At 42.0% G+C, this 134,185-nt stretch overlaps 2 protein-coding genes across 3 annotated transcripts; one reads left to right on the top strand and one right to left on the bottom strand.

The window, feature by feature from the left end:
- Positions 1 to 8,691: 8,691 nt before the first annotated feature.
- GXYLT2 (glucoside xylosyltransferase 2) lies at positions 8,692 to 33,189 on the bottom strand. 2 transcript variants are annotated; one of them, XM_074879159.1, is made up of 7 exons: positions 32,934 to 33,189; positions 25,289 to 25,478; positions 24,966 to 25,097; positions 18,381 to 18,632; positions 17,252 to 17,375; positions 13,758 to 13,930; positions 8,692 to 13,025 (listed from the first exon to the last, which is right to left on the bottom strand). In XM_074879159.1, the coding sequence occupies exons 1-7, from the start codon at positions 33,140 to 33,142 to the stop codon at positions 12,843 to 12,845; spliced, it is 1,263 nt and encodes a 420-aa protein (XP_074735260.1). In that variant the 5' UTR covers positions 33,143 to 33,189; the 3' UTR covers positions 8,692 to 12,842. The 2 variants fall into 2 exon arrangements, with proteins under 2 accessions (XP_074735260.1, XP_074735261.1); XM_074879160.1 differs by lacking the exon at positions 24,966 to 25,097.
- A 5,621-nt stretch (positions 33,190 to 38,810) lies between these two features.
- On the top strand, positions 38,811 to 92,159 carry SHQ1 (SHQ1, H/ACA ribonucleoprotein assembly factor). Its single transcript, XM_074879182.1, has 12 exons — positions 38,811 to 38,853; positions 41,132 to 41,314; positions 42,326 to 42,390; positions 43,278 to 43,400; positions 44,198 to 44,349; positions 45,846 to 45,958; positions 47,888 to 48,015; positions 58,441 to 58,595; positions 60,409 to 60,462; positions 63,061 to 63,184; positions 69,525 to 69,645; positions 90,546 to 92,159. Exons 2-12 carry the CDS (start codon positions 41,172 to 41,174, stop codon positions 91,192 to 91,194), a joined length of 1,827 nt encoding a protein of 608 aa, XP_074735283.1. The 5' UTR covers positions 38,811 to 38,853; positions 41,132 to 41,171; the 3' UTR covers positions 91,195 to 92,159.
- The last annotated feature ends 42,026 nt before the right edge of the window (positions 92,160 to 134,185 follow it).

The raw sequence follows: 134,185 nt of genomic DNA, 5'->3' as shown, positions 1-134,185 counted from the left end.
ACAAGGTCCTCAGGTGAGGTGGGAGGGGAGCTGGGCATGGGGCAGGTTGGGGGCTCTAGCCCAGCAGCCAGCTGGCCACATACCAGCCTGACCACCTCAAATGCTTCGGTAGGACTGAGGGACACGTGGTGGCCGTTCCTGGAAAGAAAGGGAAATGCTCATTTATAACACACATACAACGAAGTTGTAAATAAGGTAGCCAAATATCGATGCCAACTGTTATTCTAGGCATATGTGAGCTGGCACATTCTGTACTGGTTTACTATTAGGTAAAAGCCTGATATAGCCCTGGATCATGTCCCAGTCTCCTCCCAAGGCCGGCACTTGCAGGCAGCCGTGGACGCAGAGGTGTCCGTCCTCCCCCACAGGCACGTCCCTGGCAGCTCTCACGACCAGGGTCACCCCGGCATTGCACGGGGCTGAGCACAAGCAAGAGCAGATCAGCCATCTACAGTAGAAATGCCAACTCTGCCATACCATCTCAGAGAAGTCCCTATAAAGATCGTAATGCCAATGGCTGCACTAACTTCTCCACTCTTCCAGGTGCCAGCTTGACAGCAGAAAATCTCTGACAAAGCTACATTTCTTAGAAATGCTGCTTAATGTCACAGCACAGTGACACAGTTTGTGGACCACCACAAATAGCTAGGAGATGAACTTGGCACCCATAGCAAGCATTCCCGTGCTGCAAGTTGCTTTCTCTGACCCCTTGTGTTGATTTTATCATGCAGGGAATGATCCACAAGGTGTGCAAGTAACCATCTCCGCTGGCAACTGCATCATACAGAAACCCCAACTTTTATTTATATGATGTATGGCTTATAAAATCAAGAACCTTTCAAGTCCTTGACTGTTGGAGGACTACATGATACTAATAGGGTATTTAAGGTTTCACATTTACAGACACGCTGTACAGAATCCTCATTTTATACTGTTATGAAAACCTCTGTTAAAATAAGCAGACCTTACAAAGAAAGTTCTGGATTCTCTGTGGAGGCTGTGGTCAGGTAGGGGGGAGCTAATGAACCTCGGTGAGCCTCTCTACCTGGCCAACAGGAGGAGGGTAAAGTGGCAGCATGGGTTAACAGACTGACCCCATGGGACAGGTCTTGTTGTTCAGGGCACCTGACAGGGCCAAATGTGGATTTTAACGGTAGGAATCCTGCAACCCGCATGTGAGAGGAGGGGGCCGAGTCACCCTTCTAGCCCGAGCAGAGAGCTGAGCTGTGGTTGTGGCTGTAAGCATGAGGAGAGCGGCGCTGCTGCACTCCTGTGCCATCACATGATGGGGAGCTTCGGAAAAGCATCTCTCAAACTTCAGAAATAGTTTAGAGCAGGTACAGACACCTCAGATTTAGTGTTTTGGGACTCTCACTGACCAAATATGAATAGCTGGAAGCTTTCTTAAATGCAACTTTAAAGTGCTACTACTTTTAAGTGTTTTGCAAAGGAATTGTCTTTTTTTTGTGCCACAGATTGATTCTCAGCTTAGAAGGAAAACGTCCCCACTGGACGTAAATTACATGAGAAATCTCAACAATACTTAGGACTTTGCACTTTTTTACTTCATTGTATGTTGTCTCGTGTTATGTGTTCCCTTGCAGCCAGCCAGCATCATTAACTCTAGTAACCAAATAAACGACCAGAGAGACAAAGAAGATAGGACTTGCCCAAACCTCTAGAGGAAAAAAACCAAACCCAAAACCAACAAACCCCAGTGCATGAGATGGCATTAAAACCATGGTGAATTTAGCTGCCGTTTTTCTTCTAACCACTTTGGTCATCATAGAGACATGGACACTGGTACCAATTTTCATTATTGGCCATCTTGCCCTTGCAGCTCTGCTACTACCACCCTCTCTGCCTCAAGCTTTCTGTAGCACACGTACCTTTTCAGCATTAGACACCTCTATTAACTGAAACTACATTAGTTTGCTTTTATAATTAGACAATAACACAGTGTCTACCACATTAATAATATCCTCCCCGCCAAACATCAGAGGGGACTCCACATGGTGAGCAAGTGAAAAATCTCTTCAACATAGGAAGAGCTGCATTGTGAAAAGAGTTGGTAGAGGATGGGAGAAACAAGCAGTGGAGACTGGGCTGAAAACAGAAGCCCTGGGGCCTCTGCGGAGGTGCACCAACAATACAAAAAGGTGAATCAATTCAACTTACAGGGTAGCCTTGTCCTTTTCCCTGAGGTCCGCTTTATTATTTTAAAAGAGGTATCAAAGCCCAGTTAAAGTAACAGAAATACTGACTTACCATTACAACCTTCAGCAAAACAGAAGAGACCAGCACTTTCCCAGAGCAGAGCTTCTCTTAAATAACTTCTATACCCCAGCTGAGTGCATTTCACCCCAGATACCCCATTAGCTCACATCCCCAGCACAGCTTGCTCTTTGCAATAATTCTCAGAGCTGATCACATGCTCTCAATTTTCAGCTCTTCCCGAGGAACTGCATTTCCCAGCATGATTGCTCTTAAAGAATCCCACCAGCCAAAACAAGCCTAGAGAGGCATAAACACGCATATGAAAGTCTAATACAGTTATACAACCTAATTAGAAAACCCTAGGAGAGCAAATTCAATCATCCTAAATAACGTCCCATTCCATTTACAGGTATCACCCAAACCTTCAAAATTGTCAGTTTCAAAAGTTGTGTTGCTAGCCTGTTCTTTTAAAACAGAAGGAAAAAAAAAAAAAAAAGACTTGTTCCCAAGATACCTAGAATTACTATTGAAAACTGGGACAACATAGCATTTCTTCACTGCAAGTCACAGAAAAAAAAAAAAAAGTAATACGCTTTTTCTAATTTCTTGTACTACACTCTGTACAGAAATATAAAACTAATTTAACAGCTTGTAATAGAATAAAACAAACTCAACTGTTTTATTGAGTACTTTAGAGCAACTTTGCACTCAGAAAGTAACAGGTGAGGTTTGATTCCAGGCTGCATGATGCAGTAGGTATGTGTGCAGTCCCCACACTTTCTGCACCTTGGCTACTTGCAAGTTAGACATTTCCTTGGTGCTGATCTGTAACACAGACCCTCTCCAAGGGTGGGTGACACCACAGGGGGCCACTGCTCTCACATCTTGTCTCTAAAAGTGAGAGACAAGCTAATAGGAAAATTTCTGCAGGATTTACCTGATAGTGGAAAACAACTCTGGTTTCATTCTGATCCTTTTATTTCTTATTCTGGAAAAAAAAAAAAAAAAAGTGGACTTTTCTGAAGTGTAGCATTTATCACATATCTGTAGTATATTAAATAAATTATCACTGTGGTACGTTGGGTATGATGCTGAAGGAAGATCTTTGTTTCGTATTATGGTAGAATCCCCAAGAAGTGAACCCACTGTATGTTAGCATTGACTTTTCATTGTTGAGCAGCCTTTCTAATTCTTTCCATTTGGTCAGACTAGATGGCAAATCTATTCTAACTCTAAAAAACAGAGATAGAGAACGTGTACATAAATCTACCAGACCAATTACAAAAACTCTGCACTGAGCAAGTATTTCAGAGAGACAGGAACCTTTCATTTTTAAAAAATGTCATTCCCCAACTTACAGAAAATAAATAATAAAGCCACATTCCTTGTCTTTTCTCCTCCTGCCCTCCTACCACCGGAGGAGCAGTAAGAGAAAATGCTTTCCATTTTTCAGCCTGCTCTCTCTCTTCCTCCCCCCATTAGAGGAAAAAAGACCAGTTGACCAGTTTTTCAAATAATGTCCTTGCAAAACCTTTTTCGTTTCTACAGGAAAGATATTTTAAATTGAATTAACTTTAAAAAAAAAAAAAAAGACAAACATTGAACATCAAGAGGTCCTGGAAATTCAATGACAAACATGTAGATTTAATGAAAACACTGCGGTATTTTTGTTTTCTTTTACTTTGTTTCAGGGAAAACATTTAAAGATACGCAAATAATATCTACCTGTTTCTGAGGAAACTAGAACCATATCCTCTGGAGCAGGAACAAAATAAAAACCACAGTTATTTCTATGGAAATAAAGCAAAGAAAGCACACGAATGACTTGTATATTTGTATGGCAACAAAGATTATTTCAAATGCATTTCAGGATGAAGCTCAGCTTAGGGGAGGTTTGTGTATTTTGAAACCCACATCCCCTCAACTAACTGAAAAATATTTCAATTCACAGCAAATCACCTTTTCCTTCCATTTTCAAAGGAGAAACATTTAATCATAATCCTAGAATACAAAAAGGCTTGTACGTAGTTTCGTCAGTGATTTGTTGTGTGATCCCAAGCAAATGAGTGAGGCAATCACACCTGAGTTTCTTCATTAGTGAAACAGAAATGATAATTACTCTTCTTTGGAAGTTATTTGGCACACCTTGTAATAAAAACATACACAGAGAGTATGATTTCATTTGGTGTCAGTTCCCAGTGTTGCTTGTAGAGTATTGATTGAGAATCAGCAATGAAAAAAAAATCATCTTGTTAGGAAAGGAAATGTGGTGGTTTTAAACATTTAACTGAAGAACAATGAGAAATTGTTTTACAACCCAAACTTTGTTTTTCTTCTTGCACTAAACTTACACAAAGCCTTGTTCAGATTTATGTTTCAGATTTTTTTTAAAGTTTCTGCAAAACTTATGTTTTGGGAGTTTTCAAAGAGAGCAGGATCAGGTCCTGCCCTCAGTATGAGTCCTGTTCTGCCTGATGCTCTTGGACAAATCTCTATTTTCTTACTTGGCCTTACCCTTGAGAAGCTCAGATCAAGGGTTGCATCATGCAGCCTGGAATCAAACCTCACCTGTTACTTTCTGAGTGCAAAGTTGCTCTAAAGTACCCAATAAAACAGTTGAGTTTGTTTTATTCTATTACAAGCTGTTAAATTAGTTTTATATTTCTGTACAGAGTGTAGTACAAGAAATTAGAAAAAGCGTATTACTTTTTTTTTTTTTTTCTGTGACTTGCAGTGAAGAAGTCTTATCACTGATTTGATAAGACTTAGGTTCATATTCATCAGTGCTGAAGGAAGACACAGATGTAACATCTGAGTTACATAGCATAATTATGTACTTCCATGTTCTCGCCTTCCTGAAATACCAACAGAAGTTAGAACAAACTAGAAACCAAGGGACAACAATGTAATCATGTCATGCTCTTTGCAGACAAAACCGAAAAAAACCGGCAGAAAATATATTGCTGATTCAGATGGATCTTTAAGAGATTAATGTGCGCTACCCAAAAGGACATTCCTGCATTTCCTGTTCCTTCCTTCATGTCGACCCAGGTGAAAGCCATCATTTTTGTAGAGTTCTCACCACCGTCAGCGGCTCCCCCAGAGCAGCATGGCCAGGACAGCCAATGCAAGGAACAAGCAGCAGCACATGGGGAAAGCAGAGGGACAGAACATATGTGACTTGGCAGCAGCGCAGGCTCGGCTGGGCCAGTGTATCACACTGCCCTGGGAGGTCTTTTAACTCCACAACAAAACCTGGTTCTTAAGGTTTAGGACTATAAGACTTCTGGAAGTTTCCACAGAATTATAGACTGTCCAAGCCCTGGGCACTGATCACTAGGCCTGACGTTGATTAAAATGACGTAGGGCATAGGACTGGCAGATACTTCTGCTGTCAGTAATGAAGCTTAGATTAGGTATCTAGAGATTCCTGACCTAACCTGACTTAAAGTAATTTCATTCATTGATGTGCGACAGCAATTTGTAAAGTATTTCAATTCAGTTTGAACCAAAATTGATTAGTGTGCTTTGAAAGAATCTGTAGCAATTCAACACAATATCAAGCAGGCAAGATGCAACGGAATTGAAATAGTGAGAACAATAAGAAAGTTAGAACAAATCTATGTTTCAAGGCCCAATTAGGTCTTCAGAAAATACTGTACATCGATATATATCAAAGGATTTACAAAAGCAGGTTAGGGTTTTTGTTTGATTGGTTGGTTTGGTTTTTAGTTGAAAGCTGCAGAATCCCAGGTATGGTACAATAAAATGACACTAGAAAATTGTCTGTCTCTGAACCATTCAAAATGGAGAAGTTTTTGGGGTTTTTTCCAGTATATGATAGCCACTTCAAGACAAATTATGTCCCTCCTCTGAGAAAATTACTAAAAATCTTTAATAGGCTTTTAATAGACTTTTCATAGACCCAGAAGACTTGGGAGTATCAAAAGATCAGAATAACTCAGGCATGGTGCCTTAAATCTAGAAAAGGCTGAAAACAGAAAAATCGTATTTGTGGGAGTTGGTTTTTATTTTGAAAGAGCACTCACAGGGACATCTTTTTTAAAAAAAAAAAAGGAACAGTTAGATGTGATAAACATTCTGGGTTTTACCTAGGTTAGCCATTAACCCCTACACTGACACACATCAAGCCCCCCCATATTTTCTCATATTATTCCAAGCCCATGGCAAACCAGTGCCGGTGCAGTTTTCTCACACCTTCCTCCCAGCATATCCTGAGAACAGAAAGCTTCTTCTAGCCTGCTCTACAAACTGCAAGATCACTCAGGTTAAAACCAGACTTGTTTTTTCACCTGGAGCCTCAGGTGTGAGGAAGCCAGTATTCAAAACAAGTTGCCCTTTAGAAGCACCAAGCAGAAGAGGAAGATTTTTCTTTAAAGGTGTGTACCCTGAGAAGGCACCTGCTTTGCACATTCTAACCACCACAGCAGGGAACTATCCTGTTTCAGAAGGACTTGGGAACAGGGTTTCTGCAGGAACAGAACAACTGATACCACTTTTTTCTTTAAAAAAGGGGCCATGTCATTGCAGCATCATTATTTCAGTATGAGCAAAATAGTTTAGATCTAAGACACTGTTACACATTTTTGGACTATACTGTAGTTTTCACAAAGTAACATAAGCAATTATGGTATATTTATAGAAATGTAATAGTCAAAACAAAATACCTCAAAAGAAAACATTAACAAAGTGCTTTGTTAATCTTACATGCTGATTCTCATTTCAGTGTTTTGTCTCCGTTTCCATTTTCATTTCAAAGAAAGTGTTGACAGTTTGTTTTTTACTCCAATCCAGAATGAAAGCAAAATTTCCAAACATTGCTATCTCTTTTGAAGCACAAATAGCAACTCCTTCTCTCCTGCCAGCGGGAGGCTGCAGTCGGTGTGGATCCCAGTGCAGATAGGCACTTGCCTCAAGAGCACAGTGGGGGAACATTTCCAGCCTCTGCGGGGAACAGCCCCTGTACCTGTGCCACCCCATCCCTGCGTGGGTACTTGGTGCCTATTTACTAGCATGGTATGTGACTGTAGCTGATGGAGAGGAGCAGACATTCCCTGAAAGTTGGCTCCTTTATGGTTACAAGTACCTGATTCTTAGGAGAGAAGTCTCTTCTTGAAGCACTGGGAAGGCAATTACTGGGAATTAAATGATCCAGTTTGTGCTAAAGTTGATAAAGTGTCAAGATTTATCCTAGTATTAAAGTTGCACTTGTTTTCTGGTTAGCGGTACTTCAGTCCCAGCTCTAAATGTCACAGAACACGCTGAGAATTTATCACTACTGGGATCATACTTGTGAGGATGAATGTAAAATCCCGCTCCATTTAGACTCGTGCTCCACAACAACGCAACGAGGACACCTCCTGGGGTCCGAGCCAGTTACCAACGTGCATACAGCAGCGAGGGCAGGGAGAACAAGGCTACTGCAGTACCCAGGTCCCGCAGCGGTGGGTAACTGGGCTCCATGGCCTTGCCTCAGGGAACCCAGTTTATTTGTTCCAAGCTGCGGCCAACGAGACTCAGACTGAACTAAGGAATCCAGCAATACAGCAACGGGGATGGGGGAAATCACAGTCCAGGTCCATTCCTCTGATTCACCAGCACCAGGTCAGGGCCCAACCTGTTTGCTGTTGTTGCCCATGTTACCTCTGCCTCGCCGGTACCCTGGAAAAACTGTGTCTTCTCCCCCCAGCCATACTGACTGAAGCCATGCTTGTGAGTGAAAATCTTGGATCGGGACATCACTGACCAGTTTGATTATGGAGCGTGTAACCACCCCCCCCGCACCACCTCCACACCTCCCAGGCAGAGATGAAGCAGCGCTGTACAGAGTACTATTGTTTGACAGGCAGCCTTACCTCCTCTCATGAATACCAATAGGAGTTTTATTCCTGACTTCAAAGAGTGTGACCCAGCCCAACATACCACACGGCTCAGCAAGTTGAGCAAGCGAGAAAACAATTTCATCACCAGGCATACAACAAGTTTGGCTTCTGTCACACAGAGATGTCGCAGCACAACCAAGGACAGCGTAGCAGTGACCATACAAGAGTGTCAAAACAACAAAATTAAATACAAGAAGAGGGAAGGGAAATGATGCTAAATGACCAAATCCTCTAAGAAGCAGATTTCCAAGACATAATAAAAAGGTAAAACTTCATTTTCCTTTGAGACCAGGTTCTGATCTATGGTGTCTGTAACACAACTGGAGTTGCAGCATGACCCATTAGCACTTTGAGGAAAGTCAAATGTATGTATTTGTCTCCTTCAGTAACATATCCAATATAATAATTATCTCACTACGATAAAACTGCAAGAGTAACATTTTTCTCTGCTCAATGCAGACAAACCCCTATAGGTACACTATACCATCACTAATACTAAACTCCTTCCCAACCAGACCCAGTACACACACACACACGTTATATTTAAATGAAAACTATCAAAATACAGAGCTTGCTTAAAACTTCATTTATTTGTACTGTAAGCCAAAGGATCTTGATCAACACAGAAATGCACTGCTAGGCCTCCTTGGGAGCTATAAACAATTGGTGCACTTGTCAAATAAAAATACACAAGCAATTAAATGATAAAGAAAAGGTACAGAATTCTTTACACATCTGCTCTCGTGTACACACACAGAGAGCAGTTTCCAGTTTCCACCTGTAAGCGAAATGACAGCGGAGCTATCTGAGCCCACTTTGTAACATGCAGGCAAATAGCCTAGAAAAACTCACATTATCTCAACGATGCAGCCCAACGCGTCCCACTCTGGCAGTTCTTTGTTGTACAATGTGCACTGGTAGCCTGACACTTTCTTAAATGGCTTTGGGCTAAAAGGAGGTGCTCAGCAGCTCTTAATAAAAAGCCCCTATTTATCTATCTTCGGCAAGTTCAAGTATAATATAGCAAATTTAAAACCTGAATATTTGACGCTGATACAGCAAAGACTTGGTTACACGCTTAACTTTATGCATTGCATATAAGCCTACCGACTACACGGGCAAAATTCAGAGTGTCAAACATCTGCTGGGTTAGGGCTTATGTTCAAATAACCTGGGCACAGTGCTCTGGGCTGTACCCTGCCGTTTCTTTCTCAGTGTGAAAGGTGATTCTTCTCCTTTGTTATCAATACATTCCATGTGCTGGAGCTTCCATTCATTTAAGGAAAACTATTTTTGTTTCTCCTGTATGTTATGATGACACTGCACAAGGTCTTACATTAGCAAAGGTGTTTTGGTTACATTATACCATTGGAAATAACTAAAATACTCGACAGGAAGGGAAAGTGATGATATAAAGTCTATATAAGTATTTACACATCCCATTATTAAAATAAATGAAGGCTAATTAACAAGGAATTAGCCACAAGAATGAAATACGAAATGAATTAAAACTGGTTTCTAAATAAGATTAAAATTAGAATGAACTACTGTTAAAACCAAAATATAACATGGTTTTAGAAGGTGTAATAAAATATAAATTAATAATTCTAACAACAACAACAACATCAAAATCAAAGTTACATAATTGTTTTAAAACACTTTGGAGAGCTCAAATTGTAGCTTTTTTCTCAGAAAAAGCCCAGCAGGGGGGGAACGTCCCCCATTCTCCCTGCAAGTTGGTATTACATTAACAAAGTCTTCATGTTAAAGCATGTACTTCATATATTTTAATAGCTGTTGAGAACATAGCACAGTTCTTTCTAAGCATAATGTAGCACCTCCTGTAAACATAAAAAGCACTGCTGTAATCTCTAATCATTTTATATGCAATAATGCCTTTATTTTGTAATGAATTCCATTCCTTCATTTTAATGTGCCCATAGTTGCAAGGTTCTGCTGAATCATAGCTTACACGATCACAGCCTCCTCAACTTCAGAGGCTTAGCACCGGAGTTGCAACTGTCCAGACAAGACTTTTGCTCTGCAACTTTCTGTGGCTTGTAGATACCATAGAAATGAGGAATTTGGAGTGCCCAGCATGCGTCTCGTCTAGCCTTGTTTGGCCTACAGTCAGCTTTACCCCAATACTTGAAAATAAAGATCAAAAAGCAAGCTAATACTTTTTACAAGTTCTCTGCACTGCTAGTCTAAAATGTTTACCTGTCGTACGTTTAGGCTTACAATATCTCAAACTTTTTTTAAAACAGCGTGTTGAATTCTCCTTTCATTGCCTTCTGGCTCTGAAGTCTTCAAGGTTCATTTGGGTTATGTTTTCAAACTTTTCTCTGTACCTAGAAATAGACTGTTCTTTTTAAGTGGCAACCAAAACTTCAGGTAAAAATAGAAAATACTAAGGCAAGTTGCAAGAGACAGGAATGTCTACGCTTAAGTTTAAATGCTTTTCTGGGGCCCCGGCTTTCAATCAAAATAGATGCAGAGCTGCCTCTGTCCTTTGCACGTCGATTTACACTTCTGTGGCAAAGGCTGCAAGATAATGGATCTGAGTCAGAAACACGCAGAGATTGTTGATGAGAATTTGCAGCACACAGAGGCTCAAACAACAGACATTTCCGTTTGTCATGCTTGCCAGCGCAGAGCAGCAGTGAAACTGCTAGGACCAAGACCATATGCCCCTTACCCCATCTTAACACCTCCTTTACTCAGCTGACTCGTTGTGTCATTCACCCAGCACGCTTATGGATGCGTCATGGACATTTTCACATCCTAGTGTTTGGAAAGAGTTCGTAGGCACTCCATCCTGTGTACGGGCTGTTTATCTGGCAGCCTGAGACGCCAGCAAGGCCTGCATCTTCCCTCCTCTCATGAGCTGCCACACGAGGAGGAGCGTGCAAACTCAAAGGACTTTCTCTTGGAGTCTGTTTTCTTATGAAACTGTGCATCAGTCCTCGCTGGATAGGGCAGAAACCCCCAAAACTGCAATTCTTCAGAAATCCTACTTTTTAACTTACAAAACATATCCTTTCCCTCATCTACACGCACCAAATATTTCTAATATGTTACGTGTACAGGATACACAATCTGTATCAGTTTTCCCTTCATTAGAGAAAAGCTTCATTTTTCTTGCCCTCCTCACCCCTCTCCTACTTTGCCTATTAAAGCGAGTAGTTCCAAGTAATGGCTAATTTTTTTTGCTGAATGGACTTGAAAAGTAAGATCATTTTCTCTGCTGTTTTCTTGGACTTGAAAAGTAAGATCATTTTCTCTGCTGTTTTCTTCAAGCCCTCCCCTACACACACCCCTCAGGGCTTACACTTAGAAAATGCCCTCGGGGAGTCTGCTCTTGTATCACTGCTCTTTAAGTGTCCTCACTTTCAGTTCCCCAGTGATTTGCCCCAAGCAGCTTTCAGCTACTTCAAGTTTTAATAAGCTCTTGTCTGTGCATATTCCATCATACTTTCAAAATCTAAGCTAAATTAAGTATTTTAAATAGACATCAAAACCTCCTTGTATCCTCTTCACTTTGATGCTATTCATTATGATCCTGGCATAAAACCGTGGACTTCCAGGAACGGAAGTGCCAGGCAGAAAGTAATTTCTGTGCCCAGGTTTCTGGCAAAACAGAAGAGGGGAGTCAGAGACAGCATCCACAGTCTCTCAACGTAGGGATGGAAGAACGGTTGTCGGTGGCATACCACTGTTACTGTGCAGTAAACAGCAATTAAAGAGGATTAATTAAAGAGAAAAACAGATGAATAGTATCTGGTTTTGTACACTCACAACATTCTTGGACTGTGCCTAATGTAATTAGTATTACCAAGTTAGGAAATACATTCTCAAAACTGTAAGTGACTGGAGGGGAAGACCACGGCTGTACTCCACGTGAGGAAGGATTCTCTTGCTGTTGTCTATTAGTTGTGCAGGTGCCACAGCTTCCACGGCACCCCTCTCCCATTTCTTGTCCATGGTTTTCCTATTTATGCTGTAATTATTTTCCTTCTAATTCCTTCACGTGAAGCCCTTACAAAACTACTGAAGAGCAGAAGGGGAAAATCACAATCACTAGACAAAAAGTGCTGTAAAATATAAAGTAAATAGGCACTTCTATTCCCCTAATCTTTTTAAGTAAGAGAAACCTTAGGTCCTACATGTGAAGAATAGCAGGTAATATACCTTCAGACAGAAGTGCAATTTTAAACAAATACTCTCCCTTTACCACAGTAAATTTTAACTCATCCTTACACAAGAGTGATCTTTTCTGTAATTCAGCATTCTCATGACAGTCAAGAATATTTGCCCTATCATTTCAAGTTACATTCCCTACGTTATATAGCTCAAACTGTAACTTCTTTATCAAGCCTAAAATCAGGACAAGCTTTTGCACAACTTCAAAAAAGTTACAGTGAATACAACTGTACTTAAACAAATAACCAAACTAAACTCGTCAAATAAAAGTGAGAATCATCACCTCCCCCTGTTGCAACCAAGAATAAATGCAGGAAGAGAACAAAAGGCCTAGGAAAGGACAGTTTAGGTAGACTTCCAGGATTTCCTCTGGTTTTGTAACTTCAGGGGTTATTAGGAAATTGCATAAGGAAAATATTTTAATTCAGAGTTTCAGTAAAGGAGTTCATACTCTTCATTTACACGTTTCATGAGATGGGGTGCAAGAATTAAAAACTTTGCGTAAAAATGCAGCTACATTTAGTATCTGTGGTTGGCCCCCAAGTAGACAATGACACGGTTTTCATACACCTTCTTCATAGTCTTCTCAATTTGCTTCAAAAATACTTGTGGAATTCTCCCACATAAAGTGTGCACTGTATCCAGAAACTTAGACTGCAGTGGGTAGTACAAAGACTGGAAGAGATTGTCTTCAAATGGAAACTAAAGAAAAGAAAAAGAATTATTAGTTTTCACTAGTTACAAAATGGCATTTTAGAAGTTTCTGCAAGATAAAACCTTATATAGGTAAGTGATGATTTGTCCCTCACCTTCCAGAGTGTCATCAAAACCTGTCAACTTCAAACACTCAAGCCTGACAGTGCTTGCTTTCAGAAAAGTTTGCCTGGGAGTATTACCTGAAATAGCCAACTTCCCAGAAACTGTACTTGTAGAGTCTGCATTTAAAGGAGGTTTACTAACAAAGGGATACTGTAATGAAACCTGTATTTGAGAGAGTGGAGTTGTACACACTCAACATCCAAAGTGGGAATACAGATCTGTGTCTGTATGCAAGCTTCTGCCCTCCATGTGCCCAGAGGCTCTAGGTGCTCACTCAGGGAGGACAAGCTTTTGCCGGGTATTTAGGGGCCAGAGCTGCAGTACCAGCAGGGAGAATTCCATTCAAACACTTCTTTTCTACCTCCAGTATTACAGAAAAGCAATTTTTCAGCCTTTTTATTAGAAGTTTACTATAATATGAAGGGGGATCGTTTAAACCACCCCAAATACACAGGAAAGACCAAAGCACCCTTATTATTTGGTATCTGATGGGTATACGCAAAGCACAGCTGTGCTCAGCCTGACCTGCTGGAACAAAACAACCCGAGTGACCTGGTTAAAGCTGTCATCTTCATGGAAATAAAACAACTGTCTCTATTGGGACAGAAGACTTACATCACGTATCACTTCATAGAGGGCCTTGAATGTAGGCTGTTTGTCATCATGGTAGACACCTCTATTTCCATGCAGAATAGACACACCTTCCTCTTCTGCACCTTTACAGTTGCTTCCATACATACAGTGATCAGGCCGGTAGTTCCACTGACACGGGAATACATAGAGACACTCTGCCAATGTCGGTCCGGGGAGATGGGAGGGGAAGAAAGAAAAGACACGTCAAACAAGAGTTACAACAAATTAAACCAGGTTTCTGTGGAAAACCTGGGACTGATGATCAGAAAAATTTCAGTTGCTTTTTTCACAGACATCCCAAGGAGCAGCTAGACACAGCAGCTTCCTTTCCTCAGGGGATGGCTATACAAATCTCAGCACTATTAGACCTGAACTAACAGAAAGAGAGGACAACACAAAGACTGGGTGCAAACATAAGCCAAGCAAGCATTTTACAAAGCTAAAAGTGACAGAATCAAAGCCAGAGAGTAAGCACCAGGTGGCACTATCCAGGGTCCTCTGCCCTTGTAAGAAGTTTCTGGAGTTACAGAAATGATTAGGGAAGCACACAGAGCAGCGAGTATTATGCAAAATCCTGGATCCTTCTGGAGACAGCACGGGAAAGCTTGCAAAGGATATCCAACATTTGCTGCTGAAGCTTTCACTGAGGCTATGACCACTTGTTATACTGAGATACAGCAGAGCATGAGAGGTAGTGTATTTTATCCCCAGTCCTCCTGAGTTGCCATCCATTAATTTCACAAGTCTAGGTTATTTAAAGATAAGCCTAATTTCTCAAAAGGGCTTATAACCTCCTTTCTCCTACTGATTTTTTTTAAGCTTTCTCCACGCATCCACAGTATTAGCAATATGCTTATAATCACAGAATCACAGATTCATTCAGGTTGGGAAAGACCCTTGGGATCATTGAGTCCAACCATCAGCCCTACTCTACAAAGTTCTCCCCTAAAATAATAAATTGCACCAGTCCCTGTGACCATTTTGCTTCAGAAATGGAGTACAACGAAACATTGCATGATGCCAGCAGGTCACGTTAGAAGCACTGAAGACAGAATTCTCCACTTGGCCTTTCCTACTTTCCCAGGAAGTCTGCAGCTGGTCCTGTGTGGTTCTTGAAGTAGGAAACAAAGTTTCTGAAACATTTTTTCCCTTGAGGCCTCTCTAGCAGGAGACTTCTCCAGAAAGGGTACACTGCAAGTGGTTTCCACTCAGTCTGACCTATCACACATTCAGAATTGCTCCCCAGTGCTGCTGAAAGGGCAGGAAGAGCAGTAACACCTGATCCAAACCCTGTTACACTTAACGGGGATCCTTTTGGTAACCCTCAACAGACGTTTAGAAGTACAGCCCATCAGCAGGTCACTGTGGGGAGAGGATGTCATCAGGTGCTTATTAGCTTTTGTACATGTCACTTAAGTATTCCTGATCTTCTCCTCACCGTGACACCTTTGTGCATTTTTTTCTGTCACAGCTGGGCTCAAGCTCTAGCTGCCCTGTGAGCCTTCAGATCCATTCATCCTCAGAACAGCCCTTAGAGCTGGGAAAAAAGGGGCATCCCTTCAGGCCCCAGGTAACACAGTTCTGGGTATTTTTAAGCCAACACACTGCATCTAAAAAAAGCCACCTGCAACAGCCCTGACTGATTCCTTCCCAGGCCAGTCTCAAAAATCCAGCAGTTTAATACCTCAGGAAAATCTAGTTTTCTGTTTTAATTATATCCAGTTCTTTGTTTTCTTTTCCTGTGCAGCCTAATGTTACATAAATCGCAAAAAATTATTTACCAGTTACAAGGAAAAGGCAGACTATGGTGCAGAAAAAGAGTCTCAACATGTGGATTTGATAGAGAATACTCTCATCACAAAATTAAAGTATTTTTGCAATCTTTGGTTTTTTCCTTCACACTTAAGTTAGCAGCTTGAGTTTGACTTCACAACTAATCTGGCTTCATCTTTTTCTTCCTCCTGTAGACCCCATTCCCACAACACTCATTTCTTTTTGGGAATTAATTTATGATTTCATAATGAAGCTTTCTTCCACTTGATTTTTCCCTAGGATCGAGGGTAATACACGGCGTACCAGGGACACTGATGTTTGACATCTGTCTGCAGTAAACAGATGTCAGCTTATTGCTTTGCTTTTGCTCTCTCCTTGTATTTGCCTGGATTTACGTATATCCAATTACCTACCCTATGACTCCTTAGAGAAAAAGAAAAGGGAATGGAATAAATAAAGATAAATCCAAACTTACTCTGTTCTTAAAATCACTTGAGGGAATACAAGGTCACATAGGAAACAAAGAAAAGCAAGTAAGAATGGATATTCAGCATCCTTTCAGAGGCATGAATCAAGGTTCTCAGCTTCTCTGGGAAGCACGTACTACGCTACAATTTTGAAATCCTTGCATTTCTCAGATGTTACTGGTTTTGGAAGTGCCTGAAGTCATTTCTGTGTGATCAGTGCAAAATACTTACAAGGGGCTGAATTTCCAGAAAATGTCTCAGCACTTGTGGAGAAAGTCACACCCTTTTAAAATAAAGATGCCTAGACTTGCCAGTTCCTTGGAAATACACACTCATGAGAACACAACTCCAATTCAAGAAGAAACAAAGGACAAACCAAAAATGTTACAAGCTGCTCATGGAGGCACTGTGCAAGAGTGACAGCCAGGAACCAAATATGACATTTCACTGGGCTGACAAGTACACCCATACTGGCCACGCTAGCCCAGACTGGGACAGGTGGGTTATGCCAGCTGTTCTCCCAGAACAAGGTTTTGAGAGACATGAAGTGCTCCGTAGCTCCTCATAGTCCCAGAGCAAGCTAGAAGAGTAGAAAACACACAAGTGTAAGCAGCAGAATACAGATGACACCATCCTGGTGCCTGCTGAGGCTGGATCACTCAGCTGACATGCTGGAAGCATGTGTCTCAACAAGTAACTTTTAGCAAAGGAGCAAAAATAGGGAGGGCAACAGTTTTAGACAAGATATGGCTGTGTCCAGTTCCTGTTTATATTAGCTTTGTTACTCATCTGCATAAATATCAGAATTCAGCTGAATTTCAGAAAAATAGAGCATGGCTTTGGACAAAGCCTGGCAATTTCACATTCAGATAAACATCTGAAACAAAAACATTTTTTCAGCTAGGCCCTGGTCCAGTGACACTCTTAAGCACACATACAACTCGAAATTCATTCCTGCATTTGGTCATTAATGTTATACTTCCTTATTTTCTCAGAATCTCCAGAAGACAGATTTGCATATTCAATGGACCCAACTCTGAGCCCCACTACCCACACCACTTTCAGAAGTATTTTCATAGGTTGTAAATCCTGAGTGCACTTACACATTAACTTCATGTCAGAGTTCACTGCATATTATAAATAACAAATAATAAAAATTGCACTTCTAAAAAAATTTTTCAAGTTCCAGAAATTTTCTTAACACAGATAATCATGACTCCAAGAATCATTACTTACCTGGGTTAAAGTAAAAAATTATATTTAGTAAATCCTGGTCTCCCCATGTAATGTAGTTTTTGTACTTTTGGTATAACGGATATAACATTTCCTCCCAAGTCAAACCACTCGGTATCATGCTGTTCTGCAGGGCAGAAAACCAGAAGCAATGGGTTAATACCGTGACCAGTGATGTGATATATGACTCAGACATATATCTGTAAGTCTGCTAAGCCATGTCAGATACCTAGGTGAAGAATGAAGAACTGCCAGGAGATGTTAGACCTGGATAGGGCTGGAACAGCAGAGCTGACTGTGCTCCTGTTTATCTAAACAGGAAAGCAAGGTCTCCGGGCCTAGCTCTGATGTCAGCTCCTGCTATTCACAGTCTTCCTCTTCTGAGCAACAGGAGGGGGAAAAAGTGGAAAAGTGGAAAAATGCAGGGATAAGGTGAAAACTGAGGTATAAAAGTCAGGAAAAATGCAGACTAAGAATTATCTTCCCTGGGAATTATATTAAGAGCAAGGGCTTTTTTTATTCAAGCTGTTACTGTAACAGTGTAAGAAACCCCGGCCTTGACTGAGGAACAAGCCCACTTGGGGTAAATAAGGTTTTTAAAGAGATTAGAGAATGCGTGCTCAAGGAAATAAATAGAGATTTCACAACTCAGGCTTTTCACAAAAGGGGAGATGTCAGAAGTCAGTGAAAATGTTCCCTTCTCATTCATATCAATTCATGGAGTCACTTGATCTGCAGCAGGACACAAAATTCTATTTACAGCAGATGCAAAAAATTACCAATTTCTCTGGCTATTTACATCAAGCTTTCCAATTTTAAAAGCAATACACTGACTGCACTGAAGATCCTTGAGTTTATTCTCTCATGCATCTTTCAAGGGAAAATGAAATGTTGAAGAAGCCATTTTTACTACTGCTAACAGACTGCTACATCTGCAAGTTCTCAGTACTCCAGCCTCTTCACTTGTTTTAGTAAGCATTTTCACTATCATTGCTTTTAGTATCCAATTATATATATTCTATATTTTTCAGATTCTTTGTATTACAAACTTTATATAATTTTATACTAAGTTTTAAAAGATGTGAAAAATACATACATCATTAGTTTGGGCAACAGCTGTATTTCTTCTCACCTTGAACTGAGTGTTGCGTATCCGTGTTAAATTCATTAGCATCACTCCAGAATTGACTCCAGTTGTCCCATAATAAGGGTGACGTGCAAATCGACTGTACCAGCCAATCTTTGGTATTTCATGTTCCGGGGCCATAGCAGCTAGCTGTGTTGAGTTGAACTCTTTCAGGATGTGCCAGATGTCATCGATGGGCCTCAGGAAGAGGACATCAGTGTCCACATAAAGGAGAGAATCCACATCCTTTAAAATGACCTTTTAGGTTTGCATAGCGAGATGAAAAAGAAACCGAACAGACAACAAAAAGGAAAATTACTGGAAAAACGTACTTTTATTTTAAACTGATAATTTGAAAGAGGTTATTGATTTATCAGCTAAAAGTAATTACACATAGGAAAAACAGTTATAGTGTTATTGGCTGCTTGTTTGTTTTGTTGTTTGAACTGCTCAGCAAAACAGCTACCAGACCACTGAAGTTGGATTTCACCCTTCATATGAACCACTAATCCACTGAGCTCTTAAAAATACCTGCAAGAACTATTTAGTATCAGTTCAGAAATAAAATGCAAAGAATTTACATGGCTTTGTTAGTTCTTTTCAAGATCTCTAAGTGATGAAACGTACCACTCCCTCCACTGACTGAAAGGGTAAGCTAGTACAACAGAGCACTTTTCATCTCCATTTGGTATCATGTTTCCCTTTGCCTTTCTAATGACTGTTTTTCCTATTACAACCTTGTGCTCCTAGGAGACTTACATTCAGTATTAATATATACAAATGTTTCACATTAATTAAGAAAACCCCATCAATCACAAAAATGGATATGCATCCTCCTGAAGAACAAAATTTGCTTGGTAAATAGAAATGTCATATTAAAGCTTATCAGGTCAGATTCTCATCTCTGTTATCGGACTCTCCATCAGGAATAACGACTGTAAAGTTAGTCAAGTCAGAGGGGTGTAAACTGTAAATTAGATCCAGGATACCTAATCTATTCTTGTCGACCATGTTCCCCCTTGTGGCTATCCCAATCCTTACAGGCTCATTCATTAATTTTACTAGGGCAAATTACATTGTGCTTCAACAGTCCAAGAAAACTCTCTTAATATTTGCACCAGCTATTTGTAAGGTGGTTTGTTAAGTAATAAATATCATTAGCTAATGTTGACCATCAGTTCCAACTGCATTTTTGTGGCTCTTCTTTATTATTTGCTAAAACTGTCCAAAAATTCCTTAAGGACTGATTTTTTTCTTGGTTTGGTCTCAGCCAGAAGCCTTATTTCTCTCTCTTTCTTTCTTTGAAAAGCAAATCCAAAAGACTATTGATTTTCACCATGTTGTGGAACAGAACAATCACTCTCTCATCCAACTGCAATGATACTAATGACAAACTCTCTTATTTATGCAGGTAACAATAAATTCTACTAAAGAAATTGAATTCTACATAAATTGAAATGTTTTGTGACTGAAGATTACCTGTGAAATAGAGTGAACAACATTAAGATGTTGAACAAGCCGGGAGGGGGGAAACCACTATTAGGCATGCTCAACAGGCATCCCTTAAGATGCCAAATCCGTGAGTACGGACCTAAATGAGATTTTTCACCTGACTGAACACTTCAGGATTCAGACTGACACTTAACCAAGTTTAACAAATCCCTGACCTGTATTTCTGACGTGATAACTACATGTTCTTCCTAGACAGCAGGACAAGCAGGAGAAGGCAAATGTCTCTATATTTTAAACAAAAGTTATGCTTACAAGAAACTCCATGTCCAACACAATCCAGATCACTCTGCTGGATGGAAGGTTATAGCAATACACCATTTTACCACAAAAAAGACAAACCAGCATGTGAAGGTATCAATAAATGAGTGACACAAATAGTTCAATAACACAGTAATATCTGCAAACGTTAAGTATCCTGGAGTCCAATACTATAAAAAAAAAAAACAACCCACGAGTAAAAAAAAAAGACAGCTAGTTGAGTAAATCACCAGAAGACAGACAGTTGAAAAGAAGAAAGGGTTTTTCAGCTTAAGGATATCCTGGATATTGTGTAGCACCTAGAAGCCCTAATTCATAGGGACCTACTATATGAAGTCATATATAATAAAAATATATTAAAAAAAAATTTTGAATCACCCCCAAATTTAGTCTGAGGCAGGAGATAACACATGAATACAAGGAGAGCAGAAGCTATCAGATTTTGCCTGCGGGAGCCACAGCACACTGTGTACCACGTAAAATATTTTTGAAGGGCACCCTGGTAGAGAGACAAGTTGAGGCATTTTCCAGCAGAGGGTTAAGAGGGAAGTTTAACAGGTGCATACAGACACTCCTCCCAAGCATAAGTGACAGCCTGGCCACTGCTTCTTCCAGCAGGAAGCTGTTCTTTCAGTAACCTTAAATATAAATATAGATTTAAGTCTGTGGAAGTCAATGGACTGTAATAATTCTCCTTTATATAAATGGATTCAAGCAGGTATTTAAGTTCTTTGTGAAGTGGGTGCCTACCAGCATCTGACCCCACACTTTCCACCTTGTATTCCTCCACTCAGAATTCACCTGCTCTGCTTCCTGGTTTATCAAAAGATTCTTCTCTCTCCTGTGTCTGAGGTGTTGCCCTGCAGTGACACCCAACAGGCTAAAGGAAAAGCTGTGCTACTTCCTTTAAGCCCTTCACACTTTCCTCTTTCACATGTGAAGTCTTAAGACTTACTTAAAACCTACACAGGTCAGTTTGAATTGATCACATCCCCTTCTGGCTGTGCATTTAACTTCGCCTTGGGCAGGGGAATTTAATTTCAGCAGTTGTGGCTGTAAGAGTTCCTTGCATAGCTCCCGGGATTTCAGTGGACTTACACTGGGGATAAACGTCATTTAAATAACTGGCATTCCCTATGTCCCATAGCTTTTAGGTAGCTCTGCTCCCAAACTAAATAGAGTTTTCAAAAAAAAAAAAAAAAAAAAAATTTTACGCTTTACACAGCCCTGAAGACAATAGTTGGCTTTTACTTACTCAAAGCATACAACAGGAGATGGTGTATTTTTGACTCTGCTGATTTTCAACACCAAAAGCAGCTGAGCACCACAAGACAAGCCTGGGGTACAAGAGACCCCGCTCCAGCTCGCTCTGCCCGAAGGAGGCACTGAGCAGGCACACTGGCAGCACGCTGAGCCTGCCGGGAGGGCTAACTGACAGGCCGGGGCTGTAGGTTAGAGATGACAGGCCTCCGACCTGCAGCATAAGCAACGCGAGACTGCAGCTGGTAGTCTGAGCTCACTCTCACTAGCATAAACCATGTAGACATACCTGACAGACTGTCATTTTTGAAACGAACTGTCAGGAATATGGCTTGACTGTGCTTGTCTTCCTCCTCGCTCTACAGGCGCTTACAGCTTAAAAGAAGTGTGATTTTTTTTGCAGCTATATAGAGGATTCTTAGTAAATCTGTCAAAAAGTTCTGCACAGAACTGGCTATATTTAGCCTGACACTTCACTTAAATACTCAATTATCTGTAATTTGATTTCACAACTTCAGTCTCCATAGATTCTCCCTGTGTTATCGAGGTTGGCAAGTAATAACACACTGCTGCGTAAACACGTATTGGCATATTGTGAAGCTGTGCTACCTAATGGTTTGCAACAGCTAGCATGGCAGCTTATCAGAGCTTTATCCAAAATTAGGGACAAATCACAAATCTTGATGCTAATGTAGCAGTATCACAAAGTTGAGTTACTAAACTTAATTGCAGTAAGCAATTAACTCAAGTTACAACAGAGTCTAATAAGGCCCTGGCATCTATTCCCAGTGCTGCCACTGATCCACTGGGCTGGATACTTCAGCACACTCAAGGGGACAGCTATAATGCAGGGATATTATTAATCTACCTTAAAAGCTCTTAAATAGATTAAGTGTTTTGAGAAGGGTTCTAAATGTTAGTTACTATTAGAACTAAAATAATCCAAAAATCCCTTAAGCATTTCACGATACTTTAGCTGATTGTTTTGGTAGTCTCAAAACAGCCACAGAGACAGCTGCAAGCCAGCCCTGGGGTATGCAACACTCGCGAGAGCAGAAGAGAGATTTTTCACCTGGTGTATTAACATCCATGTTAGTATTACAAAACAGTCTCAAGTGATTGCCGAGAGCATTACCCTCCTAGTTTATTTTTAAAGTTTCATTTTGCACTCCTGTTCAGATCCAAAACTTCCTTATTCTGCCTTTGCAAATCCCATTGACGGTTTTATTGGAGTAAACTGCAGCAAGAGATTTAGACTTGTGAGATTACATGGAGGCTCAAGCTACTTTCCCTGCATGTAAGTGGCAAACGTGATCAGATGTCACAGAATGCCCCTACAAAACGAAGGATGCTCTATGATCTTCCTTAACATTTTAGCAACCCTAGAAATAACAAGTTGGGAATGTGTACCTCAACCTGTCACCCAGGACAGAACAGTTCATTACTACAAGCTGCAGGATCACATCCCAGAGCTCTGGTTTCATCAGTGAGTAAAAACCACTGAACGATTCTTAGAGAGTTTTCCCTTAACACATTCCTCATACCCTCCTGTCCACTTTCACACGCCTGCTGGTGCTGCAGGAGATATTTCCTTGGCAGGAGAGGCACTTGTGAATCAAAGACTCACATTCCACTCGGGTTTAGCATTGTCAGGAGCAAGACAATCCACACAACTGAGAGCTAAACAGCTGATAAACTCCACTACTGCTCTCCTGGGGTCCTCCCTAAATCCAGTCACATTTTATGCCCCTGCAGGGGAAAAAGCTTAGTACAGGGAAGGATCAGATACTGACATCCTGCTGGTATTTGTTTAAAATAAAAGCCAAAATAGTTCTCTAAACAAAAACACTAGAAACCCTCTGCTCCTGCTGTGTGCGGACTGGATTTCTATAGCATTGTCTAGTTCAAATAGGATATCAGAACCTAGTTATCAAACACCGGAAAAAGTAACGGTGGCTGAAATTACCCAGAAACAGCCCAAGGTTCCATCAGCCTGCAAACTTGAGTACCAGAAGTCCAACTGGACACTTGCCACCTCAGCTATTGCTACAACTTTTTTTTTTGCTATATCCACATCAACTTGGTGTCAGCTGCAATACTCTCGGACAACCCCTCCTATTCAAAGCCATAAACCTCAGCCTGACCACACACAACATCTTGCAACTGCCCCAAGAGAAACAAACATTTACAGTTCAGGCTGCCTCCCAGTTTTGCTAAGACCACATGCAACAGTCTATATATTCCTTACAAGAAGTTACTGGAGAACTTCGGCAACATGCAAGTGAAAAAAGGAACCAAAAAAGCACTGCCCAGCCTAAAGGAGTCAGCGTGAATACATAACCCTTTTCTGTCATCAGAAGGGTGATGACAAATAAAAGTGAAACTATTTCTGTGCTGAGAGTCTACCAAAATGACAAAAAAATACCACAGAAATAAGAAGAACAGAGAATTGTGTTTACCCAGTGAAAATAACCCCATTTGAGTACATCCTTACAAACAATCAGTATTGAACAAGCTAACGCTTAGGGATTGTTTTCCTGGTGATACAAACATTTACTCAGGGAAGAGAGGATCCCTGCTGAAGTTGGAGTTAACTTTCAGCCCATCTGGGCTTTGTGCATTTGATAGTCTACCCCTAAATGGCAGATAAGCAGAACTGCTGACAGCACATATTTTCTCACATATGTATTCATAGTCTACGTATCTGGATGTGCAGCTGTCTCCTGATTGTTTCCATCTGAGAAAGTAAAGATTTCTTTGTCCGTCAACCCCATTTCTCACAAGACAGCAATGAAGAAATCTGGATCATGTGAATAGCGTGTCACTTTATTGGAGTCACCCCAATCAACAGCAATGCACAAGATATTTTTGATATAAGTTCTCAATTCCACAGAAATTGCTTTATGCAAAAGTTCTTTCACTTTCTGATATTTCTGCATAGCAAAATTGTTATCAACACCTTCCTTCTCTCCAGCAACCTTAAATATTTTCCAGGTTTATGACACTAAGTATTATACAGTAAAGAATACATGCTTTCAGTGAATCTGGAGATCCCTGGATACACTGGGCTCTTGCATGAAATCTGACTGTGAGCACACTGGAATTATTACCTTAAGGGCAAATCTGACAGTCCTGGAAAAAGAAATAAAACTCAAGGAAAAGGGATTGCTGAAAGCATCAGTCTAAGGGCTAACATATGGAAAGGGAGATAGTGGGTAAAGAGGATATGATGACTGCATGCTGAAAAGAATGTTATTTATGGAAGGCATGCAGCATCTACACTGAAAGCATCTGCCCTGAAAGAGTTCTCGCACTGAGTCTTAAGAGCCTGAGAGGCTAATGGAACTAGAGACAAATAAGAAACACATATCCTTTGTTAGCAGGAGAAAAAGCGAGGCTGAATTTCGGGTTTGTTTTTTTAAGTGGCTAAAGCACAGACTAAAATATCTGTAAGCAGATGTTTCAGCCTGAAAATGGTTTTAATACTACACCAGCAAAGCTTCCTTTTGGTGGAATTAACCTTTTCCTAAAGCAACCTACTCAGAAATCCAGGTGCCTTACCGGAAGAAAAAGGCGCTGGGCAGCACATGGTTTGAATAACTTTTTCCATTCCTGAGCATTTCCTACGGAGAAGGTTATTGGGTAAATGTTGTATTCAAACTTCTTTGTATACGAAGAAGGCCATTCCCTTAACTGAAAGACATGGGGGGAGGATTAAACACTACATGTTATGCAGCTTTTCTGGAAAAAAACATACATGCATAAGAAATTTATCAACAGTGTAGAGTAAAAAAATGCTTTAGTTGCTACTTGTTGATTTCCACGTAATTTTGTTCAGAGATTTGCAACTTATAACTCATTTATCAAATGACAAAGAAACTCACCTTCTTCTCGAATTCAGGCTTAAGGGAATCCTCAGCAAAAATGTGAAAACAGAGCCTCCTGTTGCTAAAGAGAACTGCTGATTTCAGCATGATTAGTGTCTCTTCCAGCCGGTCCCCACATGCCACAACTGCCAGATGCATGCATTGCAAAGATGAAGGCTCTTTTGAATGTTTCTGTTCTCCAGGCTTCCTGAAAAATCATAAATAGGCATATAAAAGATACTGAGGTAAACATGAAGAGAATTCCATGTTAATATATATCAGGGTTTTTCTCTGTAGGGGATGTAGGCGATCAGGAGGGTTTTTTCTGATCAGCTATCTACAGAAGATGCGAGTGGCACGCCAATTTTGTCAACAGTACAAATCAAGACTGTTAAGAATACAACACAAAGAAATATGCTATTTTCAGAATTTTCTGGTTATCCCTACATTTCTGGATTTGCATAAATCACTGCACTACACATACAGTAACTAATTCAACAGCACCTCAAAACAGACAACTTGCTCTGTGTAAATGATAGCTTTTTTTCCCAATTTAGATGTTATGAAGTCAGGATGGGCTTATTAACTACCTCGCCAACTTTCTAACACAATGCAGATTACAGAACCACATTCAGTAATTTCATTACCAGGCCCATAGCTTTTGGCTAGACTGGAAGAAGACATCCATACTTTAAAAAAATCCACTCCATCCATATGTAAATTATTCTAACAGTTAATTAATTTTGCTGTTAAAAATGCATGCCTTAATCCTGGCCTGAAGGTACTGGCATTGTTTCAAAGGACTGCTCTCCATTTCACCCCATGGAATCCCTGAAATTTTGCTAAAACAAAGATTTTAAAAAACAAACATATTCACATGTCCCAGATGAATCAGACTATATTCCACAAGCAGTCAAGGGCCAAACTATGGATTTTCCACTTAGCACCCATCTGTGTGGGCTTTAAATAAATTTCAGCTAGACTACAGGGGAATCTGCATGTAAAAGGCACACTGAAGCTACTGGCTAGCCAGAAAACTCAGGGTTCTTTGCGGGACTTGAATAAGTTTTGAAAATATGACCTTTTGGTTTTGTGTGTGTCCTCCCCATCAGTATGGAGGTAAAATCCCATCCTCCAGGAATGCTTCTATCATATCGTATTCACATTCCAGCACGGATCGCATTTATACTCCATTACACGGGTGTGTGCTGACAAAGCAACTAAATCACAAACATTGTAACCATTACAGGAGCTAAAAGGCTAATCACAGATCACTACCAGTTCTCAACATATCGCTGAAGAGAGGACAGCAATCCCTGCCTCTTCTCAGCACACACAATTACATACATACAATTAAATCAGTAAACCTAATGCTAGAAACAAAAGTTCTAAATAAAGAGAAAAATGACAGTTAATAAAGCTGTCATTATCTTTTTCCAGACATTGAAATGCTGCTCTGTATAACAGCAGCGTTCTAGAGAGTAATCCACTTCTGTGTTAAGGAATACCAGCCAATGGTACTTTACTGAGTATACAAAGCAACATGTTTCATTAAGGGTTTAAAGTCTTAGGCTTTAGTCTTAATTAAACCCCAATTTCATCAGTGCATAAATAATGGAATACTACATCTATGTGAAGTGGTATTTACTTTCCAACCTATTAGTGTAAAAACCACTGAATTATTGAAGTGAATAATTAGCTGCTCACACAGATCCCCTTTTCCCCCTTCTCCCTATCTCTTTAATGTTTCCTCTTAATTGAGTCTCTAAATCAAGCCATATGCAGGATGAGAGCTGCTTTGATATAGCTTGTGGCAATGGAATTTACTGGGAGAGGGACTAAACTCTAAGCTTTTATTGCAGCATTTCAAAACCTGACACCAAAGCACTAAGCTTTTCTTTGCAAATTTTAGCCAGAGTGAACTCTCCATTATGCAGCTATTTTGTAGCGAAAAATCCAGGATATGTAGACAAGCACTTCCAACGCACAGACTCAGCAGAAGCAACCCTCAATGAAAGCACAATGCCCCGTAAACCCATGGGAGCTACGGATGAACAAGAGACATCCCGCCGACCAACACAACCAGCCTCCCAGCCCCAGAGAGCACAGGAGAAAGCTGAGCCTTGGAGACAAGGAATTAGGAGTCGCAAAGGCCTGGGCTGAAGGGGTTCAGGAGCCTGCAATGGCAATAAAAATCCCCAGGAAAAGGAGCATGAGGTAGTATTTCAGCTACCTCAGTGATAGTCTGGGACACTGAGGGCAACAGTCAGTGAGGAAAGTAGCAAGGAGATACGTTGGGACACAACATTTTGCATCTTTTTTGTAAGTACGTAAGGAAACCAAGAGGACTGTGAAAACAAAAGTGAGATGGAAAGAGAGATAAGAGTGCCGTAGCAGGATGCATTTAACAGCAATTTCAGCTTAGCCTTTACAAAATTACTGTTATTATCCAGAAGTCTGAAAAGAAGCAGGTGTAAAGGCAAAGTCAAACTGCCAGAAGGCAAACGAGATTACAGCAAAGAACATCACAACTCCCCTTCCCTCCTCTGGTTTATACAGTGCAGGGAGGAAGAGAAGGGGAGAAGTAACACCTGGATGAAAAGATATTCCTTAAAGATCTGCAGGACATGGCCAATGTCTTCAAATCACAACAGTTCCAGTTTGACCAACAGCATCTAGAATGCTTCTGCTTTACACAGAATGCTGTCTTATCTGGATCCCCTCTTGAAGATAAGAGGGCTCCAGCACGTGCTGTCAAGAGAGAAACTGCAGGTTGGAACTCAGTTCATACCAGTGGAGCAGCTACTTCTTTTCTAGCAGGGTAGGTCAGGCTGGGCACCAGGAGTCTTCTCGTTCAGACTTGCAGCTTAATGAAAGCCCTTCTTTAAGCTGAGGTTTCACAGAAGGTACAGACCGAATCCTGTTTATCATATAGTTTACCAGTGGTTGATGCAAACATACGGGGAAGCTAAGAGTTTTCTGAAATACTACCTGCTCAGGTGTTCATAGACAATACAACAAAGGGAATAGATGAAAGGTGCACACTTTGTTTTGAAGGATGGAGTATGTTAATACTGTGGTAAATTGTATAAAGGATAAAATTTGGTACCTAGAATAAAAAACAGCTGGCAAGCAAGAAAGAATATATTGCTAGGTTATCAACCTAAGCCATTAATACACTTTTGACTCAGAGAAGTACTCAGGCAGTGGTTGAAGGGTAAGCGAGCTCCGTTTTTGGCTCTATTTCAGTAAGTCAGCCCCTGCAAAGCTTTGGGCGAGTCATTAATTCTTTATGCTTTAGTTGTCCTATCTGTAAAATGGGAACAGCTGTTACAGTAGTAATAGTTACCTATCTCAAGAGACTTCCAAGCACATTAAAAAGCACAGAGAACTACAATTATTATTATTAGCCAATTCTTCGTAACATTTATACGTGCATTCATTCATTTATAGTCCAACTTATTGGTTATGGATAGTCTATAATTGGATTTTATGACCTAAATTAAATGTTTAAATGCATCTAAAAACCCAGTGACCTGGGCCTTAAAGTTTAATGTATTTGACAAGAACAAAGAAAGAAACTATATACACAAGGACTTTGTTGCCTTGATATCCTTCTTCTAAATTAAGTACATAAATGTAGCTTGTCAATATATTATAAATCTAACTTTTACAACATGTCAGACTCTTTGTTCTGTTCCCCGTTTTACCAATCTGTTCAGAGAAAATTGCTTCCTGCTCTCCCTTATCTGCTGTTCTCCTACGATATTATTATATGGCTATAAAATAAAGCATCCTTGCCTAAGATTAAGCACTGCAGAACGCATCACCAAATACTTGCAGAATACATCCCATGAAACAGCTGAAGACACACTTGATAAGATGTAGCACGATAAAATGTTTATAGCAAAGGCCTTCCAACAATACAGAACAACTCCCACCCAGTTGCCCAATGGTATTTTATTTACCGCATATATTTTTTTCTGACAGGCATAGGTATTGACAGCAGAAGCAGCCTGAGTGCTCAAGCACAACAGCGTACATTTCTAGGTCTTAAACTTTAGATTACATATAATTTTCTTATTAGTCACAGCCAAAGTGACTCAAACATAATTAACCCAAAACCTGTCTAAATCAATCTAGATTCATTCAAAATAATGCATTCCCATCTCATTACAGAGCCTGCTAATCTATTCAAGCCTTCAAATTCATTCCTGAGAGAAAGATAATGCATGCAGATTCTTACAAAATGCAATATAGTTGTTAAGTTTTTGAAACCTTCTTCATATTATGATCTCATTTACTCTTGCAGCATAAACAAGGTTAGAGTTAGGCATTGTATCAAAACTGGTGATTCACTAAATAGGCTGTTTTCCTGACAGTCAGCACTGAGTCAATGTCCCAACAGTGGATCCGTTATATGAAACACATTCTCTCCCACCCTTTAAAATATAAATTAGAAAGGTTCGAAATGTTTTTAAATAAATGTTTTCTCACTTTAATGCAGTTGCACAAAACTGACTGGAGCTGCTGACAATCAAAAAAAATGTTGAAGTTCCAACCTCCTTCCACCACTCAGAGAAAGGGCAGAAAACCACACAAAACCAGAATGGATGCTTCTCTCTTCTTTTATCAAGTGGGTTCCTTATTAGACAAGTATGAGGTATTTGGGCCTTCAGCATGTTATTATAGGCTACCAAACTCAAGCCAAACTTGCATGTGTGTGCACAAAGGCTACAAAGAAAGGAAAGTATCTTGACAGGTTGCCATCTAAGAGACATTTTGCTTTGGAAAAGTCACTTCCAGAGAACTGGCAAAAGTTCACTTCCCAAGCCTTGCCACGCTGGTTTAATAGAAAGTGTGGTCACATCTGCCCTTTAAATGAAAAAATAATCCTTTTGCTTTTTGATACTTTCCACACATTGGTTTGGCACATACTTAGAATTCTTCATATGAAAAAAATCTTACTGAAGGCATAGGAGTTGCTACTTCCAAGAGGAAGGACCAGTAAAATCACCATCAAAAGTCAGTTTTCAAAGCTAACCAGAAACTTAAATGCAAAGCTTATCTAGAGTTGCAAAAATTATCTAATGACCCAAGCAGGACACATGAACTAGTTCCTAACATTTGCTAGGTACCAGACAGCTAACGATATGTGACTAAATTAAGCCTTGCTCAGGTATTAGAACTACTTACATTAGAAGAAATCCGCACTTCTTAAACCTTAAAAACTTATGTCTTCTATTATTATCATGTGACTACAGAAAGTGGTATTACAACATCCTAGTTAAACTACAATTCACCTTGCCTGCAACATGACTGATTCCTATAAAACAAATGCATATCCTAGATAATGCCTTTGATTATTCCTGAGTTCAGACCAAAACCTGCATCCTTCTAACGGGACTACAAATCACCTTGGCAAAACTAATTAAAACAACTTTTTACAGTCACATAGACAAAACTTTGCTAAGATTATCTAATCAATCATACAGCCTAGATATAAAGACATGATCAGATTGCAAGATCTTACACAATCATAATCCGATTTTTTTATTATTCTGAAGGAATCACTTAGATCATACAGGATCTCTCACATCAAATTAAAAAAAAATAAATCTTCCTTTGCTCCTAAGGAGTAATAAAATAATAATTATTTATATTCTAGGAATGAATAGGCAGTAACAATCCCAGTTCAGCATGTTACATTGGATGTGCTTTACTGTAATCACATGCATAAGCAAAGCCTATTAAATCAGTGTGAACACTCACTCCTGAAGTTAATAACTAGTTAAATCATTGGCTTTTTCTTCCACTCCAAATTCAAGCCTCCTGGAAACAGCCTCACACTGCTTTCAGTGGATCTCGGATCAGGCTTAAGCCAAGCAGATCCCACCACTAGATGCCTTCAGCATGCGAGCATGGATGTGATTCATCCCAGAACAGCACTCATTGGCAGGCCCAAAAGCAGGCATCTCCTCGACTTGGACCACGTTACAGCACCCACTCCCACCCCAGAAAAATATTTTCTATGGATATCCTGATTTAAATAAATTTTATTTTAGTAGTAACTAACACAATACAGAATCTTTCAGCAAGGGGCAGAACCGGACCCACAGAATTGTGCTTCCCAGTTATACAAACTCCTGCTGGTGCCAGAAGTGCTGGATCACGCCCTGCCAGCAGATGTGAAGGGAAAAAAACCCAACAACCAAACCTCACAAAAAAACAACAACAAAAAAATTTGAAGAAAAGGAATGGTTTAAATACAGCATTCCTCTCTTTTTTTTTTTTTTTTTTGTTGCAGACCTTGTAAAAAGTACTTTCAAAGTCAATAAATAATAGAAAAGTTAGATAATGTCAGATTTTGGAACATGAAGATGCTCACTAAAAAGCTCATTGAAATGGAACAGTTGTTTACACTCTCTAGCAGTTCCATACTTTCTGGGCTCCTTCCTTCAGTGTTCTTGAGTTCCACGATAATCGCAGAGATATGCCTTAAAGAAAAATGACTTCAGGAGGTACAGTTGCTAGTGGAAATAATCCTGCTTTAATACATGCATTTGAATTCTGTCCATGATCCATTCTCAGCCACAGTAAACATCTCTCACATTCAGTAGGGTAACAATGAAGAATAAGAAACCAACTGCTTTAATAAGTTAAGGAATAAGAGCTCAAAAAACCAGGAGTAGTCTTTCATTCAGAACATCTCTGTGAAATCATGAATCAAAGACACAAAGACATACCAAGTTAATTAGATATATGAGGTCACACTGACCATAATATAGTTGGAATGCAAATGGGAAAACAGTCCTCCACCCAGCAAAAGCACGCTGCGCCTATCTTTTTCTGAAGTAATTAGTTTTTTAAAAAATACTCTGCCTGTAAGGTGCTCAAAGATGAAACATAACGCGTCACAATTTCAAACTCTTTTTTAAAGTTCTGCTAAATTAATTTACATATAAAAAACATTCAAAACAAAAAGCTCAAGAGCTTAAAATCCACCAGTACCTCGCAGTTTGGAACCCAGCGGTACCACGGAGAAATAGCCAGCCACCTTCCCTCTTCCCTGTGGCATTAATAAAAATTGGCAGAAGTGTCCCGAGACTGACAGCAGCTCCTCACAGACTCCAGCCAGCGAGTGCCACATTCCCCACGTCAGCCTTCAAAACAAGGCCAAAACTAATGGAAAAGCAGCTATTTCAGAGGCCGCCCTCGCACAGGCACGCAGATGAGGTATCGCCCCGCTCGGACGCAGGGCTCAGAGGAGGAGGCAAGACCCCTCCACGCACTTCCTTACCTCCACGCACTTTCGTGGCATCTCTGGCAACCACGATCCAAGCGAAAACACGCAGGAAAAAGTTTACGCGTCTAAAGCCAGAGCGGTCTGCACAAGGCTTTCTAACCACCGATTACTCGCAGAGGCGAGGGGAAAAGGATCTGGGAAGGGTCCGGGCGGCAAAGAGACACCAGTGAGCGGCCACAGCAGAGTGGACCCACGGGTCACGCGTGGGGCTGGGCGCGCCTGACAGCGGTCGGGCCGGAGGGGCCTGGCGGGCTCCCCGCCAAGGGCTGGCAACGGGGGGCGGCCGCGCGTGGGGCGCCGTCCGGTCACGCGTGGGCCGGGCGAGCTCCCGCGTCCCGGCAGAGCCGACACCGTTACCTGGCGCTGGCGAGTCTGCCGCCGGCTGGGCTCCTCCGCGGCGGGCTCCGGCTGAGCCGCGGCTGCCGGCGGGCGAGCGGCACGGCGGCGGAGGGGGGGGGCGCGGGCGGCGGGCGGGGGGGCGCGGCGGCGCTGCCCACCAGCAGATAGAGCAGCAGCAGGCTGCCGAGGCACAGCAGCACCGCCGCCACCTTGCAGGAGAGCCGCATGGCGCGGGGAGGGGGGTCAGGCCGCGGGGCACCCGCCCCTCAGCCCGCCCGCTGCCGCCATCGCCCGTCGCCCGGCCCGGCGCGGGGACGTGGCCGCCGAGCCCCGGCCCGGCTGCCGGCAGCGGGGGCGGGGCGCGCCCTACCGTAGTCTCTGGAGTAGCCGCCCCGTCCCCTCCTCGGCCCCCGCAACGGCGCACGGCGGGGGGTCGGGTCAGCCCGCGGCCGCTGGGGCAGCCGGACGGGGCGCGCCCTACCGTAGTCTCTGGATTAGCCGCCCCGTCCACTCCTCGGTCCCCGCAACGGGGTATTGGGGGGGTGTCGGGGTACCCCTGGTTAATAGCTGTGCTGGAAGCTGTAGGTACCGCACATATGGGGAAACGTGGTCAAGATGATCTTGATGAGCCATAGGATCGACTTGGATATCCAAACCTTAGAAAATAAGCAGAACGTCCAGGACCAGAAAGAGAACACCTGGGATTGTGTTGAGAATGAGTTATCTGACGAAGTGACTAATCAATTAATTAACTTGGCAATGAAACTAACTTTTGAGTATCCTGAAAGTGAGCTGCCTTCAGTGTAATACTATAAAACTACACGCCCAGGTCAAAAAGACCTCCCCTGACCAGGTCAAGACCCTTCCCCTCAGCATGCATAGTAATAGAAGCATTATGCAAGCCATATTATAATTGTATGTTAATCACTAACCAATCAGTATCTAATAGGCCTGTTTGGAAAAGTACTAACATCTGATTTTTTGTGTATAAAAGAAGCAGAAAAACCTGCTGTTGCTGTGCTTGATTTGTGGAAAAATCCATCAAGCACCCAGGCCTGAATACATACAATCTCTCTCCAGAGCGTGTTAAGATCGGTGTATCGCATGCCCGGCACGAATCCACTTTTCGGAGAACATTGATCTCTGATCTCAGCTCTCTGCTGGTGCCAGTGTGCGGTGCTGGAAGGGTGTGGAGGAGCAGGAGGAAAAGGTGAGAGAGGAAATTGCTCTCGGAAGCAGGGTTCATCTGTCTGTGCTAACAGGCAGACTGGTGCTGAGCTTCCCTCCACCTTGCAGCCCCAGTTTATCACCTCCCCACACACTGTTCTCGTCCCACCTGCTACGAAGGCAGGTCGTACCGGGATAAACTGCAATACTTGTACAACAGTGATGGAATATAAGCATTCACTTACTTTTGGGTGGCTTTGGGCTTGTCCTCATATGACTGATCAAATTCCTTAGCCAGTCTTCTGTGCAACATCAGCAGAGATCACACCACTGTGAATGTCACAGAAATAAATCCCATTAGGTTCGTAACCAGATTTATCACCTTTAAATGTACAGTATGACAGAAATAAAAGCATTCTTGTTGCCCCACCGAGCTGGAGTATCAGCTGTGCAAAGAATGGAGACACGGAGCTTGGAGCGGGGAGCGCAGGGCAAGTGGAGCCTTGCGTGTCCCTCGCCGTGTTCGTACTGGAAGTGAAGTGGACTCTGCGTGGCTGGTTTCAGTTCCAGGGACTGGAACTTAATATATATATATTAAAAGGCAAATCATTCAAAGGCCTACACTATAATGTAAAATTTTTTTTATGTAGCTTTGTAAGGAACTATTTTAAAGCATAGTTATATTTTGAGAAAATCTTAAAAATGAAGCCTTCTTAGTAAATTTTTTTTTTTTTTTGGATTACAATTTCTAAGGTTGTGTAACAGGTGCTATTTTCTGCAGCAGCCAAAGATTAAAGCAATGTAAATGACTACATTAAAAGAGCAGTCTGTAAAACAGCAGGCTGTAACAGCAATTCACCCTCTATGTATCAGACATATAAAGAAAATTATACCACATTCTATCTAGTGAGTAATAAATTTTTAAAATTCACTGTCCGACAACTGAGCTAAAAACCCAGCCTAGCAAACAAAGGTGTTTATATGCTACTTTTGGAGTGTAAGTTGAACAACTCCAAGGGCTCTTAACACACAAGAGACCACAACAGGTCCCTGGGAAGCTGTTTAAAAACCTGAAAGTTGCTTCAGCACAAAAAGCCACATCAGCCACAAATACATGCCATTCCCACTGTGCCTGCCTCTGCACTAGTCCATGGGCCATTGATCTAAGAACTCTTGCTTAGCTGTGGCAGGCCATGCTCTCAGAGAGGTTCATCAGGGCTTCTGCAACAGTTACTGATATTACAGTTCATGTCCTTCAGTCACTAAGAAGCTAAACTGTAACTTCATCTCTCACATGCAAACTTTACATCAAAGCAGGTCAGACATCTGTCTAGCAAGTAACACCTCAAAATGTAACACCAAGGAACAGATTACATATTTACATCCCTGAGTGTTATGATTTTATTTTTGTAAAGACTATTGCAAGCTTGATCCTGAATTTATAAAGACCACCATCCTGCCTCTAGAGACTCATGTTATTATCCTTATCTGAAAAAGCACAGAGGGTCGTTGTGATCCAGGATCTTTCCCTCCTCTGGAGAAATAAAATGAGAAGCTTCATTATCTTTGGATAATGGAAACTGCAGGAGGAAATAGGAAAAATAAAGCTATGAAGATATTGTAGTATTATGAACACAGTGCTTCTGTAAGTGAAACTGTTAAGGATTATAAACTCCTGGAAAATCAGATCTATGGGGAAAGGAAACTCAGATTAAAATGCATTAGATTCAGAGGAATGCTCCAGACCACTTAGACAAAAGAAGTAAAAATATTTGTTTTCCATTTGTTTTCAAAGTTAAAGGGAAGAATAATATGAATTTTTCTCAAGTGTGCAATGATATCTTCTATTTCCATCTCAGGAAAAACCCTTAATTATCATTTACATTGTTCTTACTCTGAATTTTATAAAGTCTAAGTCTGACAATTACAGAACTATTTATAGTTGTTTATAAAACTTATAGCACTGATAATTTATATAATGGAAATAGTTATGTATTATATTGTATTTCATAGTGTATGTCACAGAGTATGTTTCTGACTAAAACATATACCTACTTTACTTCCATTTGTTTCCTGCATAGAGACAGTTTTATTCCTTGTTATTCCTTGTATTTTATTACTTGTTAAACTAAATGCATATTTTATATCTGATTACCATTTTTATGTACATGCCAATTATATATCTAGACTATATTATGCATTGTATCCATGGGATTATGCCAGATTTACTTGCTATTATTAGCCATGTAGAGTCAATTGTGCTCATAAATTGCAAAGCTTCATGTTTCTGTTTTACAAAGGGACAGCAAATTTTACTAATCACTTGCCTGAAACATTGTAGAGAATGCATTTTCATTCTTCAGTGCTTCCTTAAACATATAGCAGCCAAATTCACTTCTTCATCAGAAGGATGCACCAAAAGATGTAGTCTTTCTACATTTCTAAATAAAAACTTTTTCATTACAGTTCTAAAAAACTACTTTTTACAGAAGAAAGCAATACAAATTTCTTAGAGATACTCCTTCATACTTTACTTGATGGAAAAGCAGAATGGCTGAGGCACCAATTTCTTCACTGAAATCAGCATATAAATATTTATTTTACAAGGGAAGTATTACCAGACAAAAAGGGCTGGGAGTTCTTACTCTTGAAAAAAAAATAATTCTGAGGCATCTTGGAAAGTGTCAGTTAGACAAGAATAAACTCTCTGATGAAACATCTTCCTTATCCTTCATAGACTTATCTTACGCATATTTGAATTTATCCAGAGAAGATGGTGCCTACTGGTTCATAATCAGCTTCCTGTCCAATATTCTTACTACAGATTACATTGGTAAGGTCCAAAAGTTAATTAGTGCTGAAATTCTCTGGAAACGCATCAAAAGTTTCTGAGGACTTGATTGAGGCCCTGGTCTAAGTCAAATCAGCATCTGAAATTATATGTCATTAACTTCTTAACATTAAAAAAATTCATTTTATATGCCTTGCATCTTCAATTTCTGCATGTGAAAAACTGGGACACAAGAAGGTTTAGGCCAAATATTAAAACCATCCATCAATTTTAGATCAATGGGGAGAATGATCTATTTTGAAGCAAGTATTTATTTTTTATTCATGTCAACAAGACAATTTGTGCAGTTTTTAAACTGCTGGTTCAGTTCTGTGTAGGAGTGAAGATATTTTCTCGTGAAGAGATGTCATATTCTGTGGAATTCCAGCAAGAAAAATCAATCTTTATCAGCCTGGAAGATTGTCTATTTTTTTTTAAAACTTCATTAGCAGAAGTTACGTAATTGTTTTTTTCCCTCCAGGAAAAACATTTGAATGCATTTCAGAGGGGGCAGGGAGAGGAAGAGAGTCAGTAGCATCTAAATATGTTGAGAATTATCTGGAACCAGAATACCTTTCATGGTCTAATGACAGAAAAATAAGATTAAATCTACATTAGGTACTATATTTAAAGATAAGTAAACTATGGCTTTTAAACAAACTTCTCTGATTTTAGCAATTTTTTGAGCTTCTTGTTGCATTTTCTCCTTAATGCTGTATTTCTTTTGATTCATCAGGATCTGCCTCTATTCACATTGTCAATCTTGTTTGCATTTATCTGTTGTCTTAGAAGAGACGTATGTAATTGGGAACTCCTGTTCTGACAGTGTGGGGCCACTCCTCTGTTTCCAAAGCCCTCCACTTCAATGTATTCTGGCTCTTGAAATCATTTTATCCTTACCACCTCAATTTAAATGGCATTAGCTCCAAACCTTCCTATTCCTATGTACTCAGTTAACTTCACTCTCTCCTTCCCAGAGATATTTGCTCTCACTGCATGCTGTATATAAACAAGCATTTCTTAGATTCTGAGCTGCGAGACAATTTACTTTCTGTAGCCTCTTATGTTTAAGCAGCAGTATCTGATCACGTCAGATGCCTACAATTTTAGGTATGGCTTCAACTATCACAAAGGGGGAAAGAGTTGGGTTTATATAGGCAATCTTCACACTGCAGCACCTCATTCTCTAGCATTTCCATAGATTTATCAGGACGGCAGTAGCTGAGGTTTTGGATGACAAATACGGCTTTTATCTCGAGATTGTTAGAATTCCTTTGAACCAGGACGTCAGGCACACCATATCACAGAATCACAGAATCACAAAGGTTGGAAAAGACCTTGAAGATCATCTAGTCCAACCATTAACTTAACACTGACAGTTCCCAACTACACCATATCCCTCAAGCGCTATGTCGACCCGACTCTTAAACCCCTCCAGGGATGGGGACTCCACACTGCCCTGGGCAGCCCATTCCAATGCCTAACAACCTGTTCTGTAAAGAAATGCTTCCTAATATCTAAACCTTCCCTGGCGCAACTTGAGGCCATTACCTCTTGTCCTATCGCTTTTATTAGATAATAAGGCCCGTGGGGGGAACCTGAGGGAAGGGTCCCCCTCGCCGGTGGGGCCCAGGGCGCCCCGACCACCACCAAACCCTGAGGGCGCGTGAGGGAAGGCCAGGCCCGAGGGGTGGTGGAGGCCTCCCCGGGGCCACACACCGCTCGTTTGCCCATACTACGCTCTCCCGTCTCTTCCGTTTTCGTTCCCTTCCGAAGGCGGGTAGCGGCCAGAGGGGCGGGAAGCGGCGGGGCCGGGCCGGGGCAGCCCCTGAGGGCGGAGCCGGTTCCCGCCTCGCCGGCGTTGCCTGCGCATGCGCACTTCCGTCCCGGGCGCCACGCGCGCGCGGTGAGGGCGGGCGGCGGGACGGCGGCGCGAGCGCGGTGAGTGGCGGCGGCGGGCAGCGGTGGCGGGCGGAGCCCTGCCCGGCCCGGCCTGAGGGGAGCAGAGCGGAGCGGGGCTCTCCCCGCTGGCAGCTGCCTCCTCCGGGGGCTCGCTCCCTTCAGAGGGGTGGCGGTTCGCGGCCTTCGGCCGTGGGGCGAATCAGTTGGTGGGAGTCCGGCGCGTCCCGTCCCTCATCGGTGTCCCCGCGGGCTTAGTGGCTTCTCCGCTTGTCCCGCGGCGGGCGGGCTCCGGCCGGCGGGCGGCCTTGTGTGACCCCGCAGGACAGCTTGGAAATCGGCCTTTGACTCGGTTTAACGAGCAGCGGAGGGAAACGACGTCTTACTGTAGCGCTTCTGAGGGAAAGCAGAGCAAAGCGTTTGTCCCTTTTCCCGCCAGCCCTTTGCAGCAACAGAAACATTTTAGTTCAGCTTGCTGGTTTTTTATTTTTCTCTAGTGCATGGCGGTCTTTTTACAGAAAAGGCTGCAAAAATCTATTATTTTGGGATACCTGATTTTTAGGTTGTGGCAAGCGCTGCTGGGGATTGACTGTTACGTTGTGGGATGGATATCAGCAGTTCCTAGGCTGTGGTCTGTGAAATACTGTGGGTTTGTGTAGGAGCATCCACATTAGTTTGGGGTCATTAACTTGTGTCAGGGATGCCAAAAGTGCAGCAGTGCTGAGAAGCTCGGAGTGGGAACAGCTGGGCCTGGCTTTCGGGCTGCTGTTCAATGTTTAAACCTCTGATTTGGGAGAATAAAAATGCCGGCTGGCATATCATCCTTGAAGGGTCTAAATGAGCTAGTGGTTTTTTGTCTTATCCCATGCTGTTAGACAACATGTGGTGTTTAAATAGAGAAGAAAGTCCACAGAAATGTATGTTGGTTTGCAGGTGTTCGTCAAGGCAGGTATTTCCTATCTAGTTATAGCTCGATAAATAACACGGCAGTTTCTCAGCCTGGAAAGCCTGGAATCAAGTGACACAGTGAAATGGGAGGGTTTTTCCATGCCTGTCGAGTGAGGTAGATTACGCATATAAAAAAAAAAGGGTAATCTGTTAATTTAGCCCTATTAATGGTTAATGCTTCATCTTTGCTCAAGTTGTAAGAATGGGGATATGTTTAATAAAGATAACTGAAAGTCAGTGAGAAGTAGCTCTTTCCCAGGTAATAGTTCTGTTTTGCATTTTTTAAAATTTTTTTTTAAAAAGTTACTTTTCAAAAGTGTGTGATCTTTGTAAAACCACCCCCCCCACCCCCACCTTAATACTGTAGTCTAAATTAAACCTGGGGAATTATCTTGCATTTAGAAGCTATTGAAGGGTCAGATGAGTTGTATGGCAGGTGAATGGTACCATGTAAATTCCTTCTCTCTTGCTAAATACACATGCCCATGTACATACATAGGGTTCTGAGGGATGTTCATCTAAACTGTCCTTAAAAACACTTGGTGAAGGAGATCCCAGATACCCTCTGTTCTGGGTTCTTTAATTCAGTTACAACTACTGTAGTATTTATGTTTTCTTTGACTGAATCTTCAGAAAGAATGTGAGGTTTTTAGGATGCTTCAAGATTTGTAAAAACCTGCAAACTGATCAAAACAATAAGCATGTTTGGATTGGACATCCTGAGTGTGTCAACTGCTTGTGTTTAAACTGTTCGGACAGCTCTTGTGTCGTGAGCCCACTGCAAAGGAGCATCTTTGACTTACTGTGCATGTACTAGCCCAGTGGCTTATGCATTAAATTTGACGCAAAGAGCAGTATATGCTCAGTGTGTATGCTTAGATAATGTTTGGGGTGTACTGAATCCATTGCTTGTATTCTAGCTACTATGTGTATGAATTATAAAATAACAGCTCTAATTTTTTGGAAGTATTACTGTTTTTCAATATTTTCTAATAGTTTATGATCAGATCACTAATGAACTAAAGATTTAACATCTGCTATGTGTGAAATTATAAACAACAGTTACAAAAAGCTGCCAAGTTCTAGGACTGAATTTAGTGTGTGTTTTTATGTGGAATAGAATAGATGCTTTCCTGTGCTCCAGATGTTTGCATTCATTTACGTTCAGTTGTTTCATTAAGTGCAGAGTGGTGGTACCTTCAAATTTTTGATAATACTTTGTTTTGTTGCTGTTGTCATGAGTGTTTTCTTGAGCATGTGGAAGATAATTGTGTGAGACTCCGAAATGTTCTTACAGAGTTTTGAAGAGACACTATTTGCTCTAATAAAGTGGAAGCTACAATAATCTTTTCTTGTTTTCCCATTTTGATAGGGCCACGCAGCCAGTGGTTGCTTTTCCTGCTGGATTCATCATGTTAACTCCAGCTTTTGAACTGACCCAGGATCCGGATTTTCTTACAATAATAATCAAAGTACCTTACGCCAGAGCTTCAGAGTTTGACGTGTATTTTGAAGGGGAAGATTTTAAATTTTATGCTAAGCCGTACTTTCTCAGGCAAGTAGTGGAGGGTTTTAAAAGAAATTGGACTTCATAAAATAAGTAAAAGTCAGTAGAGAATGAACTTCATTTTGGTCCCTTCAGAACATGTTCATCTGCAGCTTTTACACTGTCAACTGCAGACAGCCCATTTTGTGCAAAGAATTGTTTTTATGGATCTGGCCTCTTTGTTTCTAGGCATTAAACCACGTTACAGGGAGTTTAAATAGTTTTCTAAATTTACTTTGCAATAGATTTTTAATTGTAAGATGGCACGACAATTCTCGGGATGTATGTAGGTTGTTCCCTGCTGAGAACCAGATACAGTGTATGTGGTGAAGAGTGGATTTTGATGCGCTTGTAATAATATGAGGGGAGAACGGGCATGTGAGTGGTGACAGTAGGAAGTGAGGTTCCAGGCTGTGTCTTTTCTCTAGGTAGCAAGTTCCCCACTGCACTATGGGAAAGGAACAAGAGGCAATCTCAGTATGAAAGTGTTAGGAGAACCTCTGGCATGTAACAGCTGACGAGCTAGTAACCTTTCTTATTTTCTGTTTCCCATATTCTTGGACATGCTTCTCCTATATACATTAGTGACCACAAGGGATTTCAGTGGGCTGGTAGAATGCAGTGACTTAGTTATTCTGAATAAGTAATGCAAGAACTCTGGATGAGTTCTCATATCCTGTCACTGTGGGTTAGCTTAGATTTTTTTAAATTGCAGAATCTTCGAAGTGTTGTACATAGTGCCAAGGGCGTCATCTCTGTGGTGGCTGTGACCTCATCCAAGCTGGGAAACCAGGAGTCACAAAGTCTCTATCTCAGATGCTGATGTCTTGTGCCAATAGTTAGGGAAAAAGATTCTGAAGTACATGGGGATTTAACTACATGACTTCCATTACTATCAAAAGCAGTCATGTAGTTCAGTCCTTTGTGCTGCTTTTGGAATGTGCCTTACATTTTTATAGGTAATGTTAAATTGCAGAATTAGTCAGGCATTCAATGAGGCATCTCATTTTTTGACCGCAGATTGACACTTCCTGGAAGAATTGTAGAAGATGGCAGAGAAAAAGCATCTTATAATACAGACAAAGGTATTAATGTTATTAGTATATGTGTCATTAAAAATGCTACTAACTCTCTAACAGTTTATACTTTGCGCTGGAATTGTGTAGAACTTTAGTGATGTATATGATACTGTAAATAAATGTAAAGTTTCTCCTGTGTTAGGTGGCATAAAAAAAAAATCCTTCTCAGGATGTATTGTGTGTACTTAGGCCATCCTTAAGCACAAAGGATGTGTTCAGAACTGTCCTAACAATGACAAAATTATGTACAAGTCCTCTTCAAGCCCTGTAGGGGCTAGACATGTTACTGTACCAAGATCATTAGTAAATCTAATAAATCTGCAAAGAAGTCAGGTAGTGCTGAGTAGAAATGAGATCATCCTGAGGCAGTCTCTTGGCTACATCTTGACAGAAGAAGACATTAGACTTTTTCCACACCTTAAGGTGGAAGGTATTTCTGGAATAAAATATGTATCTTCTAGAATTATTGTATTCATTTAAAACAAACAACATGAAAGCCTATAATTTGCTGCTTGCAAAGCCTTTATTACGTGCTTGACTTAAGACAATAATCAGTGTTGAATGTAGTTTCCTATGGTCTTCTGTTGATGGCTTGAGTGGTGGAAGGATTAAAAATAAAATAAAGCTTCTATTCTGTTGTTTTGTGTTTATACAATGTGAGTCAAGAGACTACAACTGATTTAATACTCTTTTCATGCTTTGACATGAAAATATTTGATTTTTGTGGAACTTGTGAAGTCAAGTTAAAAAGCATACACAGAGATTGATGTATAATAAAATGCTACCTGCATGTGTCCCAGTTTCTGTGAGCCTTTTTCATTAGAGGGAAAATGCACATTTTTGTTTGTCTTGGATATTTTAATGCAATAACTATATTCTGACTTTTCTTTAAGGAACTTTTACAATTCGGTTACCTAAGGAGGTTCCTGGCCAATATTTTGAGGGACTGGACATGCTGACATCTCTTTTAGCACCAAAGAAATCAAGATCAGCAAAACCTTTAGTAGAAGAGATCGGTATGACAAAAAAAATCTTGTTTATACTAGTGATAAATGTACATAATGAAACAGTTACAGATATACGTAGTAATATATGTAGAAAAACACAGTATTTCTATTATTGTCTAGTCCAAGGTATAAGAAGGGTGTGAATGAATCTGAAAGGATGGAAAAGTATAGAAATAAATGTGTTGAAGGTGATATACGTGTCATCTTTATAGGCTTAGTTATGTTTACATTTTTCCAAAATGTGCTTAACATGTGCTAATCCTCTGTAGGTCTTTGTACCCCTCTAGTGGCTGTATAACACACACATTGGAGTCTCCTGCTTTCAAGAAGCTGGCACAACTGGACTGCTGGCTGAAATGGAAGAAGCTAATTAAAACCGCAGCTTCTAGTGGATGACTTGCTTAACATCAGTATTTAACAGACAAGAATGTTTGACTATCTGTGTTTAATTTTTTAATACTTATCTTAAATTATTGATACCATCATTTTGCTGCTGTCAGGGTTCTCTTAGCATCAAATTCTGATCTTGTTAAAATCAGTGGAACAATTATTTCAGCCCTTGAGGGGAGTATACTTAAAAACTTTAGTGTTCCTGGTCTTCATTTTTGAAAGTTGGAGAATTTGAAGCAGGACCCGTAGATTACTGATGTAAGCATCTGGCTGTATGACCCAGTGTTGTATAAGATTTCTTAAAAGTTGCAGTGAAATGAGAAAGGCTTATTGTGTTATCAGTGTTTGCCTTTCTATTAAATTATTTATATTTTCTATGTAATAATTTTCTTTCTCTGAAAATGCAATGTATACAGCTGCCTCTGCTGAGTTGTCTGAGGAGGAGGAAGAAGAATTTGATTGGGAAATAGAGCAGACCCCTTACCAAGAAAGTGCAGAAAACACTCTACCACTACAGCACCATTATGGATTTGGGAATTTGCGGTCAGGGGTGTTCCAACGGCTGCAGGTAGGTGCATTTTTATCTCTTCCTATCATAAAAGTTCTGGGTAACTTGTTGAGTAGGCTTCCTGGCTCATTCCACAGTCCGGAGGAGCTCATTAGGTGCCTGTTCTCCATTATCCCGTTCTGTGACTTAGAGCATTCTGCTTTTGCATGTAGTACAGACAGATCCTTCTTCCTGCAGAAGTAGGGAGTGGTTGAGACTGAGTAAATTGTGTAGCAGAGTTGACAGGCTAATCTGTTTCTGTAATAATTTCAGTGTTAAGAGGAAAGGGCTGAATAGGGTCCTTGGTAAAAATGGCCTCTGGAGGTAGGCTGCTGTCATCAGCACGGTTCAGGTGGCCTGTGGAGGTGTGGGGTAAAAGGCCTGTATCAAGCAGGCCACCTGCCAGATGAATAGTTCTGGCAATCTGCAGTCTATGGGCTGTTAACAGTTTGCTGTTGACACTTTTGCTTTATATTTGGTATTGTCTTCTATTCTGACTTCAAGCATACTTAACATCGATATACAGTATCTTTCAGATGCCATGAATTTTAATAAGTAATTTTAATAATATTAATAAATAAGTTTCAATAATAAAAATCCCCCTACAAAATAAAGTTCACTAATCTATAGGTCCTGTTATGGCTGTTGTATTAATATTTTTTTCATTTTGAAATTCATGGTAATTTTATCTTTGTACTTTTTATTTTAGACTTGATTTTCTCACAACAGAATAACTTTTGAAATGTGTTACTGTGCTGGTGTGTGTTCAGCAGTTTCTTAAATTCAGTAATAGATTGAAGCTAATCTACAACTAATAATATTCACAGTGTACAGAGCTTTTATTAAAATAGTAGATAACTTAATTTTTTGTAGTGTTCTTACTATAAGCAATTTAAGTTGTAGCTGTTTAGAGCAACTTAATTATGTAACTCTAATTCATTATCCCATGAACTGTAGTATTTTCAGGGTTTGGAGCAGAAGGATTGCTATTTACGGAGAAAGTATTTACATTATGTCAGGATATATACACTGTTTTATTGCCATGAAATTTGTGAAGAAGTACATTTTCCATCAGCATTACCACTGCTTGATGCTTAAAATGGCACTGCAATTGTCCATTAATTAACGTATGTCCACTTCAGAGTGTGAGAATAATCTCAAAAGTCACAAGAACAGTATCTATGGTTTTTATCTTGCCTTTGTTGTGGTTGTGTGCTTTTGTTAAACGTTGCAAATTTTATCATAATGCAAAATAACATGCCTCCCCTATGATGAAATGGCCTGAATAGACTTCACAGTATCATGAATTCTAAGGAGCTTCAAATAATTGAATTTCCTTCGAATTTTGATGTTTTGTTTGCACAATGGAGCCTGAATTTGGAAGATTTGAAAGGGAGGTTGAAGGGTAACTAGGGATTTCAGTGTAATGCTGATAAGCATCCTTCCTAAACTCTTCCTAAATAAGTCTTGCATATCATACCCGTGGCTTTGTCATCTAATTTTTGTTCCATTTGCAGGATGAGCTCAGTGATGTTATTGACATTAAAGATCCAGACCAAACTCCTGCAGATGAACGTAGGAGGAAACGCCTGGCAGCTGAGACTGCCAAGTTTGATCCTGATCATTACCTGTAAATATTGATTTACTTCACCTGGTCAAGTAGAAGTACCTCAGTTGAAATATATTCACTTTTCTTTTCATGAATGATTGGTTTTGAGGTCACTTTTGGAAATAATAGCTTTACTTTTTATTTGTCTGTTTCTTTGTCTCATCACAGCTGGCCTTAGAGGGTGTTCTTAAGCATGACACTGACACAAGACTTAGCAGAGTAACCCCAAAACAGATAAGCAGTTTAATTACTGCTAAAGTCTGTATTCAAGCAGGGGCTGCTGTGAACTGTTACAGAACCTTGTTTCATAGTTTACCTCTTCAGCAGCTGAGTAGCCAATCCCTGCCTTCATTTTGGGCTGTAGATGTCAGAACTTTGTTTTCCCCTTGTGAAACAAGGATTGCTGAACCATCCTGGTCCATGAGGAAGTACATCTCAGTTTTGAAGTTATGAAGATTTTGTCTAGGCCACTTTAGTTTTTGCCTTCTTCACATGAAACCTTTTTACAGCAGAATGAGGAAAAGTTCCAAACCAAGACTTAGTGTTTCTTTGTGCTTCATCCCATGAAATGAAGGTTGAAATGGTTTTTCGTGCCTTTCAAGTTCAGAGTATTTCAGGTCAGATTAGGTTCAGAAACTTCCAGAGAAGTAAACCAAATTGAAGCCATGAGATCTATTAATATGGTGATTCCTGCAAGCTTGATTTGGTGGGACAAGAGTGTAGTCCCCAGTAGGGAGAACTAGTACCTGTGGTGTGCTCTGTTGGGTAGAGGTAGGCTTAACCCATTTTGAGTTGCTTCAGAAGGTATTTTTACAAACTTGGAATTTTTCCATGGTCAGGTGTTTCAGAGGCAGCTGCATGTCGTTCTGTAGCACATAGAAATTAGAAGAGCTTTCTCAAAACATCACTTGGAAGCACATTTCACTGGAACTGAATTAGTTGCTAACTTACAGTGTGATGCAAATTAGACCCTGTGTTCTAGCCTGACTTAATGGCTGTGTTTTGGATGCTTCAGAACAGATGATACCTTCCTTCAACAAAAACTGATTTCCTGTGTACCCTGATGGACAGCTCTGTGAGAAACGGTGGCAAACAGAAGTGTTCTGTTGCCTTTGAGGAAAATGTACACTGGGTCATATCTTTAAGTTGTTTTATAAAGACACTGAAGGAAGGCATCAAAAAATCTGTTGGTGTGAGAGTAAAACAAATTAAATTCTGTGTTCAGTGAACTGGTGATTAAGAAGGTATTAAGAAATTTCTCGCTTTTTTTTTCAGTTCTCGGTATTTATACTATTGTTTGGCTTGAAGAAAAAGCTAAAATGTTAAGAGGAAGCTTAGAACTTGAATCCTTTAGTATAAATCCTCCCACAGTTACTGTATTGAGATTTTTACCACAGTGGCTTTGTACTGAGATGGAGGTAATCTCTCTTCCAGAATTCATGTATAACTCTTCTTTTTCTACCTTGCTACAGTATGCCTTTGTTTACCTAAAAGTCAGTCCCTATCCCTACTTTATCTTTGCCCTTCAGCTGTGTACCCTTCCTCTCCGAAGTATATGCAGTTTTAAAGTGAGAGAACTTCCCAGTAAAATCAGGTTTGCTGCCAGTGACGTTCTCTGAGAATTCTTCTCTTTGGCCTGTTTTCCTTCAGATTCATCCAGAACAAGTCGGGTTTGTTCACCTTCATGTCATGCTGTGACCTCATCAATTTCCTCAGCTTCTAGGGGACTCAGGAAAGGTGGAGGAAGTAAGGAAGGGGTACTGTAAGATAAGAGAATATTGTTTATTCTTGTAATAATTATTATCTTCTGGTTTTAAGTCAAAGAACATATTTCTAACATATGGAAAATAGCCTGGAGCCAAGTCAGGTGTATTCTATGTATGCATTAAAATATACACACGTACACTGTAAACTGAAGTAAATAACATATGACTTTATTCTTTTTCTTAGAGCTGATTTTTTTGAAGATGAAGCTATTCAGCATGTCTTAAAGTACAAACCGTGGTGGGTTGACGCTCATAGAAAAATGTCAGCCTTGCAGGGAGAAAGTCATCAGGAACGTGACACTCATACATTTGGTGAGAACATGTATATACACACACCTTGTTGCTTGAATGCTAATTGCTGTGATGCCATGTTATATTCTAGGTTATTGTTCTTAAAGGAAGAAATACGGTTTTACACTGCAATTTTCAGTCTTAACCGTTCTTCATAGAGGAGTATTCTGTTGCTTGTCCTGTCTTCAAAGAAAAAACTTTTTTCCCTGAGGGACAGTTATATACTGGAATCTGAGACAGTTGTGTGTGGAGCAGCTGACTGTATATTATAAAGTGGTTGTTTCATCTTAAGCATTTATCCGTTAGTTATGTAGTGTAGTGCTAACAAATTTTCACATAACAGATTTTGGAGTTAACTGTTCATAAAGGCCATTCTAGAATTTCAGGTATCAATGAAGAGAAAGTTCCATTTTAAGGGTATGCTGTAATCTTTAAGATTTCAAAGGAGCTGCTAGTGTCAGTAAGTCATGGCATCTGAAATCAAATCAAACCTGTCTTTGTGTAGTGATTGTAATAGCTAGAAAATGGGTCCTTTGTTGCTGGTGCTCATCCCTTTTTTTATTTTTTTTGAGAAACTGTTCTCCCTTTCCTAGTTATATTTTCAATGGAAAAAATAGTCAAAACTTTTTTGTGCCCACTTCCAAATATGGTGCAGACTCTTCTCAGGAAGTTTTCTAAGAATCAGCTGTGGAAGATTCTACTAATATCAGATCAGCCCTTATCTCTGTTTGTTGAGCATGTCTTCTGGAGGATGTTTTATTTTATTTACATGGTACCACAGAAGTTTGTGGCATTTATTACTCTACTGTTATTTTTTGGGTCTTGGAGACTTTTTTTCAGAGGAAAATCTTTGTGTCCTTTTAGAAACTAGAAGAGATGGTTTCAGGTTTAATAGATGACCTTGTAACAGAACCGTTAACACATAATTGAGATTACCTTTCTGTACACAGTGATTGCAGAGAGCATTACAAGTTACTATTATGCATATTCTTTTATTGTCCTTTGTTCATTTCCTATGTAGTATGAAAATCCGATATTACTGAAGTAGATAATGATAATCCCTTCACCAGAGGATCTTAACAAATATTAGTGCACTTATAATACCTGCACTTTCACATTTTGAACAGAAGAACAATGGAATTTGGGTAAATGTTGTGTATTTTACTGTGAATGTAATCTGATCTTCATTACTGGTCTCTTTTCAGCCTCTGAAACCAGAAATTGTTAATTATATCCATCATAAGCGTTTGATTTAAAAAGCATTGGACAAAGGTACAAGAGCCTTGGAAACAGAATAATGAAGGGTTCTTTTGTTTGTTTTTATCCATTCACTCCTTAGTAAATGAAACACTGCTAATGTTTGCCTGTGTTAAGGAATATAATGAAAATGAAGAGCTGCTGGATGATTTTATTGATAAAGAATGTTTCTACTCCAAATTGAGATTCTGAAGAAAAACACATATGTATGTTGCTGGGTTTTAGGGGCAACAACAACAGAGAAACTACTCAAAAGGCTGGCAAGCCTGCTAACGAAAGTTACGCAGAAAATGGGACTAGGTAAAGCATCATCTTTTCTCTAGACCATGTTATACCAGGTATATAGTTAATAAGGATGATCAGAAAAATTTAGTCTGACCTTTGTATGGCTGAGTGAAGAGGCTCATGTAGTTTTGTGGATCTTGAGGAAATGTAAGTAACATAAGAGGCTATCTGGTGTTTTGGTTATGTTAATGACAACAACCTGGCCTTTCCCTTAGGAAGACCTCGGTGTTGATAACATTGTTACTGCTGTTTATATGGCAACAGTGGCTGGGGGTGGCAAGTGACTGGAAGGAGGATCTGAAACCATTGGAGGTTTCTAAACCTGCGTGAGTTGTGGTGAAAGAAACCACCATGAGAGGGAGTGCAGGTTCCACTCGAAGGTCTCTTATGAATGGAAATATAAAAGGGCGGGAGATGGGTCCAAGCTGTTGGACCTGGAATCTGATCATCAATAGGATGCGTTTGCTGTAGTGTTATATTGCTTTTATGCTTTATCCAAATCAAAGGGATGGTCTGGCTAATCTGAGTTACAGGTTCGGGAATTCTTACAAGCTGAATGCGATCTGCCTGCGCATCTGCATTCATATGCATTCCAGTATGCATGCTTAGTAAGTGGAAGTGACTGAGAAAAGGCACATAAACAAAACAAGGACTGTGCTAAGTGAAGGACCTTCTTTACTGCTTGAGAAATTGTGTGTCATTTCCAATAGAACTGGGGAAAAGTCTGACTGCACTAAGCCAGGCTGTGCTGTACAGCTAGAAGGATAAGGAGGCTGTCATTAGTTTCAGTGCGCTTGTAGTAAGAAGCCTTTGAACACTAGTGCTTAGCTGTAAAAAGCCAAAGGGTACTCGAGCGCAGAAGCTCTAGGGGCCCAAACGTTATGTTTTGCAGTGTGTTTCAAGGTATTTCATGAAGAGATGTGTGGAGATTCCTTGAGCCTCTGTATGCCTGTATCCCTCTGCAGGGAGGTGTGAGGTCGAGTATTCTTTATTATAAAAATCAGATAAACCTGTTTAAGGGCGTAAAGGAGGAGGGATGGAAACCTTTATACAGTTGCTTTTTATTGCTTATGGAAAAGAGGCATAAAAGGGAGTACCCTGATTTCTTACTCTTCCTGAGTTCCGAATTCATGTCTTGTGTTAAGGAAAGCATCTAAAATAAGGTAATTTCCGTTATCTTGCCTGATGAGGACTTTGAAGCATACAGCTCGTAAAGAGACTTCAAATATCGGGATGTTTAAAACATGTGCAGCTCATGATAGGGTGTACTGCCATGGCCAGCTTGCAGAAATATTTGTCTGTCCCGTGGAAGCGAAGGTTGTGTTCTTGATTAAACATGTGCTGTCCAAAGCTGTTACACAAGAACATGGAAGCTGAGAGATGTGATAGAAATCACAGATGTGCAGCATCTCCTACTGGGGAAGTCCGCTACCCTCAAATGTGAAATGGCGTATCTTTTTAGAGGGTTGTTTATTGACGGTAAATGATGATTTGGTAAGACAAGAAAGTAGGAATGGTCATGTTAGAACTGATGGTAGATTACAGTACAGGCTACCACAATAGAATTTGACACCTGCTACCTTTAGAGTCCATGTATTTGGTGCTCTGACACTGCTGCCATTAGGACAGTTCCCACCTATACAGTGTCTGTGGAATCAGGAATGTCACTGGGAACTGGCTCTGCAAGTTACTACGTGGAATAGTGAGTTTAGTTTGGGAAAGTGACATAAAAATTAGCAGGTTCTTTGAAAGTATATTTTCTTATTCAGAAACACTGAATGAAGAGAATTATTTTTTTGTTTCTTCTTTTTGCTGATTTATATTGATGTCCTTTTGGTTTTTATCTTCATTGGTTTCTTGGAACCAAAAACTTGATTACTTTTGTCTTTATAATGTCTTTGGCTATAAGGAGTAATTAGAAATACAGGTTGCTGCCTTTTTTTATAGCATTACAATTAACTGAAGATTTTGCTTGGTTGATTACTGCTCTTACTTTCATCCCTGGTTATTCTCTTTTGTTTTTACATCATCAGGTTTTTTAATGTCTCATTACCAGATTTTTTTTCTTTTTGGATCAGCTCTTTGCATTAGCATTTACAGTCTTCAGCTCTCCTCTGTCCTTACCTTGAATCTATTTTTATTTGACCTTTTTGCTTTTTCTCCAGCTTGCGTGCATGGTATGTGTATTTTGTGTTTTTTTAATTTCGTCCTTTATTGTCCTAAATGTCTCTTCTTTCTTTTGTCCTTTTTTACATTTTACTGTGTGTTGTTTCTTTTTGATCTTTGTGGGGTTTTTTTGTTTATTTTCTCCTTAGGCTTGTTAGCCACCAGGCAGCTAAGATGTATGGCTGAGGAACCAGAAGAAATACTAGAGTGCAGGTTTCACCATCATGTTTGTAGCAAAATGCCATTTTTTGGAGTGGACATCTTCTAAAGCTGAAAGGCCCAGATTTTTTCACGCTTACAATGTCTAATGCAAGTCAAGTAATACTCCATAAAGCCTAACTAATTACACAGCCCTTCCCATGAGGGAATAAAACTTGTGGAAAGCTTGCTTTCTGCTGCTGCTGAAGTTTACATTAGAGTCTTGCTTCTACAGATTCCAGCTGAAAGGTTTTGTATTTTGTAACAGTCATATTCAACTTAGTTAAAAGCTCATTTTTATCCTACTTTAAATTGCACAACTGTAAAAACTCCTTTTTAGCCAACACAATAATCTTCAAAGGCTCAGGCTGACATACGTATTTAATATAACATTTATATGTTCCAGGGATAATTTATTTCGTTTACAGTAACCTATCATGCTTACCAGTGACCATTCTCTCTTTCTGATCTCTTTATAGAATAAGAAGCAATTTCTTCTTAAAGATCCACCTTTCAGTAGGGCTCTGCTCAAATATATACCATTACTGGTAGATTCATAAGTGTAGATTTATCACATTTCTGCAATTGTTCTGTCTACTTGTTTTACTCAGTCTCCTGGGCCTTTGCAGCATGTGTACCTTCCTAGCACTGTTCTGCTTCAGAGCAGGTATTTTTCACGTGAGGAAAGATTACTGTTTATTCATGCAAAATTCTTAATATATAAACGATAGGTCGCTATTGTAAAGTATCTCAGATTTTAAAAGGCAAGAACAGTAGGACATGAAAGAAAGAATGATGCATGGTTTTGATATGGTTTATAGGAACTGCAGATTTGTTAAAGAATAATGACCAAAATTAGTATAAAAGAAATCGCAAGATCCAGAAAAGACCGTCCCAAGTCCAGTGACTTTATGGAGAATGCTTGGAGGAAGAAGGTCAGAACCAACATGGAGGAAATGTGCTGTAAGTGTTGATTTGAGAATTAGAGAAGGGTGAAAGCTTGATATGGAAGAAGAGGTATTTGTGAAGGAGCTAAAATTCTGGAGGAATTGTAAAGAAACGGGAGGGATGAACAAACCAGACTTGACTGATCATAGTTTAGAGTGAATATATATGTGCAGAGGAAGACAGCTTTAGGATTTTTAGTTCACTTCCTGAAGAACTGAAGCTCGTCTGATCACAGTCTCCTCGACAGAGCATTAGGGGGTCTCAGAGATGGCCACTTCCTACAAGTTCTGCAAAAATGGCCCGTGTACAAGGGAAAGAGTGCTTTTACTGAATCTTCAGTGCATCTTTTTAGATGTTACAGAGTCCATACAGGAAAGAGATGTTATCAGCATGTCAGCACTGTGGAAAGTTTCAGTAACCTTTCATACCTTATCAGATAGCAACACAACAGACAAATCAATAGAAAATCAGCTTCATTAGTTCAATTACTTGTTTAAGTTTACAGTATTATTATCAAGTATTTTTAAGACAGTATCCAGCACTGGGGGAGATGCTGATCCTCAGCAAAGCCTTTGGGTGTCTTTCTAGTCAGAGTAGTGCTGCCGTTCCTCTTTTAATGTCTTAGGAAGAGCTTGAAAAGGAGAGACTTGTTTGCCACTGATTAAAATCAGTAGCTAACTTAATTCCTGACTAATCTGCTTTCTGCTGACTAATCTCCTCCTTTATCTGGTGTTGCTGATTCCTTTACGTACAGGGATAGAAGTACATGTTTAAAAACCTTAATATTGTAGCATAATATTTTAGTTAACATTAAAAAGAAAAAGGGGAGGGGGTGGGATCAGTTCTGCTGTTATTTTCCTTTGAGATAGCTGTGGAATTGAAGACTTGGCTTGACAAGACCATAAGCCAAGGCTCGGCTTTCACCGAAAGGCTAGACCAGCTGATTGTTAGAGGTCCTTCTGACCTATACTCTTCTGTAATTTTCTGAGTCTGACTACTGAGTCAGCTATCTGTCTAGATAGCACATTTTATCTAAGTACCCCTAACACATTTAGAACTGTGTCATAGTAGTCTTGAGATACAGATCTTACACAGGCTTGATTTAAGTGATGTGATTGGTGGCGTAAAATATCAGTAAAACCGTAACAAAACACCCTCTAGCTGTCAGACCTCATCCTCCCCTGTAGAGATTAAACTGTACCTCACTGACAGTTGGATACTGAAGGGCAATTTGAAATATGTTTATTTTAACATGAGGAATGGCTGGCTTAAAATAAGTAGATGATTAAAAAGTATGGGTAATCTCTGTAGTATCATCTAACAGTAACTTTGTATGTGAGATTAATTTGTCTGATTCCTTTAGACATGCATATATTAACACCTGGTTATGCTGTGGCTAGAAGAAGCATGATTTTGGCACTGACAAATGTGCAACACATTTTAAAATCAAACTTAAGGAAAACTTGTAAATTTAGTACTTGATAAATAGCAGCAGATGCTGCTTTGCATTAGATTAATTGTTGTACAGATATTGTTAGATAAAACATTAGTAATGCAAGTGTACAAATGTGTGCAGGCTTAATATAGCAGAAAATGTAATTACAATTTTACTTGTTCTGTTAGTCTTGTACTATGTACTTGTATTTTTGAATTGGGAAAACAAAGTAGGTGGTGGTTTTGATGTGTTCATAATGAGTTTCAGGCCTGGATAATTTATTATCCAAAACCTTTAAGGAATGGATAGATATTTATTTGTAAAATTGAAGTATTTTCTCCAGAGAGAGAAATTTTATTTAGAACACCTGGCACTTTGCAGTGAGTTAATGAACATCTTGTAACATTTACCTTTGGGAACTGTCTAGTCTATGTTGTCATTGCTGTTGTCTGGTAGACTTGCAATTTCTGTGTTTATGGTCCAGTTGTATATGTTATGATGCTTCAGAGAGTTCAAGTTTTAGAGGAAGAAAACTTTATCTCATGTTTTATGAACTTCACTAGGAGTTTCTTTGCTTTCTACTTGGATGGAAAGTATGGTTCGCATGTACATAGTCTTCTAGAATGTGAATTTTAGGGAATCTATCAAATGCTTGTTAGTAAAACTTTAGAAAGTCAATTTTTTTGCTCTCAGCGTTGGACTGTTTCTTATCTCTGATGATAAGAGAGGTTACTTTTTATCAACTATGAGACAAAAACAAACTTCAGGTTGTAGTCGCTGATTAAGAAGAGTGGATCCAGTACTGAATATAATGAGTTTCTGAAGGAGAACAGTTGCATTCCTGACATGTGCGCATCTTGGCTGCTAACTGTAGCCAGCACATTGAGGTGGGCCTAGAAATACGAGAGTGCCGGCATAACTGTTTAACAGTTATTCTGTCTGTGATAGCTTCTCGTGTGCTTTGAAGGAATTATTTAGCTTCTTTGTAACAAATGTCTTTATTACTGTAGTCATCAGAAGTGATTTTAAGCTTTATGAATCTGATCTGCTCTAGTAGTCTTTGCTAACAAACTTCTGGATGTTTATTTTTCAGAATTTCTTTTTCATCTTTAGCTTCAATTTCACTTCTCCCCTTTTGTGCTTCTCTTCAGGGTGAAAGCACCACTTGCATATGATTTGATAATCAATTGCATTGTAGTCCAGGAGAGGGTTTTCTAGTGAAAGCTAGCTGGAAGTGGAAATGCCTTTTCTCTTTCCAATCAGACCTTCTTCTAACTGTAAACACCCTGTTGTGAGAGTTCATTAAACCCATCCTACTGTAGCAACTTACAGAGTGGTTTTATGTTACGTTTTTAGAAACTAATTTTTTTCAAATGTGCTACAACATTGCACATACGCTTTTATGGATAATCTTGATATGAATGATAGAGGTGACTCACTGAAGAATCAATGCGATTTCAGAACTTATAAAGAAATTTGCTGATAGACTACAGATATATCATCTATATTTGTGATTTAAGGGGTAATACTGAACTGCATTGCATTAACAAAAAAACAGAGTTAGAACTGCCATAGTGTTGCTAAATTGTCACTTTGTACTAGATCATAGCAAGTGGAAGAGATTGGCTTTCTCAAGATGATATAAAAGCTGGAATTTCTTTTGTGGGAGCTTGTAAATAAATGGAGACTGGCTTGACTCCAGAGAAATGTTTATCGCATCAAGAAGTTTCCGTAGGAATTTAAATCAAGTATTTCATGGTTATGAAGCTGATAGAAACATTTACAAAGTTCGTAAAGAAGAAACATTCAAAAATGTTTTTCCTAATTCATAATTTTATGTCTTGAGACGAGGTGTGTGCATATGTACGTGCCTTTGGCGTCAGGAACATTTGTTTCAAAACATGTTGTAAAATTAGAAAGCTCGTAGAAAGCTCCTGGGGTAAAGAAGACCACATGCCTTATAGGCAGATTGTATCCCTGAGAATGTGGATTGTGTAAAATGATGCTGAGCAATGTTTGAGGAGAAACACCTATAAGCACACTTGCAATCATTATCCTTATGACAGAGAAATGGGCAAGGGGTGTAAAAAGAAACTTGGTTTACTAGGAGTTGTAACCTTTTCTTTCTGTAACCCGTGCTGTAACACCCACCCCTAAACCCCCCCCTGGGGATTTAGCTGCCTGTCCCCCAAGGGTCCAGGGCTCTGGATTATGGGTTATGCCCAGCTGGGTGACCTTAGCTCACACTGCTGAGAAAGAGCTGTGAGAAAGTCTGTAGAAAAATAAGAACAGAAAAATTGCAGATAGGATTGTTGAGACAGAATCGTAGCTCCAGGATTCCACAGGTAAGTACCAACATGGAAGATACAAAATCCTAAACTGGAAAAACAAGGAATCAAGTTGGGGCAGGAATTGTTGGGTTATCAGGTTAAGTTGTTAGTGCTGATGAAGCTGGTGGAAAGCTGGTGACTCAGCAGTGTTGAGGGATCTGTCTCAGGGAGCCACAAAGGCTGACCCTTCCCAGCTGCCTCCCTGGCTAGCAAGGACTCTTCGGGTGCTTTATCAAGGGTGTTGAACATAGTAATGCTTAGCCAGTATCACAGCCTCATCTTAGTGTGTTAACCGTTAATTTTTTACATATTTAAGTTTGTACATCTTGCCTACAGCTTTTGTCTGCCCTCAGCTAAGTATGCCAGAACGTAGTGACTCAAAAAAGGGGTAGTAAAAGAATAATTGAAGAGAGATTTCAATATTAATTGTAAGGTTTTGTTTTTGCTGTGTCCCCCCCCCCACAATAAATAATTAAAATTCAGTGAGTTAAGGGGTACATTGTGTGTCTCCCCCCTGGCACTCAGGGTTTATTTTGAAAGTGTAACGAGTGCTGCATGAGGCTTGTTCCTGTTCTTGGCGAAATCTCCTTCAATGAGTGATGGTTGAAACTCAGGCTGGTTCCAGTGTTACAGGTGCTTGAACAAGTCACGGAGCAGGACTTCCTCAAATACAACAAAGCATCAGCTGTCAAGCTAGTAACACGTTTTTCTCCTGTCAAGTCACCTTGTGCCTGTAACTTTCTTCTGTGTTGTGACCAAAATGTGCTCACTACATCTATCCTATTCAGTAAATCAGAGCCTGTTGACGTGGAGTGCCTGCGCTCCACGCAGCCTGAGTGAAAATCTCTTTGCTCTGGCTTCTGGCTGTTTTAAGTGTACTAAATGCGTTCTTGATTTACTTTGAGTTTGTACAGAGATGGCTTCTAGTCAGTTATCTACTTAATCTCTACTGTTATTTCAAGGCAATTCTGCCATCCTTTCTGAAGTGTTTTAAGTACTCTTCAGAAGGGTTTACCATTCAATATTCAATCTTAGCTATCCATGTCTATACCACTGTTTCCTAGAGGAATACTTTGATGCATTGTCACAGCATGCCTGCTATGTTGTTGTTGTCATCTTCCTCATGCATCCCAAAGAGAAAGTACAGGGTGAGAAGATTCTTTGGGTCGCTTAGTGTAGCCATACTTCTCTAAATGAGGTAGTGAAGGTAAGTAAAATATGGTGGTCACTGATGGTGGATGCTGTAGCTCTTTGGAAGGAGACACAGCTTTCATAGCAACATTGGTGAGGACAGGATTTTGATCTTTCTTTGCTCTTCCTCAGACACTGGCCTAGCTTACATGCCTAGCTCATGAATTGAAATTGATGAGGCTTGGAAATATGGAATTGTGCCTTTCCTTTTTTTCCCTTCCCTATTTCTTTAGTTCTTACCCTTTTCTACAATAAGAAAATATATTTGGTTTTGTTATTTTTATCCCATACAATGTGGACTTAAGAAACTTCAATTTACTCAGATCCTCATTGTGCATTTGTGTAAGATACCCAGGTATCCACAAAAATCCTTGGCACTTTCAGAGGGGTTCAAAATTGCCATGTGTACATGCAGTACATTGCAGGGCTGGAACTTGACTTTGAAAGGAATACATCAGCGTTTAATAAAAGTTAAAAATGAAAGTAAGAATGATTTAGGCTTTTTCTTGAGTGATGAGTGACTTGTGATTAGTTACACACTTCTTTTTAAAGAGACTATTGAATTAGTATTACCACCTATTAAAATGAATGTGCTGGCTTTAAATTCATAATCAATTATCCTTTTACTTTTTATAGTTGTCTTCTCTGAGGAAGAGAGAGAGCAGCTGAGAAAGTTCACAAATAAATCTTATCTTCTGGATAAAAAAAGTCGTCATCATGTGTATCTTGGTTTAATTGATATCCTTCTTGCATATTGCTATGAAATCTGCATCAATGAAGGAGACAAGAATGTAAGTTAAAAAAATTTTAAAAAATTTAATGTTTTAGGAACCTAGTGCTGGACGCTGTACTGTCATTTAGGAAACTTACCTTTTAAAGTGAAATTACTCCCAAGTATTAAAAATACATAATTGAATAAGTTAAAATGAAAGACTTTGTATTTCTAGATTGTGCTCTTGGGGTGCATATGGGAAATAATATGATTTCTAAATACTTCTGTTCTTCTGGAGGATCATTTTAGCTGTAGGAGAGAAGTGGAGTTGCAGGAGACTCCAGACAATTCTATTTGTTTCTGATTTATTTTGTGTTGTAATGTGTCTTGATTTATGGAAATGCAGATTTCACAAAATAATTGTTCTTTTATATTGATGGTTCTTCCTTCTGTTTTTTGAACAGTTCCATAATAGGTATGTTTGTAATAACACCACTACTGATTTGGATTCTGAAAAAACATTGGAAATCGTTAAGTCTGTAGGACTGAAAAACTATGTGTTTAGTGTTTTATACAGGCTACCATTATATGCCTTTAACAAAACTGATTTTTTGGTAGGGTTTTTTGTGTTGTTTTTATTTTTGTTTTTGTTGTTTTTTTAAAGCTTACGCACTGGGTATGAAAGGTGTCTCCTGAGGCATTTGGAAACAAGAGTGAGGCATTCAAAATTTTTAAAATTAACACACATTTAAAAAATAAAAAAGTCCTAATGCAGAATTTTCTTTTTCTAGTATTCAAACACTGGAGGAAAGTAGGAAGGAAGGTTTCTATTTTCAGGATTCTGGTGTTTGCCCATCTCTTACATAAGCAGCAGCCAGCTTTCTTTTGTGTTCTGTATCCTAGCCTTTTTACAGGATATAAAGAGTTAAGAAAATAGCAGAAGTTTAGAATGGATTCCATGCTGTTCTGTGGATAGCTTGCCTTTTTCAAATGGACTTGCTTCCCAGATACAACTTTGTGTCTAGCATCTCCTCTGCTGGTGTTAAGCAGTGAGATGTTTTCTCAATGCTTTTAATCAAAATATATTCAAAACCATTCTATCCTAATCAGACTGAATTGTGGGGCATGGATTTTAGAATGGCAGATGGAAATGTCCAGTCCTGCTTATTCAACAGAATCATCTAGAATGGTTGTATTGTGTGTTAGTGTTCCACAAAATTGCAAATATGTGAGGAACACAATCGTACAATTCTTTATTGATCTTTGCAATAACCGTATGGTATATGTGGAAACACACTGTGATTTTTTTTTTTTTTCCTTTTTTTTACCTTTTTAATAGGAAAACCAAGACATTCAGGCCACACAAATCTTTACTAGAGCCAGGATTATAGATCAAGGCTTCCTGGCTTTTTGCCCTAATCATCCCACTAGACCACACTACCACACAAATGTATGAATCTGTCACATTTTAAGAATAACGACATTTTACATGTACTGCTGGCTTTAGGACCCTCCCTGAAAGCTATAAGTCTTGAGCTGTTTTCACAACACAAAGCATTTTAGCTTGAGTTTTGATTCAAGTTTCTGTTGCTTTGTTAAAAGGGACAGAATTCCACTAAATACTATTTTTCTATGATTGCTGTTGTATTTTAAGGGCTTTGTGCATGGGCTGGATATTCCCAATACGGAAACCAATTCAGTTATTTAATATCTGCATTGCAATATAATTTTTAATGCTGTCCTGTGGCCATTTCAATGCACGTAATATAATTACTGCTTCGTATTCACAAAGGTTCTTAAATTGCTGCCAGAATGTTGTCTTAAATAGTTTGCCAGCAGTCTTGAATATTGAATTAGATAATACTTGTTTTACGGTCTCCTCTTAAAATCAGGTTGAATCATCTTGGAATGTCAGGAAACTGAGTGCAACATTGTGCTGGTTGGAGGTAAGTTAAAACTTGAGTTTTGCATTATGTGTTTGCTGTATAATTTGGTTTTGGTTTTGTGTGTTGCTTTTGTGGAAATCTCACTCTTTCAGTATTGAAGATGAATTGAGTGTATGTCCTCTTTTTAATAACTGCTACAGGAAATTGAGCTCCCAGCTAGAGGCTGGAGTAATACCTCTCATCTGCCTGGGTGCTGGGCCGCCTTCTGGCCCGTTCTGGAAAAGCTGAGGATAGGCATTACGAAAGAGCTGCTCATCTACACACTGTCCCTAGCTCCTGGGCTTGATTCACAAGTTCTGACCTTTTATTTAGGAAGTAACCGTAATTATTCCTCAAATATGTCCACGATATGTGTGTGCAACTCCATGCTTAGGGCAAGAAAATGCAGCCTTCCAGCTTCTTGATCAGAAGTTGTAGATACCTTCCCGTTTAATTGGCTAAAGCATGTTAAAATAGAAAGGCCATAAAGGGCATAAAAAGCAGGGAATGTAATTTCTTAGTGTTCTTGTGTCCTTTAAGTCCTACCTCAGATACATGTTTTAATAACTTTTGAAGGTGTCAGGCCTTAATAAAGCAGCTTATTGTTCACTTCTGGGGGTTTTGACTTCTGAGCCTTTCTTCAGCCTTCCAGTTCATCATTCTGCACTTCTAGCTTGCTCTTTTTCTTCGCTGCGAATCAGGTGGTTTCTGGCTTGTCCTCAATTGTACTGTGTGGCTTCAGAGTACGTTGGAGAGTAGAACTGGGAAGTCCAGAAGTAAATGCAAACCCAATGATAGGAAAAACTCTTAGAACTCAATCAAAAGGTGGTGTTTTTTTTTTTTCTCACCTATCATGGAGAAGCTGAATTCCATATTCTTGTAGCAAAATGATCTCAGTTCTGTAATTGTAGAACTGTTGACTCATTAAGGCTTTAGCGGTTGTGTGATCTTTCAGACACGTGCTGAAAACTTCTGTGTCAGGTTTCTTGTAGAGTTTGTTAGTGGATGCATGTTGCTTTACCTGCCCCTTCTTTTTAGGGTTATTGCCACATCCATATTTGTTTAGTTGCTGCTAGCCCTTTGAAACCATCTTAGACTAGAGGAGACAAACTGAATTCTATTCTTTGCACTTTCAGATTGTTAACTGAAAGCACCCAGGCCTGTGCAATTAAGTTGTTACAGAGCTGAAAGTGGAAGGGACTTAACCTGGCCTGTAATCCATTATTTCTTATGATGGCAGCAAGCTAGAAAGGACTGTCCCATCCTCATTCCTGAAATTACTGAGCCAAGTCTCAAGTTAGCAGGATCAAAAATGAAATTTGACAGCATTTTTGGGTTCAGTCCTTCAAATGTTTCGAGTAGTGGAGAATGTTGTGTTCAGTAATAACTTGCTCTACGACAACTGGTTTTCTAGATGTGTTAGTTTTAATTTGTTTCCAGTTGAATAATCTGCAGTAGCAAGTCACAAAGGAGTGCAGTTAAAATGCAATGATTGCCTTGGATCTGAAAAAAATTCAAGTTACGTCCTAACATAGTGAAGGAGGTTTTTTGCATGTGCTTATCCTATAATATAGCAGTTCTTGGCGCAGCCTGTGCCAACAGTATATTTCACACCCAGAAAATTCAGTCTCCTGGCACCAAGCTGTTAATAACTATATCTGTTATACAAACCATGTAGAGGCGGGTGTTTTCATCAATCTGTAAACAAAATTGCCTCAGCTATGGTTTGTTTGAACTGACTGCCATTTTGCTGTGCATGACATGTACACACCTTAGACTCTAAATATTAAATAACAAAACATAAATGATTTAAATGCTTACCAGCAATCCATTAAAATGAAAAATGGGTTGAGGTAGTCATATAATGCAAAAAAAAGTGCTGGCTGTCAGCAAAGCATTTTTATTAATTTTAATAAATTGAGAGTTCAAGATGAAATAGGTATTTTTATTTGAATTCATAAATGGAATATTTTGTCTTGAAAAGTGAAAGTTGGAAAGGAAATCACTCTCTCAAGAAAGTCTTTAATAACTCATTAATGCCTCTGGCCTGAGTAAATTAGAGGTCTTCCTCACTCGTAAAGGAGGACAATGAAGTGCTTTCCCTAGGCAGTTATATTTGTTCCTGTCTTGAATATCTGTAATTTTCATGAAAGGCAGAGTCATGTATCATTTTTAAAGATCTTACATGTACACATGTATTTTGTTAATATCATGTGGTTTTAATTTTTCTTTATTCTTAAAAGGCTTTTTATAGCTTCCCCTTAATATATATAATAATGTGGGACAGATGTAATTTATTGCTTTAATCTAAAGGATGGCAAAGTCTTGAGTTAGATGTTTTATTCTAATGTTCTCTACATTCTTTTTTTTAATTCAAACCCGTTAAAACTTATAGGACTTCTGTAATCCTGCCATGCAAACTAAATGTGTAGTGTCTTGTTTCTGTTTAACATGTTGATTTCCATATCTATTAAAATACAGATTTTTAGATGCATTATATATAAAAATGTGCTTTTTTTCCATTCTGCTATAACTTTTTTCCTTAAAGACAAACAAAAAATTAATTCTTTGTATCGAAAAGCACACGAACTAATTTGGATTTTTCACTGATACACACAGAGTTTCACTAGCATTCATGATGTCCTGGTATCTTTTGGAAGAAGAGTGCTATGCTATCCCCTACACAGACATTTTGGATTAGTGACACGTGCCTGCAGTGATACAGTCATGATACTGCAACTCGGTAAGTTTTTCAGGGGTTGGCAGTGATGCCTGTATAGCCACATTGTTTGTATGTCTGTTTTTTTTTAACAACTTTTGAATCCTTTGGCTGATTTCATCCCAACTTGATAGATACCGACATTTCTGGACATCTTGTGGTTTTGTGGAAATGGAGCTGAGGAGAGAAGAGAACAAACTCAGTGTCTGTATCAGGAAGAAGCTCCTGTAGCAACTCATTCATTAGCCAGCAGATAATACATGCAGTTGTGGTGTAAATTCAGCTGTATTATTCATACCAGAAAATCTGCACATAAGAAGTGTTATGAATGTCTCATTTTTGATCAGATCTTGTATCTTGATAAATCAGGATAGTCCAACCGTGATTTGTAAAGCTTTAGGGTAAAGGTCTTTAAAGTATTTTGCTCTATACTGTATTTGTCTGTAAAGAGATTTTTCTATTGGAAAAAAAACATTTTAATGAAGCTTTTGTTATGGTAGGTTAGATGCTATAATTTTTTTAGACCCTATTCTAAAGTCTCAGTTTTTATTTCAAAGCAGGGTCACTTAAGTTACAAGATTAACAGCAGTCCTGTTGTTTTCTATTGTTCTTTATGTTCTTTAATTACCTGACTGAAACCCTGTTAAGAAAGACTGGAAGGATTTCTGGTGACTTCCATGATTTGTCTCCATCTAAGGGAAGTTTCTAAAGCGTCATTGTCTTCAATTGTTCCAACTGTTCTGTTTGATTAAAGTTCTGCTCATCATGGTTTTGCATTTGTAAATCTGGGCAGCTTCCCTGCATGATTTACTGTTTGGAAGAACTGTTGTTTTAATTTAACTCTTGTCAGTGATGTTAGGATTTTGACAGAAAGGAAGCTTTACCCTAATGTTGAATTCCAGCTCTCCTTGCCAGTTTCTTTTTCCAGAAGTAGATCTTCTGTTGGTTTTGGTTTTGTTTGTTTTCTTTTTTTTAAACTGAGTCAGTCCATTCATTAATTATTTTCTTTTTTCCTGTTCAAAATAACTGTATTTGACATCTAGCCATCTTAATTCCACTGGGAGTGCCAGTTTAGTATTGCCATACAGAATCACCCATTTGAGGGCAAGGGGTAGTTTGGTGGTTCATATTCAGTGTTACAGTTCTTTGTAGGATTAAGGCAAAATGGTTGAGATGACTCTGTGGTTAGTCCAGGGGTAGTCTGGGAAGAACAGAAATCCTGAATCTGTATCAGCATCAAAACTTGTTTTGCATCACTGTTCTTTTAGTACTTCCTATATAATTTTTCTCTCTTGGAAGCAGAAGCCAAAGGCTTACTTGCGTATGTTATCTTAGTTCTCTGCTTGTTGGTAGGAAAATAAGAGTGTAGAGCTGTTCATAAAAAACAAGCAGTGAATACCATGAAAGCTGTTCTGTTGAAAAATAAATAATAATTTTTAAAAATTTTCATAAAAAACTGACTACACACTACATATTTGTAGCTTTGTTTTGTTTCACATTCAGGAGCGGAGCTGTCATCATCTTAATGACTGCAAATTATTCTTTCAGCAGCAATATTCTTTTTCTATATTCCCTGTTTATCCCAGACAGCTTTCATGTAACAGTACAAATTTTCAAACCTATGGTTATTCCAGCTTTGGTTGTGCAGTTGTATGCACCCATGTTTACATCTTGGGTTGTTAAAGTTACTTGCAACTTTTCTATTTATTGTGAGATCCTACTTTCAGAAAAAGCATTCAGTGTTAGATTATTTTTTTTGACAGAAGAATCACTGAGAAGCAGCACTTTGGTTTATTTTCAATGCTTGTGAGTTGCAGGATTAACAAAACCCCACAAATTGCAATATTAATCTCTACTACTGCCAAAAACTATTGATGATTCAAAATACCATTTACTTTATAGCAGTTGGGTAGTGAAGTTTTAAGGGGAAGATAGATGCTGTCCCTTTTCACTTATCTCCACTGGCTCGTGCTGCTCTTCATGAATGTGAAAAAATAAAATTCCGATAACAAAACTGAAATCATACAGTGCTGCCAGCCTTTTAGATTTTTTTTTTCTTAAGAGGACAGTACATGAGAGGTAAGCTATTGGTTTTTCTTTTATGATGGAAAATTGTATTGGAGTGAACATTCAATGATCCAACAAAATATTTTCAGTAGTTTGGCAAGGGAGGTGGCACCCACAATAACTGTGTGTCAGCTTTCCTACTTCATCCTCCTACGCTGGACACGTGGCTGCTGTTGCCTCCTTACCCTCTGCTTCCACAACACAGTGGCCCCAGCAGTGCTTATCGTTGTGGTCTCTGTGTCGCCCACGATGGTCTTGCTCCAACAGCAAAGTCCCCGTCTTCTCTGGAGGAGTAGTTTGGGTATGCTAATTCATTCTCTACTGGGATGGGAGATAGGCTAGTCTTGTTTTTTCTGACCTCAGTGATTTGTGTAAAAATTACTGCCGTAAGCTTTGAAAGAAATTAAACTTTAATTAGTTGATGGTTAGAATGGTTTAGAAGCAGTGGAAGAAGTTAAGCGATGCAGCAGGTCTGGCTTCATTCTGCGCATGTCTGTGCTGTGCTGGTTGCCTGGGAAACGGTGCAGGATGGGGCGACCAGCTGCCTCCACAGAGCTGGCTGTGGATCTTCACGACGCTGAAAAGGCACGTGCAAACCTCACGAAAAGAGGACGTGTGCCCATTTTGGCGGGAGTTGTTAATAGAGGAGAAGAGGATGCTATCTGGAGTATGAGCTGTGATAATCTCCAGGTGCTGCCGGGAAGCAGACAAAAATATATTACTTCATTCATGTGGACATGAATCTATTGCGAGGGGGCATTAGCAAATTAGCAGCATAGTGATAAAAGTAATGGTGATTAATGTTAACTTCTGAAAGTTCTGGGGTTTGTGTATCAAATTAGTATTTCCTATTATGGTGCATGTATAGTGTGAGAAGTACTAAGTTTTTTTAAGTAGCCAACTACCAAAGCATTGGGAAAGATATAAACAGGTACTACATCGATTTTTTGTAATCAGAAGTGGGGGAGAAAAGAAGTGTGTGTTTATGTATTCTTAAAAGAAATAGATTTGTAGGTAATGCCAAGGCACATTTGTTCAGTCAAAATGTTTCCTTCTTCCTTCAGTGGAAGTTGAGCCATGCTTTTGAGGAATTTCTTTTTTTACAGAATACTTAGCAAACTGCAATGTGCAAAGCATAGTAGTTATAGATAGCGTTAAATACTGTTACCCTCTTTGTTTGCTGGAGATGATGCCTTACCAGTTTGGCACTGTGTCGCAATATATGTGTGATGAGTGTAGCTAAAAACAACTGTCGAGTAGCAGATAATGAATTCAATTAAATAGTACCACAAAACTGTTCCTTTTCATGGTGGTGCAGGAGGACTGGTGTTTACCTTAAAGGAAGAATTGATTTGAGTTGACCTCATCCTGACTTGAGGTTCCTTTCAGGATGCTGGTAAGGGAAGCTGGGACATAGTATAATACAATGTTTTGATAATAATAAGCACAGTAAACAAGATTATTTAAAAATAGTAAAGAATTCTGATGGACTGAGTTGTTATGCCTCAAGTTATGTGACTTGACTTTAAAAATATTAGTGCTATGTTGGTGGATCACTTTCAAGGAACAGGATACTGCATTTTTAAGCTATTAAGGATCCTTGTGTGTGGTTGAAACACTTTTTATTTTGAATTAAGACTTCCTGCCAAAGTGTTAATTGTAAGATGAATGCATTAAGCTGATTAATGTTGAGATCCTCAGCAGATTTTTTCATATGCTGTTTTAGTGATCTATAACACTTAAAATACTTAATCAAGACTGTTCAAAATTCAACGTAGTTATCTTGGATATCTGCTGTATTTGTCTGTTCTTTGGATAGGATTAAAAAAGGGAATGAAATGCAGTGGTATGTTCAGTTACAGTGCTGTTTCCAACAAAATGTATATATGGCATTTGTCAGTTGACTAACAAAAATTTATCAGGTGTGGTTTTTATGTAAATAATAGGGAGCTCTTTTCAGTAGACTTGCAATAAGTGGTGTGGGCTTGTTCTGTCAGTATTTACTGACACTGTGTTACCATTGCATAATACTGATGTAGAAGTTTTCATCTATGAGACAGTAATAAAGAGAAAACTCATTTTGCTCTTTTCTGCGACATGAAATAAGCTTTTAAAACTAGCATATTCTAGGTTTGCTTTGATAGAGAACCCTTCAATGACTTGGACTGATGCAGCTGCCAAAAAAGCCCTTAGCCTGTTCATATTTTGGCTTCATCAGTTCTCTGATCCGGTTCACTATATGATTCCACAAATACTTGCACTGGCATATCACAAAGCTGTGGAAAGGAGGGAGGCAAAGGAGTGCAACACAGAGTACTTAAGCCAGTGTAAGTAATAATACTATTGAATACGTAACCACAGCCTGAAAGTTACGACCAGATATCCACCAAAGACTGAAGTAGATACCCAAAGACAGAACCTACAGTGTGGAATTTCACAGAAATAGGCCAAGAATCATCTGTGTGTTATGGAATACCCTACATTAAGGCTTAAATAGTGTTTGCTCTTTAGCTCTTATTTTTTATTCCTGTGGTAAGAAGTTAAATGCAGTTTTGTAGGAGGACTTCTTGTTTATAAGGTGTATGACACATGTTCTGAAAGCAGAAGTTTGGTAGTTTGCTGTGCTCTGTTGCTTTTGTCTGTGTGTAGTCTTTCCTATTTTATTGTCTGGCTAGATTTGCAGCCTTTCTGAATAGAGGTCCATTAAGCTACTATAATCTAAAACTTTAATTTATGAAGAAAGACTACTTTTTACTGAGAATTAGTGTTACAGTCACTAATTTACATTGTTATTTGGCAGATGAGTAACAGTAGTGGATGTTGTAAATGATTCAGGCTGGCAGCTTGACAGATAGAACCTTAAAAAATTAGGAAAATTTTAATTCCACATATCATTTCTTTTTAAAAGAACACACTTCTTTTTAGTCAAAATAGTTAAGTTTGACAAGCTTGGCTTGACAGGCATTGATGGTGATACAATCTAAAAGTTCATCAGTTACATTTGGGATTTTATGTTTTCTTTCCTGACTTTTCTTCAACTAGTCTCTTTCAAACCAGCAGGTTTTTTCAGTTCTGTTTGCCATGGGTTTTTACTCACCACATTTTTTCCTTATTGCCGTTTTTCACATCCTTTAACTTTCATTCTCTATCTATATTTTTTCAGCATGGAATTACTTAAAAACAAACAAACAAATTTTGTGCTTGAACAGCAGGGGGAGTTCTGATCTTTTTTTTTTCTTTTTTTTTTTTTTTTTTTAAATCTGTAAAATGTAATTTCATCCATGTTCAAGTTTCATAGCCTAGGAGGAGCCAGCCTCTTGGGAGAGGGTTATTAGATTCCATTTGCAATAGTGGCTGTTTTCATTTGAATGGTGGTTTTTTTTCCCCCATTAAACAGTGAAATTTATTTTTTTTTTTGTTCCAGCACTTAACCCTTTAGCAACTTTAATCAGAAAACTAAGGAAGGAGATTCCAGCTAATTGGAGGTTACATTAATCGGTTATCTTCTTCATAAATAGTGATTGCATATGAAGAAAATGAAACTGACTACAGAAAGATTTCTGGTTGCGGAATGAGAAAACGTTCAAGTTTTTAATCTTTTACTGCGTTTATCCACTGTATGTCAAATGGCACCTTCTTGAGCCTGAAGTGAGTTTTTCATTCTGGGGGCTCAATTTGCCAAATTATTCTGTAACTAACAGAAGTAGGAAAAGTTCTGCTTAATTTAAGGCAATGGTTAGATGTTGGGCAATGGTATCGCTCATGTTGACTTACACAATTGCTGTGGCTCCTATGTGCTTGACCCTGCTGTGGGCTGTGTGTTCCCAACTTTACTATTTTCCAACACAGGTATTTGTGTAGGCATACAGGGAAACAGGTTTTCTTCTTCTTCAGATAAATGATGGGGCATAACTTTGTTATTTGCAAGTTACTTTTCATCTTACTTGCCTTTTTTTTCATATGGTGCATTATATGACTGTGCTAAAGTTTGGGCTGGCACAGCTCAGAAGTGGAAAAGCTGGGGGAGGGGGCTTCTTCAGCTGTAGAGAATTACACGCATGACTATGCCTTGAGGCTTTAGTCTTGCAGAGAGATTCCTACTGAATTCAGAGGTTTCACAGCCACATAGATGTGGATATTCAAGGGTATAGTCATAGTAGTGCTGTTGTGAGACTGTGAATCAACGTTTCAAGATGTTTAGAGATAGCATGGTTATTAAAGCCTCAAAGGTAAGAAGATGGTAAAGATTATCTCTTATGATTTCTGTTGAATTACAAAAATAAAAATCTATTTCCAGGAAGAGCTGCAGTTTTGAAGTGTCTGCTGGACATTCACAAGATTTTTATGGAGAATGACCCTGCTTACATCCTTAATGATCTCTTCATTACAGACTATTGCATCTGGATTCAAAAAACCAAGTAAGCTCCTAAGTACGGGTGTGGGAAATGTTTTTAGCATACTTCATCTGTGAACAAGTATCAATAAAATCAAAAGAAACTCTATCTCCTATAAATGGAAATATGATCAGTCTTTTTCATTTAGTAACCTTGGCTATCCAGCTGTTCTTACTACATAAGCGAAGACATTCAATGCATTTTTTTGTATAGTGACATCATTGGAGAAAAGAGGGAGGACTTGCATTCTAAATAAAAATGTGGTTTTTCATTAATATATTAATGGTTTGGGGGGGAAAAACAGCTTCTGAGGAATTTTCATTTTGTTGCAATCTTTGGAAGAAAAATGTTTACATAGCACTTAGGTAACATTAGAAGAAAGGTTGGAAACAAGTCCTAGTTCAGAATTTAATTTATGTCTTCCAGTAGAACTGACAACTTCCAATTCTTTTCAGACACATGCAAACCCTTCACATCTGTATGAAACAGTTAATTTATGGACTGTAGCAGTTGTACCAATTGGTTATCAACACCTGAATAAGTGTCACAAATCTCTGTGTGCTGTGTGCTCTTGCCGCTGGAGCTGCTTGCCAGCTCGCTCTCCCTGGCAAGATGCTTTGGCTTCCACTTCACTTGAGAGGAAACAGCGACTGCCACTTCCAGACGAAGTCCCTACACTTCCACTTCTGTGTCTCACCTGTGCTCTTTCAGTGGAGGCAGCATGGCTTTACTTATTTCCAGAGTCTTGGGAACTTTGCAACCAGACTGGTTAGAAGTATCAGCATGCTTTAATGGTTTAAAAAACAAAAGTATTGGCAGGAAAACAGTGAGAAATGGATTAAATGAGCAAAGAAAGCTGCATGTTCAAATCTTACTCATTGTCCTTGTCAGATGTATTCTGGTTTTCATACAGCTTTTATTTTTTCTCCCTCCCTTTTTATGCTTTCGCAGCCTGAAGGCCCACAAAAGATGGGACTAGATTTAGACTAGATGATCTTCAAGTTCTTTTCCAACTTAGATGATTCTGTGAAAGTATGTGTATGAGTTGCAAGTAATATTTCTCTGAACAGGAAGGCATTACTAATATAAACACAAAAAATGCCATTGTCATATTTGTTAATATAGCAACAGATAGACTCATAAAACATAGTCAAAAATAGTCTTTGCATTCCAGTCCACAATTTAACAAGAGACTCTGCGAGAAGAAACTTAAGTGCACAAGACACAAGAAGCCGTGAGGAGATATAGAGGGAACTTGGTAATCATGATCAGAAAAGGGAATATGAAAGAGAATTGAGCCAGCTTGCATTAGGCTGTATGTTGAGGTGTGACCTTACCAGTACTTACAGAATTAAAGGTCTTACTACATGTTGTAGAGGTTGTTGATTCTTACTCTTCTCTGTATGCTTTCAGTGAGTATGTTCTTATAGGTAACAATGCACGAAATACTCTAAAGAAACTACGGGTGTTTCCAAACTTTTTGATTCATCAGTCCTGATTAGTTACAGGAACAGCCAGTTCATTTTACACTGTCATTTCTGAGGAAGCCTTTTTTGGCCACACCTTAAATACAAGTATGGGGAAATTGATGTTCAGGTTGAAGCTGAGTTGAAAAAAGAGTGGTAAATGAAGAAGGAGAAAGTTATTTCATGCGTCTTTTACGAAGAAATGAGTCATAAGACAGTAATGTCACTGCTGCCCATATCAGTGAATATAATGTCTAGCAAGTCAGTCATAAAACCCAAGTCTTTCTTTAAATACAGAAGAGGAAAATGTATGGTAGATATAAGTGACTGATATATTAACACATTTACTCCCAGACGCATATATTATGTACCAGTTAAGCAGAACTGACAGCTTCTGGAAAGAGGGCAATTAAGCTATCTTATTGTCATAATGACATGGCACAATAGTTGTCTGTCATTAGGAGAACAAGAGAAAGAGGAACTGCAGAAACCAGTCCTATTTTTAGGGTCTTGAATCAGGAAAGCATTTAAGCATATGCTTAAGTCATTCCTTTTCAGTTTAGCAGTGAAGCGTGTGCTTGAAGCTAAGCTTAAGCCTGTACAAAGTGTAGAGGAACACTTTTGTTTTTTCCCTTATGTTGAAGGGAGCAACAGAGTTTACTTGTCATTCAGAAAATACCTTAACAGATACAGAAATGGATGGCGATTTGTCTGTTAAGGACAAGGGTTCCCAGCTCCCCAAGGGTGAATAAGGCATCTGGAGAGGAGGATGGAACATCTTCCACTCCAGGGAAAGAAGGTTGTGACATCCCTCTGGCAATTCCTTTGTGGTGAGAGAGTTTTGGGAGGGGAAGGTATTTATAGGTATTTTTGTGGTGGTCTTTTCAGTGAAGTTATTTGCATGTCCGATCAGTCTGGGTACTTTTCTCTGTTTTGTTTCTTAGCTATTCTTTGCTCCACGCAAGCTTCATTAACTTTCTTTGCCTCCATTTTCTCCCATCTTTTCATAGCTGTAGTCCCAGGTGCTCTCAAAATCTGAGGAGGGTTTTTCTTTTCTTCCCCTCTTTCCCTGGTATGTAACCAAGTCCTAGTGGAGGTTGGGACCTCTTTGTTTAAACAGTTAAAACAGACTGTAGGTTCTTTTTAGTGAAGAATCCGGGCACTTCAAAAACAGCTGGAAGCAAGCTTTTAGCTCACCTCTACTGGCAGAGAAAAGTCTGGGAGCTGTAGGTTTAAAAGAAGTTTGGCACAGGCAAAAATGTGATGGATGTATGAAGTGGTAGTAAGCATACGGTCCTATTCCAAATTAAGCCTCCAGGAGAGGAACACCACTGGTAGGTACTAGCTTTTAAATATTCAATGTGGAAACAAAAACTTATAGACAACAGTGTGTCAATTGCTGATTACAAATTTGGTTTGAGATCATAGTCGGGCTGTGGCTAAATTAGATGAATAAGTGAATGTGTCACTGGGCTGGCAAAAGAGGATTTATTTTAAGCACAGTGTATCTGGAATTGGAACTGATTAAGCTGCTGAATAAAGCACATGCAGGTGGCTAATAGTTGGGTAGGCTGTGTACAGGCTAGTTCTTTAAGGATTTTTATTTTTTTCTTCAGAAAAATGATTTCATTCAGGTACCTGTTACTAAGAGAAAAGTAGATTTGTAGAAGTCTTAGATAATGCAAGGTATTAGCAAGCATAGCTAAAATTTTGTCTTCCTGTTTGCAATTTTAAAGCTAGTTTTACCTGTTTTCTAGGTTTCTAGTATCTCTCTTTGAGCTGCTTGTGAAGTTACTATTAATAATTTGATCTATTGTATAAAGTGGCATGTAAAATCCTTTTAACTGTTCGTTAGGTTTTGAGGAAAGGGAGCATGTTGCTCAGCAAAACTTACTGGAAATGAGGGAAAAGTAAATGTTAACCTGGGTAACAAAAGCTAGACAAAGACCTATGGAGGCAGCTTGTAGTAAATCTCGGCAGGTGGTGTCAACATTTATGTTGAAAAGCCAGATGCAGCCAGATGGAAAATTGCATCTTTAACCCCTGAGGTCATAATGACATGTCATCACTTCATTTGATCCCCCTGCTAAGTGAGCTTATCATCCACCCTGCTGTCACTTCTGTTATTACTTTCATTTCCATAATAAAATTAAATTTAATTTGTCTGGTTTGCATGCTTTTTTTCTTTAGGTCAGAGCTTTTACAAACCACTACGATACATATGGCAGCCTCTTCAAGGTGAAGTTATAACTGAATTTGTATTAAAGTCTGAGCTTTTCTCCATCTTTTACACCTTACTTTGAGCAGAAGGAGATGAGGGAGAGGAGAAGGAGCTTTGGGAAAACCGCTGGTTGTCTGGTAGCTGCAATACGGGCTGCTAAAACCAGGGGAATCTGGGAGTGTGTTTGTTGCAGGAGAGCTTTTTTGCTTTTGCCAGAGGGGAGTTATGTGTCTGTGACCCCATAGGAGTTGTGTCCTTTATAGAAATCAGAGTAGTTTACCCACTGACTCTTGCTGTGCTGAGGTTCCTTTGTATAACCTGATGTCTTTCTCCAGTGTTTTGTATTCCCCTTTGTGTCAGTCTCTATTCACGCAGCTTTTTGTTGTCCACTGTTGTACATACGTGCCTTCTGGTAGCTTGGCTGCGTGATGCCCGCTGGAGGTGAGCGGCTAAGTGGAAGGCTGAATGACTTCCTATGAGTCCTTGTCCAGGCAGGCAGTTAAATGCATGCTGTTCTGCATCCCTAAGAAAAAGAACAATTGAGCCCATGCCAATTTAAAATATGTTTACCTAATGTTTAAATACATGTTTAGTTTTAAACATGTACCACTTTAGTGTCAGGAAATGCATATTTTCTGTGTTGCTGAATTGGAGGTGAAGCTGTTAGTGTTTCTGGCAGTTTTCCAGGGGTTAGTACACTTATCTATGTATAGTTGTATACTTCTCAAACTTTTATGGGTATGAGGAACGCAGGAGAATAAGGTGTTTGATCCCATGTAATTAGTATTATATTTTTCATTATCACTATTTTCCTACTTTTTAACTTACCATCTCACCTTTTATTCATGATCTGTTCAAATACAAAAAATTCTAAACCCATTATTTGTGTTGTGTGTTGCAGTAGCTTCACTTCACGCAGTAAAGGAGATCTGTATGTTATGAGAGATGAGCTGTTAAATTGCCTCAGTGTGTCCTGTGGAACTGTATCTGCAACTTGATTTATTATAGTGGTATATAGGCTGCTTTAATGTCTGCGTGCTCTGTAGTCACACCTTCATGTATATGTGTTCCGCAACCTAAAACAGATGTAATCTTGCTAATTTTGGTGACTGTAGGTGTAACATGCCAGTTCGAGTGTGGACTATTTGCTTTAAAGTAAAAACTAGGATTCCTGGTGGCATTTATACAGTCTCTGTAGAAGCAACTATGTTTATTGGAACTAACTAAATTAAAGCCAAGTCAGATATTCCTGAGCATGTTCTATTTGCTTCTCTTGACTTGCAGGTGAGCCATACCCTAAAAGACAGGCTAGCTTCATAGGTCTGTTTTCCTTTTCATCTCTTTGTTAGAATCGAAACCTAGTCCTTGTTACAACATAATTACCTAGTCTGAAGCCAGCAGGGAGTTGCTGCTTTATGTGTAGGGTGTGAAGTTCTCTAAATAAATGTAGGATTAATTACATTCACAGCATGTCATTGAGGTGATGAGATTGACTGTGATTGTTCAGCCCCCCTTTTCTTTTCCCCAGGTTTTCTGAATTGCTGTTTTAATCAATATAGTGTAATGTGGGCCTGAAGTGTTAAGGCCTGATGTTGCAAAGGAATTAAGGAGCCCAAGTCATTCAGAAAAAAATAAGATCTGTGAGATTTAGGATTTTTACTGGCTGTGTCACATTGGATCATAAAGTGCATGAGGGAGTAAGGAACTCAATCTTCAGCATCAGGGTTTCAGTCCATTGCATTGGTTAAAGTTTGGTAGAGGGAAGACTTCTTTATGTTCGGTCTGACCTCTTTCTTGGTGTTAACTGACTTTAAAAATGTATTTTACAAGTTGTCATCTCTTTATATTTGCAAAAAAAAAAAGACTGCATTTGAATGAGTAAGACAGCCTACTAACATTTTTTTCAAAGCATACATTTGATAATCAGAGTAGTGCTGATGGTTTGACTGCTGTTGTGCCCATTTAAACACACCGTACCACACAATCTTCAAAAGCCTCTCTTCAGTTCATGTATGTATTTACATAGCTGTATAGGTCTGTTATTAATTTACATTAAGGTCTCTCTGTAGAGCATCTTACTTGTTATCTTGTTACACATATCGGCTCACCCATATCCTATGCTGTGCTTACTTGTAGGGCAAAAAAGCATTTGAGAACAGGTCATGCGTTACAGCCTTCCTGAAAGAATTACCTTAAGCTTTTGCTACATTTGGGAAAATATTTTGTGACATATAACATCTTTAAGCTTCTGTATTCCAGTATTATGATCTTTAGATGAATGTAAATAGAGTTTTCACATGTATTCCAAATGTCTGTTAAAATTATTTGTGAAACTGATCATCTATCTGCAAACTTAGAAAATTTGACCCGGTTATTATTTGCCAAGATCTGGAAAACTTTGAGAAGTGTTTCAAAGTATGTAGAAACTGTTTTGATTTGTGCCATTTTTGCAGCTGTTTCTTCTTGGCATTATTTGTTTTCTTCAGTGGTTTAGGGTTTTGTAAAGCTCAAAATACTTGAATAGAGGAAAACCAAGCTTTTAAAAATCTTTTGGTCTTTGTTTTTTTGCTGCTTGTAGCGTTGATATTCATGAAGTCCTGTTCACTCTGTGGCATTTCCATGTTCCTGGGAATGACTCAACTGTAACATCTGAAACTCAGGACCGTACTGCTAAATGAGAAGTGAATAGAGTAACTCTTGTTGACTGTGTACCTCCTCTATGAAAATACTAAGTTCAGACAGGAGGATTCAGGAACAAAACTACCCTAAAAGGTTTTCAGATGGTGTACTGCTAACATGTTAGTTCATAAAATTTTCTGTCTGTATTGGGGGTGGTGGGAGGAGGGAATGTATTAACAGATAACAAAAATTAATCAGTGCTTTAAGACATTGTCAAATGTTAGAGGAATATGCTAATTTTCAGCTGTTAACCTCTTGGATTCAGCAGCCATGATTCAGAAGGACAAAGGCATAAGCAGTAATATATTCTGGATGAAAATCCTGCTTCTTGGCTCTGTGGGATTGAACTGATTTGTACGGCATGTTTAAAGCACTTCATCCTAAATTAAGACCTTAGGAAGAACACCTCTCATGGTATTGTATGTGCATTAAAGTCTCATGACCAACAGTACTCTGCTTTGGCTGTAGTTTAGGTTTTACTTTACCTTCATTGCTGCCCGTGTTAACCTTAGCTTAGTGAAGGCTGCGGTAATTTCAGGTTTGATAAAAACTCCAGTATTCAAAGTAGATAGTACAGAGAAAAGCCAAATTGTTTTCACGTTGCTGCTTTGAAAGCAGCCTTGCTGTTACCATGTGCTTTTTAGTGTATGTTCTGACATAGCCAGTTATGTTATTTATCAGATAGTGTAACAACCCCATTGCCACCATGGCAAAATCCCTTATTTTGATCTATTTTGTAGTTAGGGGATTATATTTTTCACTATACTTCTTTGATTGTATTGTCATTGTGGATACACTGAAGCCGCTTAATTCCCCACCCCCCACCCCCTGCAAAACAAACCAACTTGTTGAATTTTGGAGATTTTTAACTTGAAGACTATTCTTTCCTTTGCTCTTTTGACTTAAGAGCCATACAGATGCAAGGAATAAACAAAAAAATCTTGGTGCTGCTTGTGCTCACACCTTTTCCATGAACACAGTAAGAAAGCTGTGTTTTATCTGGTTACATGGGCTTCACCCTTATTGCCCTGGGATGACTTGCTATATTAGCTCATGGCTACAATCCCTAATTATTGTAATTCCTTCTTAGCAGGCTTTACAAGCTGGCACTACTACTGCTGGCAGCACTACATTTGCTTACTGCTTTGAGTAATCGTGCTGCATTAGGGTTTGTTTTTCATTCACTTCTTTGGTGGCCTGTAGTGGTGTATTAACTTTCAGATGTCCCAGCTGGTTTTCAAGCTTTTACCAATAATGGGAGTGGCCACTTCAGATGGTCTCTTTGCAGGCTCTTTGAGGTTCATTTTATGCATATTTCAGTTTGCATACCACCAACTGTAGGAGTTACTAATATGTCAGTGTTCTAGGAAATATTGGAAAATGGGAAAAAACCCACCACCCAAACCTGGGAAAAGACAGATAAGTTTTTGTTTCTTTATAAGGTTAAGAGCATCCATTGTTTTCAGAGTTTTTGTCTGAGTACTGTCCAGTATTTTTAACAATCTGTAAGAAAATACAGTATATGTCTTTTTAGATAAAAATTAAAATTTTATTTAAAGGTAGAAAATGAATTGCACAGACTGACCCAAATTGGCAATATGTACTTATCTGAACAATGTGCATTTTAATACAATCAAGTATAAGATGGCACATTCCCAATAAGAGGTTGTAGATCGTAGTTATGGATTGGAGAATATAAGATAGTTGAGGTCAGCAGCTGCAGAAAAATAGGTTGGGTCATGCTTGAGAACAGTTTGAACCTGAGCACCTAGTTATCTCTGAGGAGGTGAGTGAGTACTATCTCCAGCTGAAGAAGCAGAGTAGTATTGTTTAAGAGAAGGAAGTGGCATGACCTTAGAATGCATCGTTTGTGAGACTGTGCTAAAACACAGCCTGCAGTGAGACCAAATGAACTCAGTAGTTCATTGATAAGAAAGTTAAAGGTTGATTTGGACTTGTCTGCAAGTATGATGGAACAGGGATTTTGGTTTTTAGCCATTGTGCAGTATAACAAAAAAGAATTACAAATAAAATACATCTAGTTGAACAGGAAACAGAAAAAATTCAGACAGAAATTTTCACATTTTCCTAGTGAAGCGTAATTATGAGTTGGCTCATTCTCCCCAGGTGGTTGGGTAATTCTGTACTGTCTTTTTTGTTTCCATCACAATAGCATAGTTCAAAAAAATACCTCATGGTTCAAACACTAGCTATGCGTCTGTTGCAGAAAGTATTTGAGATTCTGTGCATTTTATTATGCTACTAAACTAGCCTTTTCTAGTCTTACAAGAGGAAACGCTATAATTTTCCTTAAAACTTAGATAATAGTTTACCAATTTATCAGAGTACGTTGACTGTGTTGGTGCCTGAATTTGGTAGCGAACCCAGATTTATTGTTTTCATCCCAAGTCATCTACTCTTAATCCTTAGATCACAGTTCTTTGATTTAAAAATAGAAACTAATAATTTGCAAGCACATTATATATGTCTCCTCTTTCACAGTTTTGATGCATGTTTTTAATACAGTTTCTTTTTGTTTACTGTCATCTTGAGCTGCCATGCCTCTCATTAAATGTTGCATCTTATTTAAGGCCTGAGCTGTCACTTCAATTGTCTGTAAAGCAGTAGGTGCACATAGAGCGCTTTGTAAATAACAACACCCAACTAATGTAATATACTGACTTAAGAGGCTTAAAGCAAAACACTGTTTGCCCTGAAGGCTGAAAAAGGTGATAGGCAGGTGGGTATAATGCCAGAAATTCCCCTTTATATATGTTTTAGCTAGCCCTGTAAAACATGGATTTTTAACAAGGGATTTAATCTCTCCTCCCAGCTGCTAGCTGCAGTTTCTTTTGATGTTTTTCCTCTCCTTTCCTCTGTTTTTTTTCCTATTTATTCCATCACTTTTCTGTAGCTCATATTCCTTCAGGCTGTGTCTGAATGCACCTTGCTGTGGGTAGAGAAGGCAAAGAAGAAAGCCTTTTTTTTTTCCCCTTCAGGCTATTGCTTTGATTTTCCAAAGTTGTTGGGAGGCAGTTCCTATCTGCCTACAGAAGGGTCAGTGATCTGTGTCATGTCTTTTCAGTCAGCATATCTCAGCTGACTCTTCTTCTGTTTTGACTAGGGGAAGGATGAGCTTGTGTAGTTGTTGCCATTCTAAGCAGGCGGAGTGTGCAGCTGTGATCAAAGTGGGATGCTGATCTGCAGGCTGATAATGTCTTCCTGTTTTGTTTCCAACCTTGTCAGTAGCTAGCTTGGTCTCTTCCACATGCCCCTTGCAGTGATTGCCCCGTAAACCTCAAGACAGACCAGAGGTAGAATGAGAGAGAAAGAAAATGTTGAATGAGGTGATGCTTTAGTGTGTGGCCTAACGCCCACTCCCCACTCTTCCCTGGGGACTCCTTGCACAAACTGGGCAGGGTGGGCCAGCTACGTGGCGCTGCATGCATGGCCTGCAAGCTTCCCTGTCATGGTCAGGAAGCCAGATCTGCAGCCAATTCAGTGGGGTGACGTGGTATTATTCATAAGAGGCATGATCATGCTCTGGAGCATCTGATAATAGGTGTCCTATAAACGGGGTGGGGGGGAGAAGATGGCAGCAGGCTGTTCAGATTAGGCCCTTGCAAAAATCTGCTTTCCTGCCAGGAATTTGCAAGATGGTCAGATTTGGTGCCTTTTTATGTTTAGATTGAGTTGAGAATGGACTGTGAGTGGGAAGGCTATAGGTTGTGTTTTCAAGTGTTGAGGGTGGGTGTCAGAAGCAACTGAGCAATGTCAGAGTTAAAACTCTGACCTCACTAGGACTTTTGTTGTTTGGTGGATAAATTCCATTGTAAAGGAGTAGGATCATGTTGGAGTAATGTGTTTGTAATTGTGCCTTTAAGCCTGTCTGTTGTCATTATTCTTGTTATTTTTGTAATGCATGACTTTACTAGCATTATCCTGACACTAAAATTCCCATCTTCTGCCCTGCCTTGTGTGAGACCTTTCATTCCCATATTGTAGTACAGATTGTATAATTTACGGTGTTAGGAGTGTGATCTCCTAGATCATCAGTGGTAATGGGGAAGACCAAGTTCTAGGTAATGGCAGTTAAGAAATTTGCGGGAGATAATGTAGAACAATTGTCAGTGTTCCATTTCTGTAATGCAGCCAATACTTACTATCACGTTACAAAATCTGTTCCTTTCTCTGTGTCTGTTTTGTAGTGACTTATCTATTAATCTTTCATTATTTGTATTTATCATACATAACTTTGGAAGCTGTGCCATTGTGAGATCTTTGGACTGGCTGTAATTTACTGAAGCTATTTTGGCAACACTGAGCTGCTTCTAAGCTCAGTTGAAGTATTCTTAAAACATATAAATACTGTTCAGTTTCTTTTTATAGTCCAGTATTAATTCTAAGTCTGTTTTCTCTTATGAATATTTTCATAATATCATCTACATAAGTAAGCTGTCGATGATATGTTTGGTTTCAACTTATCAAAAAGACCAAGTAATGAAAGTAAGATGTTATATTGGAAAGCTTCATCTTTTTTTAAAATATTTATAAATCTGAAGTTCAGCTCATGCAGTATTTAGATTCATTATGAAAGAAGCACTGTGGAATTTCAGAATAAATATGGAGGGAAAGTCACTTGAAAAATTCAGACTTATTAACATAAAAGAAGTCACTTAAATTGAAATGATGGTGCTATGTTTTATTTGATTTATGGTTAACAAACTGTAATACTTTAAGCTATATAGATAGCAGTTCATGTTTACAAGACTGCAAGTTGGATTGCAGTGTAATCACTTTCTTAGTTTCAGAATTCATGTAATGCCCTTTGAAAGCCAGAATTTCAAGATGAAAGCATTTTATGTTCCCCTTAAACCCATTGGATTCTTCCACATCAGCCACTGTTTTATGATGCAGGACTGCTTTCTGTCACCTGAAGATAAGTGGTGGGTTTCTCTTGTCAAAAGTAGTCTCTTCATGCTGGATTTCTGCTTTTCTAATCCTGTCAATTTAAAGTGGTGGCATCTTGCTTGCAGGGAGATGTATTTTCCAGATGTCCTTCTGAACCTGGTGCTCCCTTTTTTTATAGTGTGTTTTTTTCTATATTTAAGATAAAGATTTGGTGTGCAGTGAATGCTTTTCCAGTCTTTGCTTTGTCTGATGCCTGCAAGGGAGGGAGGAAAAAAAAGAATCTATAAACTTCCTACAAACCCAAGCCTTGTGCCTTAACCTCTTCACCACATCCTTTGACACCTCCACCTGGCAAGAGGCAGCGTAGGCAGTCGCTGGGCTTAGCACTGATGTACCCGCAGTGGCCACCTACCACGCCAATACACAATAGCTGTGCTCTGCTGGCCTTTTCTCATGAGGGTCATTATTTACACCTCTGCTTATTTTCATGAAATATGTAGGAATTTAAAGATCTTTTTAAAATTCTTGTTGCCTCTAAATTTCATTGAAGTTGCTTGGTGTTTCCAAGAGTTGTTGGAAAGGAAATAATTAACAGTAAGTATAGACATGAACATTATAACTGTGTAAACCTAAGTTATTTAGGCTAAAAATCAGAATCCATCTTCTTGAGGAATGGAAAGAATGAATTCTTACCTGCTGTTGCGTAAAATACCTTGAACAGACTGAGCACATCTTATTTTAGCAGCTGGCTTTTCATAAGAAAGTGTAGAAATTGAGCAGTCTTTGGTGCTGTGTTGTGGAGATGGTTTTGTTTCTTTCCTATGAAGACAGTGGTTAATCTAATACTAAATCACGTGAACAAATGTGTTATTTTGTTGAGTTTACACTCATCTGTCTGTCTTTTGCTACAAAGAATGTAGAAGATCAGTTTAGGTGAATTTTTACCTGAGTCCTGAAGAAAATAGTCCTGTTTCTCCTTTGCTAGCACTAAATTCAGCTTTGTTCTCGTGTTATCTTCTGTACAGATTGATCAGAGCTAATGAGATTTTAATTGAGTTATTTATTGGTTCTGCCTCTTACTACAAAAATGTATAATAAACTAAGCACATGAAACTGTTCAACGGTGCTGCTTGTGTTTGTCTCACTGGCTGTTAATTGTACTACCTGCTCTGTGATTCTTTCAGGTCTCATAAGCTAGGTAGGGTTATGATGAGCTAACCAGCTAATAAAGGCTGGTAAGGGATTTAGTAAGTGTTGCATATTCTTCTGTTTAACTGATACAATAAGGAATTTTGTGGATAGAGGTGCCGTTTTTGAAGAGAGATGCAAAATAGGTTTTAGACTTTTCTGTTCATTAGGAACCTATGATGTTTTCTGTGCATGGTGCAAGTGTTCTTCTGAATGAGGGCCTTCTGTTTCCATGAAAGGGTTGCCCTGTGGTTCAGGTGCTGTGTGTATTTTCTTTTCCATTTCGTGCCTTAAACTTCATGGTAGTATTGTTATGCTTTCTTAAGTTTTAGCCATGTTTCACTGTAGAGAATAGTTGTGTTCCCAGAGCTGGATGAAATAAAATCTCTGCATAGTTTGTTTCCCCAAGCTTGTGGGGAACTGCGGTAAAGGTGTGTATAAGGTACTTTGCAATAAAAACAGTGTAAAGTTAGGTTCATTATCATAGTCTGTAATACAACAGTGTGTACAGACAGGCATAGTGGTTGTCACTATCTGCTAACATTTACCAAGACTACAGGCTTTCTGCTGTGACTTTCTTTCAGAACTTAATTTGGGAGTATTTTTGTTCACTGATTCAGAGCTTGCTTTTTCAAAACTATTTCACTATGGTTGGAGGTCATTGACTAGTGTATAACTTCAAGCACTCATTAGGAATAACCTTGGAAGTGAATAAAAATGGTGAAATATGGCATCTCATATAAAACACATGCTAAAAAGGTGTAATTGAGTCTTAGTCTCTTATCTCCAGGCAAATTCTGAGGCTCATGTTCTTTTGTAACCCGTGGCTTTTAAAGAGCAGTTTTGGGACATAGATGGTGTGTTTAGTGTGATGAATTTCTTATTATTGCAGCTAAATGTTCATTTGTGAGGATTCTATTCCTGAACTGGAGGATTTCTTTATTATCTCATTGTTCGACCATTTATGCTTTTTTGTGCATGTTGACTTTAGATGTTTCTGAAGTCTGCTTAACTTGGTCATTAATGAGGTCTGCTTTTACATTCGGTGCCATCTTCATTATTGCTTCTATGTTTTACCCGTCAGGTTTGATCAAGCCTAAACTCTTTCATCTGTTGAGTATTTTAGTAAAATCAAATCATCTTTCAATTCTGTATCATAAGAATTAAATCATTAAATTATTCTTTTCTTTCTATCTGTTTGAAATTGTATGTCAAGTGTGGAGGGATGTTTGACTTTTTTAGTTGCGTTTCTGAAGGAAGCATGTTACTGTTGGTCTAAAGCCCTGAAGTTATGTTATGGTAATTCAAGAGTACGTGTCTCTCCCCCACTTTATCCACCACCCCTGGGTGTCAGAATATGCTGTTCCAGTGACTTACAGTGTTGCCTAACAGGGTGAGCCCAATTATGAGCTTCAAGAGACTTTCCCCAAAGATCATCAGTTTGGTTGCTCAAGCAGCTGTGAAGGACTAGATAGAAGCTGACACCTGAATTTTAGAGTGAAGAACAATTTATTTTCTTCTCAAGTGTGTGTATATATATATATATGTATAATAATAGTTGGATGCTTTGTCAGCTGTGTCATTCTTGTATGAGCTTACTTATCTTTTGGTGTCATGTTTGGCTGTAACTTCTTGAGCCTTATGCTTTAAGAGAGCTTAAGCAGTGGACTTACTGCCATAGGGATATTAATTTTCATCAAGATCATGACAGAGTTCCTGTGGGAAGTTAATGTTGGCATTATCAAGGGACTGAATGTGGAACAATGTCTCTTCGTACCCCTTGTGTCTGGACAGATAAGTCTAGAAGACAGTGATGGATGGAATCCAGCAAGAACCACTCTGGGCAGGGGAAAAATAAGATGATCTGAAGGGTCTGGAGAGTCTGGCCCTTTTGCAGGTGCCCTTTTGTTCACCAGTGACAGTCCATGCAGAAAGTTCTGTCCTATTGCAGCTTGTCCTTAACCAGTCTTGTGGCAAGGCAGAAAACTTCACTATCCCTTATAGTTTAACTGACATTTCAATGTCCTGCAGATACTAAATTTACACATCTTCTGTATCTGAACTGCCGAGGCTCTACTTTGGGATAATATCTGGTGATGTCTGAGATAAGATTAACTCTAGAATTGTCTTAATACTTACAATGCCTCTAGCTAAAAGAATAATTGTGGGAAATAGTAAGCAATGCTGCCAGGTGTGTAATTTGGAACACATTTAAAGTGGTTGCTCTTGGCTGGCTGTATTGCTTGTTACCTTATATGTTTTATCTAAGAAAGAGGGTGTCTATGAAACTTTCTCTCATAAGTCTGAGTTTTGCCAGGCCTTGTTGAGAAAGGTAGTTTAAGTATAGACTGACACTTTCTCCTTAAACTTGATAGCTTCTCATACAGTAAATGTATAAAATTAAGGCAGTTGGGAGTACCTTGTGATCCAGTAGCCTTTTGCTTAATGCAACAGCTTTACTATTAGATGGATCCTATGTGTCCAGAGCTCCTGTTGAGTCAAGTTAAATAACTACCCTTTTTGTATTTGTCAGCCCTGCTGACTGGCACAGCATGCTGCTACTTTGTGTTTGAATGCATCTCAAGGAATTGTACACCTACCAGGGGATGGCTGCTTGGCAATGAGACAGGCCCATTTTCATATTTGGTGGAACCTATGACACTGCAAAGGCATGTCTGCACTTGAAGTATCTGCTGTTTCTCTGAGACCTGTTTATCTTGCCTGTAAGGCTTAAAGATAATTAATGTAAAGTGTTTTACATTTAAAATGAGCTTGTCAGCCCTGTGGAGCCAAGTTAGAGCACTACTAGCATGGGGGACTGATTCCCATTGTAACGCAGTGAATAGGCCCTAACCACATTTGACCAACATAATATAACAAGACTTTAGTTGGTTCCAAGATTAGTTAGGTTCCAGCTTGGTTCCAAGACCAGTTAGGTCACATTCAAACACCAGGCCAGTAACCAAAGCTGTTGTCAGTGTTTTTGATGTACAGGTTCCAGTGCTTTGTTAATTTTGTGTTGTGGTTGGGCAAAAGAATAGCTCAATCTGCCATGACAGCCCTTGTGCACTGTCCAGTGACCTGATTGTGATTGAGCTGGGGTAGATAATAAGAAAATTCTGTTGCATTTTGGTGTGTCTTACACCTAGTTTACCCTGTGTATTTCAGAACAGTGGATGTTTGTATACATCTGTGAAATGCAAAGCCAAACTTCTGAGGCAGTAGAAATAATCCTTCTATTGTTTACAAAAACAAAAGCAAGCTAGAGCTTGTGCCTGTACAAAAAAAGTCACTTTTCATTCCATAGTGAAGTGTTACTGACTCCTGCTTTGAAAGGCTGTGCTGCCAATTTGACTATTTACTCCCATGTTTGCAAATACTTTGCACAGTGTTTTAGATATGTAACTCCCATGCCATGATCGAGCATGCAGTGCCACCCATCATACAGAATGAGGAGCAGAATGCTGATTTTCATATTTTCAAGTTCTCTTTGAGTTCTTTGTTTGGTTTTTTAACATAACTAAACTGCTAAAGCAAGAGAATTGGATGTAAGGCAAGTACCAGGCAGATGGAAAGGCCTGGCCCATCAACACTTTTTGTTTAAACTTTTTCCTTTTGTAGTGCTATTTCTGACTGATGGACATTGTGTACAGAAGCATCATTACTTCTTTTTATTTCAACATTTGGGAAGAAGCAGAGGATTTTGTGGCTGGATGTATCCCCCCAGGTCCTTTTTACTTTTTGTGACTAGGTTGACTTTCATCTTTCCTTCCAGCTTATGTTAAATCTTCCTTGGAAACAATCAAATCTCTAATGTATGTCTTCTATGAGACCTTTTTCTCATAGCTCTGTGTTCTGGAGATAACAGCTGTCTTGATTCATCAGATCCTAGTGCTCTCTTTACTCCGTGAAACAGAAGGTAGAACCGGAGCTCGTAGGAGCATTAGTCTTTAACTGGTGAAGTTGTCCCCTGCTCTCCTCCCACCCCGGCTGCTGCTTGTGTCTCAGCACTGCAGCCAGTCCCCATCACCATCACTTCTCTTCATACTGCCACAGGTGGGCTTTGCTGTAAACCTGTAATGATTTCCCTTTCCTGTTGCCATAATCCTCTTTTTTTTTTTTCTTGTTTTATCCATCTCCCTTTATTTGCTAAATCTCTTTTGATTCTTTGTTCTTTTCACCCCAGTTTTACTCTTCTATAATCTGAGATCTGTGGAACAAGATTTTTTTCTTTTTCTAGCACATGGAGAAACTCTCCTGTGCCTAGGATTACAGTAGTTCTGTCTGGAAATTTTAATTCCACACTACATGGACAAGCCCTGAGATGCCTCTGTTGTTACCTGTTCCTCAAAGCTATACATTAAACAAAACATGCATCTGATCAGTCTAACCTGTAATTAAACATTTTCTTTAAGCAACTGACATCTTGATAACTAATAATTATCATGTGTAGCACCTTTAAAGCCTATTATGCATGTTTATGTAAGAACACTATTACCATAATAATAAGATATCATTACCACAAATATGCATACTGAATGAGTATGTCTTAAAGTAATCATGCAATTCCATTAATCATACTTGAAAAATTAAAGTATTTGCTGTCTGATCTCTAAAACACTACTCAAAAGATTTTGGAAACAGCAGGACCTGTTTACTGCAAGTCTGTTAATACATGATATCTCATTTCTGGTGTCTCATTTTTGTTTCCTGAATTGTTGCTTATCTTTCAGCTAGGAAAATCATTAGCTCAGAGACCCACAGTCTCCCACTGAAAGCATTTCCTTGCTCTGTTTTTTACGCTGTTTCCTTGTTTTTTGTTCAGGGAGTGCTGTCACCTTTTCTTAAGGCTGATGTGAAATGCACTCCTGAAACTCAGTTCTCCTTGAAATTAGATAATTGCCTTAAACAAGATGGACTGATAACTAATTGTAATTCTGTTAGTCCCTTGCACAGGGGGAGGGAAAAAAAAGAAGAGCTGTTGTTAAAGTGCTCTTTTTTGTTGTTTTAATAGAAGATTGGAAAGTTGGGGAGTGGAGTTTCCCACTTTTATGTGTAAATTTGTTAAGAACGTAACAGTTTTGAGTTTTTCTCATATTGAAATGTCAAGCTCTGTAGACTGTCTGTTTTTTTTCTGGAAGAGACTTGATGACCAGAGTAAAAGTTGGGAAGAAACATTTAGCCTACTAACAAATCTGAGTAACTGAAAAGAGACTTTTTCATGCTGTTTAAATTAAATACCTGATGTGGCTAAGCGCTAAAAAAAAACGGTAAAATAATCTTCTAGGTTTTTAATGATTTATTAGAAGATTCCTGTTGTAGTTGGCCTAAAATGATCTTTGGGGCATTGATGGTGCAGTGAGAAAGAAGGTTGTGCAGGTCTGCATGAAGTCTCCGCCCCTTCACCTTTCCCCAAAACGTCCCGGTTGGTAGTTCATGGCCTGCGTCCTTGTGCATGGTGTTGGCAGTCACACTGCTTCATGGGACCACTCCGTGAGAGAGCTGATGTAGGGCAGTTGTAGAGGTTAAGAGGATAGATGGAGTTGTTGGCCTTTTGCAGCCATTTATGCATCCAAGTGGAGTATCCATTTGTGCTGTTACTGTTAGAAGAGCGGGCTGTTTAATCGATGGCTTTTTTCCTGTAATCCTTTGTAAAGATAAAAAGCATGTCCTCTGTCAAAACTTTTGGGAAAAAGGACTAAATGTGGAACTTGAAACCACAGTTGTTTTATGAAATCAGTTATTGTCATTATTTTGTAGTGTATTTTGATCACTCAAGAGGAATTAACTCAAGGTTTTCAGACTAGAAATGCCTTTTGCAGTTTTACAGTTGTCCACTAGGACGGATGTTTGTAGCTGTCAGGCACCAGCCTTTTCATTCATTCTCTTTGAACTCATTGATAAAAATGCATTTGTGTATAGAGTGACCAAACTTGCTGCTTTAGAGGGGCCATTTTTTTATCTGTCAGTAGTACCACATCTAATTTAGTAACATAATGTGTATTGAATCAAATGAGTATATCACTGTGTATTTTCTTCCTTAACACTTGGCATTAAGTAATTTGGAGCACAGTGAAGTATTTATTTAATGCCAAAAAGTACATGATGCCATACATCTCCTTAATACTTGATTCAGTTATGTGACATGTTTCTATATCTAATGTGTTAACTGATTTATAAGAGAACAGTAAAAGAGGGGGAGAGGATTTTAAGGGAGTGATTTCAAGGACTGAGAGTATCTAGCAGGAAAAATAAACATGAAAAATTAGAACAGCAGAAATAGGGAAAAGCCAAAAAATACATATAGGATTGGGAAACAGTGTGACAGACATGATAGAAGAGATGTGAGGACAAACTGGACTTTCAAAATGGATTTTCTATCTATAATGGCAGTAGTAATACAGGTAGATGAGACAGAGAGCTGGAGCTGAAAATGTATCACCAGAGCAAATTGTTGTCCCTACAGTTTTTTGCTCATGACTGTCAATGAAATTAAAAGGAACTACATATAAAACAGATACAAAACAGTGTTCTCTGTTGTAAGGCACGTTTAGCTTTTGGAGCTCATCGGATTCTGGCAGACGGGCAATAGGGCAGGAAAAAGGATTGTATCTTCATATTAACAACTTTCACAGGGGAAGGGGGCATGTGCACACACATACAGACGTATAGTTGGAAGGAAGGAAAGAGATGGTTTGAAATGCAAAGCGAAATACTTTCTGAAAGGGATATAGACTCCTGTGACTCAGGATGTAAACCGGCTTCTCACCGGTGTGTTCAGGAATCAGATTTCCCTGCAAGCCAGTTATTCTGTTGCCACCTACCTGCAAGGCTTCCTAAACCTTTCTACGTATTACTTGGCTTCTTTTTCTTTCTTTTTACCTATGGAGCAGGGAGAATGCTTTCTTTGTTCCCAATTAGGTTGGCAATTTTTCAAATCCTCCATGACTTTTCAAGAAAAATTGAAGTTCTTGACAAAAATAAAATGGAAATATATCACCAAAAAGAAAAAATTAGAACAGTGTTAAGTAAGCAGTTTTTTAAAATTTGGTACCTGTGTTTATATTGGAGGCTGCTAGGATAATGTTGTGATTTAATTCTTAGCTTTAGATTTAAAAATCCTAGAAATGTAGATTGTTCTCTGTTGCTTCAGTTACTTCTGGGAAACACTTATTTCTTAGTTTACTAGTGGGTTGAACTAAGGAAGTTTAGTACCTTTTATTCCAAGTTCTGCTTTTAAATGTTGCACTGTGTCTGTAAAATGTGTAAGAAGCTGGATTGAATCTCCCTTCCCCCACTTTTAAATACAATTCCTTTAGGAGAAAAAAAAAATTGAAGCGTCTATGTTATACTGAGTAATTATGCCCCCTGGGAAATAGAATATAAAGATCTTTAAAATCATTCAACTGAGAGAACAAGCACTTTAACTTTTGCCTCGCAGGAGTCATGTATTACATTATCAGCTACTTGCTCCAGTGTCAGTGTGTCATGCCTTGCAGGTTAGCAGGTTTGGCAGAGGAAATGAAACCCAGTCAGTTACTGCAGGATTTATAGTAGACCTGCTGTTGCAGGAAGTGGTGAAAAGTTGATTGATTGTCTGAGGCAAAACTCTACAACAAGAAACAGGATGTATGTTTGTTATTTTATACCAGTTTTCCCCTCTGCCCCCACCTCCATTTCAAGGCACTCTCTTACTTTTTGTTCTCTCTTTTTAGAAATCCATGATGTACTTTTCTGGTAAAGCATGTGCTGCTTCAAAACACTTGAGGAAATGGATAGGGCTGTAACAAAGATTTCAAGCTGACCTAGCATGCCTGCTTTATTAGAGGTGTTTATCTAAATGGTCCTGATATTTCTGTTGAATTATATTTCAGCTGAGTTACAAGTGTTACAAGGTAAAGCACATCTGCAGAGTATTGCACATCTCCTGCTATCATGGGTGCACCAAGCTAGCTGTGAGAGGAGGAGAATATATCACTGAGATGGACCTGATCAGCTGTGTTCTGTCAGTCCATCTGCATTTAGCAGACTTATCTGGAAGGGTAGTAAAACAAAATGATTTTGCTGCATATAAATGTAATCCAGCTAGCCACATACTGCAGAGTTCACTGCGAAAGACAGCAATCCTGAAAAGGTTCGTTCTGAAATCTCTTTTGCCTTACTGTGCACTGCTGAAACATCAAAAAAGCAACATCTTTTCTGAAAGTGTCACCAAAGACTTTCAGTGGGATATTGTCTAGCCTTGTGGGAAAAGTTACCCAAAATAATAGTAATTATGAATGCTTTTGTTGTTTGGATTTTTCTTCTCCTGTAGCATCTACTTTTACAATCACAATTGAAGAAGAAAGTTGTTTGCAAACCAGGCAAATAGTAGGAACGTGTTAAGATTTGTGTTCTCGTTATCAAATGGGAAAGTTTTGTTTGTAAAGTTAAATAATATCTCTTGTTCTTTGTTAAAGGTCAAAAAAGTTGGCTGCACTCTCTGAATCCTTGCAGAAAACCACACTCGCCAAGTCCCACATAGGGTTTGAACTAGAAGAGCTGGAAGCAGCAGCAGTGCTGGTACAAGAGGAAGAGAGCGTGTTAAAAGCTGCTGGCACAGTTTCCAAGCAACAGCTGCCTTCCTCTGAGTCGGAGACAAGTGACTCTGAAGAATCAAGCAGTACTTCATCATCTGAGACAGAAGGCTCTGATTCAGATGAGCGAGAGTCCTCAACCAGTGAAGATGGGAAAATAAATTCTGTACAAGGCACACTTCAAGAGGAGAGGACAGCTCCACTTATTGACTGTAATGGATTAAGGCAGGGCACAAACACTTCGACGTTTGAGGTTAGTGATGAAAAATCAAAGGTTTCTTTGCAATCTACATCTGTTCCTGGAAAATTGATAGAAGAATTAGAAAAGCAAATGCACACTGCAATTAGACTTTCAGAACAGCCTGAAGGATTGGCTACTGCAAGCTGCATTTTACAGGAGCAAGAAGAAAACTGTGTATCTGAACCTGACAGACTTTCAAAAGATACTACTGGGAAGGGAAATTTCTTGGAGGCATCTTCAAAGACAAACCCATTGCTTTTTCTCTGCAGCACAAATGATGAAGAAGACTAAAGGACCGTGTTAGAACACGGTGTGACCCAGTAGCAACACTGCTGGTTGCTGTAATGAGAGGTTCCCAAGGCTATCCCGAGCTGCAGGAAGTAGTTGATATTTTTCTTCTTTGTTGTGTTGACAGTTTGGAGGACAAAACTGCTTTGAAAAGAATTGATATGACTGTATGATAGATACCCTCATAGTTAGATTGTTGTTTTTCTTCTCTGATTCAACAGTCTCAGATTCGATTTCTACATGTGGGAATGTGTAATTTCTGTGAACTTCTCAAAACAGTTCTCATTAAGCTTATTCGGTAGTAGAATGATGTCCTAATCAAATACAACTGCAGTGAGTTGTAGGATCATTTTAGTTGTCTTGAGCTGTTGGGATTTACTTTAAAAATATCCTCATTATGTGTGTATAAACTTGTTTATGACATTTTGCTGCATTTTTTAATTTTAAAATGCTTTTATAACTAACCACTTCAAAAATAACAGTTATAACTTTAAAAGTCTAAATAGTGCTGACCAGTTATTCTTGAATATATAAATATATTCTATTTTTTGTACAAAATAAAGGAAATTTCTTTATCATCAGTGCAAGATAGAAGGTTTATAGCTTATATTTCTACAAGATAGAACGGTTATACCTTATATCTCTGCAGTTCTTACATAAGTTATTTCAACAGTTTTGTCATGTATTTATTCTTTTGTGCTGTTTTTGAAATGTTTCCACATGTGAACACTGCTGTTTCTCTTTAAAGAACAGAGATTCTTTCTTATTTCTTTCTCCATATGCTCTTAGTATCATCACAGTAATGTTAACCAAAATGAAGAAATGACATGGTATAGCAGTCTTGAGTATGGGACTGAAAGCAAACCTATGCTGTCTAGACCTGGCTTTGTTATTAGTCATTACATAGCTTTGGCCAACTCATTTGCTCCTTTTTGTCTTTATAAGATTAAAATAATTCAATCAGTCAATATATTTTGTGCTAATTTCTGTTAACTGTAGATGGGTTCTTGAAATCAGGTGGCTCCTGCAAATGATACGCTGCTATTCAGTCTCTATGAAAGGATTTGGGAAGGAGGCAGGATGGGACACAGCCCACCAGGTTTGGTTCAGCAGGCTAACAAAACCAGAGCACCTGATTCATGCCTCTGGAGGAGCAAGCCATGATTACTTTTCAACCTTTTTACTATTGAAGTGTATACTTTAAAGTGTATAAAAATCCTAAGCTTAAAGACTTATTCTTCACCAACGCTACACCCTGCTGGAAATCAGCAGGCTAGCTCTGTTCCTGTGCTGACTCCTGTTCGGTGAGAACTGCAACCCTGATCTGCCCATATTTTTTATGTTCTTAAATACCTACTGGTCGCTTAATCAGCCTCTGTGTTCTGTCCCCCAGGGGAGGAACCTTTCCCATCTTGCGTGTCAGTGAGCACTTACTCTTCTAAATGCTAGCAATAAAATCTACACTGTAGCTGCAATTATACAGCGTATGTCTGAGAGAGGCGAAAAAATGCACTTCAGAAAAAAAAGTTACCCTACTTTCTCTGCATTACAGGTATGAACTCTGAAACTTCCTTCAACTGAACATGGGCTGGAGAGAGCTATATTAGTGTGATTTAGGAAATAAACATTGTGCAAATTGATAGGTATTTGTAATACCCTGTGTCTTCAGCTGTATTTTGGTTTTTTTCTTCTCCATTCTTCCATTTTGTGGCAGACTCTTGAGGAGAACATTCTTCTTTTTCCACCAGACCTGCTTACTTGCAGGGCTTGGCTGCCTCTTCTGGAGTGAGGATGACACCTTTAGTTAAGCCTTTTTGTTCTTTCCTCTGTGTGCCTAAGAATGTGGTTTCTTTATACCATTTGAGCCCTTTCCATCTGTCTCCGTGAATCCAGTTTGGGTGTAGTATCTTCAGTGTCCATACACTGTGATGCCACAGTAAATGCTAGATGAGAACATGGCACGCACACAGATGTGAACTCCCGGATAGCTTCGATGTCATTGATGTCCTTGCCTTTAAGACCCTGCATAGTTGAGCTCTGTTTCTGCCTCCAAAAACACTGGTGCCTGCTCTCTTCCCACAGCTCTGCAGCGTGCTGTCTGTCCTGCTTCTGCCCCGCTAGTCCTCTGCACTTGGGGAAATGTGCTGTTGTACCTGGGGCCCCTTCCCATTCCCAGGTTTCTTCCCCATTTGTCTCGTGTTGATGTTCATCATTGCCTTTTTGCAAAACTCTATGTTCACTGGTTGTGGAGCTGATAATGAATGTTGATTCTCATATATTGATCGATAGCAACTTTATGTGACCTTTCTAGTGGTGGGGTGGGAAGTTTTTCCATATTGGGTGATAAGAATTTAATGTGTGGCTGCATTATCCAGCACACCCAGAGTAGTGCTCAGGGTGAGCAATGCCTGTATGAAAGAGAAGCCTTGCTTCTCTAAAAAGAACAGTGGAACTCTGACCTTGTTTAGCCAAAACTGAGGCTTGTCAAATACATGAACCACAAACACTTGGGAAAAACCCCAGCCCTCCTCCCCCTCCATTGAGACCCCTCAATCCTGTAAGCTGCTGTGGGTTCTGAAAGAAATGAGTGAACTCCAATAAGGAGTCAAATTTATGTAGAGGAGCTATTGGGATGGATCCATAGGAATTGTTCTTATGCAGGTCTTCCAGGCTGGAAATGAGTTGATGTAGGAGGAACTCAATACATGTGTAGCCTGTTCTGTTGCTTTTAAAATCCTCCTTGTTTCTAGTGCCCCTCCCCATCCTATCCACCCAAGTTTATTTGTAGCACAGCCAATACTTTAAGGCATTTGTTGCTCATCATTGTAATCAGTCCGAAGGGAACAGAACTGCAGTGTCTGGACAAAATTCCTACTGAAAGTAAGTTTGGATATGAGCTAAGTCTGAGAAGGGAAGAGCTGTGGCATGTTGCTGGAGGAGGGGAAGACGGGTTATCTGAGGTGTACAGAGTACTCTGGAGGAGGGACTAAACAGAGTTAGAAATACAGTTTGTTTAATGTCTTATTAATCGGTTAACTTTATATTAGAGATTTAGGTTAAATAGAGCATTTTGTCCCCACCTTATGTTGTGGCAGTGGTGCAAAGCTCCCCTGAAGGTGGCCGTGGGAAGATGGCTCCAGTTAACGTCCTGACACTTTGCTGCCACAGCAGACGGTCACCGGGACAGCACCGACCTCCCTTCTCACCCAGACCCAAGGCAAGGTCTCGTTCCCAGCCCCGCATCTTCGCAGAGCTGTCCTTACAGAAAGCTGCTCTCCCCGGGGTAAGTTAATGGCTGCAGCAGCCTGGATCCTTGGCTGAGGCCCAGCGGGAGTCTGTCCTCCGCTCTCGCTGCTGCCTGGAGTGCTGCTCCTTCCAAGGACTGCAGAGAGGGTCTGCAGGCCCTGTTTGTGCTCTCCGTGGCACCCAAGCTGGCCCTGCTGCCTGGAGCTGCTTGGGTGTAACAGCCCTGGTAAATGGGAATGAAGGTAACTCCTGTGCTCTCAGGCCTTGGCTTCACTGCTTGGTGGGACCGAGGGGACAACATGATGTCTGTGTGCGGAGGGAGGCAGTCCCTGGCGTCCAGGAGTTGGCTCTGAAAGAGCGGAGATGCACTTCTGTTAGACAGGGAGACCCTTGCTCAGGTAGTGCTTTAAGACTAAGGTGTTAAAAGCAACAAGTAGAATACTGGAAACAGTAGATAAACCTTTCTTTTTTCCCCTCCTCCTTTTTTTCAATGGGGACTGCCACCCACAGAACATTGCCTCCTTTTCATTTCCCCAGAGAAAAAAGTAGTGCTGAATGGATTAAATAATTGATTTCTACTTCTCCCCCCAGCTTTTTAAAATTCCAGCCAGCTTTCTGAAAAGTTTGTAACGGCTTTGCTTTATATCAAGAAGAAAACATCGTTTAGATTTGATTTACTACAGTAAATGATAAATATGGCAAAGAAATTGATTCACAGCACTGGAGTGAAGGGGCCAGGCAACCCTCCGCCGTTGACACAGCTGAATATTGTCAAAGCCTGCGCCGACTGTCTCAAGGCTGGAGAAAACAAACAGGGAAACACATGTCAAACAGATAAATAGCTCTGCTGTTTAGAGCTTTCCGTGGAGGCCATTTGTCTCCAAGATAAGGAAGAATCCACTCCAGAGCTGTGAGAAGATAAGCTGGGAGAACGAAATACATATGGAATTGGTATGGTCGTACTTGGGTGTTTACACACGGAGCAAATACGGTAGGTACCCCCACCCTGGAGGTCTCTACAGCGAGCAGGGTGCAGCGCCCAGGGGAATGTCTGATGTGAACTTGCAAAGGTATTTTCTTAAATATTTCAGCAGTGGATGATATTTACACCATTACAGCATACAAACAAATGGCATTAGTGTCAGTTGTCTTAGCAAGTCACTAATTCAAAATATTTTCTGAGCCTGTCATGGATCTGCTTTTCTCCTTTTTAGTGGTAAGTGGGCTGCAGCCTGTGGTTATGTGGGTATGTGTGAGGCATGATTTTGCATTGACAATAAATTTGGGTTTATAGTATTGTGGTACCCATAAATCATACTATTTTTATATTTCTTAGGTTTTGGGGAAGTGACAGTACCATTTCCACAAAGGCTGCATTTGGAGACCTGACTTAGATCATATCTGAAATGTGTTTGGTAATGTTGGTTTGCATTTCATTAGAAATGTTCTCATATTCAAAAGCCACAATACAATTCAGCACAGTTGGTGGCATTTTGGAGGATGCTCGAGGACAAGAACAAAGCTGTCCCTTAGGTGAGGACTAAGATGTTGGCCGAGCTCCATGAAGGAGGACAGCTCTGACTCAGCAGCTGGTCATTTCTGTGGGAGAAGCTTCCTTTAGTTGGGCAGTGCTGGTTAGTGATTAGCGTGGAAAAGAATAGAAAACTTCAGGTTTATAAACTAGCAAGGTCAGTCAGGTGGTGACCTTGCTAACCAGTAACCCCAGGAGCTCGGTGGCCAGTCCCTCTCTTTGCTGTTGATGTTCTGAGTGGCTTTGCAAATCATTTTCCCTGGTTTCACAGAGGTGCTGGGCCGAACTCAGGAAGGTCCAGACTTTGGAAAGGGAACACAGAAATACAGTACAAAGGAATAAAGCTCAAATCTGATAGCGGAGACTTCTTTCTCTTCTACTCACTTGTGCTCAGCAAGGGCAAAAGGCTAAAATCTACCATTTCTGATGTATCTTTTAAATACCTTTTTCTGCATCTGTATCCGAGTGTCTGACTCAAGGCTGTTGGTGCCTTGGGAGCTGCGGTTCTCACCCCCAATCAGCTGGAGTCACTGCTCCTCTAAACCCCTGAAAATTAGACAAACTTGTCCAAAATTAGATGCCAGAAAGCTCTTAAAAAAATATAACAGAAGGATGCATCTGAAGGTGTGGCTCTCTTCCACTGTGGATCGATACCTCTGTAAAATGAATGTCTTAAGCCCTCTGCTCAGGGGGATCTGTGAGGCCTTATCACCACTTGAACAATACTTTGGTGGATGTTTTTTGGAAAGGTCCTGTTCTTGAGCAATCCCTGGGCATAACCTTGCTTCGAGTCAATAAAGCAGGATAAAACCCCCTGTGCATGTGCGAGACTGTTTCTAGCACTGGAAACAGATCCCTTCCTCTCCTAGGCTAGCGTGCTTAAGGATCCCAAACAACTAAGAAACTGGCCAGACTGTGTTGTGTGCCATCGTAACAAGTAATGCACAGGGACTGTAATGTCCTGGGAATAATGTACTGGGAAGGGGGAAGATGATCAACATCTCTTGGCAGGCAGATCACCATCTCTGAAGAGCCCAGAAGTTGAACAGCCTCTGTGGTTCTCACCACTGATTTGGCTTGCACCACTCTCCCCCACTTTCCACACAGAACCCCCTTCTCGTGTACTGAGTTGCTCATGGAGGTCCCATCTTTGTATATCACTCCTCTCCTCGTCTCTCCTGTTCACAGGGCACTTGCCTGCAACATGACTGCTCTTTACGTTGATTTATTTTCCTTCCCATGCCTCTATTCTGCCACTCGGATATGGTGAGACCACACCATGGTCGTGGCATGAGAGCTGCAGGGGGTGAAGGAGGAGAGGGGAGAAGCTGCTGGGCAGAGAGCATGGAGCCAGTGTTGACCTTAAACAAAGTTGCACCTGGGGAGCAACGGGAGGAGAAAGTTCAGCAGCCAGTTCTGTCAGGACACAGCAGCTGTGTGTGCTTGGCCTCTGCCATGCAAGCTTTGGCTTTCCATGAAGGGCAGGGAGGGCTGCTGCTTGCAACAAGGATTTTGCAACCTTTGGTTGTGCTTTTTGGTCTGGAGTCAGCGGTAGGGTGAATGGCAATAAACATTGTTCTCTCTAATTATGGATGTGTGAGAGATTTGGGAGTATAACTCATAAATGGTAATGAGATATTTAAGGCATAAATCAACTGCATATCAAGATGAGATCAAACTCCCCTCAGCTGTACTCCAGGTAGTGACCTGACTGTGGCACCCTACCTGCCAGGGCTGTAATTACTTTTCGTCTCGTGTCCGCAATTTTTGGCAATTATGCAGAAATATCCCATTTCCTGCAGTAAATAAATTGGGATCTGTGTTTTGCCTTGATGTAACTCCTCCTTCTCTAATATACTGCATTGTCCATTGATTTGCCTAATTATGTGTATTACAACTGCATAAGGCGCTGGGTAGCAGCAGGGGTCTGTACTGTGGAGAGGAGGAGGGTGATTGCTCCATCTGTTCCTCTGAGCTGCTGGGAGAAGTGCTGGGGAGTGAAGTGGGAAATGGAGGGAAGGAATTACCATTTAGTGCAGGTGCCTCTGGAAGGGGAATCCCACTGCCAGGTGCTGGCAGGCAGCTCTCCTGAGCAACTCGCATGCTTAATTACCCTATAGTGAGACTTCCCATCTCAAATTAGAGCAGGCAATTGCAACTGAAGTCTTGAAACAAAATGGGGAGTGTAGCAATGCTTAATCTATTTCACTATTGAGACCTGCATTTCTCATTCAGCAAGATTCATGCCCCATTCGGCTGAATTTAAAAGCAGTTACCTGGAATTAGATGATTAATTTTAAAATCTGAATGTAGAAGTGTAAAAGCAGACAAGGTCAAAGCATCTGAGCCTGCTAATCTCGGCCTCAGTGATGATACTCTAAAAAGCAAGTGCAATGCTTTGTACTGTGGATTTAGGAGGAAGTTTCTCAGGACTATCGGAGCCAGAGTGGGGAGTACCAGGCAGAGCAGGAACTGTCATTGCTTTTCAGTGTTTGCTTCCTGGACAAGTAGCTTGATGCCTTCACAGCTGCTTCTCCTTTTCACACTCTCTGGATCGCTGATGGATCAATAGTGGCAATAGGGTAACATGTTGCTCACTCGCCTGCTGATTTCTGCTAGGCTGCTAACAACTGGAAGCGGTAACTCATCAGATCAGTTTGTCTGTTAGTCCAGCTGGAAAATACCTGAGAAACAAAAAAATGGCCAGAATGTGTTGTGTGCCCCTTGTAACATGTAATGCACAGGGACTGTAACATCCTGGGAATAATGCACTGGGAAGGGGGAAGATTAGCAACATTAATGTCGTGGTGTGTATCCTTTTGTGTTTTAATTGCCTTAGCACTTTTTTGTGTGCTTCTGCACCTTGGAACAGCGCTGTGCAGGTTTGATTGTGGTATATCCTAACTGGCAGGTTACTCAGGAGTTGCTAGTCCTGTCATTAATTTAGGAATTAAATTATCTGAAATGATCACATAACCAAGAGTGCAATAGGAAGTTGAGATTTTTGGTCCATCCTTCCAATCACCTTCCCATGCTGCTTTATACCCGCCCTGAGCGACCAGTCTGTTTGTGCTGGGGTAAAGGAGTGAGCTGAAATTGCCTCTCCCTGAGACCTGGTGTAAGTTATAACACTTAGTGTGCTTTTCTTCCTGACTCTGTAATACATGTGCCCCATTCAGACCTGCAAAGCAACGCTGTGCCTGCTGCTTTGGGAAGTGGTGGAGGCGAAGGTGCAGAAGCGTTGGCATGGCTGGGAGCTCGTCGTGGCACTGCGTGGGAAGGATCACGGCTTCATCCGCAGTGACACGCCAGGCTGTATCAAAATCAGAGTTGTGAGGATCATCTACAAGAGCTATGAATCTAAATCGAGGTGCCTGGCAGCCCTCCAGTCATTCATCCATGGTCTGAAGTATTAGGCAAGGATTTGGCGTGGGGCGCCGGCAGAAAGTTCCCTTTTGTCTTCAGATGTCTGACAGCAAACTTCATCTGTCACGGTAGTGGAGGATATGTAGGGTCTCTGAGGATAAGTGGAATAGTGCTGTCTAAAAATTGGGAAAAATCTTTATCCCAGGAAGATACTGATGCTAACATGATTATGCACTCAAATCTTTAGGGATTTGAGTTATGAATAATTACAGTGATATGTCTTTCCTGAACCTATTCTATACTGCTGAAAAAATAAGCCTGTGGAACCTTAATACCATGCTCTTAATGACCCTAATGAAAAGTCCTAAATTACGCTTTTCTTACTAGCTGCAAAGCTGATTGGGTGTCAGTGAATATCTAAGTAGTACAGGTGGCAAAGGAAGCATGTGTGTGCGCACACACGAGTGTGTGTGTCTTAATCAATTTGCTTTTCAGAGTGGCTGAAAACAAAAGTCTTTGGAGTCCTCCCTGCAAGGTGATTTCCCTGGGTGCTGCTCAGTTTGCAGCCTCTGTGGGAACTGCTCCTTGCGCTAATGGTATCCTCTCACCAGAGAAAACATCATACTTCAGATCTGAAGTGGTTGGCAGAAGCAGTAATTGAGGTGTGAAGTGACTTTTCACACAAGAACCTGCCTTCCAGTATTGGGCTCCTCGCTTGTCTCACAGCAGAACTCCATTCACAGAGACTCTTTGGCAATTAGCTGTTTATAAATGGGCTTGGAAGCCTATTTCTATTCCTGCTATTCTGTTTGGATTGCTAATCCTCCAATTTTGCACCTTAAATCCCTTAAAATAAAACAAATGTGGAAATGTTATCACATCAATTGCAGTAGTAAATGTAAGAGAACAAAATATAATGTAAATAAACATTTTTGGCACCAACTTTATGAACACCAAACTACAATTAATATTTTTAAAATACTGATAATTCCTAGAACAGGAATTCTGAGGTTTAGAAATACGGTTTAAGATCATTTTTGCTTAACAAATCATCAGCTTTATTAATTTTTGTATAGATTTATAAGATGAAAAGAGAAAATAAAGAAAATAATTATGTATTGGGTTGGTAGGAAGTATGATTCAAATTAATCTGAGGAAATGAGTAGAGTCCAGGAGCAGTCCTTTAAAAGAATTGGTTGGAATTTGGCAAGTCATGGGAAGATATTTTCATTGATAATGTGATACAGACCCTGATGCACGGGTTTGCATGCCTGGGAACGCAGGAGGCACTGCACTGGGAGCACCAAGCCGCACGTGTGCTGCCTGTTGCCTTGGTTTGGGGATCGACGTCTGTCTTCCCCAGGGGGCTCTGACCTAACCAGGCCCTGCAAAAAGGTCTAGAGTTGCAGTATCAGGTTTTCCTGGCTGTTAATGTTATTTTAATACAGCCCCAAGTTCCCTGAAATTGGCCAGATATTCCCACTGGGTCCAACCCCAGGCACAAAAGAAGAAAAAAGGGGTTGAGGAGGAGGATGCAGGATGGGGGACAGGTAATTTTGGCTCATTACTCTGCTGCCTTTTCTTGGCAGCTTCCTTATGCTCCTGGCACCCTGCTTCCCTTAAACTGGAAACAGTAACTCTTCCTTGCCATGCAGCAGTGCTCTCCAGTTAAAAGCAAGAAAGAGGTGAAGAAATTTGTGTTCATATTCTATTTTTATTTTAAACTTACGCTTTACTTACAAATTACTTAAATTACAGGTTAATCGATGGTATAGAGTAACTGGACGATCTAGAGTAAGTCAGCCTGTATGTTGGAGAAGAACAGTGACAGCTACAAGCTGTAGCTGTCAAAGCCCCACTGCGATATAAATATTAGATGGATGTTTTACAGAGCAGGGAAAATGGGCTGGATGACTGACAGCAATGGGGAAAATGTAAGTACCTGTAGACATTGAACACTGGAAATGTGGTTTGAGCTCTAAACTGACCATTGCGTTACACAAGCAATTACAAGCTGTGTGGTAAGCAGATGGGAACTCCAGGGAGATTTTAAGCTGGTGTAATGCACGCATGAGGTAAGGCAGAAGAAGATACACAAAACCCCCCTGGAGAGCATGAACCGTGTGCGCTGGAGTCCTGGCTGGATTTGGTCCATGAGCGGGCTGGTGGGATGGTGTAACTCTGCTCTGGTGAGCAGAATGCTGCCTGCACCCAACCCTGCCTGCTGCCAGCCTGGACCGCTGGTCTGGGGACAGCAGGTTTGCTGCCTGGGATGGAGCACAGGGACTGTGTTTAATCCATCCTAAGGATGTAACATAAAGGTGTTAAAGCAGAGGGTCTGTGGAGGCTGGCTGTGTGCTCAGCCACGGGAGATGCCACAGTCCCGCAGGCTGTACTCGTGTTTTCCACAGTGTGCCCCGAGCTCCAGGTCTTCCAGGCTTTGATGAGACTTTCTGGTGCTGCCGTGTGCTGGAGGAGAGCCACCTGTGAGGACAAGGGCATTGTGCTCAGGTGAGGGACAGGAGAGTCCTTTGCTTTTCAAAGTCTGTTGTGGGTGCTGATGTTTTGTCCCCTGAGTTCGACCTTGTGTCCTTACAGCAGCCTGGCATTGCAGATTCAGTAGAGCAAGGGGCTGGGAGCTCTGCCAGAGGTGAGACCACAGCTTTCCTGGCCTCCTCCCTCACTGTTAAGTTTGCATCTTGCGTTGGGGAATGTAGACAGGAAAAAATGGATACATTTGGCTTAAATTTAAAAATAGGTTTGCTGAATTGCAAATTCCTTCAGCTCCAAGAGATGCTGAGGTGCCCAGCAGTGGCCTCTGCCCACTGCGGGTGGGGTGGGAAATCGAAACCTGGAGATTTCACAGGCAACAGAATGTTGAGGCCTGAAGAGCTATGCAAAACAAACCAAAGAACTCAAAGAAAAACTTTTCCAAGTTGCCAGCCTGTGTTTTCACTCCACCCTAGTCCAAAACCAGCCCCTGGCAGTTATTTGCTGGCTGAGATTAGTACGTGGGCGTCTTTAATCTCAAATGGTAAATGGGAGAAGCAGTTTCAGTTTGTGCAAACCCGCCTGTGTTCACTGTGAGTTCTGATTCTCTTTTTCCGTTACTTTTTCCCTATTGCTACAACAATTAATTAAGCATGGTTCTGCTGAACCCTGTTGATTCATTTGGCACTTGGAAGCTTAATGAGGTGTAAACCTGCAGACTGCTGCAACGGTATAGCTGACATGGTAATTTATATCAATTGGTGTGATTAGTCCAGGTCCTCAATCACCGCATTGTTTCTCCCTGCAATCTGTCATAGCCCTAACAGGGGGACCTTAATGCTGGATTTCTGTTACATTGGCAGTAATGTTCTCGAGGTGCTGCTAACAAGGAAAGTACAACTCATGTGATGCTTTGAGAATAGCAACATACAAATTGCTTTTGTAATAACGTGTACTTTTCACTCCAGAGATGACTGAGATCCAGACTTCAGAACTGCCTGCTGTCGAATTTGAGTTTGCAGTTACAGCAGCTGCAGGTCTGGGGTGCAAATACCTGCTGGAGGTATAACTGCCCGCTTCAGTTGGTGGGGCGTTTTGGGAGGGTTTTCTTTCGAGACATAGAAAACACCTGGCTGAAGGTCCTCACTGCTTCAGACTGTTAGAAGCTTGCTGGGAGAGGGCTGTGAAAATCACTTTGTGGGCTGCCATGTGCACTCTGCCTTGACAATATTATTCATTGGTAACTATTAGTTCTGCAAATTCAGTCCAGGGACGTTGGAGCCACCCTACATTTCTTCTCTCTTATATCACCGACTCAAGTAGAACGGAGCAAGGCTTGTGTGACCTCTGTGCAACCACACGCACCTCAGTTATTATCATTAGTGATGCTACTACATGCTATTAACTTCCATATTCCAACAAAAATGCAACTATTCAGAGTTTTGGAAACATTCTTGTTGGTGAGGTATGACAAGAAATAGAAGGAAACACTCTCTTTTGGCAGCCTTGGCTCAGCAAAGCCAACAACAATGAAAACATAAATCAACAGCCACATCTCTGCTGTTCAAAAATAATTGTTTTACAGGGCGAGCATTCAGATAGGCAGTGCAGTGGTGCAGGCTCTGGTTTGAAAGTACTTGCCTATTGCTGTATCATCTCCGGGTATCCCCATACGCATGTGACTTGCCTGTGCCCTTCGTTGTGCAAGGCGGACACTTTGTGGGCCACCAGAGAGCCCATCGCTGCATCCTGGCTTGGGGCAAGGGCTGGGATGAGCAACAAGACCGTCAGTGAAGCTGCTGCTGAAGACAAGAGGAGTGTCAGAGCACAGCGGGACGTGCGGGGAGTTACTGTGTGGCAGCGGCACCACGGCTTAGCAGAAGGCAGTAAATCAGTCCTGGTAACGGGGGGTGGTTTAAATCAGCCTAATTGAGTTTGTGCAGTTTGTATGGAGGTGGTGCTACTTTTGTTTAATTTTTTTGGCCCAATCAATGGAAAAACAAACAAACCACCACCCCCCCCAACTGAGCTACACCAAAATAAACCCTTAAAATGGGTCTCTAAACAGGTTAAATGGATACATGAATGAATCTAAGAAGCAGTACAATTAAGGTAAAGATCTTTTTAATGTTCACAGAACCAGCAGGAAAGTTTAAAGTTGAATCTTATGAAAAAGAAAATCTGTCATAAATTCTGCATATTCAACGTCAATGCTTTTAAACAGCAATGAGGTACAGGCAGATCCATTTCTGTACCCAGACTCTTCTGTACCACTGTAGTTGTGTAAACTCATTTTACACCCTTTCTATTTTCAGTGCAGAGTCCTTTGAGTAAATGAGTGTTTGACCTGTAACCACTGAAAGTAGTATTCACTTTGGGGCCTATGTGTAGAGAAATATAATTTATTTTAATGATATTTAAACTAATGAGCTTGGCTAATAGATATTTTTAAAGCCCATTATAGGGGTTCAGTCATGGGACAACATGCCACTGGGCACAAATGCTCATTTACTCTGCAAAATGTCAGAGAACGGCCCATCTATTAGTAAAGTGCATTTTGTTTGATTTTTAAGAATATATTTCCATAAATTACCATCCCAAGAAATAAAATAAATCAGCCAGCTATTCAGTGAAATCTTAAATGTTAATTGAGAGTCATGGGAGTGACTCAAGCTGAAGGAGAGAAGGGCATGGGGGGGACAAGCCGTTGGGATGGCTTTGCTGGGTGTTTGCTCAGAGGCTGTGTCACCCCCATGGTGCGCTTTACCCACAGGTCTCCTACGGCTGCGTTCACCCCAGGCCTGTATTAACGTCTGCTGATGAGGACCCTGGCAAGAAACCTGGGTGAATATCCTGCCACCCTGGCCGCTGAGCGGGTGGGGGTCAGCTGGCTGGGCTGGGGCTGCTCCTGGGAGCATCAGGGACAGCCTGGAAGCAAAAAGTGAGCCCCGGAGGAGGAGGAGGAGGAGGAAGATGGAGAAACTGTCTTGGGACCAGAAAGGTGACAGTCAAATGAGTCACCACTGCTCCACCCTGAGTTATCTTGGTGCAGGTACTTGAATTACAGCATGTGTGGGCTGGTATCTATAAGCTTGGCTATCTTCCCTACAGACCCGGTCAAATCTTGCATGTCATGATTTTTCCTTGCACATTCCTTCCTATATATTTATTTTGCTCAATGCCAGCTAACCAAGGTTGCCCTTTGAGGGAAGGTGGTTTCTACCACTGGTGCATCAGTGGTTGGCTTGGGCTGGACACATTTTCATCATCCCCTCAACTTTCCAGGACCAGGGAGGGAAAACTGTACCCATAAAGACATTGCATCGGGGAACATGGGAAGGGAACAGAGCTTGGAAGGTCCATTTTCCTGCCCTTAGGCAGATTGATCTGTGTCAAAATCATGTTTGTTTAACCTACTCTTGAGCTCTGCCAACACTGGAGATCCCGCAGTGTCTCACTGCCATCGCCATTACAGTTTTGGTTACAGCCCGTGGCATGGAGATACAGTTATACAAGTGCTTCATAACAGGGACAGCAGGTTTCTCTTCCTCTCATTATTAGCAAAAGTGACGTGAAGCTCTTTTATGCCACAGAATAGCAGAGGGAGGGGGCAAGGGCAGCACTTAAATCGGTTCGAAGCCTGTCTGTGGGCAAGCCCTGAGGCTGCTCAGCACAGGAGCAGGACCTGGGATCTGAACCCCTCCCATCTCCTTTCCTCTTCCTTCTGTCAGGTGAAATGGTTTGGGTTTGTGCCAGGTCTCAGTCCGGGAAAGGAGCGAGCGGCACTGGCTGGCACTGTGCAGCCGGACAGGCAGCTCTGCAGGTAGAGTGGTGGCACCTCCGAATGCCAGCAGCCAGGGTCTGCACTGAGCAGATGAAAGATTATAGCGATCAATTTGGTGAGAAGGGAGATTTTTCTCCATCTGTCTACCCTCAAGGCTCTATTTCCTCATAAACCATTCCCCGAGACATCAAGAAAATTGAAGCTGTTCAGAAATGGAAAAGATAGTTAGCCCAAAATGAATGAATATCCGATACACTGGCTGGCTCTCCTGAAACAGAAGGGAAGCAGCCAGCTGAACCGATGGCTTTCCTGCAGCATGCTGATTTTTTAAAATAGGAAAGCGCCTTTGTGGCCTGTTGTTTTCACCCAGCGTCGCTCATCTCCGAGCTGCACCGCTCAGTGAAGCACATTGCAAACTCTCCTCCCCCACCTCTCAAAGATGCCTCCTCCCCAAACCACTCAAGATGGGGAGCTGAGACCCAGCCCCCAAAACTCAGCTGCTGTTGTATACCCTGGCTGTGTTGTTAGTGCTCATTAGGAAAGCCTGAGGCCAACGGACTGGTCCTGGCCAGCCTCAGCGGCTGCGATTTCCTCATTTGGAATATGGGCTCCCAGGCCCTGAGGCTTTCTGTTCATTTAGTAATCTAATGTGTAATGTATTTTGATTTTTTTTTTTTTTAAGAGAAAAGCAAAAGACGAAGAAGACATTTTTAAGGGTATATGTTTGTGAAGCTTTCATGTCCCGTGCTTCAAATCCTCTTGGCTTCATTAACACTTGGTGCAAATTGTCTGAAGCAGAAAGGTCACCTCTGAAGGACTGGTGCAGGTTTCCAGGTGGGACCTTGGGATACAGTGGTACATCTACCTCTGCTTCCCTCTTGGAGCTGGATGAACAGGAGGGATGTAATCCTGTCCTTATCCAAGTGTGCCCCCCTCCCTGCCCTGGTTCTTGCAAGGAATTTAACTGTCTCTTCCTTTTCCATCACTTTTTTTTTTTTTTTTCATACTGCTAGGAGAACATTTCTTACAACCCCACGTAGGCTTCTTGCCAGCTGAACACACACCTCTAATATGCTTCATGCGTTTGCAGACTTTTCTTAGTGCATGTTCTCTCAAACAGTTTTCAAGCCACATGCCAGTTTTTTTTTCTTTTCCATCACATTTTTGAACTACTAAACACCACTGGGTGCACATCTAACGAGCTGCAATTACAGGAGAGGTCCTGACGCAGAAGTGCTATTCCCATTCTGCGGTACTATCTGCAGAGCAGCTTCTCTGCATGTGCAAAGACCTCCAGAAGCTGTAGTTTCTTCTGCTGCTCCAAGCAGGAGATGCCCAGCCAGCTGGTGCTCATCATCTTTCCTCCTTGCTTGCTGATGGCTTCAGTTCAGCACGAAATCTCAGAGTTAATCTGGCAAAACTGCATGTCCTTAATTTCTGCTTCATTGCCTTTTGGGGGAGAGGGGAGGTCAGGCAGTTCATCCTTTTATAAGGTGCTGTGTGTGACTTGGTTTAGTGGTTTTTAATTCTGTGCTTCTTACTGGTCTTAAGGAGTAAACTACTTCTTTCATGGGGAAGTGAGTGGGTCCAAATATGTGTATCATTTCACATCTGACTAAAGGTACCTGATACTTGCAGGAGGGTGGGGATGCCAAGGAGGGTTGAATGGGAAGCCCAAGACTGGGCAAGAGTATCTACGTGGGCTACTGCAGGAGAGAGTGGCCATTCCCCAGCCAGGCCAGGAGAAGGGGGTGAGACGATGAGCTTGGAAAGAACCTGCAAGGAGAATGCTATGGATGGATTTGGGGGTGAGCCTGCTGTAGGAAAAAATCTGAGGGTTTTCTGTAGGTTCCTGAGGGTCAGGCGTGGCCAGGGAGCATGAGTAGAAGATGCTGTTGCTCCTTGGAAAAGATGGGAGCTTCAGGGCAGACCTCAGCCTCCCTCTTCAGCCTATGGACGCTCCAAAGCCCTGAGGAAATGGAGGCACTACATGATTTTATTTTTGCCTAAAGCCATGTTTCTGCCAGGAAGACTTCTCCCATGTGTCCTGATCTGAGTCTACATGGGCAGCCCCCAGCAGCTGGTGCTGTCTCCCACCAAAGTCCAGTGGCAGCGACTGTGGCGGGGAGGCCAGAGCTGCATCCCAGAATAGTTGGGATCCTCGCAAGATGGAGGCTGGTGATCTCAGTCCAAGGGAATGAAAATGACTTGTCCTACAAAAATACGCCTGGCATGAGCTGTAGGATTACGGTGCAAGGGAGAACCTCGTGGGAGCCCCTTGCTGTTGCCCCAGCCCGTTGATGCTGCAGGTCAGGGCTCAGCTCTTCCTGCAGGCACCGTCCCTGTCCCCCTGCCAGCCCTGACCCGGCTCCCTCTGGGCTTTCGGATGTTTCTACAATGCAAGTAAGGGTACGGAGCAGCATGCTATTGTAAGCATGAATGCAGGACCAGTCCTTTTCCTACCAGCTGTCAAAAAGTATTATTTAATCTTAAATAGCTCTCAGTAGTTTTTTTTTTTGTTGCTGTTGTTTCCTCTAGTTTGTTTTAAGAAGGTTGTTGAGTGTGAGAAAGCAGGAAGCGGTGTCAATAACACAGCAGGTTTTTTCTTTTCACAGACACCCTTTGAACTCCCTTTACTCTGCCTCCCCTCCAGTTACATTTACACACCCTATAAATAACCTTCTAGTGCTTTGAAATGCTTTTATTAAAGCTAAAAGGGATTTTTTTTTTCCAAATCCAGTATTATTTTCTACATTATCTCTAGACAACCTTCAGAGTAATTATTATAAATGGCTTTAGGTTTTAACCCGTTTCACTGTGTATGCTAAATGAGAAGGAAAGCCGTGCATAAAAGCGGCAGAAGCTCACGAAGGCAATGATTGATGCGACGGGACCCCACTGCCCCCAGGTCTCCTGCCAGCTGTGTCTGTGGGACGAGGGGAGCTGAGGCTGAGCCTGGCCTGGTCCTCTGCCGTGGACGCTTGCAAGTTCCTATGTGAGCGCTGGATGTCTGAATTCTCCATTCCCTGCCCATGACAGATCCGCTGGAAGGCACTGGAGTAGTACTGGGGGGGGTGAAGATAAGTGAGTGAGATTTATGGCTGGCTCAGTGGAGTGAGTGCAGGTACACCCACGAGCAGGTTCTCTCCGAGTCCAGCCTGCTTGGCCCGAGCCCCTGGCAGATGCAAATGTCTCCTCTCTGCACCCTGGGAGAGGACCTGGGGTCAATGTCCTTGTGCTTGGGATGAGTTCAGCACAATCTGACTTTCTGGGATGGATATTTCTGTTGCTTAGTTGTTACTTTAGGCTTTATCTTAGTTACTCCATGGGCATTCTTGATTTACACTGATGTAAGTCAGAAAACGATCAAGTCTTCCATAACAATTCTCCACTGCACGCAGTGCTATGTGTGCTTGTTTTTCCATGATAGAAGCATTGCAGGTCTTGCAATAAGGCTTTGGGATGCCTCTGCTCTAGGTCACCTTCCTTCCTCCTGCTGTCTGTCCTTTGCGGTGCAGCAAATTGATGACAGAACCACCCTTATCGCTTTTATTGACCCACATGTCTCTCTTTTCCTAGTTTTTTGAGATTAGTCATCACTAAGGCTGTGGCTTGAAGTGCTTGATATAAGTTTTGCTGTGTCTCCTGGAGTCAAGTCACTGCAAAACCACCCAGTCTTGTTAGTGTAGCACTTAATGACAGTAATGAAGCTTTCTGGAAACATAATGAATCACGAGGTAAGACCACTCCTACCAGCCTTGCAGGCTACAGAAGTATTTATCTCTGCCTCTTGTTATCTCACTGAATGATGAAAATCTTGTTCACCATCATCGATCTTCAACTTTCTGTATCAACAGGCTGATCCCGGTAGGTAACCCCTCCGGCTCATCTGGGTGAGGGACAGGGGCCATGGGTTGTCTCTGCAGGGCTTCTTGATCCATGTCCCTTGCAGCCACCTGCCACAGTTTCTGATAAGGGATGGTGTCACCCTGAGATGAATCCGCTCTCATAGTGGGATACCAGATACTCTGCTACAGTGCTTAACATGCTCGGCTTTTAGTGAAAGATTAAGGTTTGGTGTGGGGACATTCCTTACCAATATCTGGGGCTGTTAAGGCACTTGTCACCTCCATTGATTAATCTCGTCAACAGTTTAAGCCTGGCCAGGCAGTCAGTCACATTTTCTGGAGTAAAACAAGTCTTTGACCTGCAGTTTAAAAAAATACAACACAAACAGCTAATTTATTTTGAACCAAACAAAGGAAAGAAATCAGCAAGTGGACACTCTGTCTTGTAGGTCATGCCACATAATCTTTCATAATTTGGCTTCACTGGCAAACGTATATTCTTTTTTGAGGGGATTTATAAAGATGTAACTAGCTTGCAATAGTTAGCTTGTTAAATCTAAGCAGAATCAAGGGATGTCACGTTGCCTCCACGAGGTGGGATGGATGTGGCCAGTTCTTCTGGCCAAAGCTCCACCACCCGCCCTGGATGTACGTTAGCATTTCAGAGCAAGTAAGTGACCTTCTGCCGGCCTCAAGTCTTGTCTTGTCATGGAAGACCAAGGAGGTGGCCAGGTGCTTGTGAGTGATTTAGAGGAGCAAAGAAGTTACCACTTCTCTCCTCTGCTCAACTGATGGATTGCACGTGCATTAATAGCCCATAGCAACGTTATGCAAGAGCTCTGCTTAAACCATCTTCTGCAGGGATTTACTGGAGGCGTTTCCTCTCAAGTCTGCAGACACAGAGAAACATTTATAAAGAAGATTCTTTGCGTTACTTCTAACAATAACCATTTTTTTCTCAACTGCTCCCCCCCCAGTCTGTTAATCTCTGAGTTACCAGTGGCTCCAGTTCCTTGGCTGTGAAACTCATAATTTACGATGTTGATCAGAAAGTGGGAGAAAGATGAATTTGAAAGTAAGGAGATGGCAAAAAACCCACGTTATTTTGAAATAATTGAGATACTTATATTTGCGAGCCTTTTTTCTTTTTTCTTGCTTTGTTAATATCTACAGACGTACAGTTAAAAAAAGACAGCTCCTTAATATGTTGTGTGAGACTAGAAAGTTAAGAAGTCTTTATCATCATTTTAAATAGATTAAAATATTGTAATAGAAGCAGTAGGGGATTCGATGTTCTTTAATGCATTTACATATATTCCTTCACAATTGATTTAACTGTTTTGCGGTGGACACTTTTGGTAAGGTGAATGAAAACAAACAAAAAGGACTCTTGGGAAAATGTTAATATTGCCTAAGAATAAACCCACTAGTCCTGGAATATTTATAAACACATTGCTGGTATTATTAGGACAGTGCATTTTGGAAGAACTGAACGAAGGAGGAATTTTTTTTGACCAGTGTGCTGTAAGGCTGGCAGGTCATTTTCTATTCTATATGTAGCTTTTGCAGGAGAGTGCGAGCGATGAAGGGCATTAGCTAAATAAGAGATGATTTAGTGTTGATGGCACTGTTGGTCTGCGTATCCCACAGCTGCTAAATTTCAATATCAACTCCATAACTCTGGATGCAGAAAGAAGTGAACATTCACAAGAGACTGTTTCTGAATATATTTTTCCCCCTCTCTCCAATAAAAGGCACAAATAATAGCATATTTTTCAAAGTGCAAAGCACTTTACATTGCAAATAGTTACATTAAATTTACATTTCATGGGTGACTGGCTGTAGCCGCTGCTTGCCACATCCTTGCTGGTGACACTCCAGCAGTTGTACGTGATCTATTGCCCACACGTGCCTGGACTGTCCAGGATTAGAGGTGGCTGAGGGCAGAGTGCTGTGGAGATCCACGAGTACCTTTCACAACCTCCCCTCCAAAGTCAAAAGGCGAAGGAGTGGAAGCGCAGGAGCCCAGGTGCTGGGAGAAGGCCTTGTGCAGCTACGCAGTGATTTCTGGGCAAAGCCAAGGGCATACGGGCACTGGAAGGACGAGATTCCTGTGCCCTCGAGGTGGCGAGTAGTAAGACACCTCCTTTTTTTTTTTTTTTTTTTTTTTTGTGGTAACAGGCAAGCAGCGCACTTCTGCCCTGCAGATATTTGGTGCTTTCTCTGTAAAGGTCAATACACTTGCTGTCCCCATTTTCTCCAGAGGTAATCAATGCAATGCAAACGCTGTGTTGACAGTTATGCCTGCCACCAAAAACTTATTTTCTGCGGCTCCTCATTGGCATATGCAGAACGGCTGCCGTTACCCTGATAACAGCCACACGCCCTCCTGCCATGGGCGACCTTTTTGTTCAGTGTTGGTAGGGACAATTTTAATGTCCTCCTTGGGGGAGCTCACAGGTCAGAGCCATCCTGGTAGTTATAGGCTTCCTGATTTTTCTACCTAATCAGAGACAGTCGCCCTCCCCTCCTTGTCCCTGCAGATGACTGCTGCTGCTCCTGAGGCCACTGAACAAAACTGGGGTGGTCCCTGAGGCTGGGTGGGTTGTAGGAATGAGCATGCAACTCCCTGGTCATGGCTGTGTCCCTCTGCAAAGTCCCTCTGCCACCAGCACATTGCAGGGAGGGTGTCAGGCAGGAGCCCAGTGCTCCTTCACTGCCTCCCACTGCCATAAGAAAGCGTGGAGATATTTTTTTAAACTCTGTTCTTCACTTATCTGCGACAGCCTCAGTGACTTTTCTGGTCAATCCCTATTGTGACCTTTCCACTCAGCACATTGTTTTATTTCTAGACTCAAGGTTCTTTGTCATTTATCTGTGTTGGCTTTGGCACCTGCTAGCCCCGGGTATGCTCCTGAGTCACTTGTTACCTGGCAGGGATTATTCCTCATTAGATGCTGTGTGGCATTTACCATCCTGGCAGCCTTGAGATCCTGCTGGGTGCGTGGGGCCAGGCTGAGTCACAGCTGGGTTTGCTTCTATGGAAAATTAGAGGTGACCTGAGAAGCAGCGATGGAGTCTGGTCCCATCTCCAGAGCAAGCAGTGGGGCAGGGGTGCCTGCATGGGGAGCCCCGCTGGGGCTGTGCCCCTTCCCCAGCCTGGCTCAGGCACGGGACAAGCATTTCTTCCCTGTGGGATTTATCCTGCCATGGTTTTTGTCCAGTGGTGCCCACACAAATTAAAAACCTGTGTGGGTTTGCCAGCCTGTGCTGCAGTCGTGACTCTGCTGGTGTGCAGTCGTAGCTGCAGCCCCGCTCACGCCTGCCTGTTGGGATTTGCTCTTTTACATTCATTTGCAGGCTTCTGAGAGAGATCTCCCATTTTATGGCTCTTTTTCCTGCACACTGTGCTCCTGTTCCCCACGAGCAGCGATGCAGCGGCACCCTGCCACCGAACCGTGCCGCATCGCGGGGCCAGCTCCTGCTCACAGCATCGTAATTTCCAGAATGGTCCCTCTATGCAAAAATCTTGAGCAGCTCCTTAATAAACTAGTTCAATGTATAAAGTATTTAACTGTTGTGTAATTTCCTGGTAAGCCAGCGGGTCCCCTAATAAAAGCAGGAGCGTCATGCTGGCTCCCCGCCAGCGCTCAGGCGTCCCTGGCGAGTTGCAGTACGCCAGCTCATAAAACCCTCCCTCGCCGTCTCCCCTTCCCGTCCCTCTCCCCCCTCAAGACCCCTGTGGCAGCACAGCCAGGTAGGGAGGTCCCCAGGAGCCCCCCAAGTCTGATTTGAGACTTGTTGCCCCATGATCTGCGGGGAGGTGGCAAGGGCTGGATGGCAGCCACCTTGTCCCCACGACTTTTGTGACAGAGCCAGTTTTTCTCCTCCGTGTTTGCGCACGCACACACACACACAGACACCTTTCCCTGGGGGTCGGATGGCTTCTGGCGTCTGCAGCAAAGCCACGGGAAATATTGCTGACTTCTGGGGTTTCTCTCAGTTTTAGCTGTTTCTCACCTTTCCAGGTAGGGGGGGGAAAGTGTGGAAAAGTGATTCATCCCACCCCTGAAAACCAAACCAAAACCCACCGGGGAACCAGCTGAGCCTCGGGCAGTGAGTTAAACCTCCCCGGGGCTCTAAACCAAGGTCACGATTTTGGGGGTCTGACTCAGATACCTCAGCCTTTAGGGTCTGATCCTGGGTGCTTGACAGCTCACCACACAGGCTTATCGTTTCTTTCTGCTCATTAATTCCCTGCACCAACCCCCAAGGCTGGTGCTTTCCCCATGAATTTCCCTTGACACATGGCTGAGGGCACCGCGGCTGGCCCGAGATGCTGCCGGTGTGCTGCGCGTGTGCTGGCGTGCCGCGGCCGCCTGGCCCTGTGCTGCTGCCAATGTGCTGGCCAGCTGATGGAGGCACGCCGGCCGCACCGCGTTTGAACTGGGAGGGAGGTGGGACCGGGATGCAGCTTCAAAGGCTCTGAACCAGTTGCCAAGAAGTTCAAAGTGGCAGTGCGAGGCTGAAGCGATCCAGATTTGGGTTTTATTTCAATCCTCATGAGAGTCTTGATACCTTATTTTCTGAGCTGTCGGGATGTCATTACGGCGTTTGGAAGGCTCTCCCGGCCTGGCTGGCTGCTTGGCTTTGAAACAGGCTGCGTGTTTGCTGCAGACCCCCTCTGGCTAGCAAATGCAGGGTGCTGATGGCCAACCTGGTGCAGCAGCCCCTGGCCCCCTGGCAAGCCCCACGGAGAGGAGGGGGCTGGATGCCTTTAGGTGTGAAGTGAAACCATCTGGCGACAGACAGACGGACAGACAGACAGGCCTCCCATGCTGGGCTGTGCAAGCCTGGGCAGGGCGACGGGGGCTCTCGAGGGAGGAGAACTGGGAGAGGCGGTCACAGGAGCTGGGCTGCGTGAACACCCCTGGCGTTTCCCAGCCGGACTGCGCTGTGAGGGGTTTGTCTCTTACTCAGCTGCCTGCTGGGACTGGTTAGACTGGGCACACTGGTCTGCCTGGGTTTCCTGTGGCAGGTTCACCACGGAGGGTGATACCTGACCGAGGCTGCCTGCACAGCAGGGTCTGCTGGAAGGGCATTCCTGTGCCTGGCATCAGTTATGATTGTCCCATTCTACATTTTACGGTTTTTTTCTTCAGACCCTCTACATCTTTAAACAAACACCCATTTGGGTGTGAGCAAATGTTCAGCTACAGAAACTATGTGTGGCTGTCCTGTGTCTCAACTGCATTAAGACAAAGAGCAAAGGAGATTTCCTGCGTGTGCCAGGCCTGGTGCAAGGTCCGCTGCAGCTGATGAGTTTTTCTGCTAACGCAGTGGACTTTGGACCCTGCCCTTTGGCACAGATGTCTGAGTGCTATAGTGTATAAGAGAACTGCTGGGAAGCCCCTTGCATTTTCCCATCCACAGCACTTTTTTTTAATAGTATTGGACACTTCATTGTATTAACGTGTATTTATTGCGTAGGTCAGATAAAAGCACATGCAAAATCATTATCCATATTTCTGAAGGAGAATTGCTTATAGGATCTTTCACAGCACTTGAAAAGGTGTGCTGGCCCGAATCTGCCCCAAAAATGCAGTTGTGCTGGGGATGATTTTGATCTGTTTGGGTAATTTGTGCCAAGCCAAAGAAGAAGCAAGATCATCATGCTCCTTCTGCAGATTGAATGTTCGTTGGAAGGATTTAGTTCCCCTGGGACTTTTGTTAATGAAAATTGCCTTAGCAGGGGGTGACGCTTTGGATTTGACAATTCCTAGACTAAATGTACAGGAAGGGAAAATCTACTTGCAGACCTTTCCCTAGAAATGCTCTCAAGCCCCCAGTTTAAACTCATTTCTCATCAGCCAGGCGCTAAAGTGCACAATTCAGTCCTGAGCATGTTAGTGTGACTTATACCGGCCCTTCCAGGTAAGCCCCTGTGTATGTGTTCACCACATAGGAAAGTGCTTGAGCATCTGCTCAGGTGCTCTGCTGAATCGTATCTTTAGAGCACAACTTGTGGCTATGATACAATTTAGGATTTTATTCACTATCTCGTGCAAGACCTGTATGTACCTTGTTGCTCAGTGTGGTTTTTTCCTCTTTCCAGGCAAATTGCAAATCAATTTCTTTGCCTCACTTGTCCTGCAGGCATTTGCTACAACCACCTTCTATGGCTGAAGGTTTTGTTTGGACACACTATCTCACAAAGAAATCAATAGTGTTTTTGTTTGAAATCATGCAGAAGGCAACTAGTTATCCATACTTCCTTATTTTTGGTTAAGTGGCCATCACCTCCTAATTATAGTTTCTCTTTTTTTAACTACTGTACTCAATTTACAGCCTAATTACCCTTACCTTGTTTGTTTAATGAAGCTTATATAATGATTCCTGTGATCTTCATGAAACATTACTCTGGGATTTTATTTTTCACTTTATAAACTGTGATTTTATATTAATGTTTTATAACCTCAGGTTTCTAATCATAAAGTCATAAGGAGTTTAATTGATTTGAAAATAGCCATGCCCTGAAGTGTGTACATGTCAGATTGATTCAAATTGATCCAATGTGTTTAAATAAAGCTCGTGCCAAAAGCACGTAGCACCTTATGCTACCAGATATTTGCCCAAAGCCCTCTGGTAACTTAATTATGCTGCCATCTCAGTATAATAAATTATTGACTAGGACATGTTTTTATGTGTGTTTGTTGTAGTTTGAGAAGCCAGAGAAATCCCCGAATCCCATGAGACAGTGCAGGCACATCGAGTTGGAGGCAACTGGTGCAAATCCTTTCGGTGCTGTTACCATTCAGAGCTCTGCGGAGAGCTGAGGCTCCCATCCCTGCTCACTGCAGCACTTTGCAACTGTCTGGTCGCATCCTTGTGTCTTCTCAGTTTGGGCTTGTTTTGGCACTCTGAGAAGCTACTTTTGCCATTTAAAGAAAGGAATGGGAGGTTAGAGAAGAGAATATGACGTTGCAGAGCCAAACCAAAGCTGATGCAGCAATGGCGTCTTGATTTCAAACCGAACGGTCAGCCTGGAAATCCTCTATGTCTAATCTGCCTGGTACAACCTTTGTGAATGGACCTGCAAAATCTGTTCAGATCTGACGGACCCTAAATTGTATCAGATCGCAAAAATTCAGATCTATCACGCACAGAGAGGCAAATCAGGTCTGCTCAGGCTGCAGTCCCCAAGTCAGTCCTGCAAGCTATAATCGGCACCGCCTCCCACAAGATGCTAAATTTGGTATCTCTGGCTGAGGGATGCAGCAGCTATTCCTGCTGTTGAAAACATCCAAGAAATACCAAAAATCATTTCAGAATCAACCCTCATGGCAAAAAACCCTGCTGACCGGTATGAAGCAAAAAGCTCTGGTTGTCAGCATCCATGGGAAATGCCTTTCAGAAAGTAAAAGATGTGATCCATGGAACCCAAGATGCAATCAGCAAAATCTAATGTTTGTTTATCTGAACCTGCCTGAGCAGTGCTCAGGTCAATTTGGATCACCCAGGGGTGTCTCATCGGGGCCCCCATCCCTTCCTTAGGCCTTGGAGTCATTTACATGCCTAAAAATGCCTCATGGATGGATTTACAAATTTGAGAAGTAAAATGAAGACAGTTTAATCTAGAAAGACAGCAACAGGTTTTTGTCTTTAATTAGACCTCAGTATTACTATTGGTTTTTTATTTATTCTGTAGCTGGATTAAATTTTAATAAAATAGTTACATACTATTAGTATGTAGTTAGTACAGGCAGATGAGCAGAGACAGGTGAATAGGCTGGAACAAGACAAAGTTGATTACGGTGACTAGTACTGCGCGGATAAAAGTAATGAAGTTGTTATGCCCAGCAGTTTTTCCCTCGGAGACTCACCCCAATCCTTTTTCTTGCATCTGGGTGCCCCTGTCCCACCGGAGCAAAGCAGTTGGGATCTGCCGCGCTGCTGAGAGCATGACCACAGTGGTGGGTGTTTGCAATGTGTTTGCAATGTACGGCTTAGGCATGTGGGCTTCCCTGGCCTCCTCCTGCAGCCCATGAAACTCCTTGTGACTGAAGAAAATACTTACCTGTTCATGGGATGGAAGAAATAACGACCTCAGGTTTTTGTTTTTAACTGTTTTGGATTATTTTATTATAAATTTATGCAAAAAATATTTGGCTGAGCTGTGATATGTGTTAATGCAAAGATGCATAAATAAATAAAAAAACCTAGGTGAATGTTGAGACCGAGTAAATATTTCCTAACACAGCCCCCCCCTCTCAGCCTTCACAGCACCAAGAGTGACTTATCTCCTTTGTCATCATGGGGGTGAGGGGTTGTGCCTGCACACCTCTTGGCGCCTGAGGTGAAGAGCTTGAGCTTGGCTGCTCCTGCTGCGGTGAATGGTGAGGTGAATCATGTAGAAAAGCATCCTTGGAGCTGTGGGCCTCTGTGATTTGCCTGAGTCAGCAGAGCGGGATGGGTGTAGTAAAATGCAAAAACGTTGTTATCATTTCAGCACCTGATTTCCAAGTTTCGGGTAAAATTTCCTGTGTGGCTTCAGGTTTGGTTTTGAATGTTCTTTTCTATGTAAATGACGTTAATTATCTAAATGAGCTCTCTTCCACACAGACAGGATTTGTGAATTCAAAGAAATCAGAAACCACACCTGATGGGTGAGCTCAGAAGCCTGATGTTCGTTTTCTTTTATTTAAATTTTTGGTCCCTTGAGAGCACAGCAGTAAGGGAGGGCTCTGCTCACACAGCAAGTGCACTGGAGATGCTGCAGATCAGCAGCCGCATCTTTTGGCCACACGAGCATCACTGGTGAGTTCTGCCTAACACCTCGGTCTGCAACAGGCAGAGCCAGTGCCATCTCAGCTGAAATTTTACCCCTGAACTCCATGAGACCAAGCTAGCGAATGTAGTTCTCATTTTAAACCGCACAAATTCCATCTGTTTTCCATAAGCAAATCCTGACTGATGATCGATGGGCAGTCTGAACCAGCATCCTCTGTCCCATGAGGATCCTTTGTGATTGATTTCCATGAAAGCCACAGTCAGATCAGGGCAAGGAACTGGCACTTTGCTGCTATTTAGAAACTGCTTGAAGATCCTCAGGTGTCAGGACCTTGAATGAGACTGTGCCCACACGCAACCATTGCTCTGCGTTGTGCGAGGATGGACGTCGCAGCTAGCAAACAGCGCTGGCCTTACTGCAGCAGTTTGCTTCTCTGCAAGAACTCGATCCAGTGCACCTGGAAAGAAGACACAGATGAATATATTTTATCTAGATTTTCATGTTCAGCTTTGTGAACATGTGGAGAGCTGGAGGAAATTGCTCTACTCTGCTGAAGGTGTTTAAGACAACAGCAAGAAAATATGCAGGACTGCTGTGGATTTTTTTTCATCGCAGTGGATTTTGTCCTGCGTGGGAACATTGCTGTTAAAAGCATCTGCTACTTTTCTAACAGGAGAGGTCCACGCAAATCCTGGATTAGATAGTCATCTCTCCACAGGCCAAACATAGACATGCATTGATTCCAGGGGACAATTCCCCACGGAGCACTCGTGCTTGTACTACCCGTGTCGAGGTAGCCCTCTGTGTTCGTTGTGTAAATCACACATCTCTGCACTGTCTCGCTAGTAAAATACTGGAGCTCTAGAAATAATGTGCATTGCTCTCATGAGAATATTTTTTATCAATTGGCCCATAAAAGTTCACCAAGGAATTATGCGAGTACCAATATATCTCTAACATCCTCCCACTGATGATAGCATCTATTTGGTATAGATGAAATTGAATTTTAATTTGTTCTCTTTCACACACACAGTTTTATTTTCCAGGTATATATATGGTGCTTACATAAAACAATGAGTCTTCTGGGATTTTGGTTATATGCATCACTACTTTTCATGACTTGGTGGCATTGGCCAACAGCAAATATCGCAGGCTTTACACTATATATCTGTGGCCAGCCAGGTCTGTTTGCAGTGTCTTGAATATAGCGTGCCTTGTAATCATTGCTGAATCAATTGGAAGGGACAGATCTCCCTGGGTGGCTGTGGCAGCCCTAAGGCCCCTTAGCACCATCCACTGCCCACGCTCTGGATTTACAAGCGCCGCAGGCAGCAGCTGTCTCTCTCTTTATGCACAACGTGAGATTTGCACCAACTTCTCGCACCTGAGGACATCTCTGTGCTGCCTTCACGTCTGTGACAGTCCCCAAGCGCTAATGGTGAAGTCGCCCCCGTGAAGCCCATGTGCTGCATCCACGCAGGCTGCAACCCCAACGCTGCTGGCAATGCCAACGCGCTTTGGGCCGTAGTGAACCCTCTTTGCTGTAGCAATAGGGCAGACCTGAGCTTTGGCCTGCCTGGTTTTCTGCATCTCACAGAGGGGCTGGGGCTGTCGGAGGTCTTGGGGGTGAAATGAAAGTTGCGGAGGCTGCCACGTCTGTGGCGTTTTTGTCTGGTGGTGCAGTGGGGCAGCAGCACATGCTGGCCCCCCGCTGGACCTGACAGGCAACCAGGGGTGAAGGCACAAAGGGATGGTGACACCGGTGAAGCTGGTGAGTGTTTTCTGCAGAAAAAGGGGTATTGCCCAGTCGGTGCCTGCTCTGCGGCTGCCCCTCAGACTCCAGCCTTGGGATCCAGCCTAAAACCCAACTGGATCCAAAGTCTGTTTTTCCTGGGGCCCAACTAGGTGTGTATTTAAGCTGCGGTCTCTATGGGCTATCTAGAACAGGGCATTTATAGCTGAACTGTATATTAAGCACTCCCTTCTTTCCTACACTGCAGGGAGACACTAGGACGATTGAAAAAGACCCAGGCACGCTCCTTCGTCCTGCCTCTTGCAGCTAAATTGTGTGACGATTGGAAGGGGCCAAGCAGAGGTTAGGCATAATGGCAGCGCGAGGACAGGATGATTTATCCCAAGTCACTGCTGGGCAGGGGGATATCTTTATCTCTGCTGAGCCCCACAGCTGGCTGATAGAGCACTGCTCTTTCTCCCTTGATAAGCACGTGGGCAGCATATATAATACTTGCAGAGGTTTCCTGCTAACCTAAACAGAGATTCTGCAAACTTTATGTGCTCAGAAGATAAAAGGTAATGAGACTCCATACATTTCCTGGCCGAGCCCCTTTACCAACCTTTCAATTGCTTCTAAAATGCCCTCTTGTAACCTCTCCATTAGAAATAGATTGGAGGTCTTAATTCTCCTCTTATCACAGACAGCACCCAGGGGAAAGAGTCATGTCCTTCCCCTCCTGCTCTCCGGGACAGATTTGCTTCCTGGTCAGGTTGTAACCCAGAGCAGGTCCTGTGCTTCAGGCTGTAACGCACGGAGATGGGGAGATGGCAGGGCTTTGTGGCAGTTCATATATCTGCGCTGATGGAGAAGAATTAAAGAAACGGTAGTGCATTGAAAGCAGACAATTGTATTCCTGAGGTCAGGCTATTACATTTTATTTATCATTTAAAAATAGTATGTCTGCTGCCCTTTGAAACCTGCTGAACTCCAGCCCTGCTGTGCTGTCCTTAATTCGCAGAAAAGAGCAATTTCTGTTCTTCACTAAACAAAGATGCGATCAGCTTTTGGTTTTGTGGTTCAAAGTTGCTTAAATCTATTTTAAGCTTCTTGATTGTTTTAAACTGTAGCTGGTGCTTGGCATGCCCACCTTTCATTGCTCCCTGGCTCCCTGGGCAAGCCAGTGAACAGAAACTCATTGCTTTAGCCTGGTCTGGTGCCGACTCAGAAATCCAGGGTCGGTTCCCAGCCCTGAAGCAGCGATTCTGTTTCTAGCACTGCGTTCTGTAATTCCTGTTCTCTCTGTTGCTGTACGTGAATAAGCTTAGCTAAGGTAAATAAGCTGGTACCTGCCCTTCGTGCCTTGTTGTCTTTCTGGAGCAGCCTGGGAGCGGGGCTGTGTGAGCTGGATCTGGCCCTGGGGAGCTCTCTCCAGCTCTCCTGCTGCAGATGCTCCCAGTACCCATGCTCCACATGTGGGCCAGCTGGCCATACCTGTTGCTGGTGTAGGCTGCGATGTGTTTCATATAAATCTGACATATAAACCTGCCAAGTCTCTAGTGAGGGTGATGTGAGGTGTGAACCCTGTTTCTCAGGACTTTTAGGATGAGCAGGTGGGCAGCAGCGCGGCGGGCACTGCGCTGCCAGGGACAGGATGTGGGGACCCCAAGGGGCCTTTCCAGCTGGCTCTTTGCCATCTGATGGGCTGGGGCAGTCCCTTGGACTGAAGTTTCAGATGGATTTATCAGGCTGTGCTGGCCCAAGGCCAGTTTGACCCTTACTGGTTTTTGCTTACTCTGGAGACTGGCAAATCAGAGCTGCTCCTCCCAAGGCATTGCAATGCATTGAGCCAAGTGCCAGAACATCACCAAATGACTATTGATTTTCTGGCAGGGTGTCTGAGTTGTAGGCAAGAGAACTGCTCTTTAGCCTGGCTGCATGTTGTGAAGAAGAGAAAAGCAGCAAATTGTCACTTAAAGACACTGGTGTGCCTTGCTGATCCTGCGCACATTGGGTACCAAAGAGACCTTTACTTCCATGAGCAGCAGCGGGTGTCTGTGTTGGTTCTATATAACGTCAATTAAACACTTTGAGGGCTGTGCAAGCAAAGGAGGCACACGGGGCTTGCTTTCTTACAGGTCTGTGCGCGTGGGTGATGGTGCAAAGGTGGCTGGGGAGATCGCAGGGTGCCCAAGGCAGGCGTGTTGCGGCAAGGGGCTTGTGCCATGCCTGAGAGTCGCCCCCCTCACCCATGCCCGCGGGTTTTTGGTCACCGTTGCTGCTTGGAGGCTTTGTGCAGCAAGTTGTACTTTTCAAGGTGCAGCCGAGAGTTGCATAACTGCTGCCGATAAACGACAGCGCCTGTTGCTATAACTACAGTGCTCAGAAATTCAGCCCGCGCTTCCACACGCGCGTCTTGCAGGCAGCGCTCCCAGCGTGGCAGGGCGCAGAAGGGTTTGTTTGGTTTAATATTTATGATATCAATTATGGTGAAATTGTGTCTTGAAACCAAATTCTGCTGGGTTTGTTTCTGTGTTTTGGAGGCCGCAGGAGAGACTGGATCCGCAAGGTTTGGGCTGCCAGCTGGCAGAGCGGGGAGGGTGTCCCACAGCCGCCGTGCTGGCACCCCCGGGCCCCGGCGCAGTGCCTCCCCAAGCGTCAGGGCTTGCCTCCAGCAACAGGCAGGTTCATTCCCGGGGCCATCGCCGAGAGGGATGTATATTTGGGCCAGGGCACGGAAACGATGCTCCTCCAGCACCTTGAGACCTGTTTGTGTTGCAGAAAATGCTGCCTCAGTTTCCTCTCCATCTCTTCAATAAGCTCACACTTACCCATTGTACAAATACAGCTCCTCTCCCTGTCTGTCAGGAGGACATGGTAAGAGCAGAGCTGAGCTCAGTGGACAGCTCTGCCTCCCTGCTGCCTCTGAGTACAGCCTGAACATGCTGGAAACCACTGCCCATCCCTGCCACGGCTGCTCCTGCTCAGGGACCTCCACAATGGGGTCAGACTCCCGTTCACGCTGCTGCCTTGGGCAGGAGGTGGTTTCCCCTGACAGCAACACTCCCAGCAATGTCTGACCATGATGCTCTGGCACAGGCCCAAGCTGGCATCTTCTGCATGGCCTGCTCTGATCCCTCAATCCCAGGCACAGTCCAAGGGATGTTTTCCAGCAGAAAGAGCCCTGTGGCAGAAGGAAGAAGTCAGTTCTGTCTTGGCGAGTGCTTCATCAGGAGCGATGGCCAAAAGCCGCCGTTTCTTCCCACTCATTCTTTAAGCCGCAGCAATCTGGGGCGAGAGGAGGAGGCAGCCTGCTTGCTCCCAGGGCTTCTGCACCCCGAAGTTTATCAGTTGCTCTGCTGCAAGAGGGATCAGAGGGCACAAAACCCTCTGGAAAACATGGCCACGCCAGGTCAGGGTGGTTTGGAGCCAGTTTTAGCTGCTTGGCATCAGCTCCTCCTCTCTGCTACAACAGGGCAAAGGTGGCCGCGCTGCAAGGCTAGGGGTTTGCAGCTGCTCTTGGTTTGGGAGACCAAAGGTTTCCTGGGCTAAATAAAGCCTCCAAACTGGCCAGTTCTGTAGCTCGAGGAGACGTGCATCCTCTCACTGTCTTACAGTGAAGATCTGAAGCGAGTAATGACTCTGCTTAGCTAATTTAGCCCCTGCCCAACTCTAAATAATTACAAGCCCTTTTAGCTTTGTTCTTGCATAACCCTTTGTTTCCTTTGGAAAAGGCTTTGCTCGTGCTAAACGCAGAGCCTGTGAGCTCCTCAAAGCCTTTCCAGGATAGCATCAAATGCAGGCTGTCAATAAACCAGGCTGAAACACGTGCAGAAGGGCTGCTGGCTCTGGCACAGGACTGCCCAGGGCAGGGAAGGTGCTGCTGGCAGCCAGCAACTTGATTTTTCTCTTCTTCTTTACAAGGAGGGAGGGAGGAGGAGGAGAGCACAGCCACATTGGACAACATCTTTCTACTGCACCTTGAACTGAGTAATAAAACTGTACTGAGGGATTCATTTTTGGTGCTTGGTGGCACTGCTCACGGGGGAGCTGTGGGACATAAATTTCTCTGTCGGGTCAGGCTTTGCAGCCACGTAAGGGGGGAGCCTGGGGCAGGCTACTGCCCTGGGCCACCGCTCTGGTCCCGCTCCTGCATTGGCAGGGTGACCCTGTGCATGTGGTGGCTCTATGTCAGGGGTCTGGGCTGGGGAGTCACCTGCGACACACTGTCTGAGGGGCACGGGGGCTTTTTATCCTATAGTTGGGCTCATGTGGGGCTTCTCTTGCATGCAGAGGTAGGCATCGCAGATGTACACCCGTGCGTTCAGTGCCGTTTGATGAACTGAAGGTCATTTAGATGCATTTTGTAGCTCCAGCACCCTGGAGATGGCAGCAGGAAAGGGTGTCCCTGGAGGATGCTCCCCGTGGGGACCAGACCCCGCATGGGGCTCCCCCAGCCCCAGCACACCAACAACGGAGACCTGTGCTGCCTCTCTCCCCGACACCCATCCCATGTCAGGGCAGCTTGTGCCCACATCTGTCCTGATTTGGCAGGCTGGGGAGGCAAAAATGTGGTATGGAGCTGGGCACCTCCAGGCTGAGAGCCATTGTGCAGCCTGGGAAGTGAACGGTCAGCAATAGTGTTAAAATAAAGACAATTTGTGTGGTGTGGGCAAAGGCAGTTTATGGCAATAAGCAGCTACCAGAGTTATGAAATGGGTCTGGCAATGACTTGGTGTAATATGCTGCAAGGGGAATATGGATGGGGAAAAGCGTGGCAGAGTTATCCAGGGATCAGCAACCCCCTCAAAATTTATTAACAGCAAAGATTCAGTATTTATGTCTTAATTGTCTGCTAGACACAATACCCTAGACAACAAATGGCTTATTTTCTCTCCTTGGCCCTAAAACACGAATGATGATCTCTCCCCAACTTTAAGAAGGGATATAACACTGTCAGAAACTGCTGGGGTATTTTAAAATGCCAGAGTCCAGGCTGGTAAGATGGAGAAGGACCTGCATATGTTTTCAGCATCACAACTTAACTTCTCCTACAGCACCACTGAAGAGCTGGCATCACACAGCGCTCCGCAGAAACAGGGAGGTGTGTGCAAGTGTGGCCGTGACACAGAGATGTGTTTATGAATGTAAAATAGTTATTTAGCAAACTGCCAGAACTGGAGGCTAACTGATGTTAAATGGAGCAGCTGTTGGCTTCTATTTTCCTCCAGCAGCTTATCAGAAATCATCTCTTCAATCAAAGGCACTTAAAAAATCTCTGACAATCAATTCATATTCTACTCTGTGCCAGGGAGAGAAGAAATACTAATAAAAGACCTCCCATGATTGCCTCTGTAATTTCCTTTGTACAAGATAAGTTTAGGTCCCAGTTTGTAAAGTACAACACGTAGGACATTAAGTTGTTGTTTTATTCAGAAAAATGCTGCCAGCCCCTAAAGAATTCAATTTTGTGATTCATTAAACCTTTATTCCACGTCTCTATATCATGCTCTTTGAATACATAATCCCAGACAGACTTGATTGGTATAAAGATAATCCTATTTTTAGCTTGGAAAAACATCTATACAACAGCAAGGAAAACTTTCATAGCAGAGCAAGGAAAAGATATAAGATCCTGCGACGTTAGAGTAACAAAACGCTCATTAAAACTGATGGCTTTATAGAAGCTAACTGGAGCCAGGGAAAGGACCATACATAAATACACGAATGGCACTTTATTGTGTCATTATCCCTTATTATTCATGTCCTTGAAATATCTCCTGCAGAAAAAAAGTGCATGTCGGGATCCCCCAGAGATGAGTGAGACTCGTGCTGCCAATGCAGGGGCTCTGGCCAAGAGGATGGCTTGAACATCCAACTGGGCTACAGGAGGAGAGGTGATGGTCTGCTGCTTGCCTGGGGGTGCGAGGCAGCAATTCTGCCCAAAGAAATGTAGGGGGGGGACATCCCGAGGGGTTTCAAGGTCAAGATGTGACTCTACACTGCTGTGGCTATTTTCACCCTTTGCACCACAGCAAAACAGGTTTGCAGTTTTCCTGCTGCTCGGATCTGAGCTCTTCTCTTGAAGAACGTACCGAGATCTGTAGTTTTATTGCCTTTTCATCTTGGTTAAGGTCTTGACAGGAAGGCTGGTTTGTAGCTGGCTGCCCCAGACCTGGCAGCAAGCTGCTCAGGATGCTTCAGAAAGCAACGCCCCTCTGCTGGTGGAAGAAGCCTATTAGGAAAATGCAAATTCACCCGAGAGCAGGTATCAGGTGAGAGATATCCTCTCTGTCCAGGTGTTTGTACTTAGCATACAGTCATTTGGATGTGCTAGTTTGGATTTGGCTCTTTCTCCTAATTGTAAATAATGGGAAAGCAGATGTTTAGGGCCGTGTTCAGCAAGGCACTTAGGTATTTAACTACTGCTGTAGGGTTTGCAAGCCCCAAATGCACATCTTCAACTCCCTTCCTCCAAACTCTCTACAAGGAGGATGTTTTTTTTTTCCATGTGATGTTCTTTTATCAATTAGAGATCAAACAGACGAGCAGGGAGCCAGGTGCTGACAAAACTGTACCTGCGATGCCTCTCCTGCTGGCAGGCTGCTGCTAGCCTCTGCCCCGGCCACCCTGGCCCAGGGTCCCAAAACCTCCCCAGCAACTTAGGGGAAGTTTGTTATTTTACTTCGTGATTTGAATTTTTGAACCGGGCAGTGTTGGACACGTAGGTACAAGCTCCAGGAGCCCCCAAACTGGGAGCTGCCGGGCTTGTTGGCACTTCTTAACGTTAAATGTGAGTGGCTTAAATAAGACCCACGACAGCCCCGCAGCTGGGACACCGTGGCCACAGCCATGGCCTCTGCCTGGTCCCTTCCCAGGCGTTGAGAGAGGCTGGACGAGGATTAAGGGAGTTGCTACCACATCCCTGCCACTGCAATGCTTTACACAGCGGGGGCAATGGGGCTGGGGGTACCGAGGTGCCTAGCTCTCCCACTCCCTAGCTGGGACCCCCCCATAAATCCCCAGGATCCCTGTGCACCTATTTCTGCCTTGCTTTCTGCCAGTCCTGCTGGGAACGGAGCTGTTTGTGTCTCCTGATTGATGGTGGGCATAAAATCCTCCTGCTGAGACGAGCGTGGTTTATTGCTCAGTAATTCATCCCCTGGGGGAGGCGGCTGCCCTGCGCCCTGACCGTGATACCCGGCTGCGGTGATATATGGCTTGAAGGCCACCGCATGCCCTGTGGTCCCCAGCTGTGCCCCACAGTGGGACAGGGCTGGCGGTGGGGGGAGAAACCCCCAGGGCTGCAGAAGGGGTTCGGTTCAAGCTGCTCAGTCTGGAGATCTGCCATGCACAGTGCCAGGGGGTGTATATATATATATGTATATATATATATATATACACATGCATCTGAAGACTCTCTCCCCAGCATCATGGTTGAGGTGGGGGGTGTCCCAGATCTCCCAGTTAGCTGAAAATTGGCCTCTGGGCCATGCAAGGAGCAGCAGCCTGTGGGCATCCGCAGTTGTCTCAGGGCAACAGGTAGCAGAGCCAGCCGCCATGCAGCGAGCATCGCATCGCCCGCCTCACGCCTGACCTTTATCTGCCTGAGGAAGGAGAGCGATAACTCACCAGCAGCATTGCCACCACCGACTTAATTGGTCTCATCTCATGAGTGAAGATAAAGGTCGCTTCATAGCTGAGTTCAGCCAATATGTTCTCCATATGGACAAGAAATGTTGCTTTTGTGTTAGCCATGTGCTGAAGTAGGGCTTTTTTTTTTTTTCCAAGGGGTTTTAAACTTCAATGTAGCTAAGCACCAGTCATTAAAAAATAGCTCCAGCTATGAGAAGTTATGGTATTTATAGGCAGTTAAAAGAAATCGCTGCTTCCCATTTAATGCTCTGGTTCAGCAAATCACTTAAGTGCATGGTTAAATTGCAGCATGTGATGAATCCTCCCTACATTCGGCAAAGTGTCGCAGCATGTGCACACCTTCCCTTGCTATCGGAGGGAGTTAAGTGTGCTCTCAGGAAGGGAGAAGCAGTGTTTATGGGCTTTACTTGGGGCTGGGCTGAATCGAGGCCATTTTATTAGCAGAAAATATAGAGATATTACATCAAAGCAAATGTTATTTATAAAGAGCCACATTCCTTTTCTGACGATAAGACAATCGTGGGAAGTGATCAAAGAAAGTTTGAAAATGAAGACAAAGGTGTTACTTGTGCGGCACATGGGAGAGGACGTCCTCACCAGCTCCACCTTATCTGCTTGCCTCTGCCCACAAGCTAATATTGACATGTGCTCCCAAACACCATGCTTAAGGGCACAGCTTGTTTAACTAGTGGCATTTAACATAACAAACACGGTAATCATTGTATCAACACTCGTGGCTGGGAGATCTTGCATATCTGAGGAGGGTTTCAGCCCCCTGAAACTGGCTGCAGTGAGGGCCACTGGTCATCGCATGGCGATGCTTTGTCACAGGTGAAGCAGGTGGCAGGGACGGGGGGAGCGTCCTCTCCTGACCCCACTCTTGCAGAGCAAGGAGGGGTGGGGGATAGAGGTGCCCAGCAGATCTCCATCCTCCACCATGCATTTTCAGCAAGCCCTGGATGAGCCGCTGCAGAGGTGTTGAGGGGGGACACAGGGTTTGGGAACTGGTGGCTGATCCCTGCCTGCCGCCCAGCACTGGCAGCACCCTGCCAGCCTGAGGGGCATCTCTCCTTCGAGCTGGCCCCAGTGGGAGGGGACTGGAGGGTCCCGTGATGCTCATGCCCAGTGCAAACAGCTGTGGGCCATCTCCCCAGATCCTGCTGCCTCTGGGCAAAGCTGAAGCCCAGATGAAAAAGCTGAAGTCTGAATTGAAAAGCCAGTCCTGGAGCAAGGAGGCAGGGGAGAGGGACAGGGACAGGGTGCCACGGAGGTGGCATGGGGAGGTGGGGTCCCTGGAGCCCACCCTGGCAGAGACATTGCCTGGGGAGCCCCCATGGCATGGGACAAGGCCTCAGGCCCAGGTAAAGGGCTCATTTACCTCTCAGGAGGAGGACAGGAGATGCTGGCTAAGTGTTCTCTAAACACTGCACATTAATAACGATTGCTCTGCTAATTACCCATCAGGGTGCCTGGGCCTGGTGGGACAACAGGTGGGAAGGGGTGGGAGAAGGCGAGGAGGGAAGCCAGTGTGTCCCTGCGCTGAGGAGCTTCCCTTCAGTGTCCCTGCGTGTACATCCAGGGGTGACAAAGCATGTTTTTGAAGGCTGAGTGTCGCAAGCCCACCCTGTCTGACTTTGTCAATCCTTTGTAGCAGGCTCGACAAAAAAAGGAGCGTTTCATCCGCAAGGTAACTCCTGGCAAGTGCCGGCTTTCATCAAAACTTAAATGCCTGAATAATCTCAGATGATCTTTTTTCACTCCCCTCTTGGGACAGAGGTGTGGAGGATCAAATTTCTCTCCCTCCTTCCTGGAAACACAGTTTATCCAAAGAAATCCCATTGTTCTCTAAAGAAATGGCACTATGGGAACTCGGCACTAACAACCAGCACCGGTGTCCATCCCAGCCACGCTGGGAAGGTGAGAACATGGCAGCTGCCCGGCACACACTGCCTTCCTGCCACGGGCAGCCTGCGGGGACGGCCACCAGCACCGGCCTGGGATTCACTGGGGTTGAGGTGAAACTTGATTGCTTCCTTTGCAGATGGCGGTAAGGCTGTGACCCAAAGGCTTGGGAACATCTCCGGTTCCTGAATTTGCTTCCCTTTGAACGCACGATGCCAAAAAAAAAAAAAAAGAAGAAGTAGCAAGATCCCAAGACATTTTGGTTTCATAATGCTGGTGTCACTGCTGCCTGAGAGCTCGTAATCATTTGTGGTGGGGACAGCCCTGCCCCAAAATGAGTGCGTGGTTGGGCAGACCCGCTTCGGGCTGCCTGGGAGGGGACATCTGTATCCAGCACCACTCCTCCTTCAGACATCTGTTAAGGCTTTGAGCCCTTGAAATCCATTATTAAAAACTCTCTTTGACTTCAGCAGAAGCAGGATTTCATCTTTAGGCTGAGTTTTGAGCAGGGAAGGGATTTCAGCTTGGGGAAGCTGGGCTGGATTAGTCTTTTGTGTATGGGCTTCAAACATCTTTCACATTCACTTTAGCTTTACCTGTGTTGAACCAGGAAATAAATAATGTATATGGGAAGTAGGGTAATGCATTGTGGCACTGAAACCCTGGAGATGGCTGAATAATAAATAAAAGCCTCTCTCCTTTTATCAGTGGCTTATGTCCTCGCTGGCTGAGTATGAAGCTGGGCAGTGAGAACAGTGTAAGGGTGAAGGGAGAGGAGAGGGAAAGGCAGCAGGAGCACAACGGCTCTGCAGAAAAGCCCCCAGGACCTCCCAAGAGCAGCAGCGGGCTGCCAGCAGCACTTCTGGCCCCGATCTGGCCCTTGGGAGTCACAGAAAGCAGCCACCCTCTTCCCCAAACCCTCCCTCCCAGCACCATTTTGGGGTGTGCCCAGAGAGTGGTGCCTTACCTGTGTGGTGGTTTTGTATGAGGGTCACTCACCATTTTACAAGGCTATATCACACACAGGCTCCCTGCATACATCAGTTCTGTCAAGGATGGGATTTTGTCCTACAATGCAGTGTCCCCCTCGCAGGGGACTGTGATCTGTTTACAGGCAAGTGCTGAGACAGGGTTTGGGGAGTTCTGCTCATTGTCTGGGCAGGGGGTCCCATCAAGTCATGCCAGAGGAAAATCAGCACCTCCAAAATTTAGAGGAGAATTCAGTTTGGAATGATGAATTTAGAGAAAGTGTTAAATCCTGACCTCCACTGAGCATGGAGTCATGAGTTGCAGGAAATGCTGGGAGGGGCCGTGGGGATGGGGAGGGCGGAGGGGAGAGTCTGAGCCTGAGCTGAACCCCGGGAGGAGAATGTGCATGTACAGACCCCCAGACCAAGACCTGTTTCCATGAAAGCAGGATCCCGCCTATGGTCCCGGACCACAGGAGCTGTGCATGCATCCCAGCAGCTGCTTCAAACAGAGGATGCTTTGGAGCTGAAATGAAGCGTCGGCAGCTACAGGCATGGATTGCTTCTCTCCCTGCACACCTCTCTCCAAACCTTGTAACTGCATTGTTCGTATTTAGGTTGCAGCAAAGAAACGTGTATTCTACTTAATGTTTGTCTCCTCCAAGAAGTGATCGTGGAGGGGGCTGCAGGTTTCTGGGTCCTCTTGCCCCTGTGTGTGTACTCCTGGAGGGTTTGGCCTTGGATATCTGAGAGATGGAGCAAATGGGGGCTCACGCCATGGCTCTGCTCGGGGAAGGAGGCACAGGGGGATGCCGAACCACCTTCCTAAAGAGAGAAACACACGGAGGAGTTTGTCTCCACGAGACCTGCTGAAACGCAGATCATTCCTGCAAGCCTCTGCAGCCGCTGGAGTTAATCGATGCAGTTTGTTTGCCTCTGGGGCAGAGGGTATCGATCCCCCTTGTCTCCCTCCCTCCTTGTGGGATGCCAGGTGTCTGAAACGTGTCCAAGCTGTGCCGGTGCCAGGCCAAGTGGCAGCTGAATTATCACCTGGGTCACCCGGTTGCTGTTGGAAATGCACAATAAGCTCCCAGCTAAGAGAGAGAGAGAGAAAAAAGCCAAACAAAACCCCCCAGCAGCTGCTCAGCAGCCCAGGCAGGCAAGCCCTCTCCATGCACGCCGGCCAGCAGAAAGTGTGGCAGAAACAATGCCCCAACCCATGTGCCGCTGACTGCTTGGAGGGGGTGTCCCCATTCATTTGGTGTGGGGACCCCCCTTCACAAGGGCAATTTGCAGGGGCTGGCCCCTTTGCTCTCGCCTTTAAACAGCTTAATGCGATTCCCCTTCCAGGCTGGCTCTGCAACAGGTACCAGCTCTAATGAGGATAATTCCAGGGCCACAGGCGGTGGCTTGTGAGCTGACCGAGTCTTCGCATTTGGCTGGCTCCCAGTGTCACAGCTTCCCTGGCGAGGTTTGTGCAGGGACTGGGTTTGCCACGGGCAGGAGAAGGAGTCTGTGACACATCTGGTACATACGTATTGTCATCAGTGGACTTCCACCCTGTCCAGGCCAGAGAGGGGAGAAGGATGAGGCCATTGGTGCTGGCTCTGTGTGGGTGCCCTGAGTGCCTGTCTGAGACCTGTGTGGCCGGCCATGTACATAATGTATATATATATATATGTACTGTATACTCTGTGTGTGCCTGCTGAGGGCATGGAGCTGCAGCAGCCTCCCCTCTCTCAGGCTGTCGCATCCAGCATGGTATATTTTCCTCTAACAGTTAGGACTGTGCCAAGTGCTTAAAAACATATAACGGGTGCTAGAAATAGTGACTGTGATCTAAGAACTGGGATTCTAAAATAATAATTATTTGCTGCTTTATTTCTTTTGTGCTGTGGTCTTTGAGGCTATGCATGGACCAGGCTTTTTGGGACAATTTGAGAAGCAGGAGAGGACTCTATACATGACAGTGACAGTCACACAACTGCTGGAGATGGAGGCTTAGTACAAGTTGATTATCATTAATTTCCCAATCAGCTAATGAGCGATAGTGTTGCTGGTGCCCTTTCAATGCTAGCAGCATTGGTAGGAGCCAGGTCTGGTGGTCACTCTGATGCCAGCCACGCCTGAGTGACCAGAAGGTCTCAGCCCACATCACTACAGCTGGAGTTTCTCTCTTGTTTGAGAGCACAGGGATGATTTGGTAGCATCCCAAAGCACCCAGCCTTTGGGTGCTGTGCACCTCTCAAAACTGGCTAAGGCACCCACAAAGTGCTCGGAAACTCATCCCTTGAACAGACTGGATTCAATGGGAGTTGCTTGTACACCCCCAGGAGCACAAATGTGCACTGAAGTAGCAAAGCGTGTTATTCTAGCAAAGCTGAAACTGTCAGGAGTGCCCCTGCTAAGGCTGGAGAGGCAGGTTTAATGCCTCTTTTGATACACAGCAGAAGCATTCATAGAAAGCAAGGAACATTTATCAAACACCTGAAGCACATGCCTCTGCACGGCTGATGGGAGCCAGCTGCAAATGTTTATACTCGTGCCCTGGCTGGGGGAGCAGAGAGGGGTTTCCTTTGCTACAAGGAAGTGTTGTGTAAGCTGTGAGTAAGTGCCTTTGGACTGGGGCTGCTGGACTCTGGCCTGTGTCTCTTGGGCTGAGCAATGTGATGGGGCATTACAGCGAGTCAGTGCTGGACTGTGAATAAATGGCCAAAGGAAACTCAGCGCAGGTCGGTTCCTGAGCTCCGTGGGCAGAGAGCAGCTCTCCACAGGTGTTACACCAGGCCGACTCCATCAGTCTGGGCAACAAGGGAAATCCCAAAGCAAGAATGAATTTTCTCTGTAGCAGCTGGGCTGCTTGGGCACATCGCTGTACCCAGCACTCATATGCCTTGATCGCTCCTTTTCATTTTCCTGCGGGAAATAGCAGAAAAAACCTTCCTCCTCTGCCGCGTGTCACCGGGGAGCTTACAATTTCCCTGTGCAGCTGGGAACATCTCTTAGCGGTGCCAGGCATCTCACCCCCACAGCATGGCCCTTGGGTACCTGTGCTGCGGTAGACGGCAGATGCACGGCCCTCGGGAGATGCATGGCCCTCGGGAGCAGCCTCTCGCAGATGTAGCAATTCCGGCCTGATCTGTGAAAGGCTGCATCGTCTCCCCAGGCGCTTTCGGTGTAAGAGGGTGCAGGGGGACGAGTGCCTCAGGACCAGCAGCACCCATGAGCACTGGGGCTGGTCACCACGTTTGTCTTCTTGCTGCTCAGTCAGGCGTCAACTTCCACAGCCGCTCTCTACATGCGATTTAAAATCCTGTGCACACGTTATTGCCATTCACCAAAAGGTATTTTGACAGGGCTCTGTGATACACTAATTAGAAACAGTCACTTAAAATCCACATCTGAAATGTGTTGTGGAATTGAGGTTCAAGAAGTGCAGGTTTGCTACAGACACTGGATTCCTAAAGAACAATTTCCCACACCTAAATAATGATGTTTTCCATCATGTTACATCCATTAGCTAGAGCTTGGCAGTTGCATCCATCATAATATGCTATTTTGGGGAAATAAATGAGTGTATTTTTCTCTCTGAGAACCAAGGCAAAAATATCTCGCTGCTGAAATATTGAGCAGGTTTATACAGCTAGACCAAGTGCAGATTATTGCTCTAATACATTGAT

The sequence above is a fragment of the Strix uralensis genome, chromosome 10 (assembly GCF_047716275.1).
Source record: "Strix uralensis isolate ZFMK-TIS-50842 chromosome 10, bStrUra1, whole genome shotgun sequence".
NCBI classification, from domain to species: Eukaryota; Metazoa; Chordata; class Aves; order Strigiformes; family Strigidae; genus Strix; species Strix uralensis.
Note: the sequence above shows the minus strand (reverse complement) of the source record. Positions and strands in the feature narration are given on the sequence as shown.

Bases quoted from the DNA above. Each gene is read 5' to 3' on its own strand.
- GXYLT2 (XM_074879159.1), bottom strand. From the start codon at position 33,142: ATGCGGCTCTCCTGCAAGGTGGCGGCGGTGCTGCTGTGCCTCGGCAGC. The intron at 25,098-25,288 runs GTGAGTTTCTTT...CATGTCTTTCAG, and splicing joins AGCCTGAATTCGAGAAGAAG to TTAAGGGAATGGCCTTCTTC. The intron at 13,026-13,757 runs GTAAGTCTTCTG...TCTTTTCTTTAG, and splicing joins TCTATGAAGTGATACGTGAT to TTTCCATTTGAAGACAATCT.
- SHQ1 (XM_074879182.1), top strand. From the start codon at position 41,172: ATGTTAACTCCAGCTTTTGAACTGACCCAGGATCCGGATTTTCTTACA. The intron at 58,596-60,408 runs GTAAGTTAAAAA...TCTTAAAATCAG, and splicing joins TCAATGAAGGAGACAAGAAT to GTTGAATCATCTTGGAATGT. The intron at 69,646-90,545 runs GTAAGCTCCTAA...TCTTTGTTAAAG, and splicing joins ATCTGGATTCAAAAAACCAA to GTCAAAAAAGTTGGCTGCAC.